The sequence below is a fragment of the Leptidea sinapis genome, chromosome 2 (genome assembly GCF_905404315.1).
Source record: "Leptidea sinapis chromosome 2, ilLepSina1.1, whole genome shotgun sequence".
Lineage (NCBI taxonomy): Eukaryota > Metazoa > Arthropoda > Insecta > Lepidoptera > Pieridae > Leptidea > Leptidea sinapis.
Window position 1 is genome coordinate 7,054,160 of NC_066266.1, and position 140,469 is coordinate 7,194,628.

Consider the following 140,469-nt stretch of genomic DNA (forward strand, 5'->3'; position numbering starts at 1 on the left):
TGTTATTATATAATTTTTTTTACACGTTACCTTTTATAATATACCATAAACAAAATACACACTTTTTAATATCGAGTGAGAAAACGACGGGAATATTCGGGAAGTGTTATAAGAGAGCTATTAAGAATAGATTGCCCCTTCTGGGTACGGAAATTACCTTCACTAGTAACTTTGAGGGTATCATAAATCAGAGGAGATTAGATTTGATGCTCGAATAATGTTTTAATGTGTTAAGGGATATAGAGCTTTCATGTATGAATTGATAATAATAAGTTTTGATCTGTACATACATCTCTACATAAAAATAAAATTGGAGTGTCTGTTTGTAATATTGAAATAACTGTTGTTTACTACATGTATATGAATATATATACGCTACATACACCAAAATACCATTTTATTTTTACAATTTCTGACTGTCTGTCTGTCTGTCTGTTTGTTCCGGCTAATCTCTGAAATAGCTGGACCGATTTTGACGGGACTTTTATTGGCTTATTGTATGGTAGGTAGCTTATGTAATAAGTAGTAACTTAAGCTACGTTTGTTTTAGAAAAAATCTTTTATTTTAGAAAAATAAAGTAATGTTGCAATTTCCAAGAAACGGGTTAACTCTAAAAATAATTTATATGGCAAAACAGCGTTTGCCGGGTCAGCTAGCCCTATACATATAAATAAAATTGGAATGTCTGTTTGTAATATTGAAATAACCGTTTTTTACTACATGTATATGAATATATATACACTACATACACCAAAATACCATTTTTTTCTATTTTTGTCTGTCTGTCTGTTTGTTCCGGCTTATCTCTGAAATGGCTGGACCAATTTTGACGGTACTCTTATTGGCAGGTAGCTGATGTAATAAGGAGTAACTTAGGCTACGTTTTTTTTTGAAAAAATCTTTTATTTTAAAAAAAATAAAGTAATGTTCCAATCTCCAAGAAACGGTTTAACTCTAAAAATAATTTATATGGCAAAACAATGTTTGCCGGGTCAGCTAGTATTAAATAAACATAATATTTTAGAGAGAAAAAAAAATCTTTCTTTTTTGAATTAAAACTCTATTATAATATCAATCATCATCATTATTTAGTTCATGGTTTTATGTTAACATAACATATACTAAAATAAAAGCGACAAACTAAACGTAGGGAAGATGAAGTAAAAAGAGTCACTAACGACCGTTTTCAATAACCTATTTATCATTAGTTTAACTTACTAGAGGTAGACAAATCTATCCTCTTACGCTTACTTACACTTCAATACCATATCGACATAAAGCATTGGACTGTAACTATATTGGACATAACTATGGATAGATAAGAACTTTTCATTAAACGGTGACATCAATGTATCCGTAACTAGAGATACGTTATTGAAAAGGGCTCTAAATGGATCCAAATAGCGAATGACAGAGAGGCGTTTCGTGAAATCTTTAGAAAAGGCCTTTGTCGAAAGACTTGCTGTTTAACTTAACATATAATTTAGAGTTAAGTTTATTTTTAGTTAAGTATCATTTATAATGTTTGAGTACAGCAATAAAGGCTTATTTTATATTATTCATTGTTACTTGTGAAATAGAGTGAAAGTTGAGTTAACTTGGTTACGGCGAGAACATTCACTTTTATTACTAAATAGCTACGAAACTTTTAAGAATACCAGTGGGAAGCTCCTTTGCACAGGACGCCGGCTAGATTATGGGTACCACAACGGCTCCTTTTTTTTCTGAGAAGCAGTAATATGTAAGCATTATTGTGTTTCGGTCTGAAGGGCGCCGTTGCTAGTGAAATTATTGGGCTAATGAGGCATAATATGTCTCAAGGCGAGCCGCATATGACGAGCGCAATTGTAGTGCCGCTCAGAATTATTGGGGTTTTCAAGAGTGGCTCAGGGCCACACTGCATTGTAATGGGCAGGGCGTATTATCATTACTTTTGATATTAGGTTACGTAGCTAATGATAACGAAATGATGATCTACACTACACACTAGATATTGAACAATGGAAGAGAGCCAGTGATTCCCAACGAGGGTGCAATTTGAAAGCACGAGGCAAAGTTGAGGGCCTAAACACACCCCAGAAGAATTGCACTACCTCTGAGGGATATATAGTCGTTTTTCCTGAGTGTATTTGGAGAATAATAAATAAATTTACAAATGAAACCCAAAGGGCTTTTGGAGACTATTTGAAAGCTTTTAAAAGGTTTTTGAATTTTTTTATTTAAATTAAATGAAACCTGATATTTTTTTTAAATGATAGGGCCCTCAAATATTTTCTTCCGCATCCTGAACCACCTTTGTAATGTAATCCCGGCAGTGCCCCTGCCAAGTTGAGCAAATACAAGCGTCACAGCCTTATCATTCTTTTCTCGAAGCACTTCAGTCCTAGGCAAGCACTAGGAAATGGCGTCATGTGTTAACATATCGGAACATCACTAGCTCCGTTTTTTTCTTTCTCTTCTTTAGGAGCACTTTATTTTGTAGATATTTAATGAAACTTAGTTATTTTTTTTTTTAAAGTGATATCCTTCACCTCTGGGATTAATTACACAAATAAAATTTGAAAAATAAATTTATGAACGATGTGGGACTCGAAATCGCGCGAGCACTCTTTCCAATGAACCAACCGTTCGAGTGACGTATCGTTGATAATTCTTATATGTCTGTTTCATTTCTCGGGTGTGGCTTCATCTACAGGATCTACTTTACAATAACCTGCTAAAACTCAATATTTGCATATTTGGAAATCATATATAGATGTCGCTCTTTCAAATCTAAATTATTATTTAAATAAAATTTTAATAAAATAGTTTAGATTCCCGCATCGTTAGTAAATTTTGTTTTCGAATTTTATTTGTGAAACTAAGCTGTTACGTTCTGGTGTGTAACGCTCATACATGTAAGGTTTTCACTACTGTCTTGTTTTAAATTAAAGTTATTAAATATTTTTTTTTATATAATAGCTAATAAAATACTCGCATCATACCTTTATTTTATTTACGGTATGTTTGGATTGATGCATCTAGTTTATTGTGCTTTGAGTATGTACTCAAAAACTATAACTATGTTTTAACTTATTAATTTCCATTTTTTACTTACTCGTTTATGCCATTAGTACTTGACGTTTGTGTATTTTGTTGCATATATTGTAATTGAAATGATTTGTAAAATTTATTTGCAAAATAAGAATCTGTAATATTATTCAGTTATGAAAAGAGCAACCGTAGAGTTTCTCGCTCGTTTTTGTCTAAGAAATCTGCCTTCCAAACGAGCTGTAAGAAAAAAATTACATATTTCAAGTGTAATGCAATTTACCTACGTAACAAAACAGCACACACAGCTTCTTATCTTTAGAACATTATAATGAAGTCCACACACTTGTCGTGTGTAGCAAGATAATGATGTAATAAGTTACAAGACTATTATAGAAGTTAAAGGTCAGCGCGAGCCTTACCCAAAAGATAACGCAAGCATTTTCGTAATGAACTTGTTAAGGCTTCGTTACATTGGGTGCATTCATTTACTGTAATGTCGCAAAAAAAAAATAACGGGTTGCACTCGAGGAGTGCCGGCAGAAGAGAAAACTTGAACATTAACGGTGTGCGTTTTTATATTTAATATCATAGACTGACAGTTAGGGAAAAATTTCGCACGAATTGCTTTATTTATCAGTTTAAAGTTCATTTATATGGTTAAATACAATATAAATTTATTGCGCGTATATCGTACACAAAAATTAAAATTTTAATTTCATAAAAAAATTAGCAATATTACAATTATTTTACATTTAAAAGTTAAAGTCTCAGAAAAATCAATTTCATCCATAATATCAACGACTGTCTTACGAAGTTTCGATCAGGCCACGTGTCCTGACGCGAGTTTAACATTTTATACGTCATTTTATAGTTTTCACTTTAAAAACTGTGTCATGCATCGCTACCGACCTTTGAATGAACACTCGCTGGGCTTATCTTAAAATTTCCCAGAAAATTCGTGACTCTTTCCCAGTGATGTGACATTTTTTTTAATTTTAGTATTTTCAAATTTTATGCAAAACATATTTATCACTTACCCATTAAGTATTTACAAATAAAATCGATTAGTGTATGCATATGTTCTATGAGAACTTTAAAATGACTGGACCGATTATAATGAAATTCTTACACAATCTTCGGATTAGCCCATCGAGTGATTTGCAAAAACCCATATTTTATTTTGGAAAAATTTTGGGTTCTTCAAAGTAAATTAACGGCAGGTTTCAATATGCGATCTCTAATCTAAGATTATTTTGAATCCTCATCTTATGTCCTACTTAATACACCATATTATATACGCGTAATTTCACGTCTGCCATTTCGGGTTATACTAAATCACTACCTTTTCTCTTATCACATCTAGTATCTTCTTTTTTACTTCTACGATACTACTTACCTTAGGTAAGATTTCTAATATCCGGACGACCGAGCCTTGCTCGGATTTTTAAGAATGTACAAAACTTGAACAAAAAAAAACTAATAGGACATCTAGATTCGGACCGGTGTCTTCTGCTTTCCGGATCACCCAATGTCCCATCTGAGCTATAGTCTTGTATATGGTGGCAAATTTACCTTTGTATTCTAATGTTAAAGGGTAAAACTAATTTTTTTTAAATTCAAACCCTAAATTTACCTAATTTCATTAAAATCGTTGGAGCCGTTTCCAAGATTCAGAATATACGAGTATATATACATGAATTGCTCGTTTAAAGATATAATATTTTTAAAACCTTATTCAAATTGATTCTAATCTTTGTCTATGTCTATTTCCAGCGACATACAGATCAAGATCACGCCGCCACTTGACGTATGAGGGCGATTCAGAGCCTTTCGACGCTCAAGAAGTGGAAAAGTACATCGTGGGTGAGTTCGGGACGAGGGCCTGCGTGTTTGAACGTGTTTGTGTGGACTACGCCAAAAGAGCACAGACCCAACCGAAGCCACAAATGAATTGGCCTGAAGTTTTTCGGTTAGTATTCTCAACTTTTTCTTCTTCTCTCCGACTAGCGAAGGTTGTGAGTCAACTTGGTAAATTAAACTTTATGCAAGGCGAAATAGTTCTGCCGCACTCGCGATTTTTTGCGACCTACGCTTTTTCTTTCGCCAGCCAACTTGTCCCATCATGATGATTTGTAGGAGTTTTTTGGATTGTTAACTATTGCCGTAATATTTATTTATTTATTTATGAACTACCAACAGAATTACATGTAACATACACTTAGATCATTTATGCGTCTAGATACACTGTGAAAACGTCGAAAAAAATTGGGGTTGACTGTTAACCTCTAGCTTAAGCAATGCACGCATACTTACACAAAGTCACATACAAATCGAGATCTGCGAGATCGAATCAGAAATGAGGAGATCCGTAGGAGAACCAAAGTCACCGACATAGCCCAAATGATTGCAAAACTGAAGTGACGTGGGCAGGGCACATAGCTCGGCGGACATATGGCCGTTGGGGCAGTAAGGTCCTCGAACGGCGACCACGTACCGGAAGGCGTAGTGTTGGTAGGCCCGATAAGATGGACCGACGATCTGATCAAGATCGCCGGAATACGTTGGATGAGGGCAGCACAGGACCGATCGTCGTGGAAATCTTTGGGGGAGGCCTTTGTCCAGCAGTGGACGTCTGCAGTGCTGATGATGACAATATTAACATCTATGTGACATCTACCGCTTCGAATCAAGTGTCTTAATTAAATTATCCTTAAATTTTGTTATATTATCGCTGAACACATCAATGGACTTATCTGTAGCTCTAAAGACAGCTGGTTCCAGCTCACCGTACGTGAAGGTGGTCGTAACAGTGATAATTCGAGTTGAGTTGTAACGCATCACAAAACTATCTAAGTCATAGAAAACAATGGAACTTAAAAATGAAGTATCTCAAGTGGATTTTATTACAGTTCAGTACATCTCTATACTTCACAAATATAAGTGTGGTGCCAGAACCCTCCAGGAGGAACCTCCAGGATCACTTAATTCGTTATATAAAGTATAATCATATTTAGTCAGCGTTATATAAAGACATCGCTTTTGTGTCTTATGTTTTATGAACCTACTTCAAAAAAGTAGGAAGTTCTCAATTCGTCGGTATGTTTATTTTTATGTTGTTTCATAAATTTCAACTGAGTCCAATTTTGATAATACTTTATTTAATTGAAAGCTGCTGCTTCCCGTGTGGTGCCATTGCAATTTGGTCCAGATCTGACAGTGGCATCCACGAGAAAACCATAAAAGTCTTAAATTTGCTGGATGTTTGTTTCCGAGTCATGGATGTGTAAATATATTTATGTATGTTTATATGAATTTATGTATGTTTAAGTAAGTATATTGTATTAAATATATCATTGTCTTGTAACCCATAACACAGGCTATATATGCTTAACTTGGGGCAAGATAATTTGTGTAAAAAGTGTGTCAATATCATTTGGTATAAGTATGTGCGCGACAAATTTACAAAAAACCCAATATCACGCGAACAATCTAAAATCTCAATATAGAAAAATAACAATAATTAGAATTAAATTAATTAATTACATTGTATAAAAATGGGCAATTATTTTTATCCTTCTGGAATAGTGTTTCTGAAGTCGGTTTGGTTTTGGGAATATTTTTTTGAAACAAGTGACGACCCGCTCGTCTCAAGCGTGTTTCCTGCCCGCTTATGCATGCCTGGTTAACGCTTTGAGATCCGATCTGTCTAAGCTTATAATCCGTTGATTGCCGAGCGATTTTTGCGCGCGAAAATTACGCGCGCGAATGTATATCTAAGCGTATTATTTTACGTGTAGCAAAAAATTGCTTATAGTTTGACAGCTTCAAGTCAAATTTATGTAAACAAAACCTATATATCACACCATTATAATTATTGTAATGTCTTGGAAATATAGTCTAGATTTATTGTAAAAATAGCAACATACCAAATATTGGACAAAAACGAAAATTAAAAACGAAAATTCTGCGCACTTCACTATCACGTCGGTGGCCGATAAAGACTGAAGTCCCAACAACCTTTTTCTGTTAACGTTTCTTAAAAAATGTTTTATTATTAATTTAACGGACTTTTATTCTATTATAAGTTCATAGTAACAATGCAATTCCGTCGTCGTGTGGATTTCGTCGTTGTTCTGAGAGTCTCTAGCTCCGTTTCTTCTCTCTCAGGGCGTCATTTGTTTGCGAAACGGTTGTTTTTTTTATTACAAGAAGGGACGGGACAAGCAGGACGTTCAGAAGGATTCTTGAAAAATCCCAATAATTCCGCGTGCCAGCCACTACGAGTACAATTGCGCCCTTCACCTTGAGAAATAAGATCATAAGTAGCATTTTCACACAATTTCATTTATCTACGGCGATTTTCATACCGAAACACAACAATCATTACACATTCTGGCTTCACGACTGAAATAGGCGACGTTGCGGTACCCATAATCTAGCTTGCATACTGTGCAAAGGAGCCTCCCACTGGTAATATTTGACCTGACATCAACAAGAATTCTAAAGGAATCAATTCAAATAAATACTTTTTAGGTTTATTCAACGCTTTACAAGGTAGGCAACGCTCCTGTGTTTCCTCTGGTGTTATAAGAGAATGTGTTCGGTGGTGATCAATTACCATCACTGACCCGTACGCTCACCCTTTTTCCTCTCATAAAAAAATGGTGTCCAATGAACTATGACTTAACGAACTTTGTTACTCTCACCAAACTGTGGGATTTCATACGACCTTTTAAAAAAATGTACACATAACCACTTATCCCCAATAAGATGTAGCAAGAAGGCAAAAGGTAAAACATTAATTTAATAACTGTAATATTACATACAGTATACTTAATATAATTATTACAGACCAATTATATTAGCTTATGAGGGCAATATAAAATAGAAGTTAAACGTATCAGAGCTTGAACCACATGTGCACTGGGCAACTTGCCAACCTAAATGGTTTTAGGATGGATTGGCCAGAAAGTAACAAATGAGGCATGCACTGTGAGTGAATCTGTTTCTTTCGAAATATTGAAAAATACAGCTATTTTGTAAATTGGAGGTACTCAACCGCAAAAAGACAATTGTCCACAAAATTGTGTTTAATATAATTTTTTCTTTCAGTTTACTTTTAAAAGATATTTATATCGTTTCTATTAGACTAGCGAAGCTCTCTAATAAAAAGCAACTCACTCGATTGTCTGAAACGTGCGGTCATTGACAGATTGACAGATGACAGCTATAATCTTGTAAAAAACGGAGATAGCTGAAATCCATTACATTTTAAGCAACCGTTCGCTTTTGAACTTAGCTGGATTATACTTTGTCACCCAATTGTAAATACTATTTCAAACTTATGTCAAACCTCCCTGCACGTTTCATACTAAACTAAATTTCAATTTATACTTAGGCGGTCGCGCCTCTTATTACGTAGTATTGACATCATCTTTGGTATCTACGAACTTTTTTTTTAATTTGCTAAAGCTCAAAAATATTTTCGTAGTCCGAAGTGTTTATGTTCGGCTGACTAATGAATTTCAAGACCAATTACCCAAGAAACAGATCGTTTATTTTTTCAATTTATATAAAATACGCATTAAATGTATATTCATAATGGTTCCCAGAATAAATCTACATTTTATAGATGTCTCTGAATCACGCTAAAACCCATTGCTACATTATTATTACGTTGTAGTCATTTGTAAGACTAGCTGACCCGGAAATCGTTGTTTTGCCATATAAAGTATAATTCACGCGATAGTTTTATAAGTAATAAAATATTGCCTATATTATAGCCTGTACATCATTTTGTTCTATTGTCAATAGTTTTTGCAGCGCACGCAAAAATAGGTTTTCGATTTTACACCTTGTGTTACAAAATATCAATTTTATTACGGATCCCTAATTTTGAAAAAAAAACAAAGCCTATAGCCTTCCTCGATAAATGGACTACCCAACACTGAAAGAATCATTCAAATCGGACCAGTAGTACCAGAGATTAGCGCGTTCAAACAAACAAACAAACAAACAAACAAACACTGCAGCTTTATATATTAGTATAGATATATAATCATAATTTATTAATAACTATTATACTAGTTATAATTAATTTATATCTACTATTGTTAATTAAAGTTTAATAAATAAAATACTGCTTTTTTTATGAATTTGTCATTAATATTTCATAACATCAAGAATTATTTCGCAAAATATGCTCTCTGTTGTTATACAGCTGTTTTACAGCAGAACTGTCAAACCCGTGCCTTAATAAATTCTCTCATCGAAAATATGATGTCCATACAAAGCAAATATTGGTCTATCATAAAAATAATAAAATAAAACTTAAAATGATGTGGTGTCGTGGGACACCAGGTAGGAACGAAGTTCCTTCGGCTAATGTAGAATCGACACAAATTGCAAAAAAAATCGTTCTAATATTGCTATAATCGTTATCATATATTAATATAATAATATTGATAATATATACACTACTCGCTTGTGTATGCGAGTGTCGCGCCTGCGTACGTCTCATTTAACGGTTTTATTCCACGGATTTTTTCTTACGGTTTTACTATCACATTTTTTTCAGTTCGGTCGCGCAGCAAATTCCCTATCCCCTCCAAGCCTGCCGTAAGGAACTTCGTTCCAATTATTGGTCCCAAATCAAAATAAAAACTATTGTAAGCTAAGAACTATAATATAATAACTATACTAATAATTTATAATTTTTCTAACGGGATTCTATTCTAAGATCTTTGAAAAATACCTCCACGAAAGGTAAAAATTCTTAGATAATCATAATGACTTAGCGGAGATTTAAAACATAGCTAATATACGCTTCTTAATAAATGGTATTCATAATCGCATATTAGAGCTAAAACGCTCATTAACTCTTCGATAAAGCTGACGTGACTTATAGTAGCTAGGACCCTTCTATAAACCTATTTTAAGCACTCGAACGCATACAAAACATGGCCGACATCGATCAGCTGTTCGTTAAATAATGAAATAAATAGCTTCCCGCTCAAAGTTGTTGGATATCCGCCATAGATTGACAACCGACAGACTTCAAAACTTTGATTATTGAAGTTTTAAATTATTTTGACATCGACTTTTGACAACTGACAAACCATTGACATTGAAAAGATGTTTGTTTCGTTTGAGAGTTCCTCATTATATTAGTTAAAATCATGTTTTTTTTGTACGAAATCGCAACATTGCGTACTATAGAGACGTATTAGTTATGGGAGATTTATCTAACGAATATGAATAAGGAATTTTATCGAACGTTCGATAGGCTTAAAACACGTTTTAACTAATATAGCTTTATACCTTCGAAACGTGTTTTATTATGAATAAGGCAGAAATAGTTTAACAATTATCGCACTTGCAATTTTAAAGTTCGTGCTACAAAAAATTGTTAGTTTATTAATGGATAACTTATTGAAAAATCGCGATAATATTTTTTTGACCACGTCTCATTGAACTGTAGGTAGGGACCTGAATATTTTTAATTTTCATATTTAATAAGTTTAAATAATATTATTTATTCATTAAAGTTCCGAAGGGGGTGGAAGTACTTGCGCAAGCCGGAGTACCCGTTTTCGGGCGTATTTTCAACCCTCTGGGAAAATTATAAATATTGGTCCTACAATTCTGGAATTTTTTTTAGGAAAATTCCTCCTCGTTTTGAATCTTTTTTCAAATTTGAAAAATCTTTATTCGTACATGAGATATTTGCAAAAAACTAAACCCATATTGCTTTAGTTAATTGTTAATAACTTTTGTAATTTTTGCAAACAAAACTTCATTTTTTTCTTCGAAAACCATCTAAATCCCATTCCGAATCAAATGACACCTCAATCATAATTTTCGGAGACTGCTGAAAAAACTTGACCAAAAAGGCATGTTTGTTGACTAGACTATTAGGAGTCCACTGGAAACAAATATCAGTACACTGGATTAATATATATTAAGATTATTGATAAAGCAACAACTGAAAATTTGGATTTATTATCTGAAATCTCAAAATTATTAATTATATTATTTAGGAAAATTAGAGTGGTTGATATTGTTTTCACGATACGCCTTGCTTCGCTCAGGCAGGCAAATTCTTGTTTCATTTCTAGTCATGCAACGTACTATGCCATTAAAAACAAAACTTTTAAAAAAACCACGTCTCGCAACTCAGTTCTTATACCGTAATAAGTTGTGAGATCCATGTAATACCAAGTATGTCAATTTATTCAGTCCCTACCTACTTACGGTCCTTCTGTCTTTAGTTATTACGTAATTAGCTAACCTAGCAACATCTTATAGTGACCATATCAATATTAAAATTCTTTTATGATAATTAATCTTTATATATATATTTCTTCTGTGCGTGTGTTTATCACTGAACTCCTTCCTAAGCGACCGATTTTAATAAAATTGTCTGTGTGTCTTCAGGTGGATTCGAAAAATGTTTAGATTCACAATTGAGCTACCTCCTAAACTACTACAACGATTTTGATGATTATTTGGTTGTTCCAGTGAATTTGAGGATGATTTAGATTCTCAATTCAGTCCATATATAGTTGTCTGCCCATGTGTATGTTAGTGAAACCTGACAACGTCCGTTGGATCCGTTGGCCTCCAAGTAAATTTAAATTTTAACCTATTGCACAATCCCACGAAACGAAATCTTTACCAAAACTATTTCATGCAAATCAGCCGAAGAGTTCACAGGCCCGAAAACAATCGGCCTTGACACGACTGCCCATCCGCATGGGCTCCGACGGTTGCAAAACTATCACTTCTCAAGGTTATGTACAAAGCAGGCCACAAGTGAATGTAAGAATGCATCAGTGGACGCTAAGTGGGTCGCTTATGTAAGTCTGTACGCAAGCTGTCCGTTCCGTTGTCACGTAGACTATGTGTAAGGTTTTGTAACCTAACTGCTTATGGCGAATGGAAAATGCTAGAAGTTATGACATAGTTACATTGTGCTGCATATACATGAGTTAACATTCATTGTAGCTTGTAGACACAAAGTGAAGCCCAGGTCCAAACCCACAAAAGAACTATTCTCCCGATGGATACATTGTGCTTTACTGCTAACTATAATTAAAACTACATTTTGAGGTTAATCCTTTTGGCGTGTTAGAGAAAAATTATCAAAGTGAATTCTTACGATGCCCGCGCAGACCGACAAAAAAATTCGATACCCTGACCATAACCAATGGATGAGGATTTTTTTAAATATATTGTATTAGTTGTAAAATAGAAATAAAATCATTTCTTATTTATTATTAATTTAATCATATTTAAATAAATGTTATTTAACTAAATTATGCGGATCCCTCTATTCTTGATTTTTTTTACAACTATAACGAACTCTATAACGGTTAACGATATACAGTCCCCTCAAAACAGACGAGTGATTGGTGGTCAGTGGAGTCTCACTAATAAGTAATAACCAACGTCCAATGTTAGCCAACCTTGCCGTTAGTTTCTTTCGGAAACCTCACTGTTACAATTATAATTTTTTCATTCAACTCTTTCGTTAAGATATTATTTTCCTCCGCGAAAAAGGCTTCATATGCAGCTGAACACATTTAACAGAAACCTTCCTTGTACAGGATGCCAGCTAGATTAGGAGTACCAACGGCGCCTTTTACTGCCGTGAAGCATTAATATGTAATATTACTGCTTCACGGCAATTATTGTGTTTCGGTCTGAAGCGCCCTCCAGTGAAATTACTGGGCAAATGAGACTTAACATCCTATGTCTCAAGGTGACGAGCCCAATTGTAGAGTCACTCAGAATTTTTGGGTTTTTCAAGAACCCTGAGCGGCACTGCATTGTAATGGTCAGGGCGTTTCAATTACCATCAGCTGAACGTCCTGCTTGTCTCATCCCTTATTGTCATAAAATGGATGACTGGGATTGGAGTAATCAATGCAGACAATGCCACGAAAACCACGAATCCACATTTAAATAACACACATTCATCTCCGAGCTAGCGCTGCGGGTAGTTGTAGAAATCGACACGCAAAATATGAGTTCAGGGACATAGCCTGATTATGTTATAATCGAGTATTTTAGACAGAATTAAACGCAGTAGTTCAATAAAAAAAAACCTTTAATTGCTGCCGCTAACAAAACACGTGCACGTGTAGTAACTTAGAAATCTGTGCCGGCAGTACAATACGATGTACGATAAAAAAAAATTAACAAAAAAACCGCCTTCAAAAACACTATTCCAAAACATATGCACTAAAAAGTATAAAAATAATTACGTATATTTATACAATCTAATTAATTAATGTAATTCTAGTTAACTACGATTATTGTTATTTTTGGAATCGGTGTCCTTCTGCAGCAACCCGCTCTCGCCTCTCGCCTCCTCACGACTCAAGCACATCTCACCTATAACTATGTATGTAGTAACAAACCTATCTTGGATGACACCAACTCCAAAAATTACAATAATCGTGTGATTTTGACAAATTAAATAATTGAAGTGGCAGGAAGGAAGGACTGCCACTTCCTGCCGCCGAATCCCATCTTCGCATGACACGCAATAAATTAGGATATCATTCCCACCATCTGGATATGTGGCGGCCACAGTGCGGTTATCAAGGAACTTACTTCCACGTACCGGAACCTACAAAAAAAGCGCATACAACTTCCTAAAAGGCCGGCAACGCTCCTGTGATTCCTCTTGTGTTACAAGAGAACGTGGGTGGCGTGGATCACTTAGCACCAGGTGACCCGTACGCTCGTTAAAAGGCATTTATTTTCTCAAATTTGATTCCTTATGAATTCCTTTTTATGTCATTTCTAATATACTAGATACTGCTACTGCTTTGGAAACAAATGGCTCTCTGAGAGAGAAGAAGCGGCGCTAGAAACTCTCCCAGCATTCATTTTCTTACCGCTCTTTTTAATGAAATACACAATATTATACTGTCGTTGCTATTACTATAAAATAATCATAATCTAGTCCCAGGCTGTCGGATCACTTAGATATTCAGTTGTTTAGCCATTTTTTAATAAACCAATTTCATTTTTAATAAATTTATAGATAATGCCTGAACAATGGCTGGGACTTTATTAAAAAAAACATTTACCTTTAAAGCTATTATGTATCTTATGAAGCCTACTAGAATTAGTTAAAGCAATCCCTTATTTCTTGTGTTATAATAATGAAAATCACTACTAAGAGCAAAGAGATGACGATTTTTGTGAACGTATATTAAATTTTCAAAAATATACCGAAAATAATTAACAGTTAAAATATTTATTTCTTAAAATTTTTCATTGAGAGTCTGTCTATAACCAAGCTGATATATAGTACGAACAGCACTCTTTTGCAGAGCAAACACTATATCAATGTCAGCAGCATGACCCCACAGTAAAATACCGTATGTCATGATGCTGTGAAAATAACTGAAGTACACTAATCTAGCGGTCGCAACATTCGTGCACTCTCTAATCTTTCTAACGGCCGCGGCGTATGCCGCAGAGCTGAGTCTATCTGCATTTGTCCTCCTTTTCCATAAAAAAAATGCATAAAGTAATTTAAAAATTAAGTTCCACTCATAATATAGCTACATATACCTAAGTACAAAAAATTGTATTATATTAAGTATTATGTATATTTAATAACATACATACATACATACATTTGAAGCATTGATTATGATACTTATATTTGAGGACATCTGAAACTAATTTATATTTAATACTTCATTAATTTGTATCATTTAATTAAATCGTAAATTTAATTAAAACGTAAATCAGAAATGGCGCGCACTCTTAGCCGAATTTGTGGGTAGTGGTAGATTATAATAGAAATTCAGTATGACACTTGAGACGCAAAATGACATAAATGAGCCTTGATTATGTTAGATGTAGGTTTCATGAATAACAATAATCAATGAGTATTTTCTTTTTCTAGCCAATATAAGAGGTCATCTGATCAAGCAAAAGAACTCTACCTTCTCAGCGTGTTTCTTGGAGATATTGTGGGATCCTCACAGCTGTGCCATCAGCTCGCCAAGCGACGTGCATGTGACGACACTTTGCTAACATAATCTATATCTTACTTACAAGTAATTAGAATAAAATTCGTCTGCTTCAATCATTGACATATCAGCAAGGAAAAAAATTCAATCAATCAACTGAGGTGTGTTGCCGTGACGTATTGAATGCTCATTGGTCAATCAATGATATCATTGTAGCGTTATTGGTCAGGTAATAAATCACAACAAATCATAAGCCATAGCTATTGGCTACTAGTGGATTTTTATTAATGCACGGCAACATTATCTCTGGACCTCGCTGGAACGTGAAGCCCTTTCCCTTTTCAGCCCGTCGCGCTCATCCTGTTGCGTTAGTACGGTTTGCAGATTCATTACCGTTAGGTAAATATGATATTTTCCTGCTATCTTTTTTTTTCTTTATGAAGCTTTCGTTGTTACGTTTTGACTTTTGTTGTTAATAGTTCTGTAGTTTCTGTTGCTGTGTCGCTATAATAGTATTGCCAGAAAAATAAATACTTTTTTACTTAACCCAGATTGCTTTGCACACCGTAATAAGGTGACGCTGTGACGTCATAGACGTGATGGTCCAGAGATAATATAACCGGGCTTATAAGTAGATTTATGTTCGTAATTTGAAAGCTTTTGCCTTTTATCAGGTATCTATGGGTTATCAGGTCGGTAGGTTTGAAGCTGATAGATTATTTTGTGTAAAAATTAAGGTGTATGGAATTAGGATTTACGTGTAGATATATTTTATTGTATAATATAGCGTTTTAACATTTGCTTAAGAGAAAATGTTACCACATCAAAACATATTGTGATTTACTAATTTTAAGGTTCTATATTGTTGTAAGTAGTTTAAGTATGTTGTAGCTACGGAGATAAGTTGTTTGTAAGGGGAAAAGATGGAAAGTATGTTATTAATGAAATTTGTCTGCAAATATCTTTCTTGGCGTTATTTTTAGGCAATGTTACACGAAAATAGAATGTTCATTTTAATATTTAAAAAAAATTAAAACACTTTTATATCATAACTTTTACTGATTATATTTACAAAGACTTCCCATTAAGGAGTTAAGTACACTTGAGGTGGGAATTCCCCTCTATTTGTAGTGCAATTTCAAGTTTAATTATTTTAAGGTTGTTAATTACATTCACTAATAAGCCAGACAGTTATACCCACTTTTATGACGGGTTCATGTATGATATCGCCGTTTTGTACTGAGATATTCAGACTATTTTTGTAAGGTATAATATACCAATTTACCCTCTTAACGGATACATTTCTGCATCGTTAGCTTCACACCAGAACTTGTATTCAAAAATTACTCTTTTTTTCAATATTTTCATCAAGTTATTTTTAAAGCCGAATAAAAAAACAATTGAATAAACAGGAATTAAATACTACGTAATAAGAGGCGGGCTGCCTATGTAAAAATGAAATTTTGTTTACTATGAAACGTGCAGTGATTTGACACTACTTTGAAATAGTACTAATTAAAGTATGGCGATTGGAGACGAAGTATAATCCGGCTAAGTTTGAAAGCGAACAGTTGTTTAAAACATAGTGGATTTCGGCTATCTCAATTTTTTACAAGATTATAGCCGTCATCTGTCAATCTATCAATGGACTGCACGTTTCATACAATCGAGTCAATCGCTCATTTGTTAGAACTTCAGACATTCCGATGACGTACACTTTTAAAATCTAGAATGTTCTAGCTGTCTATGGAAAAAGTTTCATTTATTAATCATGCACCAAGTAGGTTTTATTTACAAATCGGTAATTTCATACTTAAACCACTATTATTTATGTTTGCTCTACATCTAAGCTAGATAATAATAATATGGATAGCGCGCATTAAAGTGACCTATTCTATTTTAATAAAGATATTATATTACTTCCTGTAAGTCCATATCAATGAAATTTGATACAATTGCACAATTTTAAGGTTATTCATATGGGTGAGAGTAGTTTTCTTGAACAAATTGATTGAGCAAATATATGTGTGTGTTGGTTGGAAAATCTCGACCTACGCTCTTAATGCATAGGCGATATTTTCCAACAAAACTATCAAAATTTACTTCATCAATTTGCAAAACTTTTTAATGCATAAAAAATATAGTTTACATTTAAAGTTTTTACTAATTTGTAAGTGTTTTATATATAATTGTTCTTTTTTTAATTCGGTAACTTCATTTAGAATCCGTGAATTCTTTCTAATAGCTGCCAAGAAACGAATTTATAAAATTGTTATTTTATTTTCTTATCATGATTTGTTATAAGCTAATAATGTGTATTTTTTTCAAAAAAAATCATTTTAGAATTTAAGTTGGTGTCAAGTTAACCACAGAAATCGTAACAAGGAGGTAGTTAATATTAGTTAATTTAATTCAAGGGTTTTAAAATATAAACAATGTTCCAGTTGGTATTATTTTTTTATTTGAGACTTCCAAGTTAGGGTTATGGGTAAAACTAATGACTCGAGGAATATGTTCACCTAATCACTAATGGTGAGTGATACGCCCTGAGAGAGTCACCGCTGTAACCTCACCAGCACTCTATGCAAAGAAGCTTCCCACTGGAACATATATATGTATAACATATATGAAGCCTATATGTATGTATGTATGTGTAGAACATAACTCAAATCAAGATCAAATCAAGTCAAAATCATTTTGCTCAAGTAGGTCAAATAAGTGACACTTGTGAATGTCAAAAATTTCTTTTCTTTTTACATTTACCGCCACTTCGTAAAAGGTTGATCTGTAATGAGAAGAATTGGCAAAACACTCATTGCTACATTTACAATTCTGCAAAATTAGAAAAAAAACCAATTTCGTTATTTTTATATTTCTTTCTTATATGCGGTAGGTACTCGTACTATCGTTTTTAATATTTTAACTTGTAATTTGTAAATGTTCTCAATGTAACTGATATAATAATAAAAATATAAATAATAAAAATTAATAATAATATTAATAGCTGTAAACATCTAGGTGATGTAGATATTATGTTAGTATGTATGTAAATAAAAAAGTTGTTGGCCATACATTTTTTATTTCTAAGCACTTGATTGACAAAAATAAATCATAATAATTCCATGGGAGAACAAGAAAAACTTAAAAATAATAATATTTTTTTAATAAAATCGATTTCTTTTTTTGTAATTTCCTCTATCACCTAACACGTATTCCTCTATAACGTAACATCATTCATCAGCACAAAATTGTAGGTACAAAACGTTATGTCCGTTTTGTAGCGTTTTGGAGCTAAGATTGTATTGAAAGGATTGAAAGTAAAATAATTTATTTGATGTTTGTTTATACAAGCTGATGCCCGCGACGTCGCTCTCTATCTTTTGAGACTTCATGGAAAATTTGGATTAAATCTTGTTAATAACACGGACGAGTAAAAAAGGTAGTACTCCGCGCCGTGATATTAGCAAGTGAAGCACCGTTATGCTAGTGTGTGTGCGATTACGGGGGATAATAGTTACACAATTTTTTCTCCCTTAAATAATCATATATGGCCATAAATACTTATTAAGTATCGTTTTTACACTTTTTCACAACGCACGACGGCATTTTAAAAATATTTTATTGAGACGCAAACTGATCTGTCACAGACGATGACAATTCTCATAATGGCCGCCACTCGGCCTGTTGTACTGTAAGTGTGTGCGTGGAGCTATGTATTTACACGTTAATCGGCTTGTTTTGTTGCTACACTTTTATGTAAGGTGAGAAGTATTCCTTATTTTTTTACTAGTCCGTGTTTAATAATAGCATTTTTATCATGTATTATCCATCTGTTCGTCCTTTCTTCAACAAATAAATAATTTGGACGCCTCGCTTCTAAAGAAATGAAGGAAGAATGTGTCTTTTGTTACACCGTATGCCCAAGTTATAAGCGATTCAGTAAAATATGTTGGTATTTTTATGTGCGTGTTTTATTTTTTTGTTTGTAATTTGCCGGCGCTCGGATCAGGACGTTCAGCTGATGGTAATTGATACGCCCTACCTATTACTATGCAGGATTCTTGAAAAGCTCCAAAAATTCTGAGGGGCACTACAATTGCGCTCGTCACCTTGGGACATAAGATGTTAAGTGGCATTTGCCCAGTAATTTCACTAGCTACGGCGCTCTTCAGACGGAAACACAGTAATGTTTACACATTACTGCTTCACGGCAGAAATAGGCGCCGTTATAGTCCCCATAATCTAGTCAGCTTCCTGTGCAAAGGAGCCTCCCACTGGTATTTGCAGCATTTGCCTCATGTGCTGTCTCAGGAGAACACTGCTTAGCTGGGCATGTTCGTGCCGTGGAGAAGCTGTTTCTTCACGTGTTTCAACGGCTTCTTGCTTCTTCAGGAGTCTCTGATGCATGCTGAGTGACTATACGGATAGCATTTTCCTGACGTCGAGCATTAGCTTGAGCAGAACTTTCCCCAGCTCTTACTTCTGCCTGACATGCTGTTTGCTCACGTCTATGCTGTTCAGCATGAACTTTCGCTTCTTGCCGTAGCAATTGTCACAGCTCTAGCTCGTTGAGAGCTGTGTGAAAGATTATATGTAATAAATTTATTAAACTCATCTAGTTATCTAAATAGCTATAGACTAAAGAACTTACAAGAAAAATAATTAACTACCTACGCAATATGATAAAAATACTGAACAAAAACTAAAGTACCTACTAAACACAAAAATAATAATAACAAAAAATATATAATTTTAGATAATTCATATTATAGCTTTATAAATTATAGCCTATGTGTTATTCTTATGTATAAGCTATGTTATTGTAAAGTTTAATTGAAATCCATTCGGTAGTTTTTGTGTGAAGGAGTAACAAACATAGATCCATACATTCTTACAAACTTTCGCATTTATAATATTAGTAGGTTATACTCTAAATTAACTTAACGCAATATATTAAAATCATTAATAATTATGTCATTTATTTATTAGCACCTTCCAAACTAAAAAATAATATTTAAGCCTGAAATGCTACTTACCTAGTTTAATTGTACAATTTTTATAACAGAACTATTTAATTAACAATCTATTTAACTAGCGCTTACAGCAGTTAGTAACATGTTTAAAATTCTATCATTAAACATTGTCGGCCTTACAAATAAACTTGGTATAAAGTTTTAACTGATGATAAACAAAGAAAATGCAAAATGTTTACAATATCGTTGACAACACTGTCAATACAATGATAATTCTGAAGTTTTCCGAATGACAAGTTTCCTTGCAAATAATCGCGGGAAACGTTAAACGTCCGAACAAACATTTCGTTAGGAAAATGTCTATTTGTAAACATTTTACATATTCTTGGTTTATGCTTAGTCATAACTTTATGCCAATTTTATTGGTTAGGCCGTGTGTCTTAAAGGGAAAATATTAATAATGAAATATACATTGAATTTGTGCACTGCGCCATCTATGTCATGTTATACGTACCAGCTGGGGTAGGAATGCTACGCACTGCACTCGTATTTATTTTATGTGAATTTTACTACAGTGGTGGCACATAGTAGGGTTGGATACTTACGAGTGTGAGTGAATGTTTTTGTAAGTAATGAACAGATGGCGCCTTTTACAACAGTACTTTCGTACAGCTTGGTCTAAACAAAAGACAGTTTTCAGTTTTCATATATAGTCTGGAACGTGTATTTCCAGTAATAGCTTCAGTAGTTTGTCTTAGTGCCTTGTGCAGTCTTGTTGGAAAGTCCACAGTACATTTTAAACAGCGCATTCTGTTAATTATATAGCAAAGCATTAACTATCACTGTAGTAAATTAGATAGGTTTCCAAATCATGAGAAGTGTCACTGCTGTTATACATATCAAAACATAGATGGCGCAGGTACATGAATTCAATAAAGACAATGTTTCCATAATGATGGAATTAAAAAACTATTGTAATATATTATTCATGTAAAACTATTCACTAATATTTTATAAAATAATTTTCTTCCAATATTGTACAGATAGATTTCACATTTCAGGCTTAAATAAATATTTATTTAGAAAGGTCTTAATAAATTATTTTAAACCAGAGTTAGGGTAAGTACCTAATATAAATACCAACAACATGGGAGTCAGCTTACTTTTATTACAATTTTAGCCTCCTTACCTCCTAAAAACAAAGTTTTGGTCATGTTTTTAAAATGATGTAGACAGAAGTGAAAACATGAACAATTGTTTATATTTTCATGAAACTTCAGGAAATATTTTATTGTGCAATAAATACTTTAATTTAAATTGGTTTTTTCCATCTCAAAATTGTCAAACGTGTTCTAAGAAGTCACTACTTCAAAAAGTCAATCCAATGTTGTTTACCAAAAATGGGACAGGACGAAACTAGAAATTTATGAAATTACTAGCTGACCCGGCAAACGTTGTATTGCCGATATTAAAATCGCGATACAAAAGTAACTGTTGATCGTAGATGGGTGAAAATTTGAAGTTGTATGTATTTTTTAATGCTGACTCATAATCAAACAAATTGAAAAAAAAAATGTCAAAAAAAAATTTGTGAGGATTACATTTAGGGGGATGAAAAATTGATGTTGTCCGATTCTCAGACCTACCCAATATGCACTCAAAATTTCATGAGAATCGGTCAAGCCGTTTCGGAGGAGTTCAATGTTTAACACCATGACACGAGAATTTTATATATTATATATAATTACTTTTCCTTGTAGAAAACATGAAACCCGGGAAAACTATTTCATATTTGTAGTATTTGTTTTAAATTAATTACGTAAATAAGTTTGAATATACTTATATACCGAAAAAAAAATTTAAAATGCAAAATAAAAAATGAAAAATGAAAGTTTCTATATTATATTTTCTGTGCCTCATTTATTTTTGACAGGCAATGTAATTTATCAGTTAATTTCCAAAATATACGGCAGGAGTTAAAGTGGGCAAACAGCCATCGTGTTTCTAAAAGCAGACAATTACCAAATTAAATGCTAAACGACAACAATAAAAATGTAAGATCAAAATAAATTATTCATCTAGTCCAAAATCAACTCTCAATTAGTGTAATTAATTTGGTGTAATATATTGTAAAAAAATCCGGAAAAGATGGTATAAAATTTAAGTATAAGGTAAATCATCGCAAATCAATATGTAACAAAACAAAACAGTGGAAGGATCCTTTTCACAGGATGCCGGCTAGATTATGGGTACCACAATGGCGTCTATTTTTGCCGTGAAGCAGTAATGTGTAAGCATTATTGTGTTTCGGAAGGGCGCAGTAGCTAGTGAAATTAATGGACAAATGAGACTGAACCTGTTATGTCTCAAGGTGACGACCGCAATTGTATTGCCGCTCATAATTTTTGTGTTTTTCAAGAATCCTGAGCGGTCCTTAATTTTAATTGGGCGTATCAATTACCATCAACTGACCTTCTCGTCTCATCCCTTATTTTCATAAAAAAAAAACATAATAATAACTAATTCAAAATTTGTAATGCATTGATACATATTTAGTTAAGTTATAAATGTTTAAAATTGAAAAAAAAAAAATGTTTGAAACCAGTCAACAGCATGATACTTGAATGTGAAATGAGATAAACTGAAAAGTCAAAGCTACTGAACACAAATAATACCAAAAAAATAGCAAGTCATTGACAAATTTTAATACAATTCACCTAGATTAAGGATTTCTCAGGCATTTTTAAAATTTTGTAACATACGCTTCGTGTTATTTTACATTGAAATTAATTAAAAGATAGACGGAACTTGGCATTGCGACACGTCAACGTGACACATTGTTCGCCACGAGACCACACGAGATAGTGCCGCACTTTACAACTATGCCTGCTCTATCTATTTCGTCATTAATCTAAGACAATTCATAATTTTATACATAAGCTACTAGGCAAACATATCTTCTTGCTACTGCCGTTTTCCTATCCCCGCGCTATGTCACCAAGCTACCGGTCCACCGAATCCGCATTAAAACGTAAACGGGTTTGGCGCACCCCAGTATCAGCTCGATCCATTTGACCGAGTGCAACGTAGAACAGCTCGAATTGTCGGGGACCCAGTGCTCTGTGAACGGCTGGATCACTTGGCGTTGCGTAGAGAAGTCGCTTCATTGTGTGTCTTCTACCGCATTTATCACGGGGAGTGTTCCGAAGAGCTGTTTAACCTGATTCCTGCCGCCGAATTCCACCTTCGCACGACACGCCACAAGTTAGGATATCATCCTCACCATCTGTATGTGTGGCGGTCTTCAAGGAGCTTTCTTCCACGTACTACAAAGCTGTGAAATGAGCTTCCTTGTGTGGTGTTTCCGGGACGATACAACATGGGTACCTTCAAAAAAAGCGTGTACACCTTCCTTAAAGGCCGGCAACGCTCTTGTGATTCCTCTGGTGTTGCAAGAGATTGTGGGCGGCGGTGATCACTTAACAACAGGTGACCCGTACGCTCGCTTGTCCTCCTATTCCATAAAAAAAAAACACTTTTTTACTTAAGTTCGAGACCCTTTTCCCTGGGGCCTAGAGGCGTTTAGAATGTACAAAGTACTATCACCACGCCTCAATAAGGCTACTGGAAGCCCAAGCGCTGGCAGCTATTTCTGTCAACGGATCAGCCTAGCTATCCAACGTGGAACCTCGTAACGATAGATTTAATTTCATGTAATCTAATAAAGTATTGTAAATATAGTTGTAAATATTGTTTTGTTTGGAATAAAGTATATTTTTATGATGTTAGTGAATAGTATACTTATCCATAATTTTTGGCAGAAATTTTGTGTGTAAAGTTTTGTCCTGATGTGAAATGATTCTGCTGGACAAGGCGGAGATCATGTCTAATATCCATGTTGCACCTACTCCCGTAACATTTGGGAATTGTACTCTCGAAATTGTTGACGAGTACGTCTACCTTGGAGAAAGATCCAGTCAGGCCGGTCCAATTTCGCGTCGAATCCAATTAGGATGGGCAGCGTTCGGGAAGTTCCGTAAAATCTTCTCATCCTAAATACCCCAGTTTCTCAAGAAGAAGTTGTTGTGTTGCCACTGATGAACATGGAGACGTGGTCGCTAACTATGGGCCTTATGAGGAAGTTCATGGTCGCTCAAATGGTAATGGAGAGGGCTATTCTCGTAGTTTCCCTGCGAGATCGAATCAGAAATGAGGAGATCCGTATAACCAAACTTACCGACATAGCCCAAATGATAGTAAAAGTGATGTGGCAGTTTGCAGGGCTCATAGATCTAAAGACAGATGGCCGTTGGGCAGTAAACTACTCGAATGGCGTCCGCGTATTGGAAGACGTAGTGTTTGTCGTCAAGGTCGCCGGAATACGTTGGATGAGGGCAGCGCAGGAGCGATCGTCGTGGAGATCTTTGGGAGAGGCCTTTGTTCAGTAGTGGTCGGCTTTATGAAGAAAAGATGATTCTGCTAGTGTCCAGTACAAAAAATATGACTTCTTTTAATAAATTTACGATCTAATTTACGACCCTACTAACACCTTCACGTGCATGACGCATCTGAATAAAGATAATTTGCCGTGTACTTTACGTATGATAAAAAAAAATTTAAACTTGTGTAAATAATTAATCTAATGGTATTATCCCATTAAGAAAAGTGGAAGTAAGTTTGCAAGACTTATTACTATAATTGAAAAGTCAAGCCCCAAGTGCTGAGAAATTTCCTCAATTAATTTAATGACGTAATCGAATACCTTTCTAACTAAAGTCTATTCTAACTAGCCACTACCGACATGGATATTATAGTGTTGCATTTTTAGTTGCTGGTAATTCAGAATTTGTTAAATTTATTAGAAGGCTGGTCCATGGCTGTAAGAGATCGCTTCAAACGATAAGACCGCCCATTGCGTTCCTATGACTGTAATTACCTTAAGATCTTTTTTAATTTTATATAAATTTTTATTTTTAAATCTGCAATGCAGTATTCAATAAAGTGTCTATTTATCTATTTATCTAAGCGTAAAAAATGTGTAGACTTTCGATATCACATTAGACATTTTTTGTCAGTGTTTTTCTACTATATTATGCACGTGTTATGCATATAAACCTTCCTCTTGAATCACTCTACATTACACCTGATTCCTCCCGCCGAATTCCACCATCGCACGACACGCCGCAAATTAGGATATCATCCCTACTTTACAGTGCGCTTTTCAAGGTTCTTTCTTCCACGTAGTACAGAGCTGTAGAATGAGCTTCCTTGTGCGATGTTTCCGGGACGATACGACATGGGTACCTTAAAAAAAGCGCGTACACCTTTCTTATAGGCTGGCAACGCTCCTGTGCCTGTGTTTCCTCTGGCATTGCAAGAGAAAGAGAGAAAGTGGACGGCGGTGATCACTTTACACAAGGTGACCCATACGCTCGTTAGTAGTCCTTTTTACAGAAAAAAACTCTTTTATTTTTAAAACTGCAACAAATCCATTGCGTAATTTAAAAAAAAATTAAAGTATACATAGGGGCAGACATCGAGAAGCAACTTGATTTTATACTATGTAGTGATAATTTTTTATGCTTGTTGTTGATTCCAAAGTCACATAAAAACCACATTTTATTCCGTAATGAATGAACACTTCATAATTCACGAGTGGTTAGCGATCCTACCTACTAAGAAAGAGGTCCCGGGTTCAAATCCCGGTACGTGCAAGCAATTATATTATGAATGATGAAATGGATATTTGTTTCCGAGTCATGGATGTTTAAATGTATTTATGTATGTTTAAGTAAGTATATTGTATTAAATTATCGATGTTTTGCAACCCATAACACAGGCTATGCCTAATTTGGGGCTAGATTATTTGTGTAAAAGTGTGTCAATATTATTATTATTAAGGCGTCTATCTTCCAAACATTAGAAATATTTCCTCGAAAACAATTCGCCATTAATTCGATGCAGTTCCTTCACAATCGCTTATTACCGGGCCCGTTGGTCTTGTTACTTCAACAAACTGTCATTAGTTACAAATACTGGATTATAATTGTGCAACCACATCCGTTGTGCAATTTACAGCTTGTCGTTATCTTTGAGGAAATGTGTTTATACCCGATACTTAATGCGGGACAGATGACGACCGTTAAGCAACTTCACATCACGATCAAACTTCACACAATTACGGAGATCATTGGCTTAAGTATCGAGGGAATGTTCTAAGGCGTCGCGGATACAATAGAACAATTGCCATACCATTACTGCTCACATCGCCAAATGGCTACAAAAAGTCAAACAAAAATAATTTATTGATATGTGTACAACGGACCAAACATTAATATTTGTGTTATTATAAAAAAGTTAGTTAAAGTTAGTAATGTTCAAAAATTTTATTAAAAAGAGCGAAAAAAAGAATGCTGGGAATTTCTTGCGCCATTTCTTCTCTCTCAGAACGCCATCAATTGTTTCCGAAGCGATAGTAGTATTTAGTATATTAGAAATTACTTCAAAAAGAATTGTAGAGGAATCAATTTTGAGAAAAGATATGTCTTTAAATAAAATTCCATTACAAATCTGTGTCTTTCTGTTGTTTAGCGTTAAACACAAGCTAAACATAAACGCCATTTTAGACGTCGTATAAATAGTTAGACACTGTTTAACAAAACCAGTGTCTAAACCGTGTTTAAATTTATTTTATTGTCACAACACCGCAAATGTTCATTGGTGTCATAGATACACAGAACAAATTTAAACAGTTCTGTAGTGTCATATATGGTATAGTTGTAATATATATAAGGTAGGTCAGGAAAGAACTTTTTCTTATGTAACAGGTAATAAAAGTTTGAATACTTACAATCTTGATAGTTGAGTGCCACATTTGCTGAAAGAAACCTAATAAATGATATATGTATGGAAGATTTTTTTTTATGAAAATAAGGGTCGAGACGTGCAGAACGTTCAGCTGATGGTATTCGATACACCCTGACCCATTTCAATGCAGTGCCGCTCAGGATTCTTGAAAAACCCCAAAAATTCTGAGCGGCACTACAATTGCGTTCTTCACCTTGAGATAATAGATGATAAGTCTCATTTACCCGATAATTTCACTTGCTACGGCTATGCTTACACATTACAGCTTCACGACAGAAATAGGCGCCGTTGTGGTACCCATAATCGGTAAATATTTTGTATTGACTTAATTTCAATGTAAAATGACACGATACGTTTGTTACAAAATTTGAAAGATGTCATTGAGTGTCAAGATGTCACGCACACAAGCATCTAATAGTTTGCGGAATAAAGAATCTATTGTTCTTAGATAGTGCGGTATCTATTTGGAGCGCAGCGGAGACTTATCCTTAATGTATGTTGTAATGATTGAACTTGTACAAAAATTGTAATAAAAATGTGTTGTCTCGCCAAAACCTGGCACGAGACTGCTTTTGATTTTGGCGAGACAACACGTCTTGAGGATGCCTCGTGTAGAGGCGAAACACGTGTCGAATTGTTTTAAAAACAAATATTGGCGGAATTAACACTAAAGAAAACTTAAATCATTTGTATAATTATGGATTTCCGCAAAGTAACGCCAAATTCAATAAATTTTCTAAAATGTATCAAAATTTTGATATGAAATTTTGTATAATAAAGTATGCATTTACAATAGGACCAGATCCAATCGTTCCTCTCACCTCTAGATGGCCTGCAACGGTCATACGACATTATACCAAGGAATTACAAAGTAAATATTGGACGGAAGTGAGTGGGTGTAGACAAACAAAAGAGGCTCTACTCCAAATATACTTCAGGCTTTCTCGCAAGCTACTTAAAATCCCACGCCAAAGATTACGTAGAGTAACCCATATAATAACGGGACATGACATTAACAAACATCTTTTTAGTATAGGTGTCACCGATAGCCCTCTGTGCAGAGCCTGTATGGAAGCGGAAGAAACGGCAGCACACGTGATTCTAGAGTGTAGGAGTGTGGCCACATATCGGGCCAAACACCTGGGGTCACCGAGGACTCTCTCCGAGGTCATGGGTGACATTAGAGTTTTGATACACTACCTTGAGGAGCTGGGATGGCAAGGTTAGCCGCCCACCATTACGCAAAATACGACTATTTCGCCATAGTCGTCGAGTTGCGGATAGTAGCCCGTGATAACCTGTGACCTATGCATTTGCATTGCAATAGCCGAACATTTGCTTAAAGCCGGTATCAACCATTGGATCGAGCTGCACAACCCACGAGTGATTTCTGCTGAACGTCAATACAACCCACGACTTGTTAGAGAAGCTATAGAAATTAAAAAGTATCCTAACAATTTTAATAGGGAGGATGGTTTAAGGCTAGCCCAAACATGGAATCCCGTGGTCTCTCTTTGCAGTACGAATGCAACAAAAAGATTCGAAAGTATGGACGTCGTCAGTCGTCAGTAGTGTGTGTCGTGAATTAGGGAATCAAAGACCAAGACGAACTAGGCGCCAAGTGGACAGATTGGTGTACTATTAGTGTCAAGTGTCAATGTGTCAAGTGTTTCTCGCCGCCTCTGCAGTTCCGCTGTGACCACGAATCATGCAATTGGATCGAAATATCGGCATCAAATTAATAAAATATGTATCGTACATATAAATTAATAAAATATGTACCTGTCATAATAATTACAACAGTGTGCAATTGATTAGGTAGTTCTATATAGATTTTGGGGTGATGGCGTAAAGGTTGCCCCTCACTCTCGAATACTGCGGCCCTTGTGAATCAATTTTGTGTTTGTTCCAACCATGTACCTACTCATTTGTGATTATCAAATAACAGGTTAAAAAAAAATATTGAATTAGGCGTTACTTTGCGGAAATCCATAATTATACAAATGATTTAAGTCTTCTTTAGTGTTAATTCCGCCAATATTTGTCTTTAAAACAATTCGACACGTGTTTCGCCTCTACACGAGGCATCCTCAGGACGTGTTGTCTCGCCAAAATCTGGCACGAGACTGTACGTACTTACTGTAAAGTTAGTTTTGTGTCAAATTGTTTTAAAGACAAATATTGGCGGAATTAACACTAAAGAAGACTTAAATCATTTGCATAAATAAAACGTTATAATACCACATTTATGAAAAAAATAAAAAACGATTATAAAAATATTACCAACGTGAAGAACGTGTGAAAAAGGTCATGGTCATAAGTTTAGTCAAGTTCCATTAAGATCTCTACTGCTACCAGCTGATGAAACTTAAGCCCGCTATCCCAAGAAATCGCCATAATCGCGGGTAATTGAAACCATTTTTAAGGGTATATAATAAGTTTTATTTTTACAAACAATAATTATATATACAAAAAATATGAGAAAAAAAAACATTTATTCCTTATAATACTATCTTTAATAGATATTGCGAAAAATCACCAAAGTACCCCTAACTCTTACAGTTGGAGTCATGTTAATCTACATAAGAATTGTACAAAATAATTATTAACTGTTTACCATTTCTGAAGATATAATAAACAAAGAGAGTTTATTGCGCCTCTTCTTCACTCTCAGAGCTCCATTTGTTTCCGAAGCGGTAGTAGTATTTAGTTTATTAAAATCACATCAAAAAGAAATCTAAAGGAATCAATTTTGAGGAAATAAATACCCTTTATGCCTTTATTTGCATGTCTGCCAAGACTAAACATGTACTTAAATTTTATAACAACTTTATCTTTAAATGTTTCTAGCTCTAAAGAACTTTGACTTTGACTTTAACTCTCATCATCATATTATACACCACGCCTCCTCCAACCGCGATATATTCAAGCCACTTTGCAAAACAATCGATCGACTTTGACACAATCACACATTAAAAATTTTTAATAATGTAAACCTACTTAAGACACACTCTGTTCCCACGGAATTATACTATAATAATATAGCGGTGCAAATCTTTTCACAATATATCAAGATAAGAATAGTCTATTACTATTTTATTGCAAACAGTAGCTATCAAATAAATTATTGAGCTCCGATTCTCAGTGTATAGAAATCGGTATGTCACTTGTTGGGAGAATATTATTGTGTCAAGTTTCACAGCTGCGAATTTGAATGAAATTTATGTTATTACCGATGTTATAGGCTATCGTCATTTTTAGTTTAATTCGAAAACTGTGGAATGGTTGCATCTATTTATAATACATATATATTTTTCCCTTTTTATATAGGCATAGCCTGTACAATGGGTACAAGACAACGATATATTTAATACAATATACTTACTTAAACATACATAAATACTTATATACAGCCATGACAACAACAAATGATAACAGCACCTACCGGGATTCGAATCCGGGAACTTAATTTGAAAAATTACATCGCTGGGAATATGTTGTAGTGTTTTCTTGTTAGCTTTCGCATCGAAAATTTCTAAATTTACGCTCCAAGGAATCCTGATAGGTTTTTCTGGACAGAAGTTAGTTTTGACCGTTGCTCTATCACTAGTAGTAAGTACTGTCTTCCCCCTGTTGATACTGTTTTGATTGAAGCCCCTGTTATTATTACCCTCAAAAGATGTTGAAACCGAGAAAATCTTGCAAGAATCAAAGCCCATTTAAATCTAGACTTATAGGAAACTGAAATAATATTCGGAAAAATGTGCATACCATAGAGAGCACAATCTTTCTCATTTATCAAAAAAACCACAAAACTGGTTATTTTGATTATATTTCTAGAAAAACTATAAAATCGCAATTTAACCTTAGGTGATATTTAATCCCCCCAAATTACAAACATAATTATATTTTGTACCTTTATTACATTGTTGTAAATTGTAAAGTTTTACTAGTCTAAATAGTTTAGTTTATTTTGAATCATTTTTATTTATGGAATAGGAGGACAAACGAGCGTACGGGTCACCTGGTGTTAAGTGATCACCGCCGGCCACATACTCTTACAACACCAGAGGAATCACAAGAGCGTTGTCGGCCTTTAAGGAAGGTGTACACGCTTTTTTTGAAGGTACCCATGTCGTATCGTCCCGGAAACACCGCACAAGGAAGCTCATTCCACAGCGTTGTAGTACGTACGTAGGAAGAAAGCTCCTTGAAAGCCGCACTGTGGACGACCGCCACACATCCATATGGTGAGGATGATATCCTAACTTGTGGCGTGTCGTGCGAAGGTGAAATTCGGCGGCAGCAATCAGGTTAAACAGCTCTTCGGAACACTCCCCGTGATAAATGGGGTAGAAGACACACAATGAAGCGACGCAACGCCAAGTGATCCAGCCGTTCACAGAGTTTTGGGACCCCGACAATTTGAGCTGGTCTGCGTTGCACGCGGTTAAATGGATCGAGCTGATACTGGGGTACGCCAGACCAGAGATGACAGCAATACTCCATGTGTGGCCGGACCTGCGCTTTGTAGAGCGCTAGATTGTGGGCCGGCTTGAAGTATTGCCATATCATTTGTATCAAGATTAATGAAACTAAAAATATTACAAATTTGTTGGAGTATGAACGCAAATTTTACCGCCTATAATTATAGCGACGGCAATGTGTACATTGTAGAACTATTATAATTTATTCTATCACATAATTAACCGTTTTATTTATAGAACCATATCATTATATTTTCGTCCATACAGGTGTCCTTGGTATTTGAGTGTGACACACCGTTATTAAATATTGTAGGTAAATATACCTACAATATAGCTTATGGGTACATAATATTATTCATAAATTATAGTAATATTGTTGTTTAAAAGGAAAGTTTGACTGTAAATATAATACTGGACGAGAAAAGTCGATCGTAAATACTGTCGAATATGTCAAAATAGCCACCCTGCTAAATAGTGATTTAATGATCTACGTGGGCATTACTTTTGTTCGAATTTAGTATAATAACTTATAATAAATCGTTAACTTATGTGACTCGTAGAATATAACTCGAAAAACAATTTGTCTAACCAAAGACATCTATTTGTTTATAGGCATATATTATGTACATATGACCGAGAATTTTTTGTGTATAAGACAAGAACAAAATTCGAATACCAAAATTGTATAATTAAAAATATTAAAGCCATTTAATCTGCTACATAACATTACACAATTACATTAAAAACTATAGTTTTTCTACAAAATTAACTCCCAGTCTTAATGCACATAGTAATCGCCTCATTGGCGTAGGCGTTCCAACTCTTTCCAGTTTCTCCCATCCCTAGTTTTGGTCCCAACCCTTTAATGAATATTTCTTCAACTTTAATCTATATAAAAACATCACCTTAAATAACCACGTTTGACGCATGGATGCCCCCTTAAATATTTATTTTATTCTGTTTTTACACGCTTTTTATTAGCTTCACCTGTATGTATGTTAGTTGGTAACGGAGTCATTTGGGCGCGATTTTGACCCACTTTAAACGGACAGAGTTCGTTCATACTTTGTAAATTTATCGAGGACCGATGATGATGTTAATTTTAATTTTCAACCATTATATATAACCGGTTTATCTAATATTACGAAATTTTCGATAACCAAAGAGAACTATTAATTCAAAAATGCAAATATTATAAAAAAAAACAAAAAAAAACGCTTTTATAAATAAACAAATATTTTTTACTTCGGTTTTGTGTCGTCGGCGTGTCTTTTAGTTTTTTTACCTACTATTAATTTAGGATTTGTTGTTATAGCGGCAATACAAAAACATCATGTGTGACAATTGCAACTGTCTATTACGGTTCATAAGATACAGCCTGGTGACAGAGGAACGGACAGCGGAGTCATAGTAATAGGGTTCAGTTTTTACCCTTTCCGTACCGCACCCTGACCGCACCCTTATTAAAAATTAAGTTATCCGCCTATGAAAACAGCGATTTACTCGATTGTATGAAACGTGCATTCATTGACAGGTTAACAGATGACGGCTATAATCTTGTAAAAAACAGAGATAGTCGAAACAACTGTTCGCATTCAAACTTAGCCAGATTATAGTTCGTCGCTATATTGTAAATACTCAAATTCAAATTCAAATTCAAAAACACTTTATTCATGTAGGTCACAGACATGACACTTATGAATGTCAAAAAAAAATATATAAATATTGTTTCTTATTGAATTTACCGCTACTTCGTAAAGGGTTGAGCTAATGAGAAGAAGTAGCAAGAAACTCATTGCCACTCTTTTAAGTCAAGATTTACATTTTAGTTGTTTTGCAAATCATTTCAATTACAATATATGCAAAGTGACGCAACAAGAATACTCAAAAGTCAATAAGTGAAAGGCTTACATGAGTAAGTCAAAAAAAGAAAAAAAAGTAAATTAATACTTATAAACACAAGAGTTATTGAGTATAGTAGATGCATCAATCCACACATACCGTAAATCAATAAAGGCATTATGTGAGCATTTCATAAAATAAAATATATAATTACTTTAACTTTAAAGGAAATAATAATAATAAAATAAAAAATACATAAAGCAGACCTCTATACTATTTCAAACAGTCAAACTTCACTGCACGTTTCATACTAAACTAAATTTCAATTTATACTTAGACATACCCGCCTCTTATTACGTAGTATTTACATCCTCTTTGTTAATTAAATAAAACAACACATTAAAAGACAGTTGTTTTAATGTGTTGTGAGATTATAAAGGCTATTGTGTGTTACTCTGTAGACAATAGATATTGTTTTCCATTCAATATTTATGTACAAAAACAGGCAAGCTATCACACACCATGAGATCTAACATTGGAAGGTTTGTTAGTATATGATATACATGAGAATTTGCGCCTTATCACTACATATTATAAAACAAATTCCTCCGCTGTGCCTGTCTGTCTGTTCGCGAACTACTGCACCAATTTTCGTGCTGTCGTTTTCGTCAATGGATACCATGACACTCGAGGCCTTCCTCGAAATCCTTATTTAGTATATAAATTTTTAAGTTTTTGTTTACATTTTTGTATACTATATTTGTTAGTGTAGGAAAAGGTACCGTCTGGGAGCTTTCAACAAAAACCCTGTCTAACCCCTTTGAGATATAACGAAATAATGTATCGTGGAATTATGTATAGGTATTATATAGGTTTACAGAAAGATCCAAGATGGCATATGTCTATCTCTTAAGAATAACATACTATATCCATTTTATTTAATACTTTCAAAAATTGGCAATTATAAAGCGGTAATGTAAGAACTATTTAAATAAATGGGGTGTGTACCTACTTATGTATGCACGTAAGAAGTTATACTTCTTTGGCCTAATAAAGCAAAAATCTTTAAAATTATTTATTCCTCATGCTATTCCACGTTTGTACAAGGAACAATATATACAAATACAGCTGTACGGGCTTGAACCCTTTGCATTTCCTAATAACGGACGAAGAAACCAAAAAAAAAAAACGAATATCGCAAACGTCAGAAAGTTTTAGGAACCAACTTCACCCTGTTACTATTGTGTACAGGGATGCGCGCGCATCTTAAAATTTCACTCTCATAATTTTTCCTAAATCCACAATATACAGTATGCAATTTTATACCCATACCAGGTATGCCATGCCATGCCAAGCCAGCAAAATGTACTGAAAGCAAAGGTTCTTGTAGCACCTAAGGAGCATCAGAAAGAAGTATTCGGTTCCCGCTGGAAACATTGAATACTTCTCCACGTCCCAAAGCCAATTATTTACCACCGATAGATAACACTGATTAATCATTTGCCTCAGACCTGAGAGGAACAAGCACAAAAATATCAGCGGGTCACCTGTTGTTAAGTGATCACCGTCGCACACAATCTTTTGCAACACCAGAGGAATCACAGGAGCGTTGCCGGCCCTTAAGGAAGGTGTACGCGCTTTTTTGAAGGTACCCATGTCGTATCGTCCCGGAAACAGCGCACAAGGAAGTTCATTCCACAGCTTTGTAGTACGTGGAAGAAAGCTCCTTGAAAACCGCACTGTGGAGGACCGCCACACATCCAGATGGTGGGGATGATATCCTAACTTGTGCCGTGTCGATCTTCCATTTTCTTTTAAAAACACTGCGGTCTCATTAAGAAAGTTATTTACTTTATAGTAAGCTTTACCAAATAAACGGTTTTTTACCAATTCTTTTGAATTTCGTCACACATTTCCTTCGTACATTTTCTGGGATTATATTATAAAATCATATACATCGCTGAACAAAAGACTTACTCGCTCGACTTAACGGAGCATTAGGTTCAAGAGTATGTTAGTTCCTGGTGTTGACATTATGATTATCATTTCGTTTCTTGCAAATTGGGAAAGGTGCCTTTTTTATGGAAAAGGAGGACAAACGAATATACGGGTCACATGGTGTTAAATGATCACCGCCGTTTACGTGTTTTTTTCAAAAACTACTTACTAGATCTCCTTCAAACCAATTTTCGGTAGAGGTTTGCATGGTAATGTACGTCATATATTTTTGTTTAGTTTTGTCATTCTCTTATTTTAGAAGTGACGCTAGAAACCTCAATATCATTTTTAAAGACCTATCTATAAATATCCCACACGTATGGGTTTGATGAAAAAAATATTATATAATTATTATTATTATATATATTATATAAAAATATATAATACATCTACTTACCAAGTTTCAACAGGGTGTGACATACACGGACAAACAGACAGACGTGACGAATCTATAAAGGTTCGGTTTGTTGCCGTTTGGCTACGGAACCCTAAAAAAATACTAATATTGTCAATACCTATTTTAATTACTTTATATTTACTGTACGCTTTAAGATGCAATTTTGTTACCCACTTTTTATAAAATAGCCTGTAAGTTCCATTTAAGTGGAAATTCCTTTATGGAACAATAAAATATGTCTTAAACCATATATTTTTATACCTGCAAACAGGTATAAAAATTGTGTGGGAATCATTAATTTTAATCAAGAAATATCCGACAAAAAGCTTTGAGAAATACTTATATCTATAATTACGGTAAATCTGTTTACTTTCCTTTCCTATTTCAAGGATGAGTGAGTAGATATTTCCAGAGAGACGAACGATTGTCTTCGTTGAGACATTTATTTTGTTCTATGTTGAGTAACGATACAACGTATTGCTATCTTTTTCAGATCTCTGTAATAATAGGTTTTTCTGTCATGATATAATTATACTTGTTGCTAAACAATAGTAATTTTAAACTTTTGAAATGACTGAGACTTGTAAGAAATAGTTAAAATCATTACTAACAGCAATTGTATAACAACTTATTGATCTAACTCAGGACATCCATTTTTATGGTTCTCTACAAGGAGCTTTCTTCCACGTTTTTTTTTTATATGAGAGGGGGCAAACGGGCAAGAGGCTCACGGGATAGGGAGAGGTGAGGCAACCGCCCATGGACATCCGCAACAACAGGTGTGTCAAGAAATGCGTTGCAATACGTACTACAAAACTGTGGAATGAGCTTCCTTGTGCGGTGTTTCCGGGACGATACGACATGGGTACCTTCAAAATAAGCGCGGACACCTTCCTTAAAGGCCGGCAACACTTCTGTGATTCCTCTGGTATTGCAAGAGAATGTGGGCGGCGGTGCTCACTTAACACAAGGTGACCCGTACGCTCGTTTGTACTCCTATTCTATAAAAAAAATATACAAAACGGCCAAGTTCGAGTCGGAGACCAATACCAAGAGCCCTTGGTAACATCGTATGAGATGTTAACACTATATTATACTTCCTCCTCGTCGCGTCGGTTTCCTCAGTGCTGAGGGTGGTGATCATCTCGACAGAGTACTTTGTTGCGTATTATTTACCGCCATCTGCCCATGCCCATATTATACTTATGCAATTGATTTTTTTTTTAATATTCTGTAAGAGTTATAAAAGGATGGTACGGCCGTGCGGTGACAGTTTAACTGGCAAAGAATTTAAACTCGGTCAAAAATATAAATGAAATAAAAAGAAAATATAAAAAAAGTAAACCCCCGCCTTTTTTGTGTAGTTTCATGATCCGGTCAAGCAATAAAGGCAGATGTCTACTGTGCCGAACTCCGAACAATTATAGCAAAACTAGCAGTGAAACAGCCTAACGCTTGAATCGATTTTCACCATGACGAGAAACCGTTTTAACTCTACAGGAACTGCAATTAGAAACCATTCGTCGCCCTCCGTATTTGCCAGACCTTGCTCCAACGGACTACCATTTTTTTCGTGATTTGGACAATTGTCTTCGTGATAAAAAGTTTTCTTCTCAGGAGGCAGTGCAAAATGCTTTTGCACAGTTTGTCGAATCTAGATCACCACAGTTCTATCGCAAAGGTATAAATGACCTTCCAAAAGGCATAGATGGCAGCAATGTATATATAAAAGTGGTAATTATTTTCATTAAATTTCATACTATATATATACTTAATATAAAACAAACAGAGCCCTCAATTTTATAAGAATTTCTGTTTTTTTTTTTTTTTAAATTTGAATTCTCGTGAAAGTATCAAAAGATCATAAAACGAATTAATACTAGGTTTACAAAAATAAAAGGCTAAGTGGTATTTAATCACAGCATTAAAAAGAAATCACAACGCGCAGATTGAGTTATTAACGGCGGGTAAAAAAGGTTTTATGCGACGAGTTATGGCCATTTAAACCTTTTTTATCGCATGAATTATACTACGCAGGTATTTGGTGTCGACAAATAAGTAGAGTTATTACCTATACTTACTTTATGTCTTATTTTTCTTTATGAAGTCTAAGTTTCAAAGCCAGTGCCCATTCCGTTTAATAGATAAACGTATTCGGTATAAAATATAATTTACTAAAAAAAAAATTACAATAACCAGCTGAATAAAAAAAAACTATTCCATCACAATATGATATGCACTAAAAAGATAATTGCATATTCTTACCCCCTTATTCATAATGGTCCGCTAACTTTAAACAGCCGCTAAGGAGTGTTTTTTCTCATTCTGACTTAGGTCAATAGAAGAAGACAGAGTGAGAATTAGCAATGCTTTAAGTTAGCAGACTATTATGAATAAGGGGGTTAATCAATATAATGTAGTTAATTAAGTTAATGTAGTTGGTATCCCCTCGCCTCGCAGCGTTGCACGCCTATCTTGGCTGACACCAACTCCAAAAATAGCAATAGTTGTAACCACTTCTCCTTTTTTGAAGTAGGTTAAAAATTTAAGTTTGTTTTCGGGTTTTTTTATTAAACAAGTGAGCGCAAATTACTAGAACTGACTTACCTATTACTTCGTGCCAACCGTTAGTTACGACTGGAAAATAGGAGGACAACCTATAGCCCAAGCCGACCCATATTGCCCAGTGGTTAGTGGCCCTGTCTACTGAGCTAGAGGTCCCGGGTTCGAATCCCGGTAGGTGCAATCATTTAAATATAGATGTTTGTTGCTAAAATAAGGGACGAGACGAGCAGGACGTCCTGTTGATGATAATTGAAACGCTCTGCCCATTACAATGCAGTGCCACTCAGGATTCTTGAAAAACCCCAAAAATTCTGAGTGGCACTACAACTGCGCTCGTCACCTTGAGATATAAGATGTTAAGTCACATTTGCCCAGTAATTTTACTAGCTACGGCGCCCTTCGGACCGAAACACATAATGCTTACACATTACTGCTTCACGGTAGAAATAGGCGCCGTTGTGGTACCCATAATCTAGCCGGCATCCTGTGCAAAGGAGCCTCCCACTTATGTCCGAGTCATGGATGTTTATTTGTATTTTTGTATGTTTAAGTAAGTATATTGTATTAAATATATCGTTGTCTTGTACCCATAATACAGGCTATGCCTAGTTTGGGGCAAGATAATTTGTGTAATAGTGTTTAAATATTTAAAAAAAAATCTAAGGATTGGGTACCTATTCTATAAAGTTGATACTTTCGATTGGTATGCAATTTTTCTATTGAAACAAATATATGCAATGGAAACCTATTTAGTCATGATACAATAATTTTTAGGCAACCCAATCACTTTTTATTTTTCAACAGATTATCTTAGTTATAACCTCTAAAACTCTACCTAGCTATAAACCTCTGCAAGCACATAATATTTTGACGTGTTGGTGAAGTTTGCTTCCTTATTGCTATTTGTAAGAGGGCTATAGGTTAGATGTGCTTGTGTCGCATGCGCAACGTGACAAGGCGATAGGGGCCGCGGTGGGAGGATACCGATTCCAAAAATAACAATAATTGTAACTAGAATTAGAATAATTCTAGAGATTAATTAGATCGTATAAAATACGTAATATTTTTTTACATTTAGTGCAATTTTTTTTAAGTCGGTTGTTTCTTTGTAAAAAAATATTTGGATTTCTGTATTTAATTTTGGTTTGTAGCCCTTATACGATGTTAATATCGAAGTACCGAATAATCGCTGTATTAGTTAGTTTGGGACAAAACACTGTGTAGTATATGTATGATGGCTATACAGTGTGTAATGCAATATTATAGTCTACATGATGACTGTTATGTAATATTTCTAAACAACATTTTATCGAATAAAAATATTCATTTCGTCGAATAATTTTTTTCTGGAAATATTTATTTTAAATTTTCGTTGATATAACTTTTATTATTTATTTATTTCGTTTTAGTTTAAGATTGTGAATTATGGTCACGAACTTATTACAATCGATCTGACGGACGTATAATTCAAATACCTACTAATTACAATAATAATATAATAAGATATCATTCTTAATATACTATAATACTACTTTATGGTTTTAAAAAGGATAGCTCCTCGTGACACTCGTCCCGTATTGACCGCGAAAACCGCTTAGGGACCTCGTCGATGGGCATGTTTGTGTGAGTGTCTCATTTCGAACGTTTGTAGTAGGAGTACTGTAGTTTCCATACTGGTACATACGTCTACTGTGTTAATACAACGTTTTGAAGGGGTCGAAAATCACGTTACAAAATTCCGGTACATACATACATACCAAGCTAATAAAAGAGAAACCTTTACTTTTATCTATACTCATTATAATATCGTAATAGCGTGCATAACAAATAGCAGTTTCTTCATAAAATTACCGACTCGTAAATACGACGAATCTAATGCATTTTAAACGTAACCGAAATATAATTATTACTTCATTGTTCCGTAATGTACGTAGGACTAGCAATTTATTAAAATTGCAGTGTCAACAAACTATTCCAGTTCTTCCTAGACACCCCACCACATGAAAAGTGAATGCTAGAAGCTGGTCTTTCGTGAGTCGCGAATGAAAACATACGCGGTTTGGCGGCAACACGAATCGTACGCCACCGCAAACAATAGAATTTGAACTTATTCGACCCCTTTCTATAATCTTTGAAACTGTGTTAGCTGCAAAATGGAACTCAAGATCTTATTAATTTTCGGTAAGTTGCATTATTTTGTTTATAGCTCTAGCATATATTATATGTAAGTATTATAATGTTTAATTAGATAAAGTCATAGATATAAACAATTGCATTATATTATTATGTGTACAGAGATTTATGTGCAATTTATTTCAGTTTTGCGCGCCATCTTTTGTTCCGAAGTGTTACTAATTGACCATTTTACTTCGTATACTACATACATAATTAGCTTCGTTCAAAGGTATTTCGTTATTACCTATTATGAATGTATTCTTATTAAGTACAAAGCCCTTGATTCATACTGACCTAGTATTTATAACAATAATGCCTGTAAAGTAATAGTTACAACAACAAACAATGAAAATGATAAATGTATTTTCTCACATTTCCTATTGTTGCTATAGGTATAACCTTATTTATTCAGAACGTAATATTATGTGAAAATTAGAAAACAGATGATGGATAAGTATTTATATTCTTCATATATTTTTACATTTATAATTTCATGATGCTCATAATTTACCGTTTTTCATTTATTCTCACCGTGTGTATTGCACAATATTTCTCCTAATTAGTTTAATTATATGTCCATAGATCGTTAGAAGTTATAATTGGAAACAATAGATGGTGCTGTGACCAAATTTTTTAGGAATGTTTTTACTTAGTTATTTTTGACGAAAAATTTATATTCATTTTCTTAAATATTTCAATATATTGTATAAAATTTATAGTTTTTTATTAATTGAGTAATTTATTGAAACATTTGTATAGTACAACGACTGTCGTTAAAAAATTCCCTAAAGGAGGATGGCGAGAATGCATGTATTTTGGGACCCACTGAAAGAAGTGGCATACATCATGGAAACTTATTAATAATTATTGTAGAACGTAACAAAACTAAAAAAAAGCAAATCGTAAGTAAGTCTAAAAAGTGGGAGAAAAAAGATATAGATAAAAGTAAAATATAACCTAAAATTATTAATCAATATCTATTGTTCAATCAATAATTTGTATCTTATATCTATGTATAATTAGTGTCTGCTAAAAGATAATATAATATACATGTGGAAGCTTGGCCAGCAGCTAATAATTGAGGATTCACAATTCATTCTTTTTTCAAGAAGGTATCGAATCTTTTAAAGATACTTTACCTACTGATTTTAGCATCATAAAACGATAATAATCTTATTGAATCTTATTGTGAATTACTACTGAATTACTGATTTGATAGTTGAGGTGACGGAACATCCATGTAAAAAATTATTGTCATGTCAAAAATGTAGATCTGCGCAAAACGTTCCGTTAGTGCAAGATGAATTATTTTTTAATAAATTATAATAATTTATTTCTTTTGACTCCCATAATATCTTAGCGCCTCAATAATTTTTGTATAAACATCGTATAAACTTATTTTATCATTAATATAAACTAGTACTTCTACGATGCTTCCTTAATTTTTCAAGTATGTGGTTCTATTCTCGCCATCCTCCTTTGAAATGCAAAATAGTGGTGACACTATATAAGAATAATTTTATAGAATTGACTGTAAGAAAAGTTATTCAAAATTGTGGTTACGTCATTCAAATGTTTTTTTTATCATTATAACGTTCCATGCGAAATAACTCGCCATTGCGATTGTTGGTGGATCAGGGGCGTAGCTACCGCTGTATCTGTCGTATTAATTATACGGGGCCCCCGGGCTACGGGGCCTCCGACGTGTGTAAGCAAAAATTAAGAAAATATTAAAATATTAATAATTTGTGAATTTATTAACTGACTACGAAGTCAGATTTTTATGAATTTTGTAACTTAAGCATTTACGATGTTATTATAAAAATAGTTAAACATATTCTACCTTACAAATAAAATTGGCATAAAGTTATAACTAAGCATAAACCAAGAATATGTAAAATGTTTGCAAATAGACATTTTGCTTACGAATGGTTTATTCGGACGTATAACGTTTCCCGCGTTTATTTACAAGGCAGCTTGTCATTTGGGAAACTTCAGAATTATCATTGTATTGACAGTGTTGTCAACGATATTGTAAACATTTTGCATATTCTTTGTTTCTCATCAGTTATAACTTTATACCAAGTTTATTTGTAAGGCCGATTGTGTTTTGTTGTTTCCAAATAATTCTATTACAAATCCGTGCGTTTCTGTTGCTTAGCGTCAATCTTTAGTAGTCGCTTAAATAGTTAGACACGGCTTAACAAAACAAGTGTCTAAGCCATGTTTAACTTCTTTTTTGTAATAACACCGTATTTGTGCAATAATGTTTCCAAAGGATTAAATGCCACTAGTTTTCGACTTAAGATTTCAAAGACCTATTATGTAAAAAAAAATTGTCGAATTAGGCGTTACTTTGCGGAAATCCATAATTATACAAATGATTTAAGTTTTTTTTAGTATTAATTCCGCCAATATTTGTTTTTAAAACAATTGGACACGTGTTTCGCCTCTACACGAGGCATCCTCAGGACGTGTTGTCTCGCCAAAATCTGGCACGAGACTGTACCTAGAGTAGACCTATTATGTAGTAACTGTAATTTTAATTTGTTTTCCAATATACAAAAATATTCTTTAAAATAGTAATGAAAGTAAAACACGCTCTCATAATTATTAGCAGTATAAGGAAATATTTTATGAGATACGATTTTCCCAACGATTCGCGGATATACGTGATTGTAACAGTGAAAACAAGAATATTATAGATAATTAATTATGTAGTTATCGCGTGACTCACGTGCGCTGACGAAAGTTAAATATTTTTAGTCTGTGGAACGTCAGCGTAATAGAATTAAAATGACTGATCATTATAAATGTAATCCTATAGAGATTATAAGTTTTAGGCGTCTATTTCCAAAAATAACTGAATTAAAAAACATTTTTCATAGTCGATGGAGACTATGATAAGATGTGGATTTTTTAGAAGTGATATTTTGAGGAAACATCTAGAATCGTTGTGATTTAAAACTCGATGAAACGAAAAAGCGAGACGATAGAGATACAAACAGGTTATATAGGATTCAGCCGAGAAAGAATGAGATAGAGTACATTACACGTTCACATGAAGAGACTGTTTTTTCAATACTTTTCAATGAGTATTTCTAATCAGGAACTTTTCAGTAGTTTCACCTCTACCGTATGTCACACACACATACACACATTTTTATTTATTTAAGTTTCTAGATTGGTTTCGTTGTTAAAAAATCAAGCGCTTGATGAATTAAGAGTACTCACCAATTTTCATCGAATTACATGTAACGACTTTGGTATTTTTATTTTCTATAATATTATTACATACTTTACAAATAAACTTGGTATAAAGTTATAATTGATAATAAACCAAGAATATGCAAAATGTTTACAAAGAGACGTTTTGCTTATTATTGGTTTATTCGGACGTATAACGTTTCCCGCATTTTTTTGCAAGGCTGTCTGAGATTCGGAAAATTTAAGAATTATCACTTTTTTTAATTTATTTAGTGGCACTGACAGTGGTATTAACAGTGTTGTCAGCCAGGGGCGTGCATATCATATAGGTAATTAGGCAGTGTCCACCTCGATATTAACCTAAATAAATATAACACTAGTTGTTAAAGTTAATTTAGTTTAATTGGTATTATTTAACACCCACTCATAAAAGTTTTCCTTACGCTAGCTACATACAAAATACCTACGGTACGTCATCGTTGGATGTTCCAAAGCTCAACTACGAATAGTTAGATCCACAGGGCCTACCTTACTAGAAAACCAAGCCACGCCACTGTTGTCAGCGATACAGTCAACATTTTGTTTACACTTGGTTTATTCTCAGGTATAACTTTATACCAAGTTTATTAGTAAGGCCGTTACTGTTTAACTTATCTATTGTATTTAACTGCGACTATTTTCATAACATCTGGCAACACCGTTTTATGAGGTGACTATTGACGCATTCAACAGAACTAGGTAACACATTTCCGCAATTTGGCTAGAACAATACAAGCTCGTTTACAGAAGAAAATAACAATTAGACGATTCTTATCGCGTTCCCAGAGCCTTGGTTAAGATGTTATCATTGAAGAACAGTCTCTGTTCAATGTTTACGAAACATGTTGTTCTGCCCTATCTTACATTAACATAATTACATAGATTTTCCTTATTGTGATTTCGGAGTATGCAAAAGGAGAAATTCCTGCGTACATAGAATGATTATAATATTGTTGAGAGCCCTGTTTGTTACGACATAAAACTAGCACCATCGATTTTATTATGCGCTTTATCTTCTAATATATAAAATTCTCGTGTCATGGTGTTAAACATTGAACTCCTCCGAAACGGCTTGACCGATTCTCATGAAATTTTGAGTGCGTATTGGGTAAGTCTGAAAATCGGACAACATCTATTTTTCATCCCCCCAAATGTTAAGAGTGGTCCACACGAATTTTTTTCTTATTTTATTTTTTTATTTTTTTTTAATTATGAGTTAGCATTAAAAAAATACATACAACTTCAATTTTCACCCATCTAAGATCAATAGTTACTTTTGTATCGCGATTTTAATATCGGCAATACAACGTTTGCTGGGTCAGCTAGTAATATATATAAATCCAGTGTCCTGATGTTTGTTCCCAGCGATCTCCTTAACTAATAATAAATTAAAAGTGGTATGAAAGGCATCACTATCTCCGCTACCATACTTTTGTTCTCCTGGTGTCTATGTAGTAACACGTCGCGCGCATGACGTCAGAATATATAAAGGTATACTTTCGTCATACATAAGACTCTGCTTCTCTTCTCCAAATATGATCGCCTGGTACCAAAGCACTGTATAATACTTCCTACCTCATTTTCTACCACGAAATCTTATTAATGAATATGTCTGTCTTTTTTATTGTCTCGCTTTTTCGTTTCATCGACTTTCAAATCACATCTTAAACTTAAATTTAGTTTTATGTAAGCCAGGTTTCATTTGGATATGAATTATAGTAAAAACTTAATCACCTATACTTATCTTTTATCAAACATGAAACTCACATCAGTATTGAGACGAAATGCTCTCACATAGAAATTTTCTTGAAGAGAAAATTGGAATGTCTTAACGCCCTTAACGCAATATGGAGTGGTAATTTGACAGAAACCTTCCGAAAAAATATTCATTTCACGTTCATGTTCTCTCAAGGACGTGTGGGAAATATTATGGAGACTGTCTTGTTCGCTTCGAATTTATTACGGGGAAAAACAGTGTCTGTACAACACACAAAAGATGAAGTGAAAACAAATTCAAGGAGTGATTAATAACATGAATACAATATATTATGTTCGAAATTAATAACATTTACAATATGTATAATATGTATATCTGCCCGCGATGTCGTCAGTGTGGAATCTTTAAAGCAGCAAAAATAATTTTCAAATATAAAATAATATACTTCACCAGTGAGAGGCTCCTTTGTACAGGAAGTCGGCTAGATTATGGGTACCACAACAGCGCCAATCTGCCGTGAAGCAATAATGTGTAAACATTAGTGTATTTTGGTCTGAGGGGCGCCGTAGCCAGTGAAATTACTAAATCAGACTTAACATCTCATGTCCCAAGATGACGAGCGCAATTGTAGTGCCACTTAGAATTTATGGGTTTTTCAAGAATCCTGAGCGGCACTGCATTGTAATGGGTAGGGCGTATCAATTACCATCAGCTGGACATCCTGCTGGTCTCGTCCCTCATTTCTTATAAAAGAAACCTACGGCCTAAGAAATACGCATGGTATTACATACTTGAGAATAAACAAAGGCCTTGCAAATTGTTGACAATATCGCTGGCACCACACAATGATAATTCTGAACTTTTTAGAATGTCAAGCAGCCTTGCAAATACACCGCGGGAAACGTAATTCATATAAACCAATTCAAATTCAAATATTTTTATTCAAAATAGGATGTGACATCACTTATTGAAAGTCAAGAACTACCACCCATTCCAAAATGAATGCCTCAGACCTGAGAAGAACGGGCGCAACAAACTCAGCGGGCTTTTTTTTTCATCGAAACAATTTGTTATAAAAGTCATATTGTACAATTAAACTTATTATTTAATAGCCTGAGGGCGGTCACTCCATTCCCAATCTGTGGTATCATTAAGAATTTGTGTTATAGTAACCTTTACCACACAAACGTTTGATAACAATTCTTTTGAATAACGCAATACTTTTGTTTAAGCATTTTTTGGGACCTTGTTGTAAAAGCATATACATCGCCCCACAAAAGACTTACTAACTCAACTTAGCCGAGTAGTAGACATTATAACTTTATGTATGTTCCTGGTGTTAATATTATGGTTATGACAGTTTCTAGCAAATTCACATATGTGCCTAATTCAATCATAAGCACCATGTCTAATTGTAAAAAATTTGCATATTCTAGCTTTATTCTTAGGTATAACTTTATGCCAAGTTTGTTGTAAGGCCTTTAATATTTAAAGTTTGAAGATCATTTTGAAATTTAACATAAATACGAAAATTAGTATTAATTGTTATTAGACTAATCGTAGGACAGTTTGTTCAATGTGGTGCAAGCCGTGACATTTTCGTGGTAATTTATATACCCGTCATAACTTCAAATCGATAAGCCTGATCCGAATAATTTAAAATGGAATTTATACATATGTAATTAACCAGAATTATCAAACCATTTAAATTAATACGGATTGATATTATCGTGGTATCAGTATCACTACTATTATGATATTTGATCTTGATATATCATGGTATGATTTCATCCGAATTTCAACTTAAATAATACAAAACCTATTATTGTGCGTTAACGATTATAGTTTAGCATTTTATTATTATTATTATTATTTGAAGAGGGTGGCTATTTCCTAGTCCTAAAGATTCCTAGTAACACCGCGTCAAAAATTGAACTATTGTGTTCGCCACTCATACTAAAGCTCGTCGTCAAGCCCTGCCGCCTTTACGAACCGCAGTGATTCCTTGACGCGAGTGTTGCAAACACTATCTGGTGGCACGAAGTAGTCGCCAAAGATTGTGTTACGCTTATGCATTAGTGGGCCGCAGTCGCAGAGTATATGAATAGGCGTTTCATCATCCTCAAGGCAGAATCTGCAAGTTTTGTCGCTTTTGATGCCGACCACACTGAGGTGCTTGTTTAGGCGACAGTGTCCGGTTAGCATCCTAGTGAGTATGTATAGATTTTTCCTGTTCAAAGATAGGGCTTCATTCGCATAGCTACGGTTGAATGCCCTTATCAGTGCTTTAGAGTGGTTTAAACCTGAAGAGTTGTTCCGTCGTTTAAGTGCTTCTTGTTTACATTGGTTACTCAGGGTGTGTCGGGTAGCGTATATACATCGCGGACTTTTATGTGAGCAATCATGAGTTATTAACTTTTAGAAATCCACAGTGAACCAGGGCACTAGCTTTTCCAAAACTGAGAGTGCCGTACGGCACCCTACTCTTTCACCAAGTTCTAAACCCCTATTTTGTTTACAAGATGGTTTACTTACATGGACTTATTATATCTATTATTACAAAATATAATAACAAATAAAATACAAATATGTAAATTTGAACACAAGATATAAGAATATAAAACAAAATTGTACAATTAAAATAATAAAACTAAAAAATATTACACTAATGTTATTTTCGGTTCTCTATATTATGCCGAGACCGTCGTTGGCATCTAACGAAGTTTTCACTTCCAAATAGTTTGTCAGCGTTACAAAGCTGTAATGTTGCCACAAAACAAAAAATAAAACAAGATAGAAGTATGTAAATGTATGCGCCCACGCATTATAATTCAAGTTATAATTATATCACATTTACTGACCCAGCAAACGTTGTATTGCAATCATAGTTAACAACTGTAGTTTCTTCGTTCTACCAATTATAGGCACCTAAAATTAAGTTTGTTTTTTACCTCATGATAAAGTTAAATACAATGATTCTAATTAGTTATTCATTTAAAACTATTGCTTCAATTTGATTTCTGAACGACGGGGGACATATCAATTCATTTTTATTCAACAACAGTTACAATTAAACAATTCACGAACAGCAATTCATTTTTATTTAGATAGTTTAGCTTTTCGACATACGCTGTTCTGTCAATAGAAAAAAAAATGATGTAAGTTTTAGGAAATAATGTAGTCTAAAGCCATTGGAATTGTTTAATTTAAGTAAATGAGTTAAAAATGAAACAAAAACGTATTTCTGAACTATTTTATTATATGTAGTAATAAAATGATAAGGATTGATATCATATTTGTGTAAACAGCTTTTACATTACCGCTTTAAAATTGCCAATTTTCTATCTTATTAAAATGCATATAGTATATTAATCTTAAGAGATATACATAATATGTCGTCATGGACTTTTCTGTAGACCTATATAAGATACACAATTCTACCATACACTATTTTGTTATAGCTCAAAGGGTTAAGAGAACGTTTTAGTTGAAAACTCCCAGACGGCTTATTTTTATCGACACCACGAACAAATATCGTTAATGTATACAAAAACTGAACAAATGATATACTTAATCCTCGCGAACCACGCTATCCATTGGTGAAAACAGAATGAAAATCGGGACAGTAGTTTTTGAGTTTATCGTGAACAGACAGATAGACAGACTTTCTTTTATGACGACATTGATATTGATACCATTTGCTGAGATATAAATGTTAAATAGACATTTACAATTGGAATTCTGTATAGGTCAAAGGTGATGGGAACGCTTAACAAACACCAACTTCACATACCGAAGAACTATTGACACCATTGCCACTGATTATATTCTATGTAGTGTTCATATACATAAGTCGATTTACTTCGTAAACTAAATCATAGTTTGTTATTTAATTAAATAAGTTGTAAGCCATTATTATAAATGAGGTTTTTGTTTTGGTTATATTTTGTGAATTAACACATAATATGAAGAGTTTTTTAATTGGGGAGGAGGACAAACGTACGCACGGGTACGTGTGATGTTAATGGATCACCGCCGCCCATATTTTCTTGCACCACCAGAAGAATATCAGGAGCGTTGCCAGCCTTTTAGAACGATGTACGCGCTCTTTTTGAAGGTGCCCATTTCGTATCATCCTACAAGGAACTTCATTCCAGAGCCTAGTTGTACGTGGAAGAATTTTCCTTGAAAACCGCACTGTCGAGGAACGCCACACATCCAGATGGTGGTGATGATATCGTAACTTGTGGCGTGTAGTGCTCTTCGGAAAACTCGGTAAAAAAATTCGGTAGAAGACGCATGTAGAAGGAGTTAGTAATTTAAACGCACGCAACATCAGCTGTGAAAACGTCAAAAAACTTGAGGTTGAAAGTTAGCCTCTATTTTGAGCAATCTGCGCACACTAACACAAAGTGTCATATAACTCATGAAGTAAGGCGTAAGACGTAGCTTGTCACTCACACTTAAGTAATAAACCTGGTCAATTTCCATCAGAGAGGCTCTATGTAGACTAATTATCTAAGCATAATAATATGACACCGTTTACACCGCACTGCGCCCGACGCTTTAAGCCATGGCATGTGATATACACCTGTAATGATACCGTGACTATCAAATGAGCAGAAAACTTGGTTAACATATAAATAGTTTACTTAACAAGTATTACTATGAACCTCGAGCTTTTAATACTAGATGCTAAAGCAATTTCACACAGGAAATTGAGTTAAAACGTACCACGTAATGCGGTGGTTATTCAAATTAGCGATCGGCGCATTGCAGTTCCTTGCATTACAAACTGGTTTCTGTGTAATGTCTAACATCCTACAGCTTCAAAGTTTGCTACCATGATTGCTTCCTGGGGTGCGTTGCGTAAATCCAATTACTTCAAGATATCAAGTAGGTAAAATGATTACATATGGGGCCTTAAACTATTTAAATCCAAAACCTTATTAAAAGAAAATCAGTACTATGAATAAGTAAATCAATATCCCGACGACAGAGCCTTGCTCAGATTTTAAAGAATATACAAAACTTGAACAAAAAAATACTAATAGGACATCTGGATTCGAACCGGAGTCTTCTGCTTTCCGGATCCTATCTGAACTATTATAGTCTTGTATTTAGTGGCGAAATTTACCTTTGTATTCTAATGACCTAGCTAGATCCATGTATCACCCCCGAAATCCCCTGCATACTAAATTTTATGAATATTGTTGGAGCCGTTTCCGAAATTCTGATGATATATATACAATAAATGCTCGTTTAAAAATAATAATGATAAAAAAGAGTGACACTCCGAGAGTGCCAACAGAATTCCAATATAAACTCGATTCTCGTGTAAAGGGCACCAATATAATATGTACGTACGCATATACAAAGGTGTCGGAAATGGAGATTTTTTATTATAATATTTAATAATTAATCTGCTAATATATGGGCGTATTTTATTTCATTTCATAATCTCTTCCTCCATATCTGTATAAATACTAGCTGACCCAGCAAACGTTGTATTGCCGATATTAAATTCGCGATACAAAAGTAACTGTTGTTGTTTAAAATTTGAAGTTGTATGTATTTTTTAATGCTGACTCATAATCAAACAAATTAAAAAAAAATGTCGAATAAAATTTAAAAAAAAATCGTGTGGACTACTCATAACATTTAGGGGGATGAAGAATAGATGTTGTCCGATTCTTAGACCTACCCAATATGCACTCAAAATTTCATGAGAATCGGTCAAGCCGTTTCGGAGGAGTTCAAAGTTTAACACCACACGAGAATTTTATATATTAGATAATAATGAAGATGGTCTTGTTTGAGGCTCAATCACACCTAAACCTGATCGTATCAACATAAAACTACCACCATTTGATGTAAAATTTATCGTAGATGATTTATGGCTTCTTATTTTTCGAATTCCAACGTTCCTTCATTAATTAAGGAAATACCTTTTAAAATTCGCCCAGTGAAGCAGGCGGGAACGGATAGTAAACGCCATAAAAGAATATCTATAAAAATCAATATTGGGCTTCTAAAATAATGATGTATACTAGAAAACCTGTATCTATATATATAAGAGATTTCCACGTATATAGTCACTCATCACGATATCTCTGGAATGGTTCCAGATGGAATGGAGAGCTAAAGACTTGAAATTTGGTAGGAATATTCTTTTCACCGAGTAGAGGTCAGCTAAGAACGGATTTTCCAAAATTCCATCCGAAAGAGTTTGTTTTTACTATTAACAGAACAACGTCTGTCGGATCAGCCAGTTTGTTTATATAACGCGACTGTCGCGTCGAGTTCCTTTAAATCGTACATCGCAAGAGGACTCTTAAAATTTTCACGGTAAAACTTCACCACAAACCCAACTTCAACATGTGATTTGGTTAGTTTAGCACTAAATATCACATCACTACATATTATTATAAAACAAAGTCCTCCGCCGCGTCATCTGTCTGTCTGTTCACGACAAAAACTATTGCACCGAATTTTATGCCCATTTCATCAAAAGATAGCGTGCTGCTCAAAGAAGGTTTTAGTATATAGTTTGTTAAGTTTGTGTATACATTTCTTGTATATATTAATGAAATTTGTTGGAGGTGTCGGCAAAAATAAGTCGTCTGGGAGCTTTGAACGAAAACGCTGCCTAAACTTTTTGAGATATAAAAATAAATAATCTATGGTGGAATTGTGTATCTTATATAGTCTGAAACAGTCCGCGATGGCATATCTATCTCTTAAAGATAACATCCTATATCTATTTTAATATTTTCGAAATCGGCAATTATAAAGCGGTAATGTAAGAGCCGTTTTCACAAATACTACATCAATCCTTATCATTTTTTATTAGCAGAACAGCGTTTTTTGGGTCACCTAGTTTAAAATAAATTCATTAATTCAGTATGAACAAACCTATAAAATATTACAAAGAATATGCCTACCTATTAATTTAAACCGTCGAGTATCGACAAATCGATTTTGTGTAACGAAGTGACCTATCACGAATGAGGTAGTCACGCTGTCTATAAATATGAGTATGTCTATGGAAGGTTCGAAAATTGTCTTGGAATTATTTAGTCAGACACGGCACGAACGTTTTTTTCATTTCAATTACCGTTCCAGATTTAATTATTCATCAGCATCATTCGATATAGCTTGAATTTATCATTTGACACTCATTAACGGCCGTTCCCAATATACTATCTACAGATAGAGATAAATTACTACCTTCTACTGTCAGTACTTTGCTGTCAATAATCTGAAGCTGTTCCAATATACCCGATAGTCATTCTTATCGCCTTATATCGGGACGCGTGAATTGAAATTTCCATACAAACTTCTATCGCGGGTAAGCTATACGTCGTCCCATTGACAGACAGCGTGTACGGATAAAGTGAGCTAAGGTTTACAAGGAGCTTTCTTCCACGTACTACAAAGCTGTGGACTGAACTTCCTTGTACGATGTTTCCGGGACGATACGACATGGGTACCTTCAAAATAAGCGCGTATACCTTCCTTAAAGGCCGGCAACGCTCCTATGATTCCTCTGGTGTTGCAAGAGATTGTGGGCGGCGGTGATCACTTAACAATAGGTGACCCGTACGCTCGTTTGTCCTCCTATTCCATAAAAAAAGGTGAGCTACTGTCGATAAGTTTATTGGGATAGAAGAGTCAACGATGGTTACGACTTTTGTTCAAGTAAGAGATAGACTGTATATTTGGAACGGCCGTTATATATTTATATAGACTGTGACAGCTGTGAAAACGTCGGAAAAAATATCCTGGCCTGTTTTTATCGGTTGTCTAACAGTGTTATGTAATATAAAACTTTTCCGACTAAGTAGTAGTACTTTCCATTACCACGAGATCTAAGCGAGTGAAACCGCGGGGCATTGCTATTTCAATATAATATTGGTACTTTTCTTTACTTTCATTAAGATTTACTATTAATTGAATACATTAAAAAGGGAACGAAGGAGGAAAAAGGAAGTATGCTTCATGTTGAATTAATTTGAGAGAGAGATTGAAAAGGGATTAGGCTTTTTTTGCTTGCGAGGTTTGTGTCCCTTATAATCCCGGCATTATCCTGTCTTGATTGAAAAAACATTTATCTGAATTATTTCTTTTCCAAATGGATTCAGAGTTTTTTAATGGAAAAATACCACATTTTTTTTATGCAATACGAGGAAAAACGAGTGTACGGGTCACCTGGTGTTAAGTGATCACCGCCGCCCACAATCTCTTGCAACACCAGAGGAATCACAGGAGCGTTGCCGGCCTTTAAGGAAGGAGTATGCGCTTTTTTTGAAGGTAACCATGTCGTATCGTCCCGTAAACACCGCACAAGGAAGCTCATTCCACAGCTTTGTAGTATGCACTGTGGAGGACCGCCACACATCCAGATGGTGGGGATGATATCCTAATTTGTGGCGTGTCGTGTGAAGGTGGTGAATTTATCTAGTTACTCGTAATTATTGATTTGTTTAAGTTCTTATGAATCTATTATCTTTGTTCTTAAATAAATAATTGCTAATAAAAGTCACAAATGACTAATGTGCCAGATTAATTTTATTGGTATGAGCTGCACATAATAATATATTTTAGTCTGGATGTATCAACCTAGCGAAACTCATTCAGAAAAAAAGCGATTCGCTCGATTGTATGAAACGTGCAGTCATTGATGACTGACAAATGACGAATGACGTCTTTAATCTTGTTAAAACGGAGATAGCCGAAATCCACTAGGTTTTAATAAGCAACTGTTCGCTTTCAAACTTAGCCGAATTATAATTCGCCATACTGTAATACTATTTCAAACTTATATCAAATAACTGTACGTTTCATATCTAAACTAAATTTCAATTTTGACTTACTAGCACAATTTATTAATTAAGTTTACTTACAAACGATGGATCATAGTTGTACTAAAATAAACGTTTCTTTTTAATTTTCTTGTTCATTTGGTGAACCATGGTTCATTCTCTTGAATGCACTAATAGCATGCTATAATACAAATTATTTAAGTTTTCTTTAGTGTTCATTCCGCCAATATTTGCTTTTAAAACAATTCGACACGTGTTTCGCCTCTACACGAGGTTTCCTCAGGACGTGTTGTCTCGCCAAAATCTGGCACGAGACTCGTGTTTTAAAAACAAATATTGGCGGAATTAACAATAAAGAAAACTTAAATAATTTGTATAATTATGGATTTCCGCAAAGTAACGCCTAATTCAATAAATTAGCATGCTATAAAGCATTCCAAACACTCAGCAATTAAAATTAAAAACTCTTTATTTCTTGAACTTGCAAAAATTACTTTAACAAATCATTCTCACTTATTCCTCGAGATTTCGGCGGAAGAATCGGCAATTGATCTTGGTTATTCGTGAATCGTGGCTCATTCTACTTTGTAAGTCGTTATAAAAGTCAATAGAACAGCTTATAACACAATTTCACAGTGTTGGTGTACTTTGTTGACAAAGTGATTTCCGAAAGGTTAATTATATATTAGGAAAGAGAATTATACTTGGGAAATGTTGACTTACGTTTCGAAATAGCTTCTCGTGTATATACTGACGTTCTAATCTTAATATATATAAATTACGTGACACGTTGTTGGATGGACTCCTAAACTAATGAACGGATTTCAATGGGGATTACTTCATGGAGTGCAGTTTAGTCCAACTTGAGAGATAGGATAGTTTTTATTTCGATTTGGGTCCCCATAATTATTTTTATTTCCAATATTTGTTTTGTATGGACATATTTTCTGTGAGAGAATTTAATGACGCACGGTTTGACAGTTCTGCTGTGAAACGATTTCATTATAACAACAAGGAGCATACGTTACGAAATAATTCTTGATGTTATGAAAAATTATTGACAAATACATAAAAAACAGTATTTTATTTATTACTAGCTGACTCAGCAAACGTTGTATTGCCGATATTAAAATCGCGATACAAAAGTAAGTGTTGATCGTAGATGGGTGAAAATTTGAAATTGTATGTATTTTTAATGCTGACTCATAATCAAACAAATTAAAAAAAAATGGCAAAAATAAAAAAAAAATAGCGTGGACCACTCTTAACATTTAGGGGGATGAAAAATAGATATAGTCCGATTCTCAGACCTACCCAATATACACTCAAAATTTCATGAGAATCGGTCAAGCCGTTTCGAAGGAGTTTAACTACAAACACGACATGAGAATTTATATATTAGCCCCCTTATTCATAATGGTCCGCTAACTTTAAACAGCCGCTAAGGAGTGTTTTTTCTCATTCTGACTTAGATCAATAGAAGAAGACAGAGTGAGAATTAGCAAAGCTTTAAGTTAGGAGACTATTATGAATAAGGGGGTAGATGTACACTACAACGTCTGTCGGGTCAGCTAGTAAATTGTAATAGTAGTAACATTATTAATATTTAGCTGTTAACATAACGTAGCACTAATATTATTAATAAGAATAATGAAAACTTCAGTACCACATTTTTCTTTTTCTGGTCCGTAAGAGATATTATGGTATTTAAAAGTTTATATGGGGAAGAAGTCAACGTCATAGTTACAATGGTTATTGATAACTTTTTTTAGGACAATAAGGGACGAGACAAGCAGGACGTTCAGCTGTAGGTAATTGATACGCCCTGCCCACTACAATGCAGTGACGCTCAGGATTCTTGAAAAACCCAAAAATTCTTTGCGGCACTAAAATTCCGCTCGTCACATTGAGACATAAGATGTTGTCTCGTTTGCCCAGTAATTTCACTAGGCTAACCGAAACACACACTTACACATTACTGCTTCACGGCAGAAATAGGTGCCATTGTGGTACCAATAATCTAGCCGGCATCCTGTGCAAAAGAACCTCCCACTGGTAAACTTACTGTGTTTTGAAACAAGCTGCACTTAATGAGAAGAATAGGCAGAAAGCTCGACAATTGAAGAAGACAGCTCTTATCCATATAAAACATGCATCTAATTAATTTAATAATTTATAATTAATTTTTATCATTATTTATACTAGATGACATAGAGAAGGGTCTATCACCAATTAATTAAGTAGACCATATAGCAAAAACAAAAATATATACAATTTGGTATGTTTTCAAAGTGATAACCCTCAGTCTAATCCTAATCAAAATTACTGAGAGTTAAACAATGCTTACAAGATTTTATCAACGACAGGACACCCGAACGGTATGCTCAGTTGGAAAGAGCGCTCGTACGGAACGCGAGAGATCGCGGGTTTGATTCTCGCATCGTTCATAAAATTTTGTTTTCAGTTTTATTTGTGTAATTAATCCCAGAAGTGAGGGTTATCACTTTAAAAAAAATTAGAAATGAGTTTAGATTTGCAAGAGCGACATCTCAAGTCAATTACCTAATATGCAAATATTGGGGTTGAGCAGGTTATCAACTGTAAAGTAGATCCTGTAGGTGAAGCCACAACCTGTGAGTTGAACTAAGCATACAAGATTTTATCAACGATTCGTCACTCTACCCGCTGGCTCAGTTGTAAAGAGCGCTTGCACGGAACGCGAGAAGCCGCAAGTTCGAGTCCCGCATCGTTCTTAAAATTTTATTTTTGAGTTTTATTTGTATATAAAATTTTATGATTAAAAATGCTTAGTTCTATACACAGCAGGGACTTGGAACTGAATCTTCCTACCACTCAACATGGACATAACTACCATCTAAAATAGCATCGGAGTCGATTTATTGATGCAGTTTGTTCGACCTGTCTCCTAAAAGCCTTTGCCCTACTTTTTCTATATGAAATACATTCAGATCAAAGCTATTTGCAATATCGAATCCCATGTCAATCGATACTCAATTTGTTTCTATTATATTCGAACACAAACTCGTACAATTGGATAGCACAAGTTATCGTGCATCACTGATTGTACCTGTAGGAAATTTCTGTCATAACTAACTACAGTTTGATTGCTGGTTTGTGAAATTGGGCCTTTGATCTGCTATCATATATGAAATTTTAGATTACTTTAGTTGTTCTCTTACGGTCGTTCGCAATATACTATCTACACATAGAGATCAATTACTACTTTATAATGTCTGAAGCTGTCAATAATCTGAAGCTGTCCCAATATATCCGATAAGTCATTCCTATCGCCTTATATTGGGACGCGTGAATTGCAATTTCCATACAAACTTCTATCGCTGGTAGGCTATACGTCGTCCCATTGACAGACAGCGTGTACGGAAAAGGTGAGTAACCGTCGATAAGTTTATTGGGAGAGAAAAGTGAACGATAGTTAAGATTTTTATCTCAAGTAAGAGATAGACAGAATGTTGGGGACGTCCGTTAGTTAGATCATTTCAAAGCAATGCTTCGTCGTAACATAGAGCTATTTACAAGTTTAATATCTTAAAACTACTCTAATCACGCTGGCCACATTATTTTGTGAGTATTGCTAGATTTGCTTACTACAAACCGTTTTCACCATGACCACTTAAACCTTGTTTAAGTTATTAAAGGACTCACAGATTTATATTATAGGTACTTAAGATATAAAAATAAATTCGCATAACATTATCTTAATAACCACGACATTGAAATTTGAGAGTAAGTCTCGCACGACCTTCACAAGTAGGCTAATGTTTGTGGGAACCAGTACAATATACCATAACACGGCAATAGCCGAGATTTGACCTCATTATGTGCATTGTTTTTGACTATTTCATACGAATTCCTTTAACTAATTACTATAATAAGCCTTTGTTATGCTGAAAGGAATTCTTTTGTGTCGTGTGTATAATACCGCAATGAGCAATATAATGATTAATTAAGGGAGAATGAAACAAAATATTTTTACGAAATTGATAAACGGGTTTTTGTTGGTTAACAATATTGGCTCATTTTCTTTGCATTATCGTTTGAGTTAAAGAAGATTGATGAATTTAGTAGTTAGAAAGTAAATCTACAGCACTAAATGGAGTAAAGAGTTTAGGAAGGAGAAGAGGCTGATAAGGCTGCAGGAATAACAAATGTAAGCCCACACACGCAAAATAGGCGCACAGTCGTCGAGTTGCAGAAATTGGCCCGATTGTACCATACCATACCATAGATACACTTTTCCGATGACTTTAGACTAGACTATACCCGAATACTCACATCTTTTTTTTTATTAAAAAAACAGCGTCGGCTCTGCTAGTAATATTTATAGAAATCCAATCACATCGGTGACAATTTTAATCCTATATCATCTATTTCCGTATTTCGTAGACGATAAATGCTATGAAACACGAATCCAATTCGAAGTTAAATAAACAAGCTTCAAAGGAATCAATTCAAAGTAATTTATTGCAATTTGCGACCTAAATCCATTTATTTCGTTTTATCAAACTAATCAATTGAGCTCTCCTACTCTGCTTACGTAGCTAAACTAAGATGAATGGTTTCAGAGTAAACTAGTCCCTATTGTCGTAAAACTCGCCCAAATTGGGGCGTAGTTGCTGTAAATCGCATTTGTATAAAACAAGCTAAGTTCGGCGATGTTTCACCATGACTCATTCTTATGGTATAAACGAATAAAGAAAATAATCAGTAATAGCTGCTAGTAATAGCAATCAGGTTAAAACAGTACAGTTAGCAAAAAAATAATACTATTCTGTTGTTCGGTTGATTTTTGAAGTGAAAGCTTCTTTAGCGGCGTTGAGCATTTTTCTTGGAATGGGTATAAAATGTTAAACTCGCGTCAGGACACGTGACCTGATCGGAAGTCCGTAAGACAGTCGTTGAAATTATGGATGAAAGTTGATTTTTCTGAGAGATAAACTTTTTAACGTAAAATAATTGTAATAGTTTTGAAGCGTTAAGCTTTTATGTAATATAAATTGTCATTTTTGTGTACGATAGCGCAATAAACGAATATTGTATTGAACCACATAAATGCTAGTACTTTTACACTGATAAATAAAGCAATTTGTGCGAAATTATTCCCTAACCATTCCAAAATATTCAAAATTTCACAACGTTAAGTTCAAGTTTGCACTCCTGCCGGCACTCCCGGAGTGCAACCCGTTATTTTTTTGCATTTTATTTCGTTTGTTACTCATTACTGCACATGCTGTGACATTCTTAAAATATTGTGGAATAATCGAAAGACTTTTGATATAAATTTATATGTACGATATATTGTTAGAACAACTGAATGGATAAATAAATAAAAAAATATATGTGTGTACCAGAGTACACAGGTACGAAATCCAACTTCATTAAGACATAATTTTTCTACTACTTACAAATTCACAGAAATTGGGTAGATAAGTCTTGAGAAAAAAATATTCCGTCCAAAATTAAAGCAATTTTATTATTATAGACTGATACTGACGAATACCTCTTTTATATTATTTATCACTTTCAAACTAATATATTATCCTTTACGACACTAAACTGAACTTTGATAATTAAAAACAAAATGGCGCGTAACCGAAAATCGTGACGATATTGCTATAAAATTTTCTTATACGCCGATAAAGAAGTTTCACTTCAATGATCACCCTCACAGAGGCTTATGCTAGCTGATGTATGATACAAATGGTCGAGTTGTCCAGCTAACTAACGTCAGGATGTCGAATTTGAGAGTCATTTTGCGTGCGCATTGTAAAAATTCACTCCGTGAATTTCTAACGACAAACGTAAAATGTACAAAATTTGCAACGTAATGCATTCTCTTGAGTTTCAAAAGTAGTTACTGTATTACGTACATGAATCATTTCTTTAAATTACCTCAAAAGTGGTAACAAATGGTTGTATTGACCCCAAAATACGGCAAACGGAGAAAGTGTCATTCCGGTCAGGTGGAACATTATAGAGTCTGATATAGTGTGACAAAGGCTGTGGGAAAGATAATAATATACTGACAAATATTCGAGTATGTTTCTAAATATGACTCGCTTAAGGCATAGTATTATATATTCAATTAACTTTTACTTTTGAGATATGAAAGTTTCGGTTTTTATTTATGGTATCATATTATATAGGCCCTGCAAAACATACAATTATTATAGCTACATTTGGTATTCCTATATTTTATAAAGTGAAAACTTCGTAACGCACGCTGAGCACCTCATTTTGTGGGTGTTGAATGAAACTGAGCCGTCACGCTCTATGTAACGCTCATTTTTTTGGTAGCAGACTAGCATAAAAATAGCATACAAAATTTATATTACATAAAAATTTTACACTTCAGAACTATTACAATTTTTTTTATGGAATAAGAGGACAAACGAGCGTACGGGTCACCTGGTGTTAAGTGATCACCGCCGCCCACATTCTCTTGCAACACCAGAGGAATCACAAGAGCGTTGCCGGCCTTTGAAAAATCTCTCAGAAAAATTAACTTCCATAATTTCAACAACTCTTTCACCATCTTTATTACCATCATCATCATCGCTAATCTCTAAAACTGATATAATAGGATTATTTAATTTCTTACTTCAACTACATATGGTAGTTGAAGTAAGAAATTAAATTAATAATATTAATAATGACAAAATAATAAGTAACAATGAAATACAAGTATAACTTTCGCCTCAGGGAGAGTCTTCGCTACTGACAAAGCTTAGAAACAAAATAATTAAAATGTAACAATATTTCACGGCTGAGATTCGATCCTTCGACATCGCGATCACAATGAATTTGATTCAAATTTTCAATATCTTTTACTATTCCGGTAATTTGTCAACAATACATCCACCGTCTCACAAATAACGTTAAATGATTTGGACCCACGCGATATGGTGGAAAATTCTTTTAGGTATGTTCTGGCAGATGGCTGCTGCAATCATAATTTTGTAGTATTATGTGTGTTTGTATTTTAGGAGAGATAGAGTACATTTTGGGGAGATTCCCTCGAATGGTGACCACGTATCTAGACTGTGGCACTTGTGAAAACGTCGAAAAAAATTTAAGATTGACTGTTAATCTCTATTTTGAACCATGCACGTGTTAGATTATTGAGCGTATGAAGCTTTTATGTAATTATTTAATAATAATAGAAGTAAATTACACTAAATAAAATATAATGTAAATAATTCAAAGTTAAAAGAGTTATGTTTTGACAATATGTATGAACCAAATGTGACTAATCACCACTGCGCTGTACCAACGAAACCTTAGTAGACTTAGGTTGGCAACCCTAGCTCGAACAGCCAATCAGAAACAAGCTCCTATTGGCAGTATTGACTTTAAGATACAAATGAGCTACTTTTTAGTTTTAAAATGTCAAGACATAACTCTTTTAAGTTTTTATTATTCACATTAGGTTTTATTCAGTGTTATTTACTTCTCTATTATTATTATTAAATAATTACATAATTAATATTATAATTAATAATCTAACACACGCACACTACCACAAAATGTACTATGTGAAAATACAAATCGCGAATGTAAGACGTACCTTGCCACGCACACTAAAGTTATAAGCCTGGTCTATTTTCATCGGTTGTCTAGTAACAAGAGACTCTATCTAGACGTATAAATTATCTAAGTACGGTTAGATACGTGTGCGGCAATACTACGAAATGTATGAAAATATTGCGTCCCGACAGGTTGATTTGATTTTATTTTCGATTCGGAATATATTCGCAACATTCCACAATCAAATTTAACGTCAGAATATTTCAGAATGTAAATCCGATAGTGTGTGCGAATAGAACATTTTTTGTATGAAATGTGTGCATCAGGAAAACCGATTTTAAAAAGTACTGCATTACCATCATTTATACAATGAAATGTTAGTAATTAAGTTTAAAATTAAACAGGCCATTGTAACGTGAATTAATTAATCAAACTCTCGCGATTGTGGGATAGACGCAAATCTCTATAGTTAAGTTTATACACTTAATCAATAGTTCGTTGCCCTTGTGACAGGCGTGGGATTAAGAGATTATGTTTGAATATCCTGTAAGCTGTGTTGGGTCAGCGTTTGATATAAATATATATCTCTTCTGTGAAGTATAAAAGGAGAGCTCATGTTAGAGGAAGGCTTTTGTGTAATTTAATCTTTTATCATGCTTTAAATGCTCTATTAAAGAATCTGAAACAGTTATTGCCAACATTAAAACACCCAATGACCTAATAACCATTACATCATCCAAACGGATGCTGTACTGAATTTCATAATAACACTTCTTTGTTTTTTTTTTCGTACCCTTCATGCTCAAAGTTTCAAGAGACAGCCACATTCTTATTGCTCGATGCGTGGTATCTGTATGAATTTTAAAAAAAGAACAATTTCGTATCAGAACGTCGCGCGCCGTAAGAAAAAAAGTAGGTTATTCGAATCCCCGCCATTTTTCTTCGATATTTTTATTGTTTTGTTTACAAAAAATGGGCGATTCAAGTTTTGACAGCACACCGCCAGATATTTAAAACGCTGCAAAGAATATAATATTCGAGTGAATTTTAATAATTGCACTACACAAAATGTAAATTACTACTAAAATATATAATTCTTTCAGTAATAGTTACTTTATGTATATAATCAGTAATGGTTGATATTAAGTTACTACTAGGACTGGCTGTTTTGATGTTAGCAGTAAGCTAACTGTTTTAGAATCTTTTAGAGGATTCATATTATGGGTGTAGATAAAGTCTTGTGTGCAACTGCTGATAATTAGGTATTAAAACACCCATACAATACTACTATCACATGAGGCGAAGCCGAGTTAGTGTTTTATAACCCTTATTACACAAGAGTTGCATAAATAACTATTAACGAAAGAATCCACTATAGCAAATTAGCATTATCGAAGTGTTTAACATGTAATGTAATCTTGAAGTAAAGTAAAACGTATGTGTCATTGCGAATAATTGACTTTAGATTTAAATTAAACGCAAGTGTAGGTACTTGAGAGCTTTCTGAGTAATACAATAACATAATGATTATAATATCATATCCAAATATATTATTTTGTATTATGTTATACCAATTTCATATAGTCATGGTTAAGTTAAATATTATGACTGTTCATTGTCAGTAGATTTATAAAAATTTAATATACGTTCACAAAATCGTCACCTTTTTGCTCTTAAGGCGAAGAGTAAGCAGAAAACACACAAACATGGTGTTTTTAGACAAATTTATGGTGAAAGTATAGCATTTCGAGCTATGAACACTACTTAATCCTGTTACACACATCCTTAAGTCTTATTTGTAGGTTGCTAATGCTTGCTGTTGGTTTTAGTTAACACTGCCGAGCCTTTTTGAACTACCACTTTTCTTTGAAGTTAAACAAGTTTTTTGGCATGGCGTGACGCATGTTTTTGGTCCTTCTCTCAGAAAAGTTATTCTTATATCTTGTACTTTTTTGTGTAGGTTCATTTATTCAGATTAGTAGTGAATAACGAGGATTGTAAGAATATAAACTGTTTTCCACGCAAGAATTTTGAAAATATGTCGTGAACTCATATCGCTCAAGGTCGCTGGCATTTAGTGTCGCCTTAGTAGTGATTTTCAATAAATCACTAGAAATAAGGGATTGCTTGTAAATAATTCTAGTAGGCTTCATAAGATACATAACAGCTGTAAGGGTAAATGTATACACTTTTATAATAAAGTTTCAGCCATTGTTCAGGCATTATCTATAAATAAATTTAAATGTCTTATTAAAAATGGTTCTGTCGAAAATCCTACTAGTTCACAAACAAAACCCGCGGGAACTATAGATACTATAGATTTCATCAAAATCGGTTCAAACAAACTTATATTCACATTTATAATATTAGTACGGATAAGCTTTTAAAATTTTGTCAACATTATTAATTTGTTGTTATATTTTTGTAAATATTTTTCTGTATTTGTAGTGTTTGTTCCAAACAAAGATATACTTACTTACAATATTATATTGTCATTACATTTGCTACATGATACAATAGACATCATATCCATTTAGCAGAAATTTCAAAATAATTCTAAATATTCATGCATTGCTTATTCAGTAGGGATAGCTGATGCCAAAAATCTTGATATTATGTAATATTTGCAGCTCTGTCTCAAGGCTATTCTACAGACGACATTTTATATTCACAATAATTATTTACTGATGAATATAATATGTTTAACAGTTGTATGTAGATATAATTATGATAATATTTTGTACATATCTAAGCGTTAACAAAATATATGATTTAATTAGCTGACCCGACAGACGTTGTTCTGTTGGTAATAAAAAAAATACTGTTTATAGGAATTTGTCAAAATTATTTCAAAACATCAAGAATTTTTTGGTAAAAATCTTGTTGTTATATTGAAATTGTTTCACAGCAGAACTGTCAAACCGTGCATCACTAAATTCTCTCATAGAAAATATGTCCATATAAAACAAATATTGAAAATAAAAATAATTATGTGGGACCCATATCGAAATAAAAGCTATCCTATCTCTCAAGTTGCACCAAACTGCACTCCATGAAGTAGTCCCCATTTAAATCCGTTCATTAGTTTAGGAGTCCATCGTGGACAAACAACGTGTCACGTAATTTATATATATCTATCTATCTATATATATAAAAATGAATCGCTGTTCGTTAGTCTCGCTAAAAGTCGAGAACGGCTGGACCGATTTGGCTAATTTTGGTCTTGAATTATTTGTGGAAGTCCAGGGAAGGTTTAAAAGGTAATAAATAAAATGAATAAAATAAATAAATAAATATGAAAATCATCGGAATTAAATAAAAATAACGACTTCGATTTCTTTTGATGATTTTTGACCCGTCGTTTAGAAATCAAATTAAAACAAAAGTTTAAAATTAATAACTGATTCGATTCTTTATATCCTTCTATCTTTCTCAGGAGGTAAAAGATAAACTTAATTTTAGCCTTATTCAGCATTAAAAAATACATACAACTTAAAATTTCCACATTTCTACGATCAGAACCTATTTTCGTATCGCGATTTTAATATTATTCTGTTCCATCCACAGATCCGCAATAGGGTTGCAAGATGGCAATCGAATTTAATAATTATTGTAGTACGATAAATTTTATGTACGCTATATTTGGTAGGTCTGAGAATCGTTCGTCATCTATTTTTTATACCCCAAAAATATTAATTATTGAACTTTTTTAATACTTTATATGGAAATACAACGTTTGCTGGGTCAGCTAGTATTTTATAACATCCAGAATTAATTCGTAAAATATGCTCCCTATAATGAAATTGTTTCACAGCAGAACTGTCAAACCGTGTGACACTAAATTCTCTTATAGAAAATATGTCCATACAAAAAAAATGCAAACAAAAATAATAAATATGGGACAGTTTTAGTTATAAAATGATAGTAACTAAATTTTATATAAAAAAAAAAAACTCAGCGAGTTTCTTGCGTGCGTTCTTTTCAGGTCGGAGGCATAAATTTTTCAATGGACGGTAGTTTTTAACGTTCAATAACGTTGTGCATTTTTGAATATATATTATGGAATGGTTAGGGTATAATTTCGCCCGAATTGCTTTATTTATCAGTATAAAAGTACTAGAATTTATGTGGTTAAATACAATGTTCATTTATTGCGTACACAAAAATAACATAAAAATTTAACACTTCAGAACTATTACGATTATTTTACTAAATAACTTATTATTAGTTAGAAGTATAAATCTTTCATCATCATTTCAACAACCGTCTTACGAATTTTCAAACAGATCACGTGTCCTGACGCGCGTTTAACATTTTATATCCATCACAAGAAAAGTGCTCAACGCCGCTACAGAAGTATTCACTTCAAAAATCAATTTGATTTTCGAGAAAACTGCCTTTTTTGACATGTTGATAGTAGAGCACTAGAGGCTCGTAGTTTACAGTTAAATAAAATTTGCTGGACGGTTTGACTTGCCAAGTATTTTAATCTTAACGATACTTATAATAACGTTAATCGTACAAATATTAATAAATCATTCATCTAAAACCCTATTTACTGATAATTTGTCATCATTGTTCACGCACGCCGGATATTTGCCAGACGTCGAGGAAATGTCAGTAAGCATCTCTTAGACAGGAACGCGCGCTAGCGTGCAATTCGCTTGGCCGTGTCGCGTGCCATTGCCGCGGCACGCGACACTTTCGACTTTCGGCATCGCCGCCATTCGCCTGTGGATCTTCTGTTGGAATGTTATGAAATATGTCGTAGCCACGTCATAAACATCTACATCCCTACATTAAAATTCATATAGTTGTGAAGTTGTACTTGTTAGCGATAGGGAAAAATATCAGAGTGAATTTTTACGATACGCGCGCACACCGTCATGCAAATTCGACACCCTGGCAATTACCAGTCGGAGGCTCCTTTGCACAGGATGCCGGCTAGATTATGGGTACCACAACGGCGCCTGTTTCTGCCGTGCAGCAGTAACATGTAAACATTACTGTGTTTCGGTCTGATGGGCGCCGCAGCTAGTGAAATTACTGGGCAAATGAGACTTAACATCTTATATCTCAAGATAACGAGCGCAGTTGTAGTGCCGCTCAGAGGATGCCTCGTGTAGATGCGAAACATGTGTCGAATTCAAGTCAAGACAAATATAAGCGGAATTTACATTTAAGATAACTCAAAAAATTTGGATAATTATTCTGCAAAATAGCAAATAATTAATAGAAATAATTCCGCCGAATTCAATACATTTTCATATGTATAAGTTGCAAGAAAAATCATTTGGCTTTCTAATTGTATAAAAATAATTTAATGACGTTATTAAACGAGTTAGCGACAGGGCTGAGAATTTTGGGCGCAAGAAAGTCAGCGTACTTTTTCTTTTTAAAAAATCTTATTAAATTGTTTTTTTATAGCATACCTCGTACATCAAATGACTTACGACCATTCCCAATATATACAGATAGAGATAAATTACTACCTTTTACTGTCGGTAATTAGCTGTCAATAATCTTAAGCTGTGCCAATATACCCGATAAGTCATTATCGCCTTATATTGGGACGCATGAATTGAAATTTCCATACTTACACACTTCTATCTCTAGTAAGCTATACGTCGTCGTCCCATTGACAGTCGTCGTGTACGGATAAGGTGAGTTACCGTCGATAAGTTTATTGGGACAGAAAAGTCAACGATAGTTACGATTTTTATCTCAAGTAAGAGATAGACTGAATATTGGGAACGGCCGTTAGTCACTCCACTTGACCGTGTATAATATGTATAATAGGCAATACTAGTTTATATTTGGTTCTAGCGTTAACATTATTGTTATCACAGTTTAAAGAAAATTTGCTTATGAACCTAAATATCAAGAATATATTTAGAGGTATATTATATAGGAATTGGATATGGAACTTGGTGGAAACTAGCAAAATAACATTTTCCTTAGTTGTTGTTTGATACAGGTAAAAATTTTTTTGCCTAGGCAGTGAGAAATGAAATTAAAAAAATAATTGGGAACCATCAACTGAACGTACTGCTTGCTCTTGTCCTTGTTTTCATAAAAAAAAAAACGTTAAACACATTTGTTTTGTAATTTTGATTTCAGAGCTCTAAAGAATGATTCTGTTAAACATGTGTGACTTTCATTCACATAATATTTTATTTAATACCGTAAATACTTGCCAACATGTCTTCAATGACTCAGCTAAATTATTGTTTGACTTTCATCTCGATAATGGCCTGTGTCTAGTCTGAATGACACTAACAATTCAAGTGCTGTGAAATTACGTTATATGAAACTAGTTCCTTGTACATATTTTATACGGAATAGCCTGGTATTACATCATTGTGTGAGTTTTGTTTGAATTTCACCAGAGTAGAAAATATTGCTAAATGTAAGTAATTTATGTTCATGCTTATTTTTAAAAGGCATAAAAGGCATTTATTTTCTCAAAATTGATTCCTTTAGAATTGTTTTTGATGTCATTTTTAATATACTAGATACTACTACCGCTTTGGAAACAACTGGCGCTCTGAGAGAGAAGAAGCGGCGCAAGAAACTCTCCCAGCATTCTTTTTTATGCGCTCTTTTCAATAAAAATATACAATATTGTACAGTCATTTCTATTGCTATAAAATAATCACAATCTAGTCCCAGACTGTCCGATCATTTAGATATTCAGCTGTGGACGAATAGGATTTACGACAAAGCCATTTTTTTATAAAACATTCAAATTTATTTATAGATAATGCCTGAACAGTGGCTGGGGCTTTATTATAGAAGTGTATACATTTACCCTAAAAGCTATTATGTATTTGAATATTATTTTTTTAGTTTAGAAAGTTTTAAAATTGTACATTTTAAAAGGATATATATATTGAAAGCTTCAAGTATAGTACTTTAAGAGCCGTTCCCAATATACTATCTATAGATAGAGATAAATTACTACCTTCTACTGTCAGTAATTAGCTGTCAATATACCCAATAAGTCATTCTTATCGCCAGTTCATTGTTGCAAATTGTCCTCCTTTTGACAGACAGCGTATACGGATAAGATGAGTTACCGTCGATAAGTTTATTGGGACAGAAAAGTCAACGATAGTTACGAGTTTTTATCTCAAGTAGGCCAGAACCGGAGATACACTGAATTATGGGAACGGCCGTAAGTGACTCTACATATTGAAGGTCATTAAACACGATTGTCCGCCCCAACTATCATATCGTTCGATATCTTACTTACGTGCAACTTTAGTCAAATTTATTAGCAAATAGACATTTAATTCTGCACTAAATGTCATCTCTACTGATGTGAGAATAGAGATCAAATCAAATTTCTTTGTTTTCAGATACGTTCGAAATTTAAATGAAATAATATTATCACAGATAACAAATTTGTTCTTACAAAACAGTCTATTTTTAGGGTAGTCATAATGTGCGGATCTTGAACGCATCATTAAGTGTTCATATTTGAGTATATAAAAATAAAATCTTTCACATTTCATGTATAATAAAGCTCAAACTTTCACAATAAACCAACAAAGGACGACCTCTGTCGGGCTCAGGAGATTTATGTTATATTGCTTTATGGAGCACGACTGTCCACACAATACGATATTTCGCACAAACAAAGGCGAAAAACTCGGTGTTGATGGGATTCAAAAGCAGTGCAAATTGAGTTTGTTGATTGCGACGTGAAAGTAATCAAATAATACGGCAGGATAATTCGCTATGTAGACTAAGAGATGTTGAAATTATTTTATCGTACATAGGTAATTAGACATTTTTTTACTGAAAGGGTTTTATAGAAATGTTTAAAGACGAAACTCAAATTCGAAAATTAAAATATTTACGATATGAGTATATACAGGGTGGCCGATAAGTTGACGTCCAAAGCTAAAATTTTAAAGCCTCGTGGTGATGAGTATCCGAATCACCTTTTAGGAGATAAAAATGTTTTCCCCTTTTATCCGCTTTTTTCACCTAATTTTGGTTTAGGACTTTTTTCTAATTTTTTTTGTACATTAAAATTAACTAAAATAATTTTATTGTTGATAATTATTAATAACAGCTGCAATAACCACATAAGAAACTATGAATAGACAATGCGGCACTAGTTTAGAATTGAGTCGTAAGTTCAAGATAACTGCTCCAGCTAAATTCATGAAAATGTTCAAGGTATCAAAAATAAAATAAAATGGGGAGCCTATTGCTTCTATTTTTAAAAACTTCCCAGAAAATTGGCCAATAAAATGAGTCAAATTCAGATTTTATCTTTGGACGTCAACTTCTCGGCCACCCTGTATAGAGAGATATACTGTTTCTAAAATGACACTTATGAATGTTAAATATTTTACCATTTACCGCAACTTCGGAAAAGTTTAACTTTAAAGAAAACTTAGAAGAAACTCTTTGTCTCTCTTTTGCAACAATATTAATTACTGCTTCTACATCTTAATTCAAATAATTTTAAAAACAATTTAAATATAAAGTGATGTGACAAAAATACACAAACGTTTCAAATTACTCAATTAAGTTAAGTAAGGGAGAATTAAAAAATGTAAATATAACAAAAAAAAATACAGTTATTGAGTGTTACGGATGCATCAATAAAGTAAGTAAACAAATAAAGGTATTTTGCGAACATTTCTAATATTGACACACTTTTTACACAAATTATCTTGCCCCAAGTTTAGCATATATTATAGCCTGTGTTATGGGTTACAAGACAATGATATATTTAATACAATATACTTACTTTTATTTATTTAAGATTACCTACAGAAACTACAACATACATTCCACTGTAATTACAACATACTTAAAAAAAAAATGATAATTGCGATTCTACTTACAGGCAATCGGACATGCATGAAGCATAATTTTATGACGATTGTTTGTCGGCTATAAAATAATAACGAATTATATAAATCTAACAATTATTTTACAACTACTTCTACACATATAAGAAGAAAAATATATAAGAACAAATTTAAATTAAATTAGTAAATAAAAAAAACACATATATTCATATAAACATACATAAATTCATTTAAACATCTATGACTCGGTAACTAACATCTATATTCATCATATAAATGCTTGCACCTACCGGGATTCGAACCCGGGACCTCTAGCTTAGTAGGTAGGATCGCTAACCACTCGGCTATACAGGTTTTCAAATCTAATGTAAGTAGCGTTCACGTGGAAAACACACGGATCAGTCATTACTTCGTTCAACCATGTCTTAAGGAAGTTAACGACCTGGAAAATAAATACTAAACATGTTAAGACTAATATTGTTAGCATTATTAATATTTTTAAGGTTGTTAATACTTACTTGCCCATCAGAATACTAGCTCACAAAATCATTTTTCTTTACCGACGATAATCGAGATAATTTATTTTCAACAGCAACCTGATCTTTACCGTAACCTGAAGTCTAAATTTTATATATATAAAAAAGAATACTTATAAAATAACATATGTCTCGACACTTTTTGTAAAAAATGATGTGTTCTGTAAAGTCGTAGTGCATTATTTTATTATATCTGCAATACTTTTCGCAGCGCACGCGATTAGCGCGTAAAGAAAATTTTAGTTAATTTTTTAACACCTCGGGTTACACTATTGGATACATTGTTTTAGTCCCTAATTTTTTGAAAATATAGGGACCTGGGGATAGTGCAGCTTCCCAACAGTGAAACAATTTTTCAAATAGGTTCAGTAGCATAGGAGCCTATTCAATGCAAACAAACTTGCCTTTTAATAATATTAGAATAGAGATTATATTAGATACTTTAACTTTTGACTGAGTTTAGGATGTTTTAAAGTCATATTTAACTAGCCTAGGCATATGTAACATATATATTATGTCATAGTTTCCGACTTTAATAATTCTTAATTCTAATTAATTGAATTAAGTTATAACTTTAATTCCTTATACATATTATGCTATTATTAAATAAATATATTTTCGAGAAATTTATTAAACTTTTGTTCATTAACTCCGAGACCAATTGAGATAATGGCGGATAATTTTAATGCAACTTAGGACGAGCGTCGCTAAAAGCCGAGAGTAAATAACGTTTTCACATCTGGTCCTTCCATTAATTATTTATCAGGGACTTATACCTTGAATCGGAGTTAGAAGCCATTTTACGAAAAGCCTTGAATGTGTCTTTAAATATATTTATATACTCAAATATCATCATGGATTCTTATGATATATGGATAGTAAAGTAGTGTATGTAACTGTACATAATTAGGTATAAAAATACTCGTGTAATGTTATTATGAAATCACATTTTTTATGAAAATAAAGGACGAGACGAGCAGGACGTTCAGTTGATGGTAATTGATACACCCTGCCCATTACTTACAAGCACACAAGAATTCTAAGCGGCACTACAACTGCGATAGTCACCTTGAGACATAAGATGTTAAGTCTCATTTCAGTAATCTCACTAACTGCGTCGGCCTTCAGATCGAAACACAATAATGCTTACACATTACTGCTTCATGGCAGAAAAAGGCGCCGTTGTAGTACCCATAATCTAGCCGGCATCCTGTGCAAAGGAGCCTATCACTGGTAAATATTCAGCTTATTTTTTAAATGCTTTTCACCCACACTCGTGTATAATGCCCTTAATTATATAGAGTCTCATAAACTGATATTAAAATATAGTTCAAGTCTAATAAAAGCAATAAATGTGTTTAATATATTAAATTTCTGTTTCCACCTTTTTTCAATATCTATTTATTTCTATCTTAGTCATCCTCTCATTTGATACTAATGTCATGGGCGCGGAAATAAACATCATTGGTCCTTTAAGAATGAAGAAACCTACTCATCTATCCCATCATCATATGAACTACAAGCGAGTGGTTCATCGATTGATTACATTCAGTTGAGAGATATAATAGTCGTTACTCACAAGGCAATTTCAATAAAAAGAGGTTAACAAATACGGCCTTACTTAATAAACATAGTATAAAGTTATACTTGAGAATAAACCAAGTATATTCAAAATGTTTACAAATGAACATTTTATGGCTTAATTTATGGCTTATTCGGACCTATAACGTTTCCCGCGTTTATTTGCAAGGTTGCTTGACATTCCGAATACTTCAGTATTATAATATTATTATAATTATATTATTGACCCCTATAGCCCACTGGTTAGTGACCCTGCCTACTGAACATGAGGTCCCGGGTTCGAATCCCGGTAGGTGCAATCATTTGTATAATGAATTAGAATATTTGTTTCCGAGTCATAGATGTTTATATATATTTATGTATGTTTAAGGTAAGTATATTGTATTAAATCTATCATTGTCTTACACCCATAGTATAGGCAAGATAATTTGTGTAAGAGTGTGTCAGGATTATTAAGTATTATTATAATAATATAGCAATATAGTCAATATTTTGCATATTCTTGGCTTATTCCCAAGTATAAATTTATACCAAGTTTATTTGTAAGGCCGTTATTGTTTTTTCTGTCCACCTTTTTTTTATGGAATAGGAGGACAAACGAGCGTACGGGTCACCTAGTGTTAAGTGATCACCGCCGCCCACACTCTCTTGCAACACTAGAGGAATCACAAGAGCGTTGCCGGCCTTTAAGGAAGGTGTACGCGCTTTTCTTGAAGGTACCCATGTCGTATCGTCCCGGAAACACCGCACAACGAAGCTCATTCCACAGCTTCGTAGTACGAGGAAGAAAGCTCTTTGAAAAGCGCACTGTGGAGGACCGCCACACATCCAGATGGTGGGGATGATATCGTAACTTGTGGCGTGTCGTGCGAAGGTGAAATTTTCACACATACTTCAAAACAAAAGAGGCAAATGTAAAACCATACAGCCAAAATAATATAATAAGATTCATGGAAAAAATCAATCTTAGCAGTGAGCTACAGTTAACAGTGGCTAGGACAATAGATTAATCTAAAGCCGCTTTATCAACCATAGCCATAAAATCATAGAGTCAAGTAATTAATTGAATAGAACTAGATAATAATATATCTTAAAATTACCTACTTAATTAATCTTACAATAGACGGACCAGAGGGCCTACCATCAACTTTTAATAAGCGATGCGAATCCGATGCAGTTCAGTTTAGGTACCCAAACTGAATCACTAAAATTCGTACCTTGAAGTGCCTTTTACTGAATGGCGTTTGGATGGCTTATGAAGAATGAACGAAATAAAATTGCGTTTCGAAACCTTAAATGATATGATTTTAGCGGCTATTTTGCGTAGAAAATACTAAAAATACATTTTAATATTGCGCAATTGTGTCTAATTATAAACCATTAAGCCCTATTTTATACTTATTAAATACTTTATCACGTCGTGGTACGAAATAGCAAAGCAGTTCATTTTAGGTTGTCAATTGAATCGCAATAAGAGTTCATGGTAGGCCAGCAGGAATGCCTCTCTCATTATTATATTACGAGCTAATTGGTTCTCTTTGCCTTTTTCTAGGGGCAAAAAAAATTGAAAATATATTCGTAACGATGACAAAACCAAACGTTTTCTATTTTTAAAATCACACAAACAATATGCACAAAATTCGTTAATTGTAATTGTATCTTTGTTCAAACCGATATATTTCGCTTCGACGGCATTTAATCAGCCTCGTGCAAGTTTATCTAGTAGGCCAACATATAAATTCTCTAACCAAAGGTCCTGGGGTTAACCGCTTCAAACCGGATCACTAATCGCTGACGTGACCTCTTCGTGTTACGTGTCTACTTACTGCGAGTTAAAAGGATTCGAGTTAAGTATGAGCTTATTTCTAACTTTGATTTATCGTGAGATATAGGGAGGTTTTTCTCTCTCTCATCCATTTGAGGTTTCTATTGGAAATTATTTATTTAAAATTTTTCTTTTTTCATAATTTAGCTACAGTTTACTTTATTTTATTTTTATTTTTAAGAAAGCCAACAGTTAGTTGTACATACATTATAATTTAACTCATTCGAGCATTTATTGTTTGTTAAGTATTATTAACAAATAAAAGGTAACTTACACGTAAATTATTTAATTATATTAATATCGCAGTGTAAGTCGGTCTGTGACGAGTATTATATTTTACCTAATTTATGTCATTTTTGAGGTAAAATCGTAAACCCAGAAATATTTAAAAAGTAGCTGATCCGGCAAACGTTCTTTTGCCATATAAATTATTTTTAGAGTCAGACCGTTCGGACATTGCAGCATTACTTTAATTTCCTAAAATAAAAGAATTTTTGAAAAAAAAAGGTAGCTTAAGTTACTCATTCCTACATCAGCTACCTGTCAATTAAAGTCCCGTCAAAATTGGTCCAGCCGTTTCACAGCTGCTTACTGCTGTTAGCTGGAACAAACAGACAGACAGACAAAAATTGTAAAAAATGTTATTTTGGTGTATATACCGTATATATTCATAAACATGTAGTAAGAAACGGTTATTTCAATATTACAAACAGACTCTCCAATTTTATTTATATGTATAGATATTTAAAAATAATAGACTATCTTTCTTTATAATATAAGAAAAGCGGAAAATCTCATTAATTATCTAGCTTACTTAATTTTGTAAATCAACATTATTTTCGGTTAAAGTCCAACTTTTGCCTTTGCCAACAAAGCTTTAGGTTAACTGGTTATATCCGGATCACAAACTAATCGCTCATATGACCTAATCAAGTTACGCTGTTAGTTAGTTTGAATGAAAAGGATTCGCAGCTGAATTCATTTATTTCTGACGAAAATTTAAGCTCAAAGAAAAATATGTAAATCTCTGACATGTCTTTGTATGTAACGAGACTATATTTACTTATCATATACGGGCGAACCCTTTTTACAAAATTAAAACTACGAAAGTGATACAATATTAACTTAACTAACTAATAATAATATTTAACTAACTAATCAACACATCTTACTTTCCAATTATAAACAAACATGGTCGATATATGTATAATAAAACATATATTGATTATAATAGTTTCTATATGAAGTAATAATACTCTTACTCATTTTATAAATGTTAAGTTTATATAAATATAACATTGATAATATATATTATCACCAGTGGGAGGCTCCTTTGCACAGGAAGCCGGCTAGATTATGGGTACCACAAAGGCGCCTATTTATGCCGTGAAGCAGTAATGTTTACACATTCAAGTGTTTCGGTCTAAAGGGAGCCGTAGCTAGTGAAATTACTGGGCAAACGAGACTTAACATTTTATGTCTCAAGGTGACGAGCGCAATTGTAGTGTCGCTCAGATTTTTTTCAAGAATCCTGAGTGACACTGCATTGTAATGGGTAGGGCGTATCAATTACTATAAACTGAACGTCCTGCTCGTCTCGTCCCTTATTTTCATAAAAAAAATATAAATGATATGTTTGTTTGTTACGTCCGTACCTACTCATCCGATTATCCTGCCATTTAGTACACACGTGGGTAAAGGGGTACGGAAAACTGTCCGGTACCTCCTTATTCCTAGAATACTAAATCCTAATATTTTTGTTTTTCTGTTGTTTGTTCTGGATAGTCTCTGGACAGATTTAAACATGAGTTTCAACAGAATATTTAGATCGAGTTATAAGGAGTGCCTTAGATTTTTATAACATTAAAATTAAAAAATAAATTTAGATCCGTTTAAGAATATGAAATTATCAGATAACGGAATAGGAGAAAACAGCCGTTGGTAAACCTAAATATTGTCATATTTATATAGTTACTAATATCATTTATATTCTCAACACAGATGACACATAGACAGACGGACAGCTGAGTCTTAATAATAAGATTCCTAGTGATCAATACAAATACTTTTTTATCTTGAACGATAAGTGTATTTTGGAAAATATACACTGTTATTTTAAAAGGTTCAAAAAAAGTTAGGTTATCAATTACTATTACTGAACGCATTAGTGAGAGAAAAAAAACAAAATCATAACATATCCTGCAAAAATTGCGAATTATCACTAGTTTCTTTGTTACAGGTCTCATCCTTCAAGCTTCTTGCGAAGAACCTGACAACTCTGCAACAGCGACGAAAAAAGAGAAGAGGCAGAATGATGAAATTGGCACATCACATTATGTGTATCGGAACGCTAGAAAACAGGTAAGCAACAATAAGATTTAATATAATAAAAATAAGGTTTAAAATCACGAATCAGCTAAGAGTATTAAAGAAGAAGTAAACGGGAGCTAGCAACATTTTTGGAAAATTAATTTTAACCGGGTAAAGATAGAGAACACAGCAAGTGTGGAATGAATAAGACTTAGAAGTTACGATCTGATATGTAGCGCTTCAAATAATTGAATTTCGTATTAATAACTTCACCTTCATAACTTGTTTACTAAAGAACACGTATCGTGTGTTCTCTACACCCATGCTTTAAAACCTCTATTAAAGATTCTGAAACAGTTCGCTTATTGCCAACATCAAAACACCCAATGTTCTAATAACCATTACAGCATCCAAACGAGTGTTGTAATGTTGTACTGAATTTCATAACAACACTCCTATGTTTTTTTTCCGATCCCTTCATGCGCAATGAGTTTCAACAGACAGCCACATTCTTATTGCTCGATGCGTGGTATCTCTATGAATTTCAAAAAAAGAACATTTTCGTTTATGCGCGTTCCACACTAACAGAACGTCGCGCGCCTTAAAAAAAATAGGTTATTCGAATCCCCGCCATTTTTCTTCGATATTTTTCTCGTTTTGTTTACTTTTAAATGAGCGATTCATTTTAAACGCTGGAAAAGAACATTATATTTGAGTGAATTTTAATAATTGCACTAAACAAAATGTAAATTACTACTAAAATAAATAATTGTTTCATTCATACTTAGTTTATTTGTATATAATCAGTAATGAATGATATTAGGTTACTACTAGGACTGGTGTTTTAATGTTAGCAGTAAGCTAACTGTTTCAGAATCTTTTAGAGGATTCATATTCTGGGTGTAGCTAAAGTCTATGCAACTGTTGATAATTAGGTATTAAAACACTCATGTGATACTATTATCACTAAATCATATCAATCATAAATCCACATTCGTGTTTTAATACCCCTTATTACACAACAGTTGCATAAATAACTATAGCACACGTTGGTTTTTTGGAACATCATCTCTCAATTATGACGTAATCGAGTCGCAGTACAAACCGACTTGAGAATTGTTACCTATATTTTGTGTCTTTGTCTGTAGCCTCAACAGCATCAATTAAACTCATAATATAAAAATGCAAGTCTACCATTAATTAAAATAGGTAGCAGCAGTACTCGTACTGCCCTGGAAAGAAACTGCACATAAAGTCAGTTATACTGCTACTAAAGTTCTTTACTATCGAATGGCGCATCATTTTCATTTTGTTTACCATACTAAATTTAACGGTTTTCAATTTCACTTATTTTGATACGAGCGCGCTGTGGTCTGTAAGAAGGTTTTCTGACAAAGACTGAGAAAGGAATGTTGTAATGGTTTGGACACGTTGAGCGAGTGAGTGAAGAAAGAATGACTTATCTATACTAATATTATAAAGCTGCAGTGTTTGTTTGTTTGTTTGAACGCGCTAATATCTGGTACTACTGGTTCGATTTGAATGATTCTTTCAGTGTTGGGTAGTCCATTTATCGAAGAAGGCTATAAGGCTATGTTTTTTTTTCAAAATTAGGGATCCGTAATAAAATTGCTATTTGTAACACAAGGTGTAAAATCGAAAACCTATTTTTGCGTGCGCTGCAAAAACTATTGACAATAGAACAAAATGATGTACAGGCTATAATATAGGCAATATTTTACTATTTATAAAACTATCGCGTGAATTATACTTTATATGGCAAAACAACGTTTGCCGGGTCAGCTAGTCAAATATATATGGCAAGTGTATGTGGGCAAATATATAGCGGAAGACCTCGTGGAACATTCGTCGACCAAATTGAGGACGTTTTGAGAAAAGGAAAGTATGTATGAAAAGAGTAATAAATGTAGAGGAAACGCGTGAGGTTTGTAAGGATAGAAGCAAGTGGAATTCTATTGTCTCTGCCTACCCCGACGGGAACAAGGCGTGAGTATGTGTGTGTGTTAATTTGATATATCCCAGAGCTTTAAATCAACATGTACGAACAAATCTCTCAGTATCTAAGCTATGATAAGCCTGACATAAATATCTATACACCGTTTCCACGACACAGCTTGGTCTCTATAGAGCGTTCCAATCCATTTACAAATTCAATATAGATTTAAATCGGTTATCGGTCATCTTAACGCCCTTTCACTTTGCCGTCTCAGATTTCGTCACAAGCCCTTTAAATGTACAATTTGAGTTATCTCTGGGAGTTTGTAAATGATTCAAAGCATCGTAAATTGAAATTTAGCTCGTTGCGTGAATCTGACAGTTTTCCCCCTTTTAATACATCTTGCGACGATCTCACTTCGTGATAGCGATCAGCTATCGACTCATCCCTTCACATTAATATTAACAAGATGCCCGCGAATTTGGTCGCCTATAGTTCTGCGTTTTATAGAGTGATTGTTTCATGTTCATTTTTGTTGTTTTGAAATTATATAGTTTTGATGTTATATTCGTGATAATTTTTAATCAAGCAAAATTGCGGGAAAATCCTGCCATCTGTCTAGGAATAGAAAATAGATGATTTTTAGGAAATAAGTTTGAAATGAAATTAATTATTCTGCTTTGGAATAGGGTAGGTCCTGATCTTAAATATTACAATGTGTACTCTATCCAGCTTATATCAAAAGCATGCAAACACTTAACACTTATTTAAATATTCATTTTTACTACAAAAATTATTTCCAAGCAGCCATCTATAGAGTCTTGGTATAAACATTTTATTTGATAGTATTTTCAAGTCCTGAGGCAATTTGTTATATATTTTTATACACATGTTATGACTATTTTTAAGAAAAAGTTTAGATGAAAATTGTAGATGATATAAGCAATTTACTGAAAGAAGGTTTCGTTTTTTTTTTCAAGAATTCGTAACTATAGGATCAGTTTAAAATAATTTCCACAGGGAAAATTCGGTCGGAGACAGTTAAGAAGTTAGGTTTCAGAGTATATTTTAGCTTGTGACGAAGTTGCCGCTGAAGTTACTCACCTATTGTTATTCATTATTTTAATTAACTCTACACTAAACTAATTTAAATTGACACTTTTCAGTAACGCCATAATTGCAAAATCAAGTAAAGGGTGTCTTTTTAGAGGTATAGAACTTTAAATTACAATAAAACAACGATGGATTATTCTATTGGCATTAATTTTATTTATCCGAAAGGTAATCTTGTGGCATTACATTTTAAACATGATTTCTGGCATATGACCGCCACAGCTGGCTCGGATGTAGTCCAATCAGGACGTCCAATTTTCGATGACGTTTTCCAACATTTGTGGCCGTATATCGGCAATAACACGGCGAATGTTGTCTTCCAAATGGTCAAGCGTTTGTGGCTTATCCGCATAGACCAATGACTTTACATAGCCCCACAGAAAGTAGTCTAGCGGTGTTAAATCACAAGATCTTAGAGGCCAATTCACAGGTCCAAAACGTGAAATTAGGCGGTCACAAAACGTATCTTTCAATAAATCAAGTGTAGCACGAGCTGTGTGACATATTGCGCCATCTTGTTGGAACCACAGGCTACCTACCTTACCTACTTATGTTAAAAAAAGGTTACAACAGAATATAATTGATATTTATCGAACCATGAACGGTTTTTTGTCTATTATTTTTCTTCTACCTATCTATTCCCTCGTCATTAGTAAAATCAAAACACGAATACGGCACTAAACAAATTGAATGTAAACAATTCTTATTCAAACCTCAATTTGTAGTATTTACTTTTAACTATTGTTGGTTTGTTTATTTTATTATTTGTTTTAACTGATTAAAACATTCTTTCTCGAATTTCGTTTCGTTTCGATATGGTTTAGTTTAGTTAAGAAAGAACCGTATTGTAGACAAAAGTTAGTTACAATAATCTTAATATGTATATGTATATAAATCCAGTGTCCTGATGTTTGTTCCCAGTGAACTCCTAAACTTATGAACGGATTTTAATGGGGTTTACTTCATGGCAATCTAGTCCAACTTGAGAGACAGGATAGTTTTTATTGCAATTTGGGACCCATGATTATTTTTATTACGCACGGTTTGAAAGTTCTGCTTTGAAACAATTTTATTATAACAACAGCATTTTTTACGAAATAATTCTTGATAAAAAAGTATTTTATTTATTATATACAGAACAACGTCTATCGGGTCGGCTAGTTTATATAGGTATTAAAACTGTACATATGTGCAAGACCTTTATACCCCTTTTAAAAAAAAACCAGATGAAGTGATATTTAATACAATTAAAGTTTATACGAAGGACAAGTGCATGAAGCTATATTTTTATATAAAATGCCTTATAAATACATTAAACTAGTAAAAATTTATATAACACACTTAGATTAAGGATTGCTCTCTGGTTCGCTCCAACTAGATATCGCGGGCATAGTCACAAAGAACCTATTCAAGCCAATCTCGAACAATGTGTGACGATGACGTCGCGTCAACGTTACAGCGCCATATATTCTGTTAAACTTTGCTAATAATTGAAACTAAAATGCGGGTTGCGTAGTAAAACTTTGTTAAAATAATACTACAAGAAATAGGAAAGACACTGGGATCATACATCATAAGTAAGTGTTTTGTATTTACCTAATTTCAATGTAAAATAACACGAAGCGTATGTTACAAAATTTTAAAGATGCCATTGAGTGCCAAGATGCAACACACACATGCATCTAATAGTTGCCGTAATAAAAAAACTATTGATCTTACGTAGTACGGTATTTAGTTGGAGCACAGCGGAGACCAATCCTTAATCTATAATAACACACAATACTGATCGCATACACACACTTTATTTGATAAATAAAATACAAACTTAAAAATAAAGGTGACTGTGGGCGACCACCAGTTATTCCAAAGCCCAAAAGAAAGAACTCTCAAATATGTTTTCTAACAAATCTGCTTTTTCAATTAACCATTGAATTTATGATGTTTTAGTAATTAATGCTAATAGACTCGGTAATTAAATTAAAGATTGAGTGCTTACTGGATAGCGTCGTAGATGGTCGTGTAAAAGTCAGAGGTAGACGCAGTTACTATAATTAACTGTTCGAGGTCAAACGATACCGTTAGGGTCTTAACAAGCGGAATTATTATCACTTTCACATTGAAACTTATTTCATATAATTTAATAATTATAAATAATTTAATAGTAGAGGTTCCCATGTAATTATAGACTCATTATACATTATATCCTAGCGGCCTTATAAATAAACTTGCTATTTAGTTATACCTGAGAATAAAACAAGAATATACATAATGTTGACTAACGACGGTTCCCAATATACTATCTACAGATAGAGATAAATTACTACCTTTTACTGTCAGTAATTAGCTGTCAATAATCTAAAGCTGTCCCAATATACCCGATGAGTCATTCTTATCGCCTTATATTGGGACGCGTGAATTGCAATTTCCATGCAAACTTCTATCGCTGGTAAGCTATACGTCGTCGCATTGACAGACAGCGTGTACGGACGAGGTGAGTTACCGTCGATAAGTTCGATTTTTATCTCAAGTAAGAGATACACTGAATATTGGGAATAGCCGTATATCGCTGACAACACTGTCAATACAATGATAATTCTGAGGTTTTAGGAATGTCAAGCAGCCTTGCAAATAAATGCGGGAAACGTTATACGTCCGAATAAACCAACCATAAGGAAAATGTCTGTTTGTAAACATTTTGCACATTCTTGGTTTATTACTCAGGTATAACTTTATACTAAGGCTGAGTTGCATCAACTAACTTTAGCAATAGCAAACATGTTAAAGTATCGGTTAAACAAAAAATGTCCACCATTTGACAATTTTTTGATGACATCATAACTTTAACTGTTAACCGTAACCGTCTCATATTTGCGGTTAAAGATTTTGTTAATGTTAAATAGCGTCCTGCCAAAAATTTCAAATAAATATTCGATATTGACTAGATATTTCACTATTTAACATTAACTATGCCAAGGAATACGATGGTGCAACGGGATGCAACACATTCCGCAGTCTATGTTAAATTCAACGTTACTCTTAACGTTAAATTTGACTTAAACCTTAACTGTAACAGCTAATATCATGCAACACAGCCTAAGTTCATTTGTAAGGCCGTGAGTCTCTGTCACTAGTCTGTGATACAAGATTAATAGCCGCAGCCTATTTTTAGCCAGCATTTACGAATCAACAAATAAATTTTTCAATTTGTAAAGTTGCTTTTGTTGAGATGTATCGCATGAAATTCGACAACCGGTGTTAGAAAATATAAAATAATACAAGTGATAAACGAAGATCCATCTATAATGTGTTGCAACTTTACGACTCATATTGGCACTTAAGGAAAGCTCACACATTAGACAGACTTTTTCCTACTTCCGAGACTTGGGTATCCCAGAAGGTGTCTTATTACGTAGTCTCTGCATTTGTAATTTATTTCTAATAAACGTACTCAGCTTGTAGATCTAATTACTTGTCATTACCGATTAGAGATTACAGATGAATGTCTTTCTCGTTGCGTTAAAAAAAAGCCTATATCACTTAACCTGGGTTGCATGCACCATATAAGCTGTTATAGTTAAGGTTTTAATCAAATTTAACGTTAACAGTAACGCTGCCTTTAACTTAGACTGCGGAATGTGTTGCACTATCGTATTCGTTGGTATAGTAAAAAATTAAAAAGTGTAATATCAAGTAAATATCGGATATTTATTTGAAACTTTTGATAGGTCGCTACTTAGCCATTTAACATTAACAATAGTTACAATTAACAGTTAAAGTTATGACGTCATCTAAGAAAATATTAAATGGTGCAACACATTTTTTCTTAACCAGTACATTAAATGTTTGTTATTGCTAGAGTTAGGTTATGCAACCTTTAGTATTCTACTCAGTTAAATCATATACTACATTAAGGGTTTTTTAATAAATAATAAGCAAGTTTGAAATAGGAGATTATCTGATGCCCTATTCCAGTTACGGTTCCCGTTTTCGCTCCCGTTCTCAACATAGGCAATAAAAAAACATCTCACAAATCGGGAATTATAGATTTTTCCGGGATAAAATGTAGACTATATCCTTTCATCAAAATCGGTTCATTAGATCCGTCGTAAAAGCGTAACAAACAAACTTACATTCACATTTATAATATTAGTAGTTATATTAGTGTACTTTAGTTATTTTCACAGCATCATGACGTACGGTATATTACTATGGGGTCATGCTGCTGACATTGATATAGTGTTTGCACTGCAAAAGAGAGCTGTTCGTGCTATATATCAGCTTTGTTATAGACAGTCTCTCAAAGAAAAATTTAAAGAAATAAATATTATGACTGTTTATTGTCAGTACATTTATGAAAATTTAATATATGTTCACAAAAATCGTCACCTTTTTGCTCTTAATAGTGATTTTCATTATTATAACACTAGAAATAAGGGATTGCTTGTAACTAATTCTAGTAGGCTTCATAAGATACATAATAGCTTTAAGGGTAAATGTATACACTTCTACAATAAAGTCCCAGCCACTGTTCAGGCATTATCTATAAATAAATTTAAATGTTTTATAAAAAAATGGCTTTGTCGTAAATGCTATTACTCCACTGCTGAATATCAGGACATCAGGCTGTCCGATCATTTAGATATTCAGCAGACTATATTGTGATTATTTTATAGCGACTGAACAATATTGTATATTTTTATTGAAATGAGCGCAAAAAAAAGAATGCTGGGAGAGTTTCTTGCGCCGCTTCTTCTCTCTCAGAGCGCCATTTGTTTCCGAAGCGGTAGTAGTATCTAGTAGTATAAGAAATGACATCAAAAAGAATTCTAAAGGAATCAATTTTGAAAAAATAAATGCCTTTTTATGCCTTTTTTTTATAAGACCATTGCACTGGAGAAATAACTATAAAATTCAGTCACGTAGATTCATACAATCAAATAATATGATTATAATACTCGTGTAGATTTGAATACTAGTAATAGCTTGCGTCAAATAATTTTCGCTTTAACAAACTTTCCCATTTGCGGTTTAATACCAACAGCATAACAGAAATATATTAATGTTTGTTCATGATTCGGGTAGGACTAATTCAAAACAAAGATAGCCCGCTACGTTTGATCATAACCATGGGCTCGGAACGAATTGTAAATTACTTTGATGTTTGTGGCCATTGAGTATCTGCTAATGCCTTGAGAAATGGTATTGAGCTTAATGTTAAGTGAGACATTACGTTACGATTACGAAAGGGGTTGTTTCATCGTGCTAGCATTGTTTATATTTTAAAGATTATTTTCTGGAAATATTGTTATTTTGTAATTTTAGAAAACAAAATGAATCAGTTTGAATAAAACGATTTTTGAACACAAAAACGATGCGGGACTTCAACTGGCGACCTCTCTCGTTCCGTGCGAGCGCTCTTACCAACTGAACCAACCGTTCGAGTGACATCTGGTGCAAGGTAGATCTTGTAGATGAAGCTACATTCTGATCATTGAACAAAGTATACAAGATTTTATCAACGATACGAACGGTTGGCTCAATTGAGAGAGCGTTCAAACGGAACGTGACAGGTTGAGGTTCGAGTCCCGCATCGTTCATAAAATTTTGTTTTCTGTTTTATTTGTGTAATTAATCCCAGAAGTGATGGTTATCTCTTTAAAAACAACAAATTGTTAACCATTTTTGAAGTGAAAACTTCTTTCTATCTAACATCGGTCTAGTTTCTCGTGCCTCTCTATCGCTTGTTCCTCTCTCTCGCTCGCACGCTCGGTTTAAACGGAACGTGACACTTTTTCGTGCGTGCAGCCAGCGTTCATCGAATTATAAGACGTTATCACATCAAAAGTATTTAAAATTACATCGATTATATTATAATAACATTATGCAATAGTAACCTTTTGTGTCCAAATCCAAATTCAAATATTTTTATTCAAAATGGGATATAAAATCACATATTGAAAGTCATAAACTACCACCTATTCCAAAAGGTATGCCTCAGACCTGAGAATTACGGGGCGTAACAAACTCAGCGGACTACTTTCTTTATATAAGAATATGGTTACAATGTAAAATCGTACAATAAGATTTATTATTTAATAGCCTGTGGGTGGTCGCTTAATTCTCAATCAGTGGTATCATTAAGAAAGTCATTTATATTATATTAACCTTTACCACACAAAGGCTTTTTAACAATTCCTTTTGATTTCGTAATACTTAACATCGTGGTTATGACAGTTTCTAGCAAATTCACTTAAGTGCCCATGTACCTACATACATAACATTATTAAGAATATATTGATCTGTAAATCTGTTTCGATTCTTAAATTGGTTATAAGTAATATATAAAATATATTTAGGAATTATGAACATGAAATATGAAAAAACGTGCGTAGGAGAACTTAAGTCATCGAAACAGCCTAAATGATTGCGAAACTGAAGTGGCAGTGGGCAGGGCACATAGTTTGCCGGTGGGGCAGTAAAGTCCTCGAATGGCGACCACGTACCGGAAGACGCAGTTTTGGTAGGCCCCCCACAAAATGGACCAACAATCTGGTCAAGATTGGCGGAACACGTTGGATAAGGTCAGCGCAGGATTGATCGTCATGGAGATCTTTGGGGGAGCCCTTTGTCCAGCAATGGCCGTCTCCAGGTGATGATGATGATGAGAATATTTGTGTGTTTTCCATAAGTACCGTCAAAACACCTTTTAACTGCTCATTTTCATAATTTATTTGCATAGTCTTGCGGCTCCAGTAATAAACGTTTAAACGTTTAGCCGTTCCCAATATTTAGTCAATCTCTTACTTGAGATAAAAATCGAAAGTATCGTTGACTTTTCTGTTCTAATAAACTTATCGACGGTAACTCACCTTATCCGTACACGTTGTCTGTGGGACGACGTATAGCTCACTAGCGATAGAAGTTTGTATGGAAATTTCAATTCACGCGTCCCAATATAAGGCGATAAGTATGACTTATCGGGTATATTAGGACAGCTTCAGATTATTGACTGCTAATTACTGATAGTAGAAGGTAGTAATTTATCTCTATCTGTAGATAGTATATTGGGAACGGCCGTAAGACTGTCGTCAATCTCTTTATTAGTAATACGGACATTGTTAGCAATATCCGCTCGAGACAGTTGTTTCAGCCTGTTATTTCGACACCAGCTATTAGAATGGCCGCAGACCACATTCAAACATTTAATAATATGCTATGTTACTTCGTTTTACAATCACTTTGAAAGTCCTATAATTATGGAGTTTCATTTATAAATAAAAATCAATGTGAATAATATACTTGTGAAGAGTTTTATAAGATACTAGTCGACCCAACAGACGTTGTTCTGTATATAATAAATAAAATAATGTTTTTTATTAATTTGTCAATAATATATCATAACATCAAGAATTATTTCGTAAAATATCCTCACTGTTGTCGTAATGAAATTGTTTCACAGCACAACTGTCAAACCGTGCGTCAATAAATTCTCACATAGAAAATATGTCCATACAAAACAAATGTCGGACGACGGGGGACACATCAATGGAAAAACAAAATTGTTGTTTTTATTTAATTCCGAACACTTTCATATTTATTCACCTTTTAAACCTTCCCTGGACTTCCACAAATAGTTCAAGACCAAAATTAGCCAAATCGGTCCAGCCGTTCTCGAGTTTTACAAAATATTACATTTAATTTAGATAGCAAATTACCTGTAATTAAAAGAAACTTATTGTTAGTGTATAGCTGATGCCGATACTTTATGAATATAAGTTTATAATATTTTTTTTTCACAATATTCATATTGATCTTTAAAGTTTATATTTTTTATCAAAGAGAATTTAAACACTACGTTGAAATCAAATCAAATCAGTTTATTCACGTAGATCACGGAAATGACACTTATGAATGTGAAAAAAAAAAGTTTATTGAATCTACCGCTACTTCGTAAAGGGTTGAGCTAATGAGAAGAAGTAGCAAGAAACTCATTGCCACTCTATTATATCAAGATTTACATTTAAGTACATCGATTTACAAATCATTTCAAATTACAATACAATATGTAAAATGATGCAACAGACACACTCAAACGTCAAATAGTCAATGTCTTACACGAGTAAGTTAAAAAAATAAATCTAAATTAATACAAAAGTTATTGAGTACAGTAGCTGCGTCATCCACATACACCATAAATAAATAAAGGTATTCTGTGAGCATTTTATAAGCGATTATAAATAAATAAATATGTATTTATCCATACATATAAGATATACACAATAACTTTTAAGATTCTGAAATTCATGTTCATTTCTAATCACCAAGTCCCATTGACATTTTTCAGTGTCAATGGACACTGAGTTAAAACTACTGACCTCTAGTCTCTACTGTATACTATACCACTGGACTGGCGGCTGTCAAAGTGCTTTTGTGCCACTTTGATATTCACCATTTTGGCGTTGTTGGCCATATAGCGAGAGTCTGTGGTACTAAAACTAGTGATGACAACTTCAGCAAATATCGATAGATGTTAGGAAAATATATACAACAAAAATTGTGTATCATTACGGGGAAGCGTACGAAGAATACTGGCAGCATTGCCGCGTTGGATAGCTAGTCTGAAACTAAATTGAAATTAATAATTTTATTGTTTTTAAACATTAAATTTAAAATTTTATTACTAAAAGTACAAAGTTTTCACTTCTATCGGCAGTCACTAAAACGGCTAATTTTTTATAAATTTATATCACTTCAGGCAATGACTTCAGGCATATAACATGTGAGGACTTCGTTGTCCAATCAATGGCCATTATGAAAGTTTTAATTAATCAAAAAAAGCACCCCATTCAAACATGTAATATAGTTTAAGTAACTAAAATAAACTATCAAATATTTCGTAACATATTAAGAACATTGAATTATAAAGTTTCATTAACTTTTAGTATAGTTCGTGCGAAAGACATTAAGCGTTTATTTTACAAGTTTTATTACAGCATTATATTCCATTGTTGAGAGATTTTTGTGATTTATTAGTATTAGCAACACACAAACTAATGTTAGCTTAAGTTTGTGAAGACAATTGTAGAATATTTATGTGGTAGTGTAAAGTAGAATATTGTTGTTAGTAAATGTTTGACCTTTACAGCCACTGTTCAGGCACTATCTATAAATAAATTTAAATGTTTTAAAAAAATGGCTCTGTTGTAAACCCTGTCACTCCACAGCTGAATATCTAAGTGATCGGACAGCCTGGGACTAGATTATAATTATTTTATAGCGATAGAAATGACTGTACAATATTGTATATTTTTATTGAAAAGAGCGCAAAAAACAATAATGCTGGGAGAGTTTCTTGCGCCGCTTCTTCTCTCTCAGAGCGCCATTTGTTTCCTAAACGGTAGACATCAAAAAAAAATCTAAAGGAATCAATTTCGAGAATATAAATGCCTTTTTATGCCTTTTAGCCATGTTGAAATGAACACTAGGTACTATTGAATGGTTTCTATAATAATATATTGTTCGTTTGCATTGAATAGGCTCCTAAACTACTGAACTGATTCGAATAATTCTTCACTCTTGGAAAGCTACACTATCCCCGGGTGAAATAGGCTGTATATTATTTTGAAAGATATTAGGGATCCTTACTGGAAGTACAATAGGAAGCCAAGGTGTAAAAAAATGTACGCGGACGATGTCACGGTTTCTGCTAGTACATAATGTATGGCTTATGTCCTGTAATGGAAATGCAGCCGATATTGATACCATTATTGCACTGCAGAAGAGTAGCCCTCTTCTTCTCTTTCTCTCCTCTGCCGATATTTATAACCTAAGTCTAAAATCATTAAGAGCAAAATTGAAAGAAATCGACATTTTAACTGTTGCCTTTTAATATATTGTAGTTAACAATGTTATGTTTGTACATAGGCACATAAGCGAATTTTCTAGAAAATGTTATAAATATAATAAAACTTGTTTTTCCTACTACTCGCTCAAGTCGAGTTCGTAAGTCTTTGGTGGGCGAATGCAATGTATATAATATCCCCCTTATTCAGAATAGTCTGCTTACTTAAAGCATTGCTAATTCTCACTCTGTCTTCTTCTATTGACCTAAGTCAGAATGAGGAAAAAGACTCCTAAGCGGCTATTTAAAGTTGGCGGACCATTATGAATAAGGGGGTATGACTTTACAAAACGATCGAGATACGAGTAAGAGCGAATGGCGATGCGACCGGCGAAATTTACCAAGCGAATCGCGCGGGCGACTGTAAACAAATGTATGAATCAGCAGCCCAGCTACCTCTCTAAGAAAAAAGCGATTCACTCGATTGTATGAAACGTGCAGTCATTGAAAGATTGACAGATAACGGCAGGGCTAAATTTAAACTTAATGCCGCCCCAGGGCACCGGAAAAAAATCCGCCCGAATACTGAAATTTTACATAAACGTACAGTTTATATATTTTATTTTTTAAAACTAAAATAACTAATTTATTGCAGAAACTTTATGATATGTTATATATTCTAAAAACATGAATAAATATTTGTTTTTGTCTAACAATTTTATTTATTTAACATTCCCTTTGCTTCTATTAAGTATCTTAAATATTCACCTCTATTTCGAATTCCTGACATATATAATAAGAAATTTTCTTCCGTCGACATTTTCAACTTATCACGTCTGAGGTTCAAAAAACTGATATTAAACTGTTTAAATTGCAGGAGTTAATCATCAGTATATTCAGGATAAATTATTAGTCTCACATCGTAATTTAAACATTATATTCGAACACTCACATTCACTCACACCACTCACATTCACTCACACCACTCACATTCACTCACACTACTCACATTCACTCACACTACTCACACCACACAACCTACTCACCGTTTCAGTTACTCAATATGGATACGATTTCTTCTTTTCTTTCTATTTAATTTTTTCTAGTATTTTTCGTTTTTGTCTTAAACTACTTTGTCACATACTTATTGTACTGTTAATAGTATTCCTTTTAATTGGCGTATCTATTCTGTATAATTTTTAATATACTCTTTTCATTTTGTTAGCTGTAAGGAATCATAAATAAATAAAATAAATAAATAAATAAATTTGGCACTAAGGGTGACTCATAATTATATTACATCGATTTTTTCACAGGCAAACACGTCCCACTTTTTGAATTGCGAATTGATCGATTAAACAGAATTAATTAATTATATTGACCAAACTTAATCACTAACAAATTTTTTTCCCTTTAAAATTTTGCCGCCCTAAAAAATTTGCCGCCCTGGGCACTTGCGCAACAGCCCCTAGTGTAAATCCATCGCTGGATAACGGCTATAATCTTGAAGAAAGCGGAGATAGACGAAATCCACCACGTTTTAAGCAACTGTTCGCTTTCAAACTTAGCCGGATTATACTTCGTAGCCAATCGCCAAACTGAAATTACAACTATTTCAAACTTATGTTAAATGACTGCACGTTTCATACTAAACTCAATTTCAATTATTTATCTCCTTTTATTACGTAGTATTTACATCCTGTTTGTGAATCAGTACGGCGCAAGCCACGGAGTCGAGCGGTTGTTTTCAGCGAGATTAAAATGCATTGTGAAACTCTCATTTCCAAAGTACTGGGCTACGCCAGCTATTTAAGAATAAAATCGGAGGTTTCGATACTTTTCTAATATATAAAATTCTCGTGTCATGGTGTTAAACATTGAACTCCTCTGAAACGGCTTGACCGATTGTAATGAAATTTTGAGTGCATATTGGGTAGGTCTGAGAATCGGACAACATCTATTTTTCATCCCCCTAAATGTTAAGGGTGGTCCACACGAATTTTTGTTTTAATTTTTTTACATTTTTTTTAATTTGTTTGATTATGAGTCAGCATTAAAAAGTACATACAACTTCAAACTTTCACCCATCTACGATCATAAGTTACTTTTGTATCGCGATTTTAATATCGGCAATACAACGTTTGCTGGGTCTGCTAGTATTGCTCTAAAAATTTTCTGCAAACATTCTGTACTTCTCGATCTTCTTGTGAAATTCCCCATCTATACCCCGATTACTTTTCAAATTATATACTACAACCATTTCTTCCAAATATTACATTTCCAACTAAAAAACTTTTCTAAGCAATATCGAAATAACTTTGACAAGACGTCGCTCTCGGACTAAATGGTCGCGGCGCGGTGGCGAACGTTTCTCCCCGTGGCCTTCAAACTGTTTCGCGCGGATGGACGCCCCTCTCACCGTTTTGCTGTTCGCACCGCAAATCCCCGTTTTTTTAAATTAAATAATAATAAATAAAGGACGAGACGAGGACGACGTTCAGCTGATGGTCATTGATACGCCATGCGTTACAATGCACTGCAGTTCTGGATTCTTGAAAACCCCAAAAACTCTGAGCGTCACCACAACTGTGCTCGTCACCTTGAGACATAAGATGTTAATCTCATTTGGCCAGTAATTTCACTAGTTACGGCGCCCTTCAGACCAAAACGTTACTATGATTACACATTACTGCTTCACGTTAGAAATAGGTGCCGTTATGGTACCCATAATTTATCCGGCATCCTGTGCAAATGAGCCTCCCACTGGTAAAACTTTGCGGTCCCCGTGGCCAGGCCGTAAGATAAAGGCAAAAAGTTTTCAATTTGGAATAAACTTTACTTCGCGTTTATTAATAATAAAGAATAAGATTAACAAAATGAACATAACACATCAAAAAAGGATTAGGATAGCTACAAATCCCACGCTGACTTTAAATGTGTTGACCAACCAAGTTGACCTGTTGACAGCAGCCGACAACGATCAACACAATCCCTTTTATTTAAAGGGTAACATTGACTTAAAAGTGGCTGTTTGAGCATAGAGTAAAAGACTTAAATTATAATTTGAAAATTTGTTATTCGAAGAAAATATTTAAGTATTTTGTTTTGCAAATGTGTATTAGCTTTTCTAGGGAACAGAGTTTTATTTTTATGAAAATACGGGCTGAGATGGGCAGAACGTTCACCTGATGGTGATTGATACGCCCTGCCCATTTCTACATAGTGCCGCACAGGATTCTTGAAAAACCCAAAAATTCTGTTAAGTCTCATTTGCCCAGTAATTTCACTAGCTACGGCACCCTTCAGACCGAAACACTGTAATGCTTCACGGCAGAAATAGGCGCCGTTGTGGTACCAATAATCTGGCCGGCATCCAATGCAAAGGAGCCTCTCACTGGTGTTATTATCATTTTAATTCGATGATATATAAAATAGATTTTATTTTTATTTATTTATTCAATGAACAAAATTATCTTAATATATATAATAATAGAGACAAACTCGCAAAACCTCTAAGGTTTATGTGCGAGCGGTAAGTTCGCATTACAATACTTGTTTTAATTACATAAGACTTAATATAGCATATAGTAGTATTATTAAAAATATACGTCATAGGTATTCCTGGTTATTAGCTTCTAGATAGTATTTTTTTAGCTTTACTTTGAAATTTTTCTTTTGCAGATATATATCTATTAGATCATTAGGTAATGTGTTTAATATCCTAGGTAATACATAGTTACAGGTTATTTTACCATATACATTAATATATTTAGGTAGACAAAACTTATTTAGGTAGGCTAGTTTCCTCATATTTTGTTTTCTTTCATATTTCTTAACATTACAATATGTATTATTATATTCTACAACTAAAATAGCGAATCTTATTTTAGAGTGTATCGACATAACATTACAATAGGAAAATAGGTCTTGGTGGTTATTAGTAAATTTATATTTAACATGGTTAGGCACAATGGTTTTAAGTAATCTTATTTGTAAGTTGTGAATTTTTTCTAAATATGTTTTATACGTTCTGCCATAACAGCACAACCCGTATCCAACAACAGAGTCAGCCAGGGCAAGATATAATAGTCTCAAGATTTTGTAGTTCATTTTGTATTTAAGTATTGATAATCTAGAAAGTATTGACCTTAGTTTATTACATACAAGTTCTATATGAGGACCCCACGTAAAGTTATTGTGTATAATTAGCCCAAGGTACATATGTTCTTTCACTACATCCAGTGGTGTACAGTTTGTGCTGTTATGACTGGTATTATTGTGTTGGCAGTCGTGGCAGTGGGCTAATATTAAAGGTTTATATGAAGATTTGTTATGAGGGGATTCAATGCACATCAACTTGGTTTTTTGCGCGTTATTGGCTAAACCAACATCGTGAGACCATTGCCACATAGCGTCGAAGTTTTCTTGGAGTTTTCTTTCTGCTATTTTAATATCAGTGTGGGCCACAACTATACACGTGTCATCAGCAAACTGGTATACGGAGCCGTGTTTGAATAACCTGCACATATTGTTTACGTATATAAGGTATTCGTTCGTTGCGATTATCGAGCCCTGAGCAGTTCCTTGATCAGTTACAATCTTGTTACTGTAGTCGTTTCCAATCTTAACTCTTGTATTTCTATGTGAGTGGTAACTTTTTAATAACTCTAGCAAGGGGCCTCGAATACCAGTCTGCTCAAATCTTTTATATAATACATTGTATTGTAGCATATCAAATGCCTTGCTGAAGTCAATGAAAATAACGAGCACATGAAGTTTATTATTCAAATGGTCATTAATTTCATTTGCAAATTGACACAATAAATGAGAGGTACTCTTTCCTTTTCGAAATCCGAACTGTTTTTGATGTATTATATTGTTTTGTTTTAAAAAAGTTCTTATTTTATCTGCAATATACCTCTCAATTATTTTGTCAATGCACGATAATATTGTGATAGGACGGTAGTTATTACAATTGCCGTGGTCACCTTTTTTATAAATCGGTCTAACAATACCTATTTTTAAATCATCCGGGTACTTGGAGGTTGCAATACTGGTATTAATTAAATGGGTTAGCACAGGTGTTATGTTTTTATTAATATTTTTTAAATCTATTGGTCTTATTCCATCTATACCTGGGCTTTTGTTGTTATTTAAGATTAATAAATTAGGATTTATTATTTGCAGAAATAATGATCTATTGTGATTCTGCAACGGGATTAAGTTTTGAATAAAAACTTTTGCTTCAAATAACAATTTTGAAGTGCAAGAATCAGTCCATATTAGATTATGAGACCTTCTTATCTTCAGATAACAATATATTGACGTTAATGTATTTTGGCTTTTGAAGTGCATTTCATACAGTGCAAAAGTTGTACTCGCTTTAACCGCGACTTCGTCCGCGTGGAATTGTAACAAATCAAATTCGATTGAGCAGCAAATTTTTTTTTAGAAAACTTTGCAAATAATGCAGATACAAACTGCTGCGACTGACTTTAAATTGCTTATTTCAATACATTTTTATAAACTACTTTATTTTGTTCTTCCATCCTTTGGTAAGATATAAAAAATTTGCGGCTTTGGTACTGGAAAGCACACCACATAAAGTATCCCACGTGAAAAATTATTTTCCTTAAAGTACTCCTGTTAGATGCTTTTAAGCGTTCGATTGATTAACTTTTAACCCTACACAGGAAAATTAAATCCAAATTTCAAAACGCTACAGCAAATATTTATTTATTTCTTTGATAATGACGAGCTTCCATACAGATTCAACCCCTAATTCAATCCCTCCAAACCTCTTATTCACGACAAAAGACTATGTCCTTTCCCAAGTTTCTTTCTCTAGTCTGTACTAAATTTCACACAAACAAACGTATAAACTTTTATAAACATACTGCTGATTCAATAAATGTAATACATAAATTATGATATTTTTTTAACGAATTAACAGTCAGCCTTTTTCGATTTATGAGTAAAAAATGCAATCTGACTTAACCAAAACACAAATAGTGTGATGGTAAGTTGGTGATATAGGAGATAACTACTAAGATATATGAAAGCCCTGACTATATTTATCTAATGTACAATTAAAGTATCCAGGATCAAATTTGATATATTTTATGTATCTCCTATCATAATAGCTAGTGTCGCTTAATTATCGCAATCTTTACGAGTTTTGTGGTACGAGGCACGCAGCTGTTGTGAAGCGCATGGCTGCTGAAATATACAGGGTGGTTTTTTGAGAAGGACGCTGATGACCAAGTCGGTAAGTTTGATAAGGGGGTCAGTTTTCTTCCGTATATATAATAAAACATAAAGTTTTACAAACCTTTAAGTTTCAGTAATAATTTTCTTTGCAATGATTGATTTTTATCAGCATTTTGAGTCCAATAATACAGGTAATTTTTTGAAAAATCGATTTCCGTCTCAAGTTCTAGATATTTTAGAAAACAAATCTGCTGTTTTTGGTTTCTTATAAATCGAGCACAAGACTCCTTTCACAACTTTCCTCAAAATCTCGTAGTTTCCAACTTGGCCATCACCACCCTTCTCAAAAAACCATCCTGTATATTGGTCAAAATAATCTGTTCATTTACGAGTCACTACTGCCTATATATAGTAGCGAATTTGTGAGCGTTTTTCGTGAGTGACGAACCTATTACTATTTGGCCAAGGAAATCTCCAAGTCATGTTGCGTGGCTTACAGCATATTAAAGCCATTAAGGAGCACGTGTATCGCTCTAACCACACATTGTATGACGTTTCCCGCAACTTTCACCAACATGCAACACATACAACACTTAATTACCCCCATTACTGCGTGAATTTGTCGCAGGCGTAATTTCAAAATTAGCTACGATTGTTGGACTTTATCGTTTCCTCTTGCGTTTCAAGGCGGACGTAGGTGTTGCGAATTGAGACTATTATAATCATGACTCGTAGGTTCTCGTAAATTTTCTTATCTGCGCCGATTTCATTATTATGTGACACTGCAACATACTTATGGGAAAGGGATTGTTTTAAAGACTTATTTATGCCTTCCGCAGATAATTCTTAATATTTATGAATAAGAAGTAACGATTTTAGTGTTGAAATATAATTATGCTATAGTAATGACACTATTTATTTATTTAATTTTTTTTTGACACACTTTTACACAAATTATCTTGCCCCAAACTTGGCATAGCCTGTATTATGGGTACAAGACAACGATATATTCAATGCAATATACTTACTTAAACATACATAAATATATATATAAACATCCATGACTCGGAAACAAGAATCTATATTCATCATACAAATGATTGCACCTACCGGGATTCGGACTCGGGACCTCTAGCTTAGTAGTCAGGGTCACTAACCAATCGGCTATCTGGGTCGTCTATGTAAAACAACCTCTATAAACATGTGAACAGCAACATGTGAACTAAAATTACAATTCGGTCCATCATAATTAGACAAATTATATATTCCTTCCAGTGAACTCCTAACTAATGGTCTTATTATAATGGGAATTCCTTCACGGAGTGCAGTTTAGTCCAACTTGAGTGATAGGATAGTTTTTATTTCGATTTGGGACCCATAATTATTTTTATTTCAAATATTTGTTTTGTATGGACATATTATTTTCCATGGGAGAATTTATTGACGCACGGTTTGACAGTTCTGCTGTGAAACAATTTCATTATAACAACAGGGAGCATATTTTACGAAATAATTATTGATGTTATTACATCTTATTGAAAATTCATAAAAAAAAAAACCGTATTTTGTTTATTATGTACATAATAACATCTGTCGGGTCAGCTAGTATACTATATCAAGTGAGAGTAGTGCAAATATATAAAAAATATAAAACGGTTAGGTATATGTACATATATCACACGACTGAATTGAAACAGATGAAGACTAGATTAATAATAATAATAATAATAATAATAATAATAATAATAATAATAATAATAATAATAATAATAATAATAATAATAATAATAATAATAATAATAATAATAATAATAATAATAATAATAATAATAATAATAATAATAATAATAATAATAATAATAATAATAATAATAATAATAATAATAATAATAATAATAATAATAATAATAATAATAATAATAATAATAATAATAATAATAATAATAATAATAATAATAATAATAATAATAATAATAATAATAATAATAATAATAATAATAATAATAATAATAATAATAATAATAATAATAATAATAATAATAATAATAATAATAATAATAATAATAATAATAATAATAATAATAATAATAATAATAATAATAATAATAATAATAATAATAATAATAATAATAATAATAATAATAATAATAATAATAATAATAATAATAATAATAATAATAATAATAATAATAATAATAATAATAATAATAATAATAATAATAATAATAATAATAATAATAATAATAATAATAATAATAATAATAATAATAATAATAATAATAATAATAATAATAATAATAATAATAATAATAATAATAATAATAATAATAATAATAATAATAATAATAATAATAATAATAATAATAATAATAATAATAATAATAATAATAATAATAATAATAATAATAATAATAATAATAATAATAATAATAATAATAATAATAATAATAATAATAATAATAATAATAATAATAATAATAATAATAATAATAATAATAATAATAATAATAATAATAATAATAATAATAATAATAATAATAATAATAATAATAATAATAATAAAAATAATAATTATTATTATTATTATAATAATAATAGTATGTAATACAATTATATTTTTTTGATCCAAACTCATAAAGAAAACAGAAAATAAGTTCTAAACTTCCTGAAACGGCTAAACCGAGTTGTATGAAATTTTGTGTGAATGTCGAGTAGGTCTGAGAGTTGTTCAACATTTATTTTTCATTCCCAAAATGATAAGGATAATGCACGACAATTTTTTTATATTTATTTTAATTATGATTCAGCATTGAAAAATACATACAACTACAAATTTCCCTTCTACGATCTACATCTATCCCATGCACAGATCCGCAATAGGGTTGCAAGATTGCAATCGAATACAATAATAATAATTGTAGTACGATAAATTTTGTGTACGTTATATTTGGTAGGTCTGCGAATCGGTCGTCATCTATTTCTTAAACCCCAATAAAATTTAATTACTGAAATTCTTTATTTTACTTTATATGACAATACAACGTGTAAACAACGGTCAATGAATCAACTAAAATACTAAATACAACGTCATCGTATAATTATATTTGTGTATTTGCAAGTAATTTTATTTTGATAAATTTTGCTCTTATATATATTAATTTGCACCAAAATAGCTTTTAACTGCAAAAATAACGGCCAATATAATATCTTTACCTAATAAATTTAAAATTTTAGTAATAATTGCTTGTAATCAATTATCTAGTAACTTTATAAAATAGCAGCGTAAAAATATATTTCTTGGAAAAAAATATAATTTGAACTGGTACTTCTGACTTATATATGTACGTTTCTGCATCTTTAATTTTTGTGTAACATTTGGTTAAATCATTGTTTTTTTTTTTAGGAACAAGTTGCGCCAGTCGAGGAGCCCCAGGAAGACGAAAAAAGCAGGTAATTAATTATTATTTTTGATTTTAGTATATAGATTACTCCTATGTTCTATTATTACCTAGCTCAATTTTATATAGGTATTATTTAGGCTTATTAGGTTTTACAAAGCTTAATAATAACACCTGTGTTATTATTGAAATGTCCTTAAACTTATCTCGTAAATTTCCTATTTCATTTAATAGCCTATAAAAAATTGATTATTCCATTTATCTTGCTATATATTAAAAAATATACTGACATAGTCCAAATGATTGCGAAACTGAAGTGGCAGTGCAATGGACGTTCAGGTCAAGATCGCCGGGATACATTGGACGAAGGCAGCGTCGGACCTATCGTCATGGAAATCTTTGGGGGAGGTCTATGTTCAGCAGTGGACGTGTTCCAGCTGATGATGATGATGATGATGATGATATAAAAAAACGTAGATTAATCAACACATTATGTACCCACACCAATTAACAGTAACTTTATTTTTGTGAGCATGACAAGCCATACCATAATATGTCAGAAGTACTACAGTTCGGACAGAAGAGAGTTGAAACAGAAAGACTTTCTTGCACTGCTAGAAGTAGAGAGAACCGGGTGGCTAATTATCCCACAATATCGATCATCGGTCCATCTTATAGGAGGCCTACCAAAACTGCGTCTTCCGGTACGTGGTCGCCAGGACGAGGACTTTACTGCCCCACCGCCCAACTGTACGTCGGACTATGTGTTTCGCAATCAATGTCTATGTGTAATTTTACACTGTGAGATACTTATGGCTGTTCCCAATATTCAGTCTATCTCTAACTTGAGATAAAAATCTAAACTTATCGACGGTAACTCACCTTATCCGTGCACGTTGTCTGTCAATGAGACGACGCGGACGTATAGATTACCAGCGATATAAAGTTTGTATGGAAATTGCAATTCACGCGTCCCAATATAAGGCGATAAGAATGACTTATTGGGTATATTGGGACAGCTTCAGATTATTGACAGCTAATTACTGACAGTAGAAGGTAGTAATTTATTTCTATCTGTAGAAAGTAAGTTAATCTACGAACTTCTGTCATTTTGTACATCCAAGCTACAATAACCAGGGCGTTACAAGCATACATATCCATATAATGTCATCATAATTAGACCACATTAGTTCCGCAAGGAATTACTGTACTTAAAACATTCCCATTACTTCCTTATTTAGATATGTTATATATTAAAAATAAAATATACCATCAGTCATACATCTTTGTTCGGTTTGGTGTCGAGACACTTGGCCCGTGCGGCCCAGAGGCGCGGAGAATGTTCAAAATACTATCATCGCGCCTCAATAAGGCTACTGGAAACCCAAGCGCTGGCAGCTATCTCGGTCAACGGATCAGCCTAGCTATCCAACGCGGAAATGCTGCCAGTATTCTCGGTACGCTTCCACGTAATGATAGTTTTAATTTCATGTAGTCATAGTATTGAAAATATAGTTATAAGATTTGTTTTGTTTGAATAAATTAATTATAAGTATCTTATTCATATCAGCCTTTAAAATAAAGCATTGCCCATTACACCGATAATAATTCACAAGTAATGATCTCATTACCCAATAATAATAATAATAATAATAATAATAGTACACGGTTCGTTCGAGCTACCAACAAAGCCTTTTGAAATCCCAGTCCGTCGCACAAACGATAATTGACTCAGCCGGGTGCCTTTGCGTTAACTCAATAGTTTATTGGCTATTTAGCTAAGGATTTTCTGAAATAAGGTTAAGTTTAGTTATTGGTCTCAATAATATAGGCTAGCTCACAACCCGACCAAATAATTCGCATTCAATAAACGGTTATACTGAAAGAATACGCGTCATAAAATTATCTCTGCGTGTAATTCTAAATGTAAATTCAAATATTGTTATTCAAAATAGGATGTGACATCACTTATTGAAAGTCAAAAACTACCACCTATTCCGAAAAGACTCATCAGACCTGAGAAGAATGGGCGCAACAAACTCAGCGGGCTTTTTTTTCTTCAATAATGTAAACTAAGTAATGTTGTACATTTAAACTTATTATTAAATAGCCTGAGGGCGGCCGGTCCACAAAAACGTCTCTTTTAACAATTCTTTTGAATATCGTAATACTTTTGGTTTGAACATTTTCTGGGATCTTCTTGTATAAGCATATGCCTACATCGCCCTACAAAAGACTTACTAGCTCGACTTAGCCGAGTAGTAGACATAACAATTTTAAAATTGAACAAATTAATTGATAATACTGTCAATAGACTCAACCGATACCTACACTTTACTACGGGCAGACGGGCAAGAGGCTCATGTGATGGGAATTGGTGAGCCAACCACCCATGGACATCCACAACACCAGGATCAAGGGAAGAGTTGCTGTTCTTACGCTCCCACTTCATGCAACACGTCGTGTGCACTTATTTCGGATAATTTACCTAGCCCCCATAAATGTTACATAATCTATCTATCTATCTATCTATATATATAAAAATGAATGGCTGTTCGTTAGTCTCGCTAAAACTCGAGAACGGCTGGACCAATTTGGCTAATTTTGGTCTTGAACTATTTGTGGAAGTCCAGGGAAGGTTTAAAAGGTGAATAAATAGGAAAATGCTGCTAAATTAAATAAAAACAACAAATTTGTTTTTCCTTTGATGTGTCCATACATCAATTCTATGAGAGAATTTATTGACGCACGGTTTGACAGTTCTGCTGTGAAACAATTTCATTACGACGGCAGGGTGCATATTTTACGAAGTAATTTTTGATGTTATGATATATTATTGACAAATTCATATAAAAACATTATTTTATTTATTATAAACAGAACATCGTCTGTCGGGTCAGCTAGTTAAAAATAAAAAATATTTCATTTGAATTTGGAATCTGTCATTTTTATATGATTGTTCATTGAGTTTTCTCATTCCAATACATTGTACAATGCGATATTAAAATGGAGTGGGGTGATAAAGAGAACCAAAACGCTGTGATTGCATTGGATGCAATCTTCAAAACTCTCCATACGCGTGGTATTAGTAAAATTATGCTATTAATAGGTACAATGACACGTCCTCTGTTTTTCACAAAAAGATCTGGCCATCCACGTAGTGTTCGTACGAAAATGGTTGTCAAAGCAGTAAGGGAAAGAATTCGATGAAATCCTGTCCGAAAGCGAAAGATTTTATCTCGGGAGATGAAGATAGCACCTAGAACCATGTCCCGACGATATTGAACTCAACGAATAATAAATCAAAGGGAAGATTAGAGACTATAGCACTCTAGAGCTTATAATTATACGTGTGATGTTTTATTGCCTCAGTTTCATTGTTTTTATGAGAAATAGTGACGTAACGAGCAAGAACTTTATCTTATATTAAGTGATCATCGCCGCCCACATTCTCTTGTAACACAGGAGCGCTGTCTGCCATTTAGAAAAATGTACGCGGTTTTTTGAAGGTTCACATGCCGTATTGCTTTGTTTTCATGGAAGAAGGCTACTTCAAAACAGCACTGTAGAGGAACGCGACACATCCAGGTGTGGATGATACCGTGATTTGTGTCGTGCGAAGTTAGATATCGGCGGCAGGAATCAATTCAAACAGCTCTTCGGAACACTCCCCGTGATAAATGCGGTAGAAGACACACAATGAAGCAACGTCTCTACACAACGCTAAGTGGTCTAGCCATTCACAGTGCACTGGATCTCAGACAACTCCGGCAACTTAGTCTCCTTCATTAATCCTAAAATTCGGAATCACAAATCGCGCTCGTGACTTTGAGACATAAGATTTTAAGACTGATTAACCTAGTAATTTCACTAGCTTGGACGCCCTCCAAACCGAAACACAATAATGCTTTGCACTTTATTGCTTCACCTAGCTCGCATCAGCAGCTAACATTCCATCTCGTCTTTTTTACTATTCTGAGGCCTTGCCCTGGTTTAAAGAACATAAATCAACGAAAGATCTCCCTTCTCTTTCAATCTCCTAGCGCTTTATAAAGTATCTATATCTTTCATTCCATAACTTCCTTTGTTATTGATTTATTTATCTTCACCTGCCAACAAATTCATTCGCTGGATTATTATAAAGATTGCCTGGATATTATTGACTTAATATAAACAAATAGACTCACCATGGCCGATTAAAAGGTCGTCTAAAATGTCCAAGTGGCGATGTGTATACGTATTAAATTTAAATATAACAGTAAACCATTCATTCAAATTAACACCGTATTTCGTAGGGGTAATGTTCAAAGTCTATTGTATACGTTCATAATACGCTCATTGATTGTGGTGCAAAATTTCGTTAGCGATGTATTTTGTTTAAGCAACTGAAATGTAATTATTAAGCAATATTATTAAAATCGTCAAGTTAATAACATAATTTTGTTAATTTAAAGGGACACTTACCTGAATACGTTACTCCATCCTTTTACAGCTTGGATATGCTGTTATTTTGACAGATTTTTACTGAACATTTTGTCATTGCGTGGCTTTGTTTTCAAAGCGCGGTTGAAACATTACTGAATGAAAACTCTGATTAATAGACGCTTAGGCAGAGTTTTGCTTCAAACTATTTTTGAGCATGATTGTGAATCTAGTTGTTCATTGTACGTTTATGCTGACAATTTATAAAACAAACCGAAGTTAATTATTGATTAAATAAAAGGACGTGTCTATTTCTATGTTTTTGATTTTTCTAATGATGTAGAAGTAAACGACAAACTGTTTAAATGTACCTGAAGTAATCCTACAATTTTGTATTAATATTTTAAATTTTAATATTTATATTTATATTTAATTTCTGTTATAGAGGCCCTGATGAGTATCGCCCCGGACAAGTGATTTCCCTAAACGTACAAGAACTCCTGGATCTACAGCCTGAACGCAAAGCCCCTCTGCCAAGCAATCAGCAACTCCAACAAATATATTCCAACCCGCAACCAGAACATAAACAGAATCTGCAACCGTTTTACTACGTCGACCCACAAGCTAGCCGTCAGGTAATATATATTAAACTTAGTACAGATACCCTGGCTTTTTGGATACTTGGTACCCAGAGGAGACGTAGAAATGGCAGGATAATCCTGTTACCAGAAACTCTGCCTTATCTTTTTAAAATTAATGTTATCAAATTTTTTATAATCGCTAATAAAATGCATGCAAAATATCTTTATTTATTTATTACGTGTCTGTAAGGCATTGAGTGTTTGACGTTTGAGTATGTTTGTTTCACTTTACATTTATTGTAATTGAAATGATTTATAAAAACGATGAAGCTGTGAATGTTGATTTAAAAGAGTGGCAATGAATTTCTGGCCACATCTTGTCATTGAAGCTCAACCATATCCGAAAGAATTTTTTAGACTTCAATCGTGTTATTTCTTTGACCTACATGAATAAACATTTTCATTTGATTAAATTATGCTTATCACGAACTACTAGAAGCTCAAGCACTGGTACTTTATCTGCCACGGAATTGCATAACAATACAATCTATCACGTCTGTCTTCAAGAGGGTTAGGCACAAGATCTCCACTGGCTATGCTGAAGATATACTTTTCTCGTTTCTTAAATTCGTGTAAATCATGTGATACAAGCTCTCTCATTCTTGGCTCTGTTGATCTAAGCAAGGTTAAGAGTATCAATGAATCTTCATCATTAATATCAGTGATCTGAACACATTATCGTCGATCTTCACTGTATAACACTGGAACTGCGGTTCACTAATACTTTCAATATTTCTGCAATCAATTTTCTTTCAGTCACCATCAATATAAAACCAAATCACTTTATTTTCTAATCCATTACAAAGAGATATCTTCATTCTTCTCCTTCTTCTTCTCCATCACAGGGTGTGATTAATGCAGCTAATGACAATAACGAATTTGGAGCCTTTTTTAGAATGGGGACATATAAGAATTTCATTATAATTTAACGAAATTCAAATATTTTTGTTCAAAATAGGATTGAAATCACTTATTGAATGTCAAAAGCTACCCATTCGAAATAGTGTGCCTCAGACCTGAAAAGAACGAGAGCAAGAAACTCAGTTACTATCTCATAAAGCAGTTACAAATGAGCAGTTATGAATAGAATTGCACAACAAGTATTAAACAGACGGTGTATATATATCAGCCACTCTGAAAATACCCATGATGCGATAAAATACCCTCTATTAAGTCATGTAGGTATCTATGCAATGCTTAGGATGACCCCTTACAACAACTGCTTACAAATAAGCAAAAGTAACTATTGGTATTACTGTTTTAAAGTTATAAAAGGAATAGAGCTAGTTTGTAAATATGTAATTGACTAATAAAATAAATAATAAAAGTAGTTTAGTTTAAATTTAAAATGAACATTAATTCCCGCCTTATTGACGATAGTAGAAAAAATTATATAAATTTACAAAAAAATTATTTTGCAAATTGAAAAATGGAATAATTTTATCAAATTAATGTATTGTCATCGGTCTTCGATAATTCTACAAAGTTTGAACGAAATCTGGCCATTTAAAGTGGGCCAAAATCGCGTCCAAATGAGTTGGTTACAAGTATACATACATATATAGGTGAAGCTTATAAAAAGCGTGTACAACATGCTGAATATTATTTTGAGTTAATCAATTACGTCGCTCGACTTTGAAACCAAATTCATAAACGGTCAACATTCCAGGTATCCCTTCATCCCTCCCACGCAGTCATCACAAGACCACACTTCTCAGCGAACGGCGGTGAAGCCTCAGTGGGTGCCGCCTTAGCTGTCAGCGACTCAGGAGCCAATACACCAGAGATCTATGACCAGGATCTGTTTGCGTTGCTTGGACATTCCGCACGACAAGATGATCGGCAGCGTCAGTCATACACACAAACAGAGGCACCGCAAGTTGTCTCTACCGTCGCGCCGCAATACCAACAAGTAAGATTTCATTATATTTTTCATGAACTAAATAATTGTAGTTAATTTTAATTTTTAAGTTTATTCAAACAAAACAAAACATTATTATAACTATTTTTACAATTACATTACATTTCCGGGTTGGATAGCTAGGCTGATCAGTTGACCGAAATAGCTGCCAGCGCTTGGGTTTCCAGTAGCCTTATTACTGCGCGAAGATAGTACTTTGCACATTCTCCGCGCCTGTGGGCTCCACGGGCCAAGTGTCTCGACATCAAGCGGCTCAAACATGTATGACTCTCAGACCGACATATTTGCGACGCTTGCTGTCACCGTCAGTCGAAGCAGCAGCCCCAGCACCAACTGACGTAACTTGTACATGAGAAGGAGCTAGAGTGTACTTTAATTAAAAGCTACCCTTAAGGAGAAGTGTACTAACTATAATGGCAACATTTCCACGTTGGTTGAAGTTGAAGTCAAAACAACGTAAATAATTACTATAATAATAATAATAATAATAATATTGACACACTTTTACACACACTTTTTACACAAATTATCTTGCCCCAAGTTAAGCATATATAGCCTGTGTTATGGGTTACAAGACAATGATATATTTAATACAATATACTTACTTTCACATACATAAATTCATATAAACATACATATAAACATACATTTAATACATAATCGAACAGTTTTATAATTATTGACATTGCATTCCGTATCTATGTGTTTCTCGTTTTGTGTTAAACGATATTGTTTTACATTTTAGAAAATTATGGCAAAGGGTGCCACAGTTAGGTTAATGTTAAAAAAAATTTAAATGCTTTTAGTTGTATCGTGCATGTGTCTAATTATTTCATATGGCAATGCTCCGCGGTTTCGAAAGTCGGATTATAGATTTATTTTTGGTAGCATAAAAGATTTATTTCACTTAGTTATTATTTTAATATTGCATTATTTTCCTATACTGACATTTTTAAATTGATTATATCTTTTGAATGGAATGTCCGATTTAAATATTTTAAAAAGTATTTTATAGGTATTGAAACGATCTTTAATAAAATATAATATGTGAAATAAGGATTGATACAGATGTATGAATAATATGGTTTGAATATGGTCGGCACTTTCATCAACTTCTAAAATGTAAAAAGTAGTGTGTAAGTAGTAGTGGCAAAACTACAGTCGTTGAAGATATTATGGCATCGCGGATACCTATTGATACGTTCTATAATACTGTAAAACATTTTTTTTTCTAACACCATTAGTTCCCGCAGCGCACGCAATGTCATAAATTTCATGGCTAATTTTTTCACACCTTGGGTTACTGCATTTTATTAAAGATCCCTATTTTTGAAATGTAATATTATAATATAGCGAAAGAATTTTTGAAATGGATCCAGTAGTTTTTGCGTGAAAACATTAAAAACAAACATACAAAAACACATATGTTTCCTCTTTATAATATTAGTTTAGATAACACGATAACACTATAGTTAATTATACCGATACTAAATCAAATTTATGGCGAATAGATTGATATATAACTAAGAACACCATGTATTGATCTGAATTATATAAAAACTGATTTAATTTTTTCCAGATTGACCAATACGTAACGAAACCAAGCAAGAAGCCCACTAAACTCCGTCCCAAGATACACTACAACCAACCACAATCAACGACGTCCCAACAATATTTAATTGAAACTACAAACGTTCAACCACAATACCGGCCGGCCCCTCAAAACCAGCGAGTGGCTCAGACCATACGCTACGTCCAAGCTCAAACCGTCCCTCAACAGCAACTCTACGAAAGACCAGAATCTCAAGGTCTTAAAGTGATTCCAGCTCCGAAACTGCAGAATCTTGCACCAACTTACCGCGTCGCACCCCAGTACCAACAAATACAACAAGAAGCCACCCCAAAACAATACAGAGTAATAGACATCCCGCGACCCCAGATAAGGCAAGACCAGCCACGTGTGATCCAAGAAAGACCTATAACTTACTTAAAACGTTTCCCAGAGCCTGAAAAAGTTCGTGAGCAGCAAAACTATCAAGAAATAACTCCTGCCCAGAGGCCGTATCAGCTAAACGACCAATATTACTTGAGACCAATTTATCGTACCAATGAAGGTCGGAGATACGAGACACCTCAGTTTCCTTTAAAAGAACAGCGCATTGAGTCGACAAAAGCGCCATTATCAGCTATTTACGTAAGTAAAAACATTGCACCCAAAAAGGCGTACAGACCTGTCGTAAGAATAGACCCCCAAGCATCTAATCAACAGTCTCAAGTCAATGCATATAGGGACGTGCCTTATAGGATTGAGCAGTCCAACGTGCAGCAGGTTAGTTCTGAACAGCCAAGACAATCGTTGGAAGAGCAGAGGGTGCAGTTGCCTCCTCCTAAAAATAACAAGGCGTATACTCCTGAGGAATTTGAAGCGTTGCTATCTGCAGGGTATTCCGTAACGCCGATACCGGTAGGCCAAGTTGGAACACAAAACATTGAACAACAAGTACAACCGCAACAGCAGGCTCAGTCAAGATCTTTTGCAGAGCCTCAGTATTATCGGCGGCCTTTGTACACCAGACGTCATCAATATCTTCCATTGCGGGGCGACGAAGCGCCTTAAACAAAATTACCACGATGTACATATTCTAATAGAGTTTAATTAGCAATTAAATAGTTTTACAATAAATCTTGTTTTATTATCAGATACAGCACAGTTCAGGTGTTGAAATGGTAACCCCGATAATTTTGTTGTAGGATCAGATAAATCTTATATATCGATATCGCCGCCGGTTACGTTCAAAAGTCGTATGCGTGGACCCTTTATATATTGTATAGTGTTGTAATAAAGAAAATATCGTAGCCTATATCATGGTATAATTAATTTATTAAATAATACAAGACTCATTAGAAATATTTAAGAATATATCAAATGTAGAAAATGCGATTGATGTAAAGGTATTTTAGAAATTAATTCATATTTTCAACCTTCCAACTTCAAAAAAAGACGAGACTATTCGAGTGCTTTTATATATTATGTTTGTAAGCTTTTATATCTCCTCCGTTTTGACTGATTTGAAAGATAATATATATAAATATATATATATATAAATATTATTCTACGTTACAATTTCAATTTGTTTCGTATATTCAAATGTTTTATATGTGATGATTTGATTTTCCTTAATCAATTATTGCAAGTATAAGATACAATGAAATTCTATATTATATATATGGACATATCATTCGCAGTCTGATGATAGCGGAACGACAAAAGCGTGTTTAGAGACAATTTAAGCACACGTTTCTCCTTAGTCGTGTGTCAACTGTGAGTTTTATTTTTTATGAAAAAAAGGGACGAGGACGAGCAGGACGTTCAGCTGATGGTAATTGATGCGCCCTGCCCATTACAATGCAGTGCCGCTGAGGATTCTTGGAAAACCCCAAAAATTCTGAGCAGCACTACAACTGCGCTCATCACCTTGAGACATAAGATGTTAAGTCTCATTTGCCCAGTAATTTCACTAGCTACGGCGCCCTTCAGAGCGAAACACAGTAATACTTACACATTCCTGTTTCACGGCAGAAATAGGCGCCATTGTGGTACCCATAATCTAGCCGGCATCCTGTGCAAAGGAGCCTCCCACTGGTAAATGAATCAAAGAAATAAAAAGAAAAAGTGTCAATTACCAAGTCTAAGCTTCCTACAAAAAGGTGCTCTTTATTGATCAAAAATATTTTTATTGCGTTTTTATTAATTTATATGGCAATGCTATGTTTGCTGGCTCAGCTAGTAATTTTATAACTGTGATCAAAATTATACTTAAATATTTCGCTATTTAGTATATATAATTCGTATTTTACTATCTCTGTTTTACACTCATATGGTTATGGTTTGTAAAGTGGCTTTGATCCAGTTCAGTTCAGCCCTGTTACACTGCGACCAATGTGATCTATTGTGATAGCCACTGTTAACGTTAGCTCACTGCTAACATTGATTCTTTTCATGAATCTTATTATATCTTTTGCAGTGAGCTGACGTATCTCAAATGGTTGAGGAATTGGACTTCCCAAACAGATGCTACGTTTACGCATTAAATTAATTAAAGGACCACATTCAGAGATAATGTGTAGCGGGGTTTCATCTGCACTATTACAGAATCTACACGCTCTGCAATCTCTGAGACCTAGTTTTACACTCTTATAAAACGATTGATCTTCCAAGTAGTGTTTTATTTTTAAAACGTTTTCAATGAAGGTAGACATCGTATTATAAAAGGATATAGCCGTAAACGAATTTATTATGAAATACGTCGGAGCTCCGATGCAGGCTTGTCTTGCTACGTCATCGATCAACGTTGTGACGTCAGCGATGGGTTGCTAAGCTAAACACAACTTTATAACATTAATGTAGGTTTACTTGCACAGTTGGCCTTTAGTTAGATTAGCTTCAGCGCAGCGTAATATAGTTTGCGTCGTGTTGAAACCTAAAATATGTTACAAGTATAAAATTGCTTTTTAATTCAATACAGTTCAAAATACTAAAAATATTCCTTTATCACGTTATATATCTTAATACATATAAATTACGTGTCACGTTGTTTGTCCGCGATGGACTCCTAAACTAATTAACGGATTTTAATGGGAATTACCTCATGGAGTGCAGTTTAGTCCTACTTGTGAGATAGGATAGTTTTTATTCCGATTTAGGACCCATATTTTTTTTATTTTCAATATTTGTTTTGTATGGACATATTTTCTATGAGACAATTTAGTGACGCACGGTTTGAAAGTTCCACTGTGAAACATATTCATTATAACAACAGGAATCATTTATTACGAAATAACAGTCATTTTTTATTATCTACAGAACAAAGTCTGTCGGGTCAGCTAGTAATATATATAGGCATATGGAATTTTACATCTGGCCGCAGTTGTTTAAAAAAAACGAAACCAAAAGAGGATGAAAGTAATTTGTGTTTCCATTTATGGCCTTAAATTTTTTTATAGCTAGCTTCGACTTGACCGACGCTGTTCTGTCAATGGAAAAAAAAATATGTAAGTATTCGGGAATAATGTAGTCTAAAGCAATCGGAAATGTGTAATGTAAATTAAAGATGTAAAAAAAAACGTATTTCTGAGTTATTTTATTTATTATGTAGTAATAAAAAATTATAAGGATTGATATCGTCTTTGTGTATACAACTTTACATTACCAATTTGCAATTATATAAAGTATTAAAATGGATAAAGTATGTGATCCTTAAGAGATAGACATATGGTATCGCGGACTCTGTAGACCCATACTAGATACTCATTTCCACCATACATTATTTTGTTATATTTCGAAGGGCTTAGACAACGGTTACGTTGACTTTCAAAAAGTGATGTCACATCCTATTTTGAATAAAAATATTTGAATTTAAAATTGTGTTAACCTTAGTAAACCTTTGTTAAAAAGGATAGGTATAAATACCACCGATGGCGAGATGGACATTACCTAATAATAAAACCATATCATTTACTATTGACGATCCACGAGTGACTGCTATTTTACAGCGCCTGTAGACTTATAAGCGCCTGTAGACTTTTACAGCGTCTGTAGACTTTTACAGCGCCTGTAGACATAAACAGCGCCTGTAGACTTTAACAGCGCCTGTAGACTTTAACAGCGCCTGTAGACTTTTACAGCGCCTGTAGAATTTTACAGCGCCTGTAGACTTTTACAGCGCCTGTAAATTTTTACAGCTCCTGTAGACTTTTACAGCGCCTGTAGACTTTTACAGCGCCTGTAGACTTTTACAGCGCCTGTAGACTTTTACAGCGCAGTTTTTCTGTCTGTTGAAATGACAACTTCATTTTTTTATGCATCGCAATAGAGCTAAAATATTGACGAATTTAATCCACAAAAAAGTATGTGTATGTTTAAATTATATGTAGGTATGTCGATAGCACCACCTACTGTTGTTTTATAAACTAAAACTATTTAAGTTTAGCCAGTAAGTAAGAAATCGCTCTTAAGCGATACGGCCTTTGCTTGTTATGCTTTCTTGATTGTTGCTGAAAAAATGCTGAGAGAGTTTCTTGCGCCGCTTCTTCTCTCTCAGAGCGCCATTTGTTTCCGAAGCGGTAGTAGTGTCTAGTATATTAGAAATGACATCAAAAAGAACTCTAAAGGAATCAATTTTGCGAAAATAATTGCCTTTTATGCTTTTTTTATGTTGTTATATTGTTTTGTGGTGTGCAATGAAGATATTATATTTCATTTCTTTCATTTCATTTCATCATTCACGAACAATAAATTCAATAACTATGCCGGTCTCTATAGAGACATTATTGCCCAAGTGCTTTATTAATACTTTATATAAAATTCTATATTTCAATTGTATTTTTTTCTTACTTTTTGCTTATTTTTATGACACACCACAATTCATATATCATGGATATCATCGATATCATGGATACCGCATTTATCACGGGGAGTGTTCCGAAGAGCTGTTTAACCTGATTCCTGCCGCCGAATTCCACCGTCGCATGACACGCCACAAGTTAGGATATCATCCCCACCATCTGAATGTGTGGCGTTCCTCTACAGTGCGGTTTTCAAGGAACTCTCTTCCACAAACTACAAAGCTGTGGAATGAGTTTACTTGTGCGCTGTATCCGGGACGATACGACATGGGTACCTTTAAAAAAAGCGCGTACACCTTCCCAAAAGGCCGGCAACGCTCCTGAGATTCCTCTGATGTTGCAACAGAATGTGGGCGGCGGTGATCACTTAACATCATGTGATCCGTACGTGCGTTTGTCCACCTTTTCAAAAAAAAAAAATAATATTAAAAGTTATAACTAAAAAAGCAATTGTGTGGTTTTATGAATCCACGATGCAAGTGAAACTTTTTTTCACAAAATAACATAGGTATTAATATCAGCATAGAAAAAGAAACAAATTTATATATTATGCTTTACATTTTCATAAAATAAAAAAACCTTTATCAAGTGTGTGGGGTTCGAACCTACACTCTATCCGAACGCAATTGCATCCAATATGCGAACTATAGGCGCCGCCCGACCGTCACGCGACATGTTGCAACACACAGACGAAAAAGTTTGAGACGATGTAATAAAAGTTTCACTTTAATAACTGTACGAAAATGATATACTTACCTATACCTAATATCACTAAGGACAATTTCAAGCGATCATAGATTATGTTTAACTATGCCTATTGTAAATCGTAAACAGATGAACCTATTGTTTTAATTTGTTCTTAACCCAAAATTTTTTAAGTTAATTAGTTAATTTTTAAGTTAATTTTAAATATGATTCTGAGTGTCAAGTGTGAGGTTTTTTACCTATTCGATCGAGCGCTATGTTGTTTTCCTCTACTGTCACTAGATGGCGCTTTTTCGACGCCATACAAAATACAAATCTTAGCACTCTGCTGAGTTACATATTTTATGTAAAAAACAATGTTATGCAACACGAGGGCAACCAATAAATAAGTAAATACATTATCATTTGTATGCCAAATATTCTCTAATCCAATTTTGTTTCGTAAACAACATTGTATCACTTTTCCTTCGGAACTCAATAGAACTTTTCTGCGTGTTGTTTCCTGTTTGTGAGATATTTTCTTAAGTAGACTAGTGCCTTTCTTCCTACAATTGATTAAAGCTGATTGAGGGATGTTTACATAAATACTAGCTGACACGGCAAACTTTTTGCCATAGTGCGACGGTTGAGGGTTAATTTAAATTGATAAAAAAATATAATGTCCATGTTTTTTATACTATATTTACAATACTATGTATACAAAAAAATTAAAAAAGTGAAGAACATAGCATTATTAATAATAGCAATTATTAATACAAACATTGCATAGTGCTGAAGAGAGAGCTAGAAATTCTGGAATAATTTCTGTTGTGGAGTAATTTGATCAATGCCCCATCATTATTACAAAAAATACTCTAGATAATATATACGTCTTGATAGAGCCTCTTGCTGCTAGAGATTGTATGTCACACTCGCAATTTGTATGTCACTTTGTGATGTATGTGTGCATTGCTCAAAATACAGGTATAAGAGCGCTTTCGCACTACGAACCCGTGAAATTAGGTACGGTACGGTGTAGTCGTATACTACTTCTAACGGTTGACGGAAAGAAATCGGATGAATAGGAACAGGATCTAGTTCGTAAACTAATCTATGATCTAGTCCGTGTTTCGTACATGGACACGCAAAATAAACGTCAAGTCCAGTTAGTATGGAATAAAGCCAATGTACAATGAAATTGTTTGATTATTATAACCACACCCGAAATCATGAAATGCTTGATTAATGATTTCATCTTCCAAAATATAACTACAACGAGTGTTTACAGCGAATTTTTGTTCGCCGTTGTCGTAATACAAAGAATAATCTGAGGCTTCTCGTGTAGTGCGTAATACAATATAAATTCCAAAAAGGTTAATAATTTCTTCATTGATGAATTTTTTCACTAGCCAATTCTAAAAGTTATTTTTATTATACGAGTATTACTTTTTTATTATATTTTGGGTTCTATGCATTGAACTCGGGGTATAATAGTCACAGCTTCTTCCCAGTAATTATAAATAGTACTCTTTACTAATACTACGAGGATAATGAATTCGTGACATCATTAAAACACCGTCACATAGTTTGCATAGAATTATTACTGGCCAGTATTTTTTCAGTTAAAATGTTCAAAAGCCAAAAAATTAAAGTCAAATTTAGAATGTATTCACGGACAAGATGACGGTAAAAATTTGTTTAAGATTTGACGTGTATGTCAAAGGTAAATTTTACTTGTTTACAGTAACATAACGCTATAGTTCTAAAGAACTTCAAGTATTCCTGTCCTCAAACATGTTCAAAGGACTTTATACTCCACAAAATGCTTTAACGACAAACCTGAAAGCATATTCACACGTTGTAACTACTCAGCGTTGAGAATTTTTACGGTTAAAGGTGGCTTTATACAATATGTATATTATATTCATTTTTACCCGACTGCTCAAAAGGAGGGTTATGTTTTTCGAGAGTGTGTACATACACTTACATACATAATTATAATTGTCAATTGATGGCTTAATGGATTTTACCTTCAGAGGTGTCGTTAATATAAAAAACGAAATGGAGGATTTTTGGCGCCGAGTTAATATGTATGGTACGCACTGTAGCCTGAATAGCTCGATGGATTATAGCTTGAGAGGCGTCGTTTATTATTATTATTTTTACTTGATAGATTCAGAAAGTAAGGCAAATATAAGGGCACTTAAAAACCCAAAATTGTGAGCGCACTTCAAAATTGTGCTCTTCATTTTGAGACATGGGATCACAACTTCGCACGACACGCTACAAGTTAGGATATCATCACCACCATCTGGATGTGTGGCGGTCCTCCACAGTTCGGTTTTCAAGAACCTTTCTTCCACGTACTACAAAGCTGTGGGATGAACTTCCTTGTGCGGTGTTTCCGGGATGGTACGTCGTGGGTACCTTCAAAATAGCGCGCAACTTAAATTAAATGCCGGCAACCCTCCTGTGATTCCTTTGGTGTTGCAAGAGATTGCGGGCGGCGGAGATCACTCGTGCATTTCGGCTATCTCCGTTTTTATAGTGAAACTTTTATAACATCGTCTCATCGTTTTCGTCTGTGTGTTGCATGTCGCGAGACGGTCGGGCGGCGCCTATAGTTCGCAGCAGCTGACCATGTAGTGTATAGACTATTACTCATTTGTGCCAGTGCTCCACGCTATTTTGTTTGTTTTTGTCAGTGTTTAATGTAAATATTGTTAATTAAGTGAAACTTTTATACATAATTTTTAACATACAGAGTTCAATAAAAATATTAGTTGGAGACTATGTCTACTTTTATTATTTCCCATTATCATTCCAACTTTCCAAGTAGAAAATTAAGATTGATAAAGCGATTTTATACCTTTAATGGAATATTATTCCAAAAATTTTTAGTTAAATGTCTATAATGCGAAAAGAAGTTTCACTTTAATAAACGTAAACGTAAACGTAAAACGTAAGAACAGAATTTGCCTCAAAACAATTTGTCGCACAATCCACCAATATGTATAATAAAATTAACAGATCCCTTAATACTTATTCACTTACATTTAGGGAATGTAAAATTAATGTTATTAAATGGCTAAAAACACTCAACTATGAAGATACGGAAAAAATACTTAAAAATTAATTAGATTAAAAATTTGTAAACGGTTTCTAACTATAAGATATTATTTAAAAAAAAATTTATTATTATAAAACATAAAAATTAAAAGATTTACAGCCCGTTCACAAAATTTGCTCCTATGTATGAATTTATTTATCTACTTAAAGTACCGTATATATATTTTTATATAGGTTTAATATATATATATATATATTGTTAAGATGTTATATTTATGTAAGTTCCTATGTTTACGTGCATATATATATGTGTGTGTGTGTGTGTATCATAATATGTTTCAAAATCAGTAATAATAAGTAACTACAATGTTTGATATATTGTACATTTTTATTATAATCTTTATTTATATCAAAAAAAAAATGTACATGATCCTAACTCCCATGTTTATGTAGTCGTCCGGCTGCGTACCTGCGGCTAGCATGATGCTAATATAACCTGATCCACATTAAAATTAATGACTTATTTCGCGTGCGATCGCCCGGGCCGCCGGGCCGACTAGATAACTGGTTTTGTTTGTTTATAATCCAATTCACTTGAGTCAACAACTTCCTTACTTTTAGTTTTTAATATTGTTTTGTATAACTTGCAATGAGCGATTCTCTCCTAACACAGATTATCTAAATCTACCAGGAGAGTTTCATATGTGATTGTAAATGACTGTGTACAAATAAAGAAATTTTGAATTTTGAATTTTTTTGAATTTGAACTTTTACCGTGGTTTCATCAAAACACACAATCCTTTTTTACAAGACTATAGCCGTCATCTGTCAGTCTATCGATGACTGCGCGTTTCATACAATCGAGTGAATATCTTTTTTCTTAGAGAGTTTCGCTTGGTTGCACCACTACTACTAACTACTACGTCTGTGCAGTCTGACAAACGTCATAGAACAGGTAGGCATGAATAATAATGCCAGTACTTACAAAGAGAACATTCAGTTAAACGATTTCATGACAACATACTTCGCTGTCTTTGCAAGTGACGTTAATAGTACTTTGTTCAACAAGTGAGCAAAGTTATTTTTTGCTGCGAGTGCTGATACTAAATCATGAATTTTTGACGTAGTCTAGAATTGTAATGTAGAATTGATTCTAATATAGACTACTGTGGTAGTGCGTCATTCAAAAGCAAGAGACAAAAAAAATTGCTCTCGACTGAAACATACAACTTTTCACGTCGACTAGCGAGAAAAGTGTTATAGGTTATAGTAATAAAAAACAATTGAGATAATAAATGTTTGTGCCAATGATATAATACGCTTGGCAAAAATAAGTTTCGGAACGCACCGGATCGCATTGTTTATTTTTTAAACGCGGATGTATGGTCACGTGGGGTTCAAAATTTAAATCACTTTGCCTCACGCTCGCAGCAAAAAGCGTTTTTGCTGCAATATTTCACCTAGCATTGGCGCCCTTTCGTGCTGAACAGGTGAAAAACATTTAGTTTTTATGTAAATTGTAACTAGCCATTCTCGTAGTCCGTCAAATTATTTGATACACAAACAATCGAAGAACACGATAGAAATTTATTTTCATACATCTTTTCTGTTCGCCTATTAATTTACCCAAGTGATATGTGCACGGGATAGGTACGTAAGTAGACCTGTTTTGTGGTTGGGTGTACTGAGAAACTAGGTCGTCCCACACGTTGATTAAGAACGACTGTATTCGTATTGAACGATCGGATTGCTTAATAATAAATAAAACAAACAACATTAACATATTTTGTAATCAAAAGTAATCTTAGCCATCTTTATTTTTTGACTAACTTCAATAACTAAACAACTTTCGTCCACTAATGTAAGCGTGAATAAATAACAACTCTTAAAGGAGTTTGCTCACTATACCATTTTATTAAAATGTCAGACAAAGAATTATTATAAAAAAAATACATAATGTTTATTTTCTTTATCAAGTATGTATATAAGTAATAATTTAAGCAACATGCTAGATACACCCAATATCCTGAGCACAATAACATTAGAGATTAGGGGCAAGAAGCAAACTCAATCTTTTCTATCTACCCACCGTAAGAACTAACGTTGGCAGCAACGCGCCACTATATCCTGTCATTCATTAAATAATATTTTGGAGACATCCGGGGCTGATCCATTTTGCGATAGCCTCACAGCATTCAAACGTAAGGTATTGCAACTATAGTATAATGATTCTCTACTATTATCATATTTTTTTATTTACTGTATAAGTATTTGTGTTATACATAAGTGCCCAATAGAAATGATTCTCATTTATTTTGTGTGCACCTGTAACTGACTCATACACTGCAACTATTTTTGTGCAATATTTAAGTTTAAGAATGTATTGTGTATATGTTGTTGGAGTACCTTTAAATCAATAAATCAATATTCATGATTGGAGCCACCTTTTAAGCACTATAACGCCTGTGTTAGACGACTCCGCTCTTCCATAGCTTAATAATTCTTATAACATTATTTACAGACAATCAAACATATTCTAATTCTAGGTACTAAGAAGTATGTATACTTAGAAATAATATATATAAAATAAAATGTATGTGTGCGTTGGGTGTGTTGTGAGTGATTATTAAGGCGTGAGAGCTATAATATTTGTGATCAAAAGAATGAATCTTTTATAAGTATGTGTATAATGAAATGTTTGTGTCACTGTTAAATTAATATGATTCTATTAAATGTTCTTCAGTTTCTGTATAAGTGAGTGAATGTATAATTATAAATCTATACTAATATTATAAAGCTGCAGTGTTTGTTTGTTTGTTTGAACGCGCTAATCTCTGGTACTACTGGTCCGATTTGAATGATTCTTTCAGTGTTGGGTAGTCCATTTATCGAGGTAGGCTATGTTTTTTTTTTCAAAATTAGGGATCCGTAATAAAATTGCTATTTTGTAACACAAGGTGTAAAATCGAAAACCTATTTTTGCGTGCGCTGCAAAAACTATTGACAATAGAACAAAATGATGTACAGGCTATAATATAGGCAATATTTTATTACTTATAAAACTATCGCGTGAATTATACTTTATATGGCAAAACAACGTTTGCCGGGTCAGCTAGTAAAGTATAAATTTAGATTCTATACATGTCTAGATTGAGCTTCGTCATTAAATCGCTGCGTCACAGAGAGCTTAATTTACATAGACAGCGATCACCCTCGAACACCCTGAATATTGGGGAAAGGTTGTGACTTTTCGTCTAGTACCTTCATATTAAATTGGAGGTGATGTGTGTGATATTTATTTTTCTGAAAATTTTATAGCACGGCTATGATACGCTCTAGTGAACAGACTCCTTTAAGTTTTCATTGTCTACTTAATATTTTCTTTGCAGCTATTGTTTGGAATTAAATAAGTCGAAAGGAGAATAAATTGTAGTTATGAATTATCGACGTCATTTGTTATACAAAAGTTTTTTGATTACAACAATTTTTTTCTATGAAGCATATATGTATTACCTTCGAATTATATTTTAGTAACAAGCGGGTGCCGTGAATTTTTCCGTGAAGGCTTTAATAAATATTTTTTTTTAATTCAACTAACTACTTTTGATTGTGGATCGAAACTTTGGAATGAAATAAACACAATTATACATGGGTGAAAACCAAATTCAAATCTAAATATTAAACGAACAGACACGGTGCGCTGACCATTTTTATATGAATAGATAATCCCAGTGCCTGCGCCGATGCATTACCCGAAGTGATACTGCAGGGCATGGATATTTTTATACCAAGCTCTGTAGTACCGATCAGTGGCAGATCACAGCCCTGGTTCGATACCTCAGTTAAAGCAGCATCTGATTGCAAAAAACAGGCGTATCGAACTTTGGTTACCACGTTGGGCTCAAAGGTTCCGTACTGCATAGTTTTATACAGGATGGTGCCTCCAGATTTTTTTAGCGGTAAATATCCCGTGCGAAATCGAAGACCCGAACCTTTTCCAATTTAACCCCCAGAAGACTCAAGTTTGCGCGTTTACCACAAAAAAGACATCATTCGTGGTATCACCCCTCTTCGACAACACTTCCCTTAAAAGTTCCTATTTTATTATTATATAAATTACGTGACTGGTTTTTTGTCCTCGATGGACTACTAAAATAATGAACGGATTTTAATGGGGATTACTACATGGAGTGCAGTTTAGTCCAACTTGAGAGATAGGATAGTTTTTATTTCGATTTGGGTCCCCATAATTATTTTTATTTTCAATATTTGTTTTGTATGGACATATTTTCTATGAGAGAATTTAGTGACGCACGGTTTGACAGTTCCGCTGTGAAACAATTTCATTATAACAACAGTCAATATTTTTTACGAAATAATTCTTGATGTTTTGAAATATTATTGGCAAATTCCTATAAAACAGTATTTTTTTTTATAATTAACAGAACAACGTCTGTCTTATCAGTAATAATATATAATACAATAATAGTATATAGACTATTTCTCATTTGGAATGAGTAATACGAGTAGTCCAAGTGTAAAGTTAAGATTGATAAAGCGATTTTTATACCCTTAATGGAATATTATTCCAAACATTTTTAGTTAAATGTCTATAATGTGAAAAAAAGTTTCACTTTTACCGTGCTTTCAAAAAACCACACAATCCTTTTTTTATGACTTCCGACGTCTGATTAGTGCAGTAGGTATGCTATGTAGTTTAATGCGGATCGCCGTCTACCATCCCATACAATTCATCTTTATTTTCGAATGAGTCTCTCTTGGGGTTCATTCTTCAATGCGAGGTTTCCTCTATGGAAGCGTTCATTAGCCTTATCGTTTATAAGCATAGCATCGTTATTGCGAGCTGTTTCTGCTGCATTAGTTCCGCTCTAGAGCTTGAATTATTCATATTTACTTTTAAATAACACAATTTTATAAATTTTTTATACCTATAGATATTTTTTTTAATCCAAACTACCTATTTATTGAATTAGGCGTTACTTTGCGGAAATCCATAATTATACAAATGATTTAAGTTTTCTTTAGTGTTAATTCCGCCAATATTTGTTTTCAAAACAATTCGACACGTTTTTCGCCTCTACACGAGGCATTCTCAGGACGTGTTGTCTCGCCAAAATCTGGCACGAGATGAATAGTGTAGAGGCGAAACACGTGTCGAATTGTTTTGAAAACAAATATTGGCGGAAATAACACTTAAATCATTTGTACAAACTAGCTATGTTGTCAATACCAATTTCAAGCTTAATACGCTTTTATTTATTTATTTTTATTTATTTTATTTTAATAAGATCTCTATCAACTTGCATTTTCGAGACTATTTTTGTATATGAAATTCAAACCGGCTAGAGACGTGGCGCGATGGTTGTATAAAATATTGCGATAATAATTCAGAAGTGTGCTTAGTTACATGACAACGCTAGTTTTCCTACAATGAATTAGGGATAGTAAATTTAGGACATGGATTTCAAGGCTCATTACTTTAGTATGCCAGGACAAATTTTATAGCTGAGAATGTAGACAAGAATTGATGCAAAATCATCGTTCATAATAATCAGCCTAGCGAAACTCCCTAAGAAAAAAGCGATTCACTCGATTGTATGAAACGTGCAGTCAGAATAAGGGAGGAGACGAGCAGGACGTTCAGCTGTTGGTAATTGATACACACTGCCCATTATAATGCAGTGCCGCTCAGGATTCTTGATAATCCCCAAAAATTCTGAGTGGCACTCGAACTGCAATCGGCTCCTTGTGACATAAGACGTTTAGTCTCATTTGCCCAGTAATTTCACTAGCTACGGCGCCCTTCAGACCGAAACACAATAATACGTCCACATTACTGCTTCACGGCAGAAATAGGCGTCGTTGGGGTACCATAAAAAATTGTTTGTTTCGTGTGGCAATGGAAAGTTTAAATCAAGTTTAATTGTTTTTATTTTTTGTTAGCTTTAATTTTAGATCGGAGTTTCACTATTTTTTGTGCTTTGTGCTCATAGAGAATTAATAGTTTCTACACCTTCGTGTGACAGGACTGTGCGTTAGTAGCGCTCTCTGAGCTTCCACGGAAGACCATAGTTGTGGATTCTTTCGAAACCACAACTATGCTGAGTTGGGGGCCCATTGGCGTCATTAGATCATAATTAGACTAGTATAACTTTAAGAACTAAGTATTATAAGAATTTATAATTTCTTTCTTTCATAAACTTGCCGGCATCTTGTGCAAAGGAGCCTGATTGACAGGTGACGGCTGTAATCTTGTAAAAAAAGGAATCCACTATGTTACAGGAAACTGTTCGCTTTCAAACTTGTGTCAAATGACTGCACGTTTCATATTATACTAAATTTCAAATTTTACTTAGGCAGCCCTGCCTCTTATTACGTAGTATTTACATCCTCTTTGATAATAATATCAAAAAGTTTTGTGGATTCTGAACAAAAGAATAATTATAATATATAATAAAATATACTCCAAACATCACGTCATTCTTCTTTCTCGTTAATCTGTTTGTCTATACGCCAGTATACCATAATATATAAGTGTGTAGTATTTTTCTTTACGTCTATACCCATGACTTGCCCATGACAAATATTTAAAAACTGCGTCATATCCACGTATCTATACAATATTTTATTATGTAACACACATCTTTTTTAAATTAATATAATCTTTAGAAAAAAGAGTGTACTGCGTATTTAAAAATGTAATAAGGTTTAAATAACTTTATTCTCATTAAGACCTATTGTCACTTACATGAGAAATTAATATTTTAACAATTAAAGTAGGTACTCACAACCAATGATTTTGGTAGGTACAGTATGCAATACAATGTTGGGCGAATAGATAAGACATAAAACAACCTACTTACATATGTTATTGAAACGTTTCATAATTATTGAGTACTAACTGACCCAGCAAACGTTGTATTGTCATCATAGTATCATCATCAACTGTAGTTAATCTATCAAATATAGGTAGCTAAAATTATGTTTAATATTTTAACTCCTGAGAAAGTTAGACAGATACAAAGATTCTAATTAGTTATTCATTTTAAACTATTCTTTCAATTTGATTTCTGAACGACGGGGGATGTGTCCCCCGTCGTTCAGAAGGAAAAACGAAAAAAGGAAAAACAAAATTGTTGTTTTTAATTCCGAACATTTTCATATTTATTCACCTTATAAACCTTCTCTGGACTTCCACAAATAATTCAAGACCACAGTTAGCCAAATCGGTCCAGCCGTTCTTGAGTTTTAGCGAGTTTACGAACAGCAATTCAATTTTATATATATAGATAGATATGCCTTTGAAGGCTCACTTTTAAATGTGTCAATGTTTTGGCATTTCAATTTCTGAGGGCAGGTTGTTATATATCTGAACTCCCTCAAAGGTTATTGTCTGTTTTCCATAATTACTTCTCACCATTGGCAGCTCGATAAGACTAGCTCTTCGAGTAACAATTCTGGTTAAATTATTTTATTTAAAGAACGATGTGTGAGTGTGATTTATTTTATTTAAAACCTTGTAAATGAGTAAGCATGGTGTATAATTGTCTGATTGTCATAATTCCAAATGTTTTTGTGATTAATATGTTCTACGAAAATAAAAACTACATAAGTATTGAAGAATCAATATTTACCTGTGAAATGTTTCTTTATTTGGATTATCGCTGTATCCTCCTCCTCCTCGCGTGGGTTTCCTCAGTGCTGAGGGTCGTGATCATCTCGACAGAGTACTTTTTTGCGTATTATTTGCCGCCATCTGCCCCTGTCAGAAGCAAAGTGTAAAGCGTCGTGGACAGTGGTTTCAAGGGCAGTGCGAATCTGATCGGTCCATCGCATGGGGCTCCTTCCTCTTGGTTTTCTTCCCTCCACCTTCCCTGTTACCACCAGTCTCTCCAGGTTGTCTTCATTCCTTCTGGCGTTGTGGCCGAAGTATTCTAGGACCCTACGCAAGCAGATGGTAGAGAGCCTAGTCACAATGCCCAGCTGTTTCAGGATCGACACATTAGTTCGGTGTGCTGTCCAAGCCCAACATCCTTCGCTGTATATAACAACACAATCTTATACAGAACACGACACCATCATATTTTAATTAATATCCGCTTTAACACAGTAATTATGAAAAAAAAACTAAAATTAAAACTCGGTCCAATTTGACAGGAGACTAATGGAGACTAAATTGTTTCAAAACGGTTTTACGGCCCATCTATTCCGTCTCATTCTCACACATAGGTTTTTGTTCAAGGATAGTTATCTCACTCTCACACAGGGTTCATCTCTTACGTTAGTATACTAAGTTTATATGTGTTTAACAAAAGATGGAAGCCTATCACTATATAGAGAGATAAAATCACCATCAAACAAGCGCTAAAAATTTGACAGATTATTTATTTATCACGTGTTTATTAATAATTACTTACTAATTGAATACAATTTATACGTAAATATTGTCATTATTAATTTAATTGTTATTATTGATACGTAATAATAATTATTTCAACATTTATATGGTTTACATTGTGAGGTTAGTTTGTGGAGTAAGTGGTTTGTCGTGCTAATAGTATTTTATAATTTAATTTTTAGTTATTTGATACTGTTCAGGTTATTAAGTCGGTTTTTTTAAACGTAGACTTTTCTTTATTTTTTACGTTTTAGTGTCAGTTAATAATAATATATAATCAAACTCAATGAAAACTCCACAAAAAAAGCCGTGAACAGAAAACAATTATGTCATCACAATTATTGCGTCAATAATTATGTCAAAACAAAAAAAAACCGATCGAATTGATAACCTCCTCCTTTTTGAAGTCGGTTAAAAAAAGAACATTATACATATTAAACAATATAAAAAAAAAACATAATTATTGTTATTTCTTATTTAAGTAATTTCAAACCCATGGTATTGTAGAATACGAAAACGAATATAAATAATTTGATTTATATAAAATAAAATAAATAATAAATTTAGTTTCTGACTTGTATCTCATTTATTCTATGAATACAATCCATAGTAATACTACATAATTTTATATACTATATTATATACTATATTTTTATTATTGACTTGTTGACCCGACAGACGTTGTTCTGTAAATAATAAATAAAATACTGTTTTTTATGAATTTGTCAATAATATATCATAGCATCAAGAATTATTTCGAAAAATATGCTCCCTGTTGTTGTAATGAAATTGTTTCACAGCAGAACTGTCAAACCGTGCGTTAATAAATTCTCTCATAGAAAATATGTCAATACAAAACAAATATCAGACGACGGGGGACACGTCAAAGGAAAACAAAATTGTTGTTTTTATTTAATTCCGAACACTTTCATATTTATTCACCTTTTAAACCTTCCCTGGACTTCCACAAATAATTCAAGACCAAAATTAGCCAAATCGGTCCAGCGTTCTCGAGTTTTAGCGAGACTAACGAACAGCAATCCATTTTTATATATAAAGATAGCGATTTCTAATGCAGTTTTCACTTTTGCCGTGGGGTCTTAGGCACTCAATAGATTTTTTTAGTACTATATCTTGAAAAATGGTACTGAACCCTTCTTGCACGACTCCGACTGGCACGTGATCTGTTTCTAATCTCAAGCGCTGTTGATCAAGTTTCCGTAGTAATCTCCATAACAGTGTTCTCATACATTTCCAATCAGAAAGTTTTGTCACTATTTCTGGCTTAATATGACTTTACACTTATTTATTCTTATTTCTATAAACTCGAGGCATAAAGGTGTTTAGTAACACCTTTATGCCTTCACGCAAACTAACAGAAATAAATATATGAACGTACATTCGTAGAAAATAAATCTAGAATAATCTACACTGTGCTTCGCCGGAGTATATAAAGAGGGTGTCGTAAGAGGCGACTAGGGGCTTTAACGAGTGGGAAGCGTCTTTGCAAAGGAAGTCAGCTAGATAATGGGTATTGCAATGAAGCAGTAATGTGTAAGCTTTACATGTTTTGGCCTGAAGGGCACCGTAACTAGTGAAATTACTGGGCAAATGAGACTTAACATCTTATGTCCCAAGGTGACGAGCTCAAATATTGTAGTGCCGCTCGAAATTTTTTGGTTTTTCAAGAATCCTGAGCGGCACTGCATTGTAATGATCAGGGCTTTATTATCATCAGCTCAACGTCCAAGTCATCACATCCCTTATTGTTATAAAAAATATATATATTCAGCTTTTGTAATAATATCTTTCAAAACATGAAAGACGCATTAAGGAAATTGGAAGAGTAATCTTTGACTATTAGTTGGAACTGTCGAAAGTTCTAGTCTGTCTGTATTCCACATAATTGAGACTTGAGATTGGGGTCCTCAATCTCGTTTAGCAGGAACTCGTTAACAGGGTACACGGGATGTAATTATTAGCACAATGAACAAAGTTCAGGGTTCTGTGTTTTCAAATTCAATGACTTCCAATGTGATTGACGATCAAGCCTTTAAAATTTAAATGGTTTGTATATAGTATTATCTCAAAAGATGATAGGCAAAAATATATCGAAAGTGATACCCCAACCCCAACCAAAAGACATATTTTATATACTTACTAGCTACCCCGACAGACGTTGTTTTGTGTAGATAATAAAAAAATGCTATTTTAAAGGAATTTGCCAATAATATTTCATAATAATATTTTATGTTTTTTTTAAAGTTAAGTCCTGCATCGTTCATAAAATTTTGTTTTTCAAATTTTATTTGTATATTTCAAAATATTAAGAATTATTTCGTAAAAAATGCTCCCTGTTGTTATAATGAAATTGTCTCACAGCGGAACTGTCAAACCGTGCATCATTAAATTCTCTCATAGAAAATATATGCATACAAATAAATATTGAAAATACAAATAATTATGGGTCCCAAATCGAAATAAAAACTATCCTATCTCTCAAGTTGGACCAAACTGCACTCCATGAAGTAATCCCCATTAAAATCCGTTCATTAGTTTAGGAGTCCATCGCGGACAAACAACGTGTCACGTAATTTATATATATTTAGATTATCATAATTGGAAAGGAAATTTTATGCAGATATATAATTAGCAGGTCAACTGTTACGATTATCTGTCCGAGCGAAGATATTCGGTTCTCAATAATATTTTTGAAGTAAAACTTCTTTAGACGCGACTTGGCTCAGAAATTTCTTCAGACGGAAGTAACGCTCAGTAAAAAAGTCAAATGAAACAATTTTTTGAGCAGTTTTTAAAAGAACATTTCAATAGGCTCAGTAATAATTTTTGAAAATCTCCAAGTGTATAATTACTACTATTGTAATAAATTATATATAGGTTATCAGAATTTTGCTGACATTTGCGACATTCGTTAATATTTTTTATGGTTTCTTCGTCCATTATTAGCATAGGCAAAGGGTTCAAGCTCATACAGCCATATTCGTTAATGTTCAATAACAACGTAATATTCATATGTGATAACATAACTTTCAATTTCTTATTATAAATTATTTTATTTAATGAGTGAATATTTTCAAATATGCAAATGGTAGTAATGAATTATAAATCCTATTAATATTATAAATGTGAAAGTTTGTATGTCTGGATGTATGTTTGTACTTCGTTAACACAAAAACAACTGAATGGATATTGATGAAACTTTACAATAATATAGCTTACAATCCAGAATAACACATAGGCTTATTATTTATAAAACTATCGCGTGAATTATACTTTATATGGCAAAACAACGTTTGCCGGGTCAGCTAGTAGAATATAAAATGAAAATAATAATCAACGAAAAATCTAACAAAGCTCCTCAGTAATACGTGAGTGCTTATTTCGTAACAAGGCTTTATTTAACATAATATATATTAATATACATTAGTATCTGTTAATTATTCCTAAAGTTATTTAATATTAAGTTTTACTTCAATCACGCGTAAAGATTACACGCACACACTCTTTTTTTGTAGTAGTTACGCTTTATCAGAACTAATCTTGAGCACAAATGGAGAACTGCGTATTCGTTTCTTTATACAAACAAATAATGTCTTCATATTAATATAGTCTGTATATGGCTAACTACAGACATATCTGTGTAAAAATGGTTTTTAAAAAATAAAACTAATAAATAAAAAATAAAAAATATAATATGTGACCTTTCGGATTTTGAAGAGTTCCCTGGTCTGTCTTCGGAGTCCACCAAGATCCAATATTCGTCAGCTAATGTTCTTGTTGTGGGCAACAAAAACCGTTGGAGTTACACGTTTATAAAGGGGCGTAATTCCAGAAAAACGTTCCAAGCCAAATCATGTCGAAATTGAGTTGACAACACAAAACTGGTCACGTGATTCATATTAATGGACTGACAAAAAATGGCAGCCCTACTGTCATTCTTTAAATGACATCATGATTTAGTAGCCCAACCCACATGTATGGTATACACTAACATGATGTTTGTAGCTTGAAAAGATTTTCAGGAACTACGTACAATGTACTATAATGGAAATAATTATCTTAAGCTTTTGTTTTTCTTCTACAAAATGGCCCGGGACAGCAAATATCTCTCTTTTATTTGTAAGCCAATATCGTCAAAATAGTGAACCATAAATACAATAAAAATTTATAATTTATTTCTAACGTACATATTTTGGTAGTAACAAATTGATTTTGGTATTAAAAGTAAATAATATTTGTCTATTATACTACATTATTTGAACAAATATTTAAATAGTTATGACAATGATGTTAAACAACAGAGTGAGGGATATTATGGTGCGGTGCGGTGACGGGCTTATGGGCGATCGGACGACTTCGGGCGGAGGGGTTATTAATTTTAAACACCTATAGTTCCGATTAAAAGTTGCATTTTCAATGACTTTTAACAAATCGCAGGATTAATCATTAAAAGAAGCAGATATTCAATTGGGCATGCCATGCTTTTTCCCTCGCCCTTTAACTCTACGTGGCAGATGCTCCTAAATTGCAAAATCTGCATGTTAATGCTGACGTAGTTCGATGTTTAAAATTTTAAAAATAGATTTAAGAATACTATTTCAATAATTTTTATCATTTGTAGTTTTACATAATTTGTATATAAACTGTCCCGCACCAGTATTATTTTTCATCAATTCATTAATTCGCCAAACAAATGAACAGCACGTTGCAAATACATTTCTTACATTTCTTCTACCTGTTGGCGGCCCAATTCTAGATCTGATCCCTATAACTAGATTAAGGCTATTATTATTAATCGTCAGCCTAGGGTAACTCTCTAAGAAAGAAGCGATTCACTCATTGCATGAAACGTGCAGTCATTGATAGATTGACAGATGACGGCTATAATCTTGTAAAACACGGAGATCCACTACGTTTTAAGCAACTGTTGGCTTTCAAACTCAGCTGGATTATACTTCGTCACCAATCGCCATACTGTAATTACTACTATTTCAGACTTATGTTAAATCACTGCACGTTTCATACTAAACTAAATTTCAATGTTTACTTAGACAGCCCCGCCTCTTATTATTACGTAGTATTAAAATCCTCTTTGTAATCCGTATTCCAGAATGAATATGACCTGGCTATAATAAATATTTTTGAAAACAATTCCTTTGAAAGTTTAAGTAAACATCACCTCAAAATAATAAAAGGAAAATTGTCTGAAGAACAATAATGCCGGAAACTCCTTGTCCGCCTCGAACTGTAATGTAATTTATTCTTTTATAAAATACTTCAAACAAAATTAGCTTTGTTAAAGAAAAACAACGCCTCTTCAATTAACTGTTCGTTACGCATAGCTTTAATACACAAAAAGAGATAAGTAATTGTTATGAATCGAAGAAACCAACCTGTGGGTCATTCGATAAGATTTTTTTATGGCAAACCAAGCAGCCCAATAATTTTGACAGTATATATGATTGTTTAAAAGAAGATATAAAATACGTTATATATTCTAAAATACTTCACAGTTAAAGCTAATTGAGCAATTTTATTTTTTTTACGGAGAAGGAGGACACGGGTACGGGTCGCCTGATGTTAAGTGATCACCGCCTAACACATTCTCGTGAAGCACCAGAGGAATCACAGGAGCGATAACCGATAACCAGGGCTTAAGCGTTGTCGTATCATCCCGGAAACACCGCTCAAGGAAGCCCATTCCACAGCTCTGTTGTACATGGAAGAAAGTTCCTTGAAAACCGCACTGTGGAGGAACGCCACACATTCAGATCGTGGGGATGATCTTCTAATTTGTGGGGTGTCATGCGAAGGTGGATTTCGGCGGCAGGAATCACGTGAAACAGTTGAACACATATTCTGATAGGCTGACACAATGAAGCGACGTCTCTAAGATATGCGTTTCACGTGACTAAAATGATTTATAGAACGATGAAGCTGTAAATATTGATTTGAAAGAGTAGAAATGAGTTTCTTGCCACTTCTTCTCATTAAAGTTCAACATTTTCCAAAGTTGTCGTAAATATAAAAAGGAAACTTTTGATATTCATAATTGTCATTTTCTTGACCTACACGAATCAAGTAATTGTGATTTGATTTTGATGGGCCAGAACTAAACACTTTTTTTTTTCATGAAAATAAGGGACAAGAGGAGCAGGACGTTCAGTTGATGGTAACTGATACGCCCTGCCCATTAAAATGCAGTGCCGCTCAGGATTGTTGCAAAACCCAAAAATTCTGAGCGGCACTACAATTGCGCTCGTCACCTTGAGACATAAGATGTTAAGTCTCATTTGCCCAGTAATTTCACTAGATACGGCGTCCTTCAGACCGTAAAACAATAATGTTTACACATTACTGCTTCACGGCCGAAATAGGCGCCGTTGATGTTATATAGAGATGTTTTAAGAAATCATTGTTACATTATAGATTAATAAAAGAGTAATAAAGAAAAACTATAACTCCTCGTTCGAGCTAGAAATGCCTTTACGAGCGTAATATCTGACATTAACACTAAAGTATAGAAAAATTACAAGTTTTATTACCCTTTTAGAATATTAATTCAAAAGGTATCATTAGATCGCTTTTGAACTTGTGAAGACGAAAGGTACTTTTTTTGTTTTGTTTTATTTACTCATATTAAAAAAAAGAGTACAATGAAAACTTAAAACTAAGATGCGCCACAGAAACCTGTGTAGGTTTATGTGTGGTGCAAATGCATCACTTCGCTCACAACTACTGTACTTAAGAAGTATTTATATCAATATTTTATTATTATACATAAGAAGGTATATTGTTAAATAACAAAAGAAGATATATATTTTTTTTTTATATTTCAATAGAAATATAAAAAAAAAAAAAACTTATAAACATAAATATTAAACTGTTAACACCAGCCATTACATCCCCTTTTCCTCTTAGTGTATACTGCATATTGTTAAATGCGTATTTACACGAATTTTTATTTTTGAGGATGATTGTGTATAGATCTTCAGGTAAGTTATTTAATATGTTAGGTAGCATATATTCCCACGTCCTTTTGCCATACACATTAACATACCTAGGTAAAATATATCTGGTTTGATTAACTTGATGGTTATATATAAGTCAAATAAACTTTATTCAATTAGGCTTAAACTAAGCTTTTGAATGGTTCCTATATCTTAATCTTCATATATATAAATTACGTGACACTTTGTTTGTCCGCGATGGACTCCTAAACTAATGAACGGATTTTAATGGGGATTACTTCATGCAGTGCAGTTTGGTCCAACTTGAGAGATAGGATAGTTTTTGTTTCGATTTGGGACCCATAATTATTTTTATTTTCAATATTTGTTTTGTATGGACATATTTTCTATGAGAGAATTTAGTGACGCATGGTTTGACAGTTCCGCTGTGAAACAATTTCATTATAACAACAGGGATAATTTTTTACGAAATAATTTTTGATATTTTGAAATATTATTGGAAAAGTTCTATAAAACAGCATTTTTTTATTATATACAGAACATTAACATATCTCGTCACATTAGCTGTTTTGTATCACTTTATGTAATTTACTTCCTCAAAACTTTCCAAGAATCCTTTTAACCTAACCCCAATCAACTATCATTATTTCCGCGGAAAGAACATTTTTCAGCTTTTCTTTCAACCTGCATCTTCTCTAGAAACAAAACGTTTGCACAGAATTCATTGAGTTCAGGTTTGACCGTAAAGGCATAAATTACTTTCCTGAGACAGGGCAGAACTATACATATAACGAGGTTAAATGCTTCGATTAATAAATATATTTTACCTTCCCAATAATATCTGAATAAATAGTACAAACTAACTAATACTAACGCCCCCTTTTTGAACGTCTGTCGAGGCAGCTAGTAATATATATCTTTTAACTATTTAAAACTTGAAATTGAATCTACCATAATATAATCGGAAAAGTAGAGCTCGTGAGAAGAACATAAAAGAAACTCAACGGCCATCATGATAGAGAATATTTTAGAATGGCAGTAACATACAAAACTAATTAGTTTGTAAGGTGCTGAATCCAATTATATGAATCGAGTCCAATGTTAAAAGCATTTTAAACATTAAATATTTCATAAAATGTAGTATGAATCAACCTTTAGAGCTTGAATTCATTATTTGTGGATGCTTCGTGAACATGATGGTCGTGATTACGGTCATAATTAATTATCTTTAATCGTATCAAAGCCTTAAAGCAATTTTCTAACCGTTTTAAAGTATAAATAGAATGGCAACACAGAAAGCATGAATTCTACAAACATATTGAATTAAAACCCCGTTTCGAAATAATTTATAAACATTTGTTCGAGCATTTTTGAAACTTTGACCTACATAGGGATGCAATAGAAGAATAAAGTTCACAGGGAAATAATATTAAAGTGACATAGTATCCTAAAAGATAGAAAATTGCCTAAAGTAACTGTTCAACGCGGACGAAGTCGCGTGTAAATGCTAGTAAAGAATAAAGATCGTTATAGCTGCATTGCTTTCTTTATTCTATATATTTTCTTTACAATATAGAAGAACCATACAATATTTTGGAATGAAGTTCTTTTGCGTGGTCAGTGGAGTAAACTGACAGAAGATGTTACGTTACGACAAGCCCTATGTCCTATGTCCACAGCTGAGACATGAGATAAACATGAACAGGAGAATTATATTATATGGACGGAATTGAGAATCTAAACCAATCTCAAATTCACAGAAACACACATAAAAATCATCAAAATAGGTCCAGCCACTTAGGAGGTAGTTCAATTGAGAATCTAAACCATTCTCGAATCCACCTGATGACATACACTAATCTCAAATTCACTGGAAGATACAAAAAATCATTAAAATCAGTCCAGCCGTTTAGGAGGTAGTTCAATTGTGAATCTAAACCATTCTCAAATCCACTTGAAGACACACAGAAAGTTTCATTAAAATCGGTCCAGCCGTTAAGGAGGAGTTCAGTTACCACAGACGCACAATAGAAATATATATATTAAGATATGCGAGCCATTTGCTGCAATAAATTCTGCTTGATAACAGTTTCGTTATATAGTTAACTAAAAATAAAAAACGTGCCTAAAAATTAAACTAAAAAGTAGAAAATAAAATTAAATAAGTTCAAATTAGGAATACTGTGATTAACAACAATATGAATCTTATCGTAAAAGCAACGACGTTCTATACATATAATAATAATAATAATATTGACACACTTTTTACACAAATTATCTTGCCCCAGATTAAGCATATATAGCCTGTGTTATGGGTTACATGACAATGATATATTTAATACAATATGTACTTAAACATACATATATGCATATAAACATACATAATAACATGCATATAACATTTAAACATCCATGACTCGAAAACAAACATCTATATTCATCATATAAATGCTTGCACCTACCGGGGTTCGAATCCCGGTAGGTGCAAGCTTAGTAGGTAGGATCGCTAACCACTCGGCTATACAGGTTACATATGGACATATCATTCCCAGTCTGATAGCGGAACGGCAAAAGTTTGTTGTCTTAAAGACAATGTGAGCACATTTTTCTCCTTAATCGTATGTCAACTGTGTGTCAGCATAATGTCAATCATGACAAGTCATGATTGACATTGTACATCACATGTATTCACTATACATTTTTATAGCACACTTAGGTCAAGACCTAAGTGTGCTATAAAAAGTGCATAAATAATACATTAACGACTCAAAAAATGATGGTGTGACTTACCAGTGGTAAGGTTATTTTATTTATTATATAAGATTGATATACAAAAAGTGGAAGTAATTTAAAAAAAACGTTTTTTTTTTTTTCATTAAATATGGTACAATATTATTTACAAGTCGCCAGACAAGATCCGCTAGTCAGATTGGGACACATGAAAGGACACAGTCAGAATTGAAAACAATAGAGGCGCTCTATTTAACCGACTTCGAAATGGGGGGAGGTTCTCAATTCGTCGGTATGTTTCTTATGTTTGTTCCCTCAGAACTTTCGACTCGGTGAACAAATTTTGATATCTTTTTTTATTTGAAAGCTGGTGCTTCCCGTGTGCCTCATAGCAATTTGGTCCAGATCTGACAATGACAACCATGAGAAAACCATATAAGTCTTTCTATATGTACGTGCGCGACAAATTTACGAATAACTCAATATCGCGCCAGCCGGCTTTGATTTTGTATGAGTTGCTATTTCATACTGTTACTATATTATGCTAGTTCATACTGTTCTGTGTCTATATGTATAGAACGTCATTGTGTAAAAGCTAAAATAATTTATGCGTCTAGATTGAGACTGTTTTTGTTTGATTAATATATTATTGAAAATATTTTTTAAAATAAATTGAAATTAATAATTTAATTGAAACTACATTTTAAAATTCCAAAATTTTAATACTAAAAATTCTAAGTTTTCACTTTTACCGGCAGTCTCTAGAAGTGCCAAAACTTTTTTTAAGTTTCTTTCGGCTACATTGGTGGGGCTGATGCTAGGATATGTGATGAATAACGTTACTTTAAAAAAAAAAGGTATTCAATTCTACGCAAATTGAACGCACGAAATTGCGAATAAAACCGGATTAAATCGAGACGTATACGGGTATTACACGGGCAGAATAACCGGCGCCGTACAGTAATATTTAATGATCTTTATTTTAAACAGCGAAGATAAAATAAATGGGACTTAAAAATTTCGATTAACAGTACTCGTAAACACTCTTCACGTCGTTAAGTCGGGGAAGCAAACAAAAACTTTACTGCTAATAGACATTTTATCTTTTTACTTTGCAATAACTTGGATACATTCTATTTATTTTTGGCGAAATAAAAATATATAGCAACATTTAAAAAAATACTGCTCAGTTGTAAATTGTACAATCCACAACTCGGGATTGATAGGAAGGGACGTACCATCATACAAGGTATAATAATTAATATTATATGTGTCGCAGGGAAATGATAATAACAGAGATTTGGTCAATTCCCTAAGTGATTTGATCAAATCACGGAGAATGTTTAAAGAACAACACGATTTTATCATTTCTCTAAACCCCCGTCTTACCCGGACAGGTTAGGTGGAATGCAAAGAGTATAATAATATATAGGGAAAAGAGAGCTCTCTCTACGCATTATGAGCTGGATAACTAACTCTACTTTTTAATGTAGGTATTGCAATTTTTTACCATGTTGAAATTGCGCGTAGAGTTAGTTATTTAATTTTGTCCCAACATAGAACATAAAGGATAGATTTAGTAGTGTAAATATGCAAGATGTTACACGAGAGCTACATACATGCGCAAACGCTAGAAGTAGCCGCCATTTTATGACCAGTGACACAATTAAAGAAAATTTGAAAGGTTTCAAAGCGAATGACAACTGAAAAAGCTTTCATTTTTGGGCCAATTAACAGATGGCACTACAGTATTCTGAAAACGTCACTTTAAGGCGTCTGTCCCACCCCTGGTGGAATGGTATGACGGGCCATTCCCGCAAACCTAACCTGTCCGTGTCGGGGTATGACTCGAGTTTGATGCTCGCTTCGCTCGCTTCTACATCCTAAGTTCTTCTACTGAGTCACTCATTGTCATTTCACAGAACCAACCCTGGCATTTGATCAAATCACTAGATTTGCTTCGAGAAATGATAAAACCGTGTTGTTATTTTAACATCCTCCAAAATTAGACCAAATCACTGTTTTTATCATATCCCTGCGACTTATACAAGGTGGGCCAAAAGAAATCACCCTATTGGAAGGTGCTCTCATTTTTGCAAATGGCCGCCAATGTCAAATCAGTTTTATCATTTATGGACTAGATAGATGCAGAATACAAGTGAATAAGCCACGGAGAGATACACTCCCCAAGAACGTGAAATAATTGTGTCTAATTTTTGCGTAACAATTCGTCTGTGATGTTGGCGCAGCGCGAATTCCGTCGCTGATTCCTCGGTCATCTGACACCGACTGCGCAAAAACTGCGCCGTTTGGCCACCAACCTTGAAGAGTATGGGACCACAAGAGACGATGCCAAGAGTGGCCGGCCCCGGAGGGCCCGTTCTGCTGAGAATATCGCCGCTGTTGCCGAGGATGTCAAGCTGTCGCCGGAAACATCGATTAGACGACGTGCCACGCAATTAGCCATCAGCCGGACGTCCGTAAGGCAAATTTTGGACAGAGACCTGCGCAGGTTCCCGTCCAAAGTCCAGTCCGTGCATCACCTGCTTCCTGACGATCGCCAAACGCGCGTAACCTACGCTCAAGCCACCCTCAATCTCGAGGAAGGAGTGGACGATTTTTCGACCATAATCATAATGAGTGATGAGGCTCATTTCCACCTCAGCGTATTATTTTTACATCTGCTCATAAGTATTATTTTTACAAAGATTTACTACGCAACCCGGCATTTTACTTTCAATTACTAGCAAAGTTTAACAGAACATGTGGCACAGTGTTCGCTGGAGACTGGCTAAGTACGCCCACATGCGAGTAGTATTAATAGCACTTTGCAACTACGCCTGCGGTATCTAGTTGGGGCGCAACAGAGACCAATTCTTAATCTTAGGTTGTCGATTTATAGAATCTAATTCACACCACAGTTAAAGAAGTTTCACACCATAAAACCAATAGTGAAAATTTAATTAAGTCGTAATTTCACGCCGATCACATTTTTTAATTAATTCTTAAATCTTCACAGCGATCCCGTTGGCTGGGTATTGTCAAACTAAATCCCTCTTGGATTCTGTTTATATCTGTCCTGTTAAATTGGATTTCAAAACCCGACGGACTTGTTCGTGACACAAATTAAGTCTGCTTTGCACGACTTTGAACAGCCCGAAGCTATATTTACTACAGTATGCAAAATACATATGGTAGAAGTGAAACTTTAATGGACAAAGTTTAAAACAAATATTTCAAAGCTCGTCCAATTCTCGTGTCACGGTGTACGTAATTGAACTCCTCTCAAACAGCTCGACCGATTTTCGTGAATCTTAGCGTGCATATCGGATAGGGTGGAGAATCGGACAACATCTTTTTTTCATCCCCCTAATGTTAAGGGTGGTCCATTTTTGGTAAATTTTGGTGGTATTTTTTTGACATAATTCAGCATTGAAAAATAAATACAACTTCAAATTTCCGCCCTTCTACGATCTACAATTATTTTTTATCGTGATTTTTAAATTATTGTGTTCCATCCACAAATCCGCTATAGGGTCAATCCGCAATCGAATACCATAATTGTAGTATGATATATTTGGTAGGTCTGAGAATCGGTTGCATCTACTTTTTATGCCCCAAATTTTTTTTAATTACTTTATATGGCAATACAACGTTTGCTGGGTCAGCTAGTATTTTTTATAAAAATTTCCAAGAAAAGCATTCAATAAAATGTTGTTTAAGAATATTTACAAAAAAGAGAAAAATAATCTAATGCTTTACTTCATTATAAAAAAAAAGATATAATGTGATAAAAAACTTTTGTCAGATGTGGGGTTCGAACCTACTCTTACTCTCGGGAACGAGCTTAGATAATTTTATTCGTCTAGAGCAGGGGTGCTCAAACGGTCGATCGGGATCGACAGGTTGATCGCGAGTGCGTTTTGAATCGATCTCGAGAAAAAAATCCGGTATAATAAACTAAAATCAAATTTTGAGGTAGATCGCCAGCAGTTCAAGCTTGAGCACCCCTGGTCTAGATAGAGTCTCTTGCTGTTAGACAACCGATGAAAACAGGCCAGGAATATTAGTTTAGTGTGAGTGACAAGCTACGTCTTACACTCGCGATTTGTATGACAGTTTGTGTTAGTGCGCGTGCATTGCTCAATATAGAGGTTAGTTCTAATTCTCAACTTTTTTTTGACATTTTCGCAGCTGTCATAGTCTATCTAGACGTATGATCTAAGGTGACGAGCGCAATTATAATGCCGCTCAGAAATTTTGGGTTTTTCAAGAATCCTGAGCGGCACCGCATTATAATGGCCAGGGCGTATCAATTACCATCTGTTGAATGTGTTGTTCGTTTCGTCCTTGTCATGAAAAAACACACATTGTTAATCAAAATTGGTCATATATTATCGGGCTGTCAATTCTTCTATGCGCTAGTATAGTTAAAAGTATATAGCTTTAAATGCTGGAAAATGGATCTCAAACGAAAATTACTTGCAATTGCTTAATATTGTCATAAGATTTTCTTGTATTTATTCATAAATTGTTAATTTCAATCATATTTTGTAATAAGTTTAATTTAATTTACTAGTATTTTGTTTAAATTTTTAAGTCTTGTTTTTGCCTATTGTAAATATCTTTTATGAAATGCTGTGAATGCCTTTAAGTAATAGATATACTAGACTATATAGAATCTTAATATTGTGTAAGCAAATGTCATATATACCTATTGTTTGTGTTCCATAAAAAAAAAATGCAAATTCAAGCCACCACGGCTAATACTCTCCGGATCCACTGTGGCTTCTTGTAAATCTTTTCACAATAATTATAAAGATACACCCTGTTTAGTATTTGTATTGCCTTTATACAAATATGCCCACAATTTTGATTTCTTACCTAATATATAAAAATCTCGTGTCCCGGTGTTTGTTACCAAAATCCTCCGAAACAGCTGAACCGATGTGTATGAAAATCGGGTAACACTGAGAATCGGCCAAAATTTATTTTTCATACCAATTTTTTTTTAATGCAAATACATTATTCATTTATTTGGCAATACAACGTTTAACAGGTGCGCTAGTAATATATAAAATTCTCGTGCCGGGGTTGTTACCAAACTCCTCCGAAACGGCTGAGCCGATTTGTATAAAATTTTGTGTGCACATCGACTAGATCGGCCAACATATATTTTTTTATGCAATTTTTTATTATAATATGATATGAAGAATTTTATTGTAAGGGTAACCTCATATTAATCATTAAAAACTTTTAGTCTAGTCTTACGGCCGTTCCCAATATTCAGTCTATCTCCGGTTGTGGCCAACTTGAGATAAAAATCGTAACTATCGTTGACTTTCTGTCCCAATAAATTTATCGACGGTCACTCACCTTATCTGTTGACGCTGTCTGTCAATATGAGGACGTATAGCTTACCAGCGATAAAAGTTTCACGCGTCCCAATATAAGGCGATTAATGACTTATCGGGTATATTGGGACAGCTACAGATTATTGACAGCTAATTATACTGATAGTAGAGGTAGTAATTTAGCTCTATCTGTAGATAGTATATTGGGAACGGGGCCTATAGTCTTTCAAATCAGTGATACAGGTTAATGAAATCATCCACGCGCTGGCAGGGTCGCCATGCGATGTTTGAGGTACTGGTACTAATTAAAAATTAGTTTAATAATAAATTTTTATTCTTTAGTGCAATAATTGGTTTCATTCATTCATAGAGTGTCTACGTTGTAGAAGTATAGAAATTTTCAATATGTGCCAGATGTTTATCTTGAATTTTATGGGGCTTTTGTTGTTTTTTTTATTTGGGGAAAATCAAACCCGATCTCAGTCAATCAGAAACCCGAACTCATGCAAACCATCAAGATGAGGAAAGTTGCGTAT

General features: G+C 33.7%; 2 protein-coding genes across 3 annotated transcripts in view; both read left to right on the forward strand.

The window, feature by feature from the left end:
- Positions 1 to 17,481, forward strand: part of LOC126976628 (uncharacterized) — a 21,866-nt gene extending 4,385 nt beyond the window's left edge. For both annotated transcript variants that reach the window (XM_050825112.1, XM_050825121.1), the window contains exons 2-3: positions 4,808 to 5,003; positions 14,967 to 17,481. In XM_050825112.1, the coding sequence (XP_050681069.1) occupies positions 4,808 to 5,003; positions 14,967 to 15,102 (332 nt within the window). In that variant the 3' untranslated portion in view covers positions 15,103 to 17,481. The remainder of the gene's footprint in view (positions 1 to 4,807; positions 5,004 to 14,966) is intronic.
- Positions 17,482 to 40,207: 22,726 nt separating this feature from the next.
- On the forward strand, positions 40,208 to 108,963 carry LOC126975912 (uncharacterized). Its single transcript, XM_050824030.1, has 6 exons — positions 40,208 to 40,343; positions 76,707 to 76,828; positions 99,302 to 99,348; positions 104,164 to 104,353; positions 106,029 to 106,271; positions 107,860 to 108,963. Exons 1-6 carry the CDS (start codon positions 40,316 to 40,318, stop codon positions 108,895 to 108,897), a joined length of 1,668 nt encoding a protein of 555 aa, XP_050679987.1. The 5' UTR covers positions 40,208 to 40,315; the 3' UTR covers positions 108,898 to 108,963.
- Positions 108,964 to 140,469: the final 31,506 nt, after the last annotated feature.

What these genes read in the sequence shown, in the direction of transcription:
- LOC126975912 (XM_050824030.1), top strand. Translation starts at nt 40,316, where the DNA reads ATGGAACTCAAGATCTTATTAATTTTCG. An exon ending in CAAGATCTTATTAATTTTCG is followed by an intron (nt 40,344 to 76,706) that starts GTAAGTTGCATT and finishes TCTTTGTTACAG; the next exon opens with GTCTCATCCTTCAAGCTTCT. An exon ending in ACCCACAAGCTAGCCGTCAG is followed by an intron (nt 104,354 to 106,028) that starts GTAATATATATT and finishes TCAACATTCCAG; the next exon opens with GTATCCCTTCATCCCTCCCA.